Consider the following 144,179-nt stretch of genomic DNA (forward strand, 5'->3'; position numbering starts at 1 on the left):
CAGGTGAAAGTGAGAGCTGAAGATGTATCAAAGAAGGCCTTTAGGATCAGTTATGGGCATTATGAACTTCTTTTTATGCCTTTTGGTCTAACGAATGCTCCTGTAGTATTTATGGAATTAATGAATAGAGTCTTCCACCAATACTTAGACCTGTTTGTTGTTGTTTTTATTGACGATGTACTGGTCTATTCAAGGAGTTATGAGGAGCATGAGATGCATTTGAGGCAAGTTTTACAGACACTCAGGGAAAAGAAGTTATATGCCAAGTTCAGCGAATGTGAATTTTGGCTCAAGAAGGTTGTGTTTTTGGGGCCCGTCATCTCAAGGGATGGAATTTTTGTGGATTCTAGTAAGAATGATGAGGTAGTGAATTGGGCTAGCCCGAGGAACGTCTAGGAGATTAGGAGTTTCTTGTGGTTAGCTAGTTATACCCGTCATTTTGTTGAGGGATTCTCACCGTTATCCGGGCCTCGGACATGACCAACCAGGAAGAACACCAGATTTGAATGGGACATTAGCTATGAGTAGAGTTTTCAGGAATCGAAGCAGAGTCTTGTCACGACACTAGTATTGATCATCCCATCAGGGGGTGAGGGTTATGTTATCTATAGTGATGCATCCTTGAAAGGACTTGGTTGGGTACTAATGCAACATGGTAGAGTGGTAGCGTATGCTTCTAGGCAGTTCAATGAATATGAAAAGAACTACCTTGCCTATGATCTTGAATTGGTTGCAGTGGTACATGCATTGAAAATTTGGAGGCATTACCTGTACGACGAGCAATGTGAAATTTTCTCCGACCATAAGAGTCTAAAGTACTTTTTCACCTAGAAGGAACTGAACATAAGGCAGAGAAGGTGGTTAAAGCTTATTAAAGATTTCGATTATACCATCAGTTACCACCCAGGGAAAGCAAACGTGGTAAATAATGCGTTGAGCAGGAAGTATGTGGGACCAAGGTTGGAAGTTATGGAGATTCAGTATCCGATCATGATGGATATGGAGAGATTCATAATAGAATTGATTAAGAGCAATCCTCAAGTATGTATTGCTAGTCTAGTGGTGCAGCCTACTTTGTAGGAAAGGATTAAAGCTACTCAGAAGGAAGATCTAGAGCAGAGGTAATGATCAAAGTATAGAATGTTCAGGGAGAGGAATTCTGTATTATAGATGACAGAGCTTTGCGATTTCGATCCAGATTATGTGCTCCTACCATTGCTGACATCGGGAAGACCATAATAGAGGAGGCTCACAGATCATAGTACACCATTCATCCTAACAGCACGAAAATTCATAGGGATCTATGAGAGTCTTATTGGTGGAGTGGTATGAAGAAAGAGATTGCTGAATATGTAGCATAGTGTTTGACGTGCCAGCAGGCAAAAGCTGAGCACCAGAGGTCGACAGGCCAATTGCAGCCACTTTTTATCCCAGATTGAAAGTGGGATCACATATTTATGGATTTTATTTTAGGATTGCCGACGACATTGCATGGTCAGAATGTCATTTGGGTGATTGTGGACCGTTTGACTAAGACCGCCCATTTCCTACCTATCAAGATCAATTACTCCCTTAACCGTTTGGTGGAGATTTATATTCAAGAAATAGTTCGTTCTCATGGGGTTCTAGTGTCTATTGTGTCAGACCGAGACCCACGTTTCACATCACGCTTTTTTAGGAGCTAGCAGGAAGCCCTAGGGTCTTAGTTATCTTTTAGCGCGACATTCCATCCTTAGTCAGACAGGCAGACTAAGAGAACAATACAGATATTAGAAGATATGTTTTGAGCATGCGAGCTAGATTTTGGGGGTAGTTGGACTCAGTTTATGCTATTGGTGGAATTTGCATATTATAATAGTTATCAGACCAGCATTGGCATGGCACCATTTGTGGCACTCTATGGTAGGAGATGTCGTTTTCTTTTATTTTGGGATGAAATGGGTGAGCGGCGAGTTGTGGCGCAATAATTAATGGGGCAAGAATTAATGCAGGAAGCCCACATTTCAGACCGAGGCCCACGTTTCACATCACGCTTTTTTAGGAGCTAGTAGGAAGCCCTAGGGTCTTAGTTATCTTTTAGCGCGACATTCCATCCTTAGTCAACGGGCAGATTGAGAGGACGATACAGATATTAGAAGATATGTTTCGAGCATGCGAGCTAGATTTTGGGGGTAGTTGGACTCAGTTTATGCTACTGGTGGAATTTTCATATAATAATAGTTATCAGACCAGCATTGGCATGGCACTGTTTGAGGCACTCTATGGTAGGAGATGTCGTTCTCTTTTATTTTGGGATGAAATAGGTGAGCGGCGAGTTGTGGGGCAATAATTAGTGGGGCAAGAATTAGTGCAGCAAGCGTGTGATAATGTTCGACTCATCAGAGATAGAATCAATGCAGCTCAAAGCCGACAGAAGAGTTACGCCGATAGCCACTGCAGGAAGTTAGAGTTCGATATCAGTGACCATGTGTTTTTGAAGATAGCTCCGTTAAAAGGGGTTATGAGTTTGGAAGGAAAGGTAAACTTAGCCCTAGGTTCATTGGCCCACTTGAGATTCTAGAAAAAGTGGGGTCAGTTGCCTACAAGTTAGCTTTATCACCTATATTGTCTAGGATACACGACGTATTCCACATTTCCATGTAGAGTAAATACGTCTCAGATCCTTCTCATGTGGTTAGTTATGGCGAATTAGAGCATAGCGATTCACTAGTTTATGAGTAGGTACTAGTATGGATTCTAGATAAAAAAGTGCAGGAATTATGTAATAAGAAGATTTCTCTAGTAAAGGTTCTGTGGAGAAATCACGCAATAGAAGAGGCTTCTTGGGAGCTCGAGGAATAGATAAGGTAGAAATACCCGCAATTGTTCCTTGGGGTTCAGTCATATCTAGGAAAGTGTTAGTGATTACGCAGTGTATCTTTTGCAGGTACATGCAATAGTTTAGTTAGTGTAGATTTTTATTTTGGGGAAATTTTTAATTTATATATGTAATCTCCCAAAACTTGGAATTTTACCGCGGTATTCCTCTGCCATAAATGAGGGTAAGTAATAAAATAAGTAGACCGTTTGCCTTTAAGGGATGATAAACATATAGATAGTAAATTTCGAGGACGAAATTTTATAAGGAGAGGAGAATATAGTGACCTAAAGAAATTATGGTATTTAAATAATGGAAGAAAGGGAGAAAGGAAATTTTAATTTTAATATTTAAACATGGTTTCGTCGACGAACACAGGGGATTCGTCGATGAGCACACATGAGGGGCTCGTCGACGGGGATGTGTCTCATCAATGAGAAGATACCGAGAGGATATATCTCAGTTCTGAATTTCGTCGACGAGGGTAAGTATTCATCAACGAATTTCCTTCTTGACCTCGTCGACGAAGTGAAGTGGCTCGTCAATGAAGGTCAGTGTATAAATAGACTAAACTTCATTTTTTGGCTGAAAATTCACGCACAAAACTTCCTCTCTCTCTCTCTCTCCTCTTCGGTTCCCCACACTTCTCTCTAAGTTTCTTGGTCCGTTCTTTGTCGAATTGAAGATCCGAAGCCGCCACGACACTCTTAAGGAAGTTCTCTTCAAGTCTTCTGGAGTGGATCGTTGGTGAGGCTAGCTTAGACTCCATTCCAAGTTTACGGTAAGGCTTTTTATTCAATATTTGACTTTCCCGTAGTTATAGAAATTGTAGTAGTCAAGAAAATACTAAAGTTTTGTTCTGGGAGAGGTTGATTTCAAGGTGTTGAACGAGGAACCCTGCGGGTGCAGGACTGGTATATTTTAGGGGCTATTCAGGAATCAGGTAAAAGGATAAACTAAACTAGGTTTTTTCACGAAAATATATGTATAATCTTACAGTATTTAATTTCAAGAAAATAAATAAATATATATATTAGCATTATGTTTGGGAAAATATTCCAGTAAATGATGACATGTTTTGATTATGCGTAATACCCATTTTGTGTGGCATGAGTAGAATTTATTATAATTTACTGTTTTTTGGGAAAATGTTAAATGAAACAAAGTTTTACTATAATATACAGGCGTATGGGCTGAGAGTTTTTATATGTTATATCGGCATATGGGCCGAGAGTTTTTACATGTTATATCGGTGTATGGATTGAGAGTTTTTATACGATATTCCGGTGTACGGGCCGAAAACTTTATCTTATATGTAATATGGCACACGAGCCGTGATTGATAAAATATGAAATGCCGGCGTAAGGGCCGAGGATTTTCATACTATGTCATGAAATTATACGATGATATTAACTTGACAATTATTATTATAAAATAGTCATGTATCACCATTTGAAAATATGTTATACGTTATTAGAACCTGGTTGGATTGGTTTAGGCTTACACGAGCACAGTACCGTAGTTATATGATCACGATCATGATATGTTAGTGCTACCGCTACCCGTACGGGCCAGCGAGAGAATGGCAGTCGATGTGGTTTATTGTAGTGTTGGCGCCCCTTGTGTATGGACCAGTGGAGGCAAACCCATCGTACTTACAGACTTTTGCTTTTAATTCGGCAGTGGTCGGCCAGCCATTATCGGATCTCGCCTTCGAGCCGCACGACCTAGTCATATGAAGGTAAGACATGATAGCAGCCAGCTAACCTTATAGGATGTTTTCTATTATTATTATATGAGATGAAATATGTTTATGAAAATCCAGTATGTTCCACCGTGATATGATTATATACATGTTTTTTCCTAGATATGATGTAGATAATTGTATTATGTATGTTTACATACGATTATATGTATAGCATGGAAATATTCATGTTGTCATATACTGGTATTAGTTTATTTTCCCTTACTGAGAGGTGTCTCACCCCAAATTATATGAACATTTCAGGAGCCCCAGATAGAAAAGCGGATAAAGCTCCGCAACACTAATGTTCAACAATCCTATCTTACTTGAAGGGTAAGTACTTGCTAGGGTCAGACGAATTTTTAGGTAGCAACCGTAGGACTATTTTAGGATATTTTGAGATGTATATATTTATATGATGGTTGTAGTAAACTCTAGTATTGGGTTATATGGTATTTTGATTGTATATGATTTCACGTTTCTTGCTGCTTAGGTAATGGTGATGCATTTCAAGTTACCCCCAGTACCCTTGGGTCAAGGTGGGTTATGGTTTACCTGGATATTATCATTATGTGGAAAAAAAATTATAATATATATGATAAATTAAGCAGATTGGTACAATTTGGTATCAGAGCCTAGGTTACTAGGTTTTGTAGACTTAAGTGTGCAGCAGAAACGATACTAGAGTATAGGAAAATGATTTAAGGTTTTGTTCTATAGTCTAGAGGTAGGACTTCCATGGTGGTTTCTGTGTTTTTCCTGGGATGAAGATTTCAGGAAAACCATAGTAAACTATTGCCAGGTTGTGTTCCTAGAATATAAGACTGGAGTTTGGAATGAGTTTAGGAAGTTAAGTTAAGGAACTATGTTAAGGCATGTAAATTATAAGGATAGGGTTTCTAGGTTACGTTTATTATTTTTCAGGATGAATCCAGGAGGAGGTAGTGCCCATGCGAGCGGCAGTGGAGCAGGGCCCTCAAGTGCAGGCGGGACTGACGTTGATACAATACTACGGAGCGTGGCTCAGCAGGTTATGGCTGAGATCGCTAGGAGTTCTAAAGAGCAGGGAGGTCTGTCTGCAGGTCATGGGTGTACGATAGAGAAGTTTACTAAGATGAATCCTCGGGTATTTTCATGAGGAGTTGATCCTGTAGTCACTGAGAACTGGATGCAGGAGATCGAAAAAGTCTTGGCTGTATTATAATGTACAGAGGAACAGAGGGTCCTCTTCGCCACCTATAAGCTGACAGGGGAGGCCGAGAGGTGGTGGATCGCCGCGAGACTTCTGAAGCAGTAGAGGACAATGCCAATAGCGATGACATGTGACTGATTTAAAGAATTATTCTTTGACAGATATTTTCTAGCTACTGTTAGGGAAGTTAAAGTGGAAGAGTTCCTAAGTCTGAAGCAATGACAGTTGTCAGTCCAGAAGTATGCGGTGTGGTTTATAGAGCTCTCTCGCTTCACTCTGTATATTATTCTTAATGAGATAAAGAAGGCGAGACTATTTGAAATAGGATTGAGGAGAGGTATATACAAGTAGGTGGTAGTGCTAAAGATTCAAGACTTTGTTGAGTGAGTCGACAGAGCAGCCTTGGAAGAGGTTAGTGAGTGTATGGATGCAGAGGAACAGGGACAGAAGAAGAGATCTGCATCTTCATGCTACCAGCAATGTCCTAGGCAGGGTCAATGGAGGAGAGGAACCCATGGTTAAGGATGGAGGCAGGAGACTAAGGATCGTGAGGTTCATGGAAACTAAGGTGTAGTCCTAGGAGGGGGGTGAATTGGATTTAAAAATTTCTTTTACTTCTTTTTAATGTATTCTTGAATTTTTGTTGATTTACCAAATACACAACCAATACTTAAAATAATATCCAATCCATAACCATATACCAATAAAGTATTTAAACAATCAAGTAATCAATCAATCAACCAAACCACTCAATTTTTCCAATCAACCACAATATCCAATCAAGATGGTTATTTTGTTTGTAGCCCTGCGTATACGAATTTGTAAGCCTTGCAGAGAATGTAATTTGTTTCTCAATTTAATATTCAACAAAACATTCACTCTCTTCCCAAAATTCAAAACTCAAATAAACTCTTAGTAAATTTATCTTTAGGTGTTAAACAAGTAACGTAATCCCTTATGGTTTCCGCAAAGTATGGTTTAATCAATGTACTCCCTTTTGGTTTCCCCAATCCCAAATCAAAATTAAACTTTAAGTTTACTTTATTTCCAAATATACGTAGTATATATGATTTAGGAATTTAAATCATCTACCCAATTTATATGTGCTAAAAAATAAAGAGTAAGGGAAATAGAGAATGAGACCGGGATTTTTACGAGGTTCGGCTTATACCCAACCTACGTCCTCACCTTAGGCAAACCCCCTAAGGATTCCACTATACCAGTTCCTTTTCGGGCGAAACAACACCGTTTACACACTCCTTCAGTAGGCTAGAGCCCGCTTCTCCAAACGATGTACCCTCGTTTGGTCACTCCTTCAATTAGGCTAGTGCCCGCCTCTCCAAGCGATACCTCCCACTTAGCCAATGATCCAAACAATCCTTAGAGTCTTCAATCTACAAGAAAATCAAAAATAATTTTTGTATACAAGAAACACTCTCTAAAAAGAGCAGGTTAGTACAAGTTCAACACTATATACTTCAATAAAAAAATATCAATATGAAATAGAATTGAAGCTCAAGTATAGAATTCACCAATATCCTTCTTATATGAGGATTAGAAGTAGGAATTCAAAGGAGAAAGGATCAGCACTTCAGAATATCTCAGCCAAAGAGTTTTGCAATGAGTGAGCAAGAGAATTTTGTAAGAACAAAAGTGCTTTCAACTTATCAATCAAAATTTTCAATTCTTGGTATATTTTAATTTGCAAAACCATGTATTTATAAGCTTTCAAAAGTGTTTTTGTGTTGCCCAAGTTTACTTGGAGTATTTCCCAAGTTTTTAGAAATTTTGGGGCAGAAGCAACTAATATTTAAAATTTAAAACTTTTAAAAAAATTTGCTCATTAACAGTGTTCAGACGACTGAACCTTCGGGGTCAGTCTTCTGAAGTTCCTTGACCTTTGAAAATTTTGAATTGGATACAAGGTCAGACGACCGAGGTTAGGGTTTAGACAGCTGAAGTGTCAGGTTCAGACGACTGAAGTCAGAGTTCAGTCTTCTGAGGGGCTTCTGCTAGTTTATGTGTTTCTCCAATAATTTTTCAGACGACTAAACATATTCTTCAGATGTCTGAAGTAATTCTTAAGATGACCGAACTTAAAGTTCAGTCTTCTGAAGTTGTCACTTCAAGCGTCTAAGTAGAAACTTCAATCTTCTGAGCAGTTTGTTTTCTAATTTTTCAATTCCAATTCAAAATATGCTTTGCTCTTTTTCTTTATTCTTTTATAAAACATTTTACGAGGTTTTTAAATAGGTCTCTAAGTCCATATAATTCCCCAAAAGAGCTTCAAAATATTTTAAACGATATTTAAACATTAAAGTAGTTACATAAAGACTTTTAAGACTTTTCACATTCTAGGTACTCGAGTCTTCATGCTTTGTCTTTCTTTGAGCTCTCTCACTTTGCTTTTCTTTGGCTCTTTTGACTTCTAGCTTTTCTTTGCCTTTCAACAAATCATCCATGTCCTTATTTTCTCCGAGCTTTAAAATATTATCTTTAAATCCATGCTTTGACTCTTTTAAGCTTCATTTAATTTTTGTGAGCACTTTGACCTTGCTTTCCTATATGTGATCCTTGTGAGTTCTGAAATATCACCACTCAACCAAAAATGTTAAGTTCCACTTGTTTGTTAGCATCAAAATAACATTTTAAGCCTTGTAAGGCCAACAGTTCAGACAGTGTAGGATCTTCCTATCTGTTAGACTTGTGGGAGGAGAGACTAGGGAGAATGTCGAGTAAGGAGAGTTGTTTACTATCGCTGTGGTAGACAAGGACATCTGGTGCCCTACACCACCAAAAGCTGCTTCTGCTCCCAGTTAGTACTGGGGAGGCTATCAGGCTCCACGTGGAGGCTAGTAGAGGAATATGGCTCCAGCCAGAGTTTTCGCTCTGACACCGGGTGATGCTAAGACAGCCGGCGATGTAGTGACAGGTATGGTTAGCATGCTTTCTTTTAAAATTATTATATTGTTTGATTCAGGAGCCACACATTCATTTGTGTCCATAGGGTGTATTAAATTGTATGGGGCGGAAACACAGCTGTTAGATACTAAATTATTAGCGACTACACCAACCAGGTCAGTAGTGAGGAGTAGTAGGGTATTTCGGAATTGTCTAGTGAATATTCGAGGGGAAATTTTGTCTATCGATTTGATAGTGCTAGACATGCATGGGTTCTATGTAATATTCGATATGAACTGGTTGGCAACCAATTATGCCAGCATAGATTGTCGTTTAAAGGAAGTAATATTCAGACCTCTTGGAAAACCAGAATTCAAGTTTATAGGATCGCGAGTGCAATCCCCGCCCCAATTTGTTTCAACTATTTAGGCGAGGAGACTGCTCCTAAGTGGGTGTCAAGGATTCGTGGCATTTGTGAAGGAAATGACAGGGAATGAATGAAGCTCACTAGTACGCCAGTAGTAAAGGAGTTTACGGATGTTTTTCCAGATGATTTACCAGGCTTGCCACCTGATTGGGAGATAGATTTTCCTATTGATCTACTTCCAGGTACAGCGCCGATCTCTAAACGCCTTATCGAATGGCACCAACAGAGTTGGCAGAATTAAAGAATCAATTGCAAGATTTGTTCGATAAGGGTTTTATACGACCTAGTGTATCTCCATGGGGAGCTCCAGTTCTATTTGTGAAGAAGTAAGAGGGGACTATGTGGATGTGTATAGATTATAGGGAAATTAATAAAGTGACAATCAAGAACAAGTATCCTCTACCCCGTATAGATGATTTATTTGACCAACACCAGGATACACGGGTGTATTCTAAGATTGACCTCAGATCAGGTTATCATCGAGTGAAAATGAAAGCTGAAGATGTATCAAAGACGGCCTTCACGACCAGATATGGATATTATGAATTTCTTGTTATGCCCCTTAGTCTAACGAATGCTCCTGCAATATTTATGGACTTGATGAATAGAGTCTTCCACCAATACTTGGAGTAGTTTGTTGTTGTTTTCAGCATTATCAAGACCTCTAGCATGACTGACCAAGAAGAACACCAGATTTGAATGGGACGATAACTGTGAGCAGAGTTTTCAAGAATTGAAGCAGAGGCTTGTCACGACACCAGTATTGATCATCCCGTCAAGGGGTGAGGGTTATGTTATCTATAATGATGCATCCTTGAAGGGACTTGGTTGTGTACTATTGCAACCAGGTAAAGTTGTAGCATATGCATCTAGGCAGTTGAAAGAATATGAAAAGAATTACCATACCCATGATCTTGAATTGGCTGTAGTAATACATGCATTGAAAATTTAGAGCCATTACCTGTAAAGACCCGGAAATTTAAAAGGATTAAAATAATTTAGAAAAATAAATAAATAAAATAACAAATAAATAAAAAAAGGAATGACGTGGGAAAAAAATTTTAAAAAAAAGAAATTAAATTAAATTAAGTAACTAAATTATTAGTTGTTAAATTAAATATTATTACATCGGATTTAAAAAATAATAATAATTAAAATAAGATATATATATATATATATATATATATAAGTAAGTTAATATATATATAAATATATAAGTTAAAGTAATATAATATATAATATATATATATATATAAATAAGTTAAAGTACTATATATATATATATATATATATAAGTAAGTTAATATATATATAAAGTAATCTGAAGATAAGAAGAGAAGAAAGAAAGAAGAAGAAGAAAGAAGAAGAAAAGCAGAAGCCGCACGCCTCCCACCCCTGAAATTTCATTCCTACCAGCCGCAGCCACCTCCGTCTCCGTCTCTGTCTCTCTCAATTTCTCAGCGAATTGGCAGCGGATTGGGAAACGGAAGGTGTCGTTGGAATCCTGGTTCCGCTGTCGACATTTCTACTGGAGCAGATTGGTCATGGGAATGACTTAGGCACTGCTCCTAGGGAAAGGTAATTTTTCTTCATTTTCTCAATTTTGCTTTAAATCTATTGTTAAATAGGCGAACGGGTACCACCAGGTGGTCCTAATCGTCGTCGTCGTCATTTTGACGTAGGTAATTTTTAAATTGGGATTTTCTAGGCCCTACTCCAAAGCAAGAGTGGGATTTGAGAAATTTGGCAAATTAGTTAAATATGCGGGTATAACTGTAAATTAAAAATTATGAGCCTAGAAAATATTTAAATAGTACGTTATTTGGAAATAATTTAAATAGAATTAGGATTTTTGAATCAGGGCTCGGGTAAGCAACGCGGGTGTAATTTTGGGCCCCGCAGGCATAATTTAGAAAATTAAATGGGAGTGTTAAATATTAGTTTAAATGTTAATTTGAGGTGTGTGGAGCCTAGGGAAGGATAGATGGGTAGTATTTTGGGGAAATGAATTAATTAATTTGGAAAATTTAGTAATTTGACTATATTTAAGGGTATATTTATTTATTTAGAATTTATGGGCTTAGAAAATATTAAAATAATATTTTATTCAGGATTAATTACATGGAACTAGAATTTTTGATTCAGGATCCGAGTGAGCACCGCAAGAATTTTTCTAGAGTCCCTGTCGGTGTAGTTTAAGAAACAAGGTAAGGGAGAAATTTATATATTAAATCAGGTTTTTCATGAATTAAAAATGAACATGTGTTATTTATGTATATATGTTTTTTTATATGGGTTTAAAATGCCAGCCATGAAATTTATGTTTTCTGAGCTTAGGATTGTCGATATAGTTATGTATGTGTGAAAGTAAACAAACGAAAATGAAAGGAATTTTGTAAGGAATTATGTAAGAAATGAAGTGTATTTTGAGCATGTAAATGTTAAATGTGGGTTGGCTTATTTTATGAGAAATATGTATGAATTTTACTGCTAAATTGTGTGGCATGAGAATCTGTGCAAATTATATGTTAAATGTATGAGATGCAGGCTAAGTAAGTAAAACAATGAGAATAAAATATGATATGGACAATGTTGCCGATGTATGTTAAATGCAACTATGTAAATGTAAGACAGCTGAAAAAGAGCCATGTTAACAGATCTAGCACACTTCTGTGTAGACTAACTGATGACAGCTAAAAGGAGTTGTGTTAGCAGATCTAGCACGTTTCTACGTAGACTAACTGATGATGGCTAAAGACCAGCTATAGTACGAAGTAATGAAATGAAATATTATGCAATGAAATGACAATGAAAAGGCAATGAAATGAAATGACAAAGGTAAATGATGTAAATGGGAAAGAGTCACTTAAAATGAAACGAAATGCAAAGTTAAGTTATAAACATGAATGAATGTGCATGAATGTATAATGACATAACAGAATGATGTATTATGATAATAGAAGTATGTATGTACGTAGAATATGTTGCGATTGGGCGAGGCAAACTCTTCGCCTGAGGGCTTGCTGAGTAAGGCGAGTGCACTAGTAGCTTCAGATGTGGTAGTAGCTGCATAACACACTAGGGCAGAGGGAACCTACTTGTATGGGCGGGTAGGATTCCCTATCCTTAGGGCCTTTGTCGGTAAACTATTGTTGAATTGTGTGACTACGGGATTAATCTATCACTTGAGGGCTTACTGAGTAAGGTGAGTGCTCTGATATGTTTTAATTGTGACTTTAGGGTTACCTAAGTATCAAAGCAGAGGGGTGTTACTTGTATGGGCGGGTAATCACCCCTATCCTTGGGTAATCTCGTGGGTTAAATATTTGCATGTGATTGTTTAGGTTCAGAAAATGATTTCAATGTTATATGATGATTTGCAAATGAAATGAAAATGATATCTATCTATCTCATGTTGGCCACACGTTGTTTTAATATGTATATTTCTTCCCTTACTGAGATGTGTCTCACCCGAATATGATTTTTTTTTTTTCACAACATCCTCGAGGTCGAGCTTAGGGACCTCGAGGGTATTTAGCATTTTGAGGGACTTAAAGAGAAAGGGTATATTTTCAAAACACTTTGGGGGAATGTAAATATTTATGTTTTAAGCCTTTTAAGAACAGAATGGTTGTGAAAATACTGAAATGCTTTTAGAGATGTATGTATATATGGGAATGCAGGTGTTGGATGGATACTTTGGATTATAGATAGAAATTAGTAAACTCTGGTATTATGTTATATGGAGATTATGATTATGTTTTCCGCTGCGTATATTATGTTAATTATGGATTATTAGGTATAACGCGCCGGACCGGGGTTTAAGGGTTCGAGGCATTACATTACCTGTATGGCAAGCGATGTGAAATTTTCTCTTACCATAAGAGTCTAAAGTACTTTTTCACCCAAAAGGAATTGAAAATGAGGCAGAGAAGGTGGTTGGAGTTTATTAAAGATTTTAATTGTACCATCAGTTACCACCAAGGGAAAGTAAACTTGGTAGCTTATGCGTTGAGTAGGAAGTCTGTGGGACCAGCGTTGGAAGTTATGGAGATTCAATATCCAATCATGATGGATCTGGAGAGAATCAACATAGAATTGATTGAGAGTGATCCTCATGTATATATTGCTAGTCTAGTGATGCAGCTTACTTTGCAGGAAAGGATTAAAGTTGCTCAGAAGGAAGATCTAGAATTAGCAGAGGTAATGATCAGAGTATAGAATGGTCAGGGCGATGAATTTTGTATTAAAGATGATGGAGCTTTGCAGTTCCGTTCTAGATTATGTGTTTCTACCGTTGCTAACATCAGGAAGACCATATTAAAGGAGGCTCAGAAATATTTGTACACCATTCATCCCAACAGCACGAAAAATGTATAGGGATCTGCGAGAGTCATATTGGTGGAGTGGTATGAAGAAAGAGATTGTTGAATATGTAGCACAGTGTTTGACGTGCTAGCAAGCAAAAGCTGAGCACTAAAGGTCGGCAAGCCAGTTGCAAACACTTTTTATCCAATAATGGAAATGGGATCACATATCTATGAATTTTGTTTCAGGGCTGCCGATGGCATTGCATGGCCAAAATGCCATTTTGGTGATTGTGGACCGTTTGACTAAGACCACCCATTTCCTACCTATCAAAATCAACTACTCCCTTAACTATTTGGCGGAGATTTATATTTAGGAGATAGTTCATTCTCACGAGGTGCTAGCATCTATTGTGTTATATCGAGGCCCGCGTTTCATGTCACGTTTTTGGAGGAGCTTGCAAGAAGCCTAGGATCTTAGTTATCTTTAGACGACATTCAATCCTCAATTAGACAGGCAGACTGAGAGGACGATGCAAATATTAGAAGATATGCTTCGAGCATGCGTGCTTGATTTTGGGGGTAGTTGGACTCAGTTTATGTCATTGGTGGAATTTGCATATAATAATAGTTATCAGACCAGCATTGGCATCACATCGTTTGAGGCACTCTATGGTAGGAGATGTTGTTCTCCTTTATTTTGGGATGAAATGGGTGAGCGGCGAGTTGTGGGGCCAGAATTAGTGCAGCAAGCGTGTGATAATGTTTGACTTTTCAGAGATAGAATCAATGCAGCTCAAAGATGACAGAAGAGTTACGCCAATAGCCACCGCAGGAAGTTAGAGTTCGATATCGGTGACCATGTGTTTTTGAAGATAGCCCCATGAAAAGGGGTTCTAAGATTTGGAAGGAAAGGTAAACTTAGCCCTAGGTTCATTGGCCCATTTGAGATTCTAGAAAAAGTGGGGCCAGTTGCGTACAGGTTAGCTTTATCACCTATATTGTCCAAAGTACACAACGTATTCCATGTTTCCATGTTGAGAATATACGTCCCAGATCCTTTTCATATGGTTAGTTATGGCGAATTAGAGCTTAGTGATTCACTAGTTTATGAGTAGGTACTAGTACAGATTCTAGATAGAAAAGTGCAGGAATTACGTAATGAGAAGATTTCTCTAGTAAAGGTTCTGTGGAGAAATCACGCAATAGAAGAGGCTTCTTGGGAGCTCGAGGAACAGATAAGGTAGAAATACCAGCAATTGTTCCTTGGGGTTTAGTCATATCCAGGGAAGTGTAAGTGATTACGCAGTGTATCTTTTGTAGGTACATGCAATAGTTTAGTTAGTGAGTAGTTTTTTGTTTTGGGGGAATTTTTAATTTATATATGTAATCTCCCAAAACTTGGAATTTTACCACAATATTCCTCCACCATAAATGAGGGTAAGTAATAAAATAAGTAGATCGTTTGCCTTTAAGGGATGATAAACATATAGATAGTAAATTTTGAGGATTAAATTTTATAAGGAGAGGAGAATGTAGTGACCTGAAGAAATTATGGTATTTAAATAATGGAAGAAGGGAAGAAAGGAAATTGTAATTTTAATATTTAAACATGGTTTCGTCGACGAACACAGGGGATTCGTTGATGAGCACACATGAGGGGCTCGTTGACGGGGACGTGTCTCGTCGATGAGAAGATACCGAGAGGATATATCTCAGTTCTGAATTTCGTCGACGAGGGTAAGTATTCGTCAACGAATTTCCTTCTTGACCTCGTCGACGAAGTGAAGTGGCTCGTCGATGAAGGCCAGTGTATAAATAGCCTAAACTTTATTTTTTTGCTGAAAATCCATGCACAAAACTTCCTCTCTCTCTCCTCTTCGGTTCCCCACCCTTCTCTCTAAGTTTCTTGGTCCGTTCTTTGCCGGATTGAAGATCCGAAGCCGCCACGACACTCTTAAGGAAGTTCTCTTCAAGTCTGCTGGAGTGGATTGTTGGTGAGGCTTGCTTGGACTCCATTCTAAGTTTAGGGTAAGACTTTTTATTCAATATTTGACTTTCCTGTAGTTGTAGAAATTGTAGTAGTCAAGAAAATATTGAAATTTTGTTCTAGGAGATGTTGATTTCAGAGTGTTGGATGGGGAACCCTGTGAGTGCAGGACTGGTGTATTTTAGGGGCTCTTCATGAATCAGATAAGGGGATAAACTAAGCTAGTTGTTTTCATTAAAATATATGTATAATCTTACTACATTTAATTTCAGGAAAATAAATATACATATTAGCATTATGTTTGGGAAAATTTTGCTGTAAATGATGATATGTTTTGAATATGTGTAATACCCATTTTGTGTCGCATGAGTAGAATTTATTATGATTTACTATTTTTTGGGAAAATGTTAAATGATAGAAAGTTTTACTATAATATACCAGTGTACAGGCCGAGAGTTTTTATATGTTATATCAGCGTACGAGCCGAGAGTTTTTATATGTTATATCGGCGTATGGGCCGAGAGTTTTTACACGATATACCGGCGTACGGGCCGAGAATTTTATTTGATATGTAATACGGCGTACGGGCAGTGATTGATAAAATATGAAATGTCGGCGTTAGGATCGATGATTTTCATACTATGTTATGAAATGATATGATGATATTAACTTGACAATTATTATTATGAAATAGCCATGTATCACGATTTGAAAATATGTTATATGTTATCAGAATCTGGTTGGCTTAATTTAAACTTACACAAACACGGTATCGTAGTTATATGATCACGATCATGATATGTTAGTGCTACTGCTAGCCATACGGGGCAGCGGGAGAATGGCAGCCGATGTGGTTTATTGTACCCCTGGTGTACGGACTAGTAGAGGTAGGCCTATCGTACTTACAGACTTTTGCTTTTGATTTGGCAGTGGTCGGCCAACCATTGTCGGATCCCGCCTTCAGGCCGCACAACCTAGTCATGTGGGGGTAAGATATGACACCAACAAGCTAACCTTCCAGGATGTTTTCTAGTATTATTATATGTTTATGAAAATTCAGTATGTTCCACCATGATATGATTATATACATGTTTTTCCCAGGTATGACATAGATAATTGTATTAAGTATGTTTACGTACGATTATATGTATGGCACGGAAATACTCATGTTGCCACACACTAGTATTAGTTTATTTTCTCTTACTGAGAGGTGTCTCACCTCAAATTATATGAACATTTCAGGAGCCCCAGATAGAAGAGTGGATAAAGTTCCACAACGCTAGTGTTAGATAGTCCCATCTTACCTGAAGGGTAAGTACTTCCTAGGGTCAGATGAATTTTTGGGTGGCGACCCTAAGACTATTTTGGGATATTTTGAGATGTATATATTTATATGACGGTTGTAGTAAACTCTGGTATTGGGTTATATGGTATTTTGATTGTATATGATTTCACGTTTCTTGTTGCTTAGGTAATGGTGATGCATTTCAAGTAACCCCCGGTACCCTTGGGTCCGGGTGGGTTATGGTTTGCTTGGATATTATCATTATGTGGAAAAAAAATTATAACATATATGATAAATTAAGCAGGTTGTTACAAGGATAGCAAGTGAAAAGACCTACTTTGAAGGAAACATCAAAGAGGTGGTCGAATGAATATACCTTATAGCCTTCTCTCTTTTTAGTCATGCTTCCACTCTTACTCTTTTCGCAAGTCTTGTGCGTGCTTTCCTCTTTGGATCCTTATATGTAGCCATAGGATTTCCTTTTTATCTTCTCTCTCTATTCCTCCCTTTATTTTCTCTCCAATTCTCTAGAATTTAGACTTGTGGCCATGAACCCTTTCTCTCTCTCACTCTTCTTTTTCTTTTCACTATCCCTTTCTACATCAACTCACTATTTTTTCTTATCTATCTTTTTCTCTCCCCATTTCTATGTGCATTCTCCCCTAGCTCTCTCCTTCCTATTTATAGGAAAAAGGGGGAGCTAGGGCTTCTCTTATAAGAGATAACGCCAATAGTGTCACTAGGGGCAAGGTTAATTTCATCCTTGCCTTTTAGGGCTAAAAAGAGTACTCCTGGGCCATTGGGGGCCCAATTAGGCTCATTCAACCTACAAAGAGCCCTCTTATGACCCTTATTGAGGCCTAGAGAGGCCGAGAGAAGCCCAAAGAGGTCTTGTAGGCCCAACATGGCCTAATTAAGCTATAATGAGCCCTTAAAAGGCCTCAAGAAGCTCTAAGAAACCCTAAAAGGTCCCTAAGGAACCCAAAGACACAATAATAATCGTAAAAGGCCCCTGGACTGCATCTGAAGCCCCCAAAAGGGGCTTCCCTCTCTTAAGCCCATTGACTATTGTAAGAGATCATTGGGTCAAAAATGGGTATTGACATGTATATAGGTATTAAAGTGCTTTTCCTCCATTCATCTAGCATTTTCTTAGTTTTTATAATTGTGTTAAATAACTTTGTTAGCCATATAATCCCGTTGTCACCTAAGAATTTCCAAACTTCAATTGGGATGTTATTTAGTCCTATAGCTTTTTTATTTTCCATCTTTTTTAGTACAAAATTAACTTCGTTAACTTTGATGAGCAGAGCTCATTTTTAGGCTTTGCAGCAAGTAGACCTATTTGTCTTGTTGAATAAGTCTTGCAGATTTTGTAGGCTATTTTTTGGAGTATATTTCCTTCCATTCAAATATTACTAGAAAGAGAATATCTTATAATATTATAATATAGTTACATTGAGTTTATTTGACATAGAATGATCACGAACCTCCTTCATATTTTTTTCAAGCTAATCGATCTTTTTGAATTTCTTCTTGAATTTTGGTGAGCGTTGTTCATCAATGCCAACAGTATTGACATCCTCAAGACCATGGTTCATCTTTATCAAATTTGATAGCAAAAGGGGACAAGCAGCCCACTCCACTCAACGAACCCTAATAATGTCCACTTAAAAAACCCAGCAAGGAGTTTTTATAGTACAGTAGATGTGCTGATGTATGTATGAATTACCTCAATTTTCACTACTTTTTATTTAATCTCATTTCACTTAATTGGAACCAATTCCACTTAGAGTCATAGGGCAATGCCCAAATAGCTGGGAAAGACACTTTTATACAAAGGCAAGCACAAGGTCAAGGCATGAGATGCATAAACAACAGTTGGGTAGAAGTACAAGCATATGCATTGTGAGGCAACAACAATAGTAAGGTAAAAGGGCAAGCACAAGGCTTAGCCATATGGGACAACAACAACAAGAGCAGGGTAGAAGGGCAAGCACATGGTCTGGGAGGTTGCAATAGGGTGACATGGCAATAAAAAAGTGAAACTATGATTTAAAAGAAAAATCTTTGTAATGGAATTGGCAATGATGTGGACAACATATGCTTTAATTTTGTTTTTGAATGTGCTGTGCATAAAAAATTTTCTAACATTGGCAACTTAGACAAACATGACTATATCATTGCCAACTTGCATAAAATATGGCTGACTTACACAAAGATAACTAGCTTACATCATGGATACATTATTGCCAACTTGCACAAAATTTATTCCCATTGTATTTGCCAACTTACATGGCAACATCATTGCCACCTTGGATAAAATATCATCTTCATTGCTAAGTTGTATTTGTTTTTTTGTTTTTTAATAGACAAAATTGGTTATATAATTGTTTCTAAAATATGCCATTAGAACAATAAAAAATAAACACAACTAGAATACATTATCCTTCCACTACGAAATTCCCATGACCTATAACTAGATGTCTTTATAATAAAACCCACCACCATTATAGAAAAAACTATCACCGTTACATTACATTATAGTTCTACAAGTACCAAATCACAATGCCTTTTCACAACCTCTATATCCATTTTGCACTACCTATGCTAGCGACATCATCATCAAATTCCCAAAGTTGGATACCATCCTCATCCACCAAATCATTACACATGATACAAACACAAAAACTACCATTAGCACAAACAACATGTTCACTTTCACTTTGAACTTCTCCATTGCCAATTTCTTCTCGAGCTTCCTTTGCTCTCACTTCCAAAGCCCTATCACACCACCTTAAGCATCTACATGATCTACCCACTTGCACAACAAATATCAAAACAAAGTTAATCAAATGGGGAAACAAGGGCTAAGAATATAAAGCACTAGAATTGCTTAATAGATTCATGTTCATCCACTGTTTTTAGTTCCAAAGAATCTCTTGCCAAGATCAGCATCAGTCCATGTTGTTTTTACAGAAGTTGTATCACCATAGTAACATATTGGAATGACAATATGCAATGAGTGACTCCTAGTGTTCAAACTGGCCATAGGTTGTGTTTGTCATGTTCTTCCTATATTGACAAAGGGTGCTTCGAGGTGAAGAAAATTGTAGGAAAATGAGAGGTAGAGGTCAAAGAGGCACCTAGGGTCGCAAGAGGGTTTCATGCATCTAGGGTTTGTTTGAGTTGATGAACTCCCCTACTAAACCCTTGTTTTGGTTACTCTCATTTCTATAGGAGATGCTAAGTCAAGTGTTACTAGATGCTGACTGGATGACGTGGGATGTTGATTGGGGACACCAAGCATCCATTGCTTTTTATTTTTATTTTTAATGACATTGAACCAATTCATTAACTTTGATGACTAAATTTGCAAGAATTAAAGTGCAATGACCTAATTGTGTTTAAGTGACAAATTTGATGACCACGATTTTCTTTAACTCATTATATTTGCTAGATCAGCCCAAAATGGATTTTGCATCCCCAACTTCCACTATCAAAAGACCATCATGCCATTTGGGCTTGAGGTGAACCCATACATATTGGTTAATATTTTTTAAAAATAAAATAAATTAAAAATCCAATTAAACTCATGCTTAGCTCTATTTTTAAATAAAATAATAAAAATAATAAATATGTTAAAGAATATAAATTATAAAATCTTATAATAAAAAATTAAGTTAATTATAATTAACTAATATTTGATTTTCAATTTTCATGAAAACAAAAATGTAAAAAACAATTAAGTTGTCATAACTTATTCATTAGACAGTAAAAGAAGGATTTAGAATAACTTATAACTCTTTCACAATATGTTTCTTTTTTTTTTTTTTATGTTGGAAAATATAAAATTCAGACCTTTAATTTAAATTTATGTGATTTGAAACAAAATATAATATAAAATTATATTATTATTTTTATTAAAAATTCAAACAAATTAAGAAGCACCCCTTCACACCCCAAACTCCGCTCAACCTTTTAGCTCGGTTCGTTTGCCGGAGGGCTGGAGGCTGAAGGCTGAATACAGAACAGGAGCTTGGCGTGTACGCGGGAGTCGACCTGCAGTTTGAGAGGAGAATCTACACACACCCTCTGTCTCTGTGTGTGCGTGGAGGTCTGTAATGGAAGACATAGAGGATTTGTTGGTTGGGAATGGAGGAGCTCCGCCTGGGTTTAGGATCTCCTTCGGTTCGGTGGGAATAAACCCCAAGCAGAAGAAGAACAAACCAAAACTGAAGAGCCATGCCTCTCTTGCTCCTCAAGCGCCTAAGATTCCTGGCACTCAGGTCTCTCTCTCTCTCTCTCTCTCTCTCTCTCTCTCTCTCTCTCTCTCTCTCAACTTTGAATCTTTATTTTTAATTTTTTAAATTTGTGCTTGCAGACAATTTATATGAGGACATTTGGATGCTCACATAACCAGGTAAATGCTCTCTCTCTCTCTCGCTTTACTTTGTGTACACTGGACATCCTTCTTTAGAATTTGTTTTGGAGTCAAACTCAACAATGAGAGTATTCTCTAAAAGAGTAGGTATACAAGACAAGGCTCATACTTCGTGAGAGATTGCAAGCTGAATCTTGAAGAGACTAGACAGTTAGAAGCATATGATTCTCTTTTCATTGATTGTACCACTTGATGAATGAAAAAAAAAGAAGCAGTAGGGTATTTATAGGTACAGAAGTACAATTTCACTGGGATTGGCTCAGCAGTAACTAGTTGTTGTAAGCTAAAACTTATATCATTTGCTAACTAGACTGAGGGTATCAGCTGAGATCTTGAGGGGCTCTTACTAATGCTTGTTTGGTTAATCAGTCATTTGATAAGCTAATCAATCATATAAGGTGTTTGAGATAAGTTCAATATGGTTAAACAATCCACATGGACTGGCTGACCAATACCCTCTTTGTGTTTAAATGTTCCTAAAGCCACTTTACTACATCAAAGTCTTGCAATCGCATCTCAAGTTTTACAATCAATAGAATTGATGTGAAATGACAATCCTATAACTAGTCTCCATAAACTTTTCCTTCAAGATATTTTGCATTCTCAGATCTGGAAACTTTTTCCATAACCCGGGCTTTTTTTATCATGTTAAAACAGTGTGGCACATTGGTAGAATTAACATTGTTTAAGTTAACATGACAGTTGAGGCCAATAAACATTTGGCCCCAAATTATTGAGATTGAAGGTCCAAAGCCCCCCCGACCATAGACCTACTAATAGCCTCCCAATTCACAAGGTAGTCCCTCCTCTAACTCCCACCACTAACCAATATAAATCTCTCATAAACCTCTCCATCAATGCATAAGAAACTTTAGCAACGACTATATCCAAAACCTCCTAATGTGAGGATTCCTGTGGAATGGAATTCTTAAATAAGTGAAAAGCCACTGGAAGATCCCACAAGCCGCGAGAGTAGCAAACCTAGAGTTCACCTATAGACTCAGATTAATGATCCCTAAATCACACCTGACCAAATTAAACCTTTTTTGTTTTTTGAATAAAAAAGAAAAGAAATTATGAAGAATAAGAAGTACATCAAGAAGCATAAGAAATCCTCCTTAAAAGATACAATAACAAAAAACAAACAAATCAAAATAAATCAAAACAGTACAACCAGCCAATCATGGCATCATGAAAAGAAAAGTTTTGAAACGTCCTGCTGCTAGACCCCAAATTAATCTTAAGCTTTGAAGCTACTCAAAGATTTGGAAATACTACGAGAATGCCACAAAAAAAAAAGAGAATCTTGTCATTAGTTAAAAATTGTGTCATCAGCAAATTGCAGATGTTAGACAATCAACCCATCTTTCTCTATAGCAAGACTCTAAACAAAACCCCTTATCAGTTTCCCTCTCGATCATCCTACTCAAAACCTCTGCATCTAGGATAAAAGGCGATGAATGATCCCCTTGCCTCACACTCTTAGAAGCTAAAAAAGGGGCTCTTGGTAACTTGGTTCACCGTTAATAGTCATTGTAAAAAAAGGAAGAAGAAAAACAACTTTTAGTCTTGCCTTTTCATTCTGAACCAAAATTTCTCTTAAGACCACACCGAAGGGGGGAAAAAAAAAGTAAGTCATCCTACCATAATCCTTCTCGAAATCCAATTTTAGTATTATATCTTTCTTCTTGCTCCTCCAAACATGCTTGACAGCTTCATTAGCTACAAGTACAGTAGCCAAGATATATCCCCTACCCGAAAAAGCTCAATGAGAACCAGCAAGGTACTCCCCATCACCTAACAAATCCTATTAGCAAGGATCTTAGCCAGAATCATTTAAACACTCATTACCAAGCTAATAGGTCAGAATTCAATAACCTTAAACAAAAGGATCCATTTTGGGAGTCAAAGTAAGAAAAATACAATTTATATTTTTCAGAATCACCACATAAACCAAAAAAAATTGAAATATTTTTTTAAGTCAACCTTAATCACATCCTAACATCTCTGAGAGAAGGCTAAATTAAGCTCATATGACCTAGAAGCTTACTCCTTGCCCATGCTAAATGTCGCTCCTTAACCCCTCCTCAAAAGGCCTTACCAACCAAATTAAGTCATCACCAAAATGGGACATCAATCCAACCTTTTAATCATAGGATGACAAGTATTTTTCTTAGAAATATTTCTTAAAACTCCTATCAATGCCATCCGGATTCTTGATGACACCTTCTGCCTTTGAGATTAAGGCCTCATCAAATTTTCTCTTTGACACCTCGAGTACTTTTGCAAGTCACCCTTATAGCCTTGATAATCTATGAAAAAGCAAGATATAGGAGAAGTGTCTCCCAGGCAATTCTGATATTTGAATGACTAAGGGATCGAGGCAATTTGCACGTAGAGTTTTACACTGTATCCTAATAGCTGAATGGCCTCCCCATGTGACTGTCAATTCTATATCAATTTTTGATTCATCATTCACCTGTTCCTCCATTTTCAATAGTCTCCTTTGTCATTTGAGAGCCTTCGTTTGACAGATGAGGGCAAAGAAGCAGCCTTGCTGGGCCTTAGTTTGACCTTAGCTAGGATCATATGATACCTATGCTCTAGCTTGAGGGGGAGTGTTACTCAAAAGGTCTCAAATTTCGATTTTGACTAAAATTTTGAAGCTCCAAAAGTACAAAAATTTCGATGGGAATTACGATTTTGATGTCTATTTCAATTTTGATTTGCAAAAATGATGGAAATTAGTTATAAAGCATGAAATTATTTTTTGAAACTTTGGAAATGGTTAATAGACATAATAATGTGAGTTTAGGACTCATATTATAAATTAAATACATCTATATTGTGTATAAGGTACAATGTTTGTAATCCAGTATGTGTATTAAACATACTTGTTATACAATGTGTATTAAACATATTTGGTTAATATAAATGAAATTCATAAATCAATTAAATGTAATTTATAATACAAATAAAAATAATTTAGACATTATTGGTTAAATAGCATATTGTTGTAAGTTCAAATTTTCATATAATTTCAAACGTGCTTGTAAAAATTTTTTGTTTCAATAAAAAATAAGATAAATTAAGGGAGAAATTTTATTTTGCGTCTAAATCTCACATTTGAATTCCAAGGCAATTTTATTCTATAGTTGAAATTTTGACAAGTTCCGCTAAAATTTTGAGATTTCAATACATTTTGAATGATTCGTTGAAAGTTTAATGGAAATTATGTAACACAGAAATTGACTGCTATTTCGATTTTGAGGGTGATGGAAAGCAGAAATTTTGACGGAAATTTTGAAAATTTTGTGGAAATTTAAGACTCTGGTTACTCATTACTTTATCGCATTTGTGTATCTTACTGAGGGTACTATGGTCATCATGATGTTTGTGAGATTGAGAGGGAAACCTATTGTTGAGTTAGGTCCTCCATTTACACATTGGTTAAGATAGGTTTGCAAGACTAAGGGTGAGGGTGGTTTGGGGTCGGATAACCTACTATCCAAAAACATTATCTTGGTGGGGAAATGATTTGATGTTTCCCTTTAGATTATGGATCCTTTGTAGCAAATTTGGTCTTAAATAGAATGGTGGGATGCCGAAGTCAGTACTAATGCTACTCATTAGCTGTTGATGGTTATTTAGTCATTTAGCATTATTATTGTTTGTTAGAGTTACATTAGAAAGTGTGAGTTAGTAATAAGGGTATTATGGTCCTTGATATTGTAATTGACATATATTATAAATAAAGGGAGAGACCTATCATTGAAGTTAGGTCTTCCATTATACCCAATTATTCAACATGGTATCAGAGCATGATTCTGAAACCTAAACCCTAATTGCTGCAACCACTTTTAAAAATGAAGCCAAAAACCCTAAATCCGCTGCATGCCTACCATCATAGAAGAATTTCCAGCAACACCATAGCTGTAGAAAACAGCCAGCAGCTGCTGGAAGTCAAACCAGTCGCTGGAAATTTCCTGGCTGACACTGCCAGTTCAGGAACACAAAAGCTACTGTAGATTTTGCAAAAACAACCCATTAGTCACCCAGACACTGCCGATCTGCCTCCCCACTGAAATCCCATCTCCAGGTAGTGCCCCATGCGTAATCATGCGCTGGTGAAGGCTGCTGGGGCCAATGTTTTAAAAGGGAAAGGCGTAAGGCAGGGCCTTCTAACCCTTAAGAGGCGAGGTGTAAGCCTTAAGGTGTTGGGGCATAAGTCTTTTTTGAATTTTTTTTTAAGATATAAATAAATTACATATATTTTATAAATAAAGAAAAATTATGAAAGTCACAAAATTTAATGTAAAAAAAATTAAATATATTTTGCAAACTACTTGTTGAGCATTCAAAAATTGCTAATTCATTGCATAAATCATGACAAGAGATAGCTATAATATTAAAAAGTTCAAATAATGTACAACTCTCAACTATTTTTGAAAAATAGAGGTTCAAAATTTTTAGAAATCAACTCATGTTATGACATTCCTTTTATATATACATGAAGTTAATTTTTTTACTCAAATCTAACTTGAGATTCACACACCCAAAATGTGTAAGCCTCAACTAAAAAAACGCAAAAGGTGTGCCTTTTGTACTAATGCGTAACCTTAGCGTGTAATGCATTAGCCTTTTTGGGATTTGGCATTTTGGATTGGGCCTCAAGGCATTTTAGATCTGCCTTGCCTTGAGGCGAGCCTTGATTGAGCCTTTTAAAGCATTGGCCCTGGCTGAACCCACATGCCGGCGCATGAAGCTACTTTCAGGCATGTTTTTGACCTGAAATCATCCAGCAATGATCAAATCCCTCTATAAACATATTAATGGAGTTCTTCGTGATGTTTTTTGTCCAAAGATCTCACCTTTTTTAATAGTTGATGTGCAGCACCCGAAGAATTGTTGTTTGATTCTTCGTGAAGCTGTTTGTCAATGGTTATTGAACTTATTGGGTCTGAAACAGTGGGATTTGCTGTGTTTTTGATTCAATGTTCTAATTCCTTTCATAGACCAAGATATCAAGCTGTTGGGCATGTGTTTTGCTCAAAGATCCAATCTTTGTTTTGACCATGCACTCGTGGTTATTTGTTAGTTGTTGTTTGGTGTTAGTAAAGGTCATTTGTGACCCTCTTGGAGCAGTGGTAGTCTTCATAGCTTTTTTTATGAGGCTGTGGCAGTGTTATATAAGTTTTTGTTCCAGTGCTGTGTGTTGGTTTCTTGGGGCTGCGTTTCAGTATCCTGCTGCTGTGGCAGCCTTGTACTGATTTATTTGTGACTTGTTCATGGTGGGTCACCATGTTTGTGGTTGTTCCGATTGTTCTAGCAATTAATCTTGTTATCATTGGTCTAAGTTTGTGACTGTTGGGATGGAATTTGCTAATCCCAAAAGTATAGTTCCCTCGTTAGTCACTTGTTTGGGTGAACCGCGTACTATGACTATTATTAGAGGCAGAGTAGAAATAAAACAGTTAGACTTGATGATGAAGAATATAACAGAATATATGAAATGTAATTTTAGTAATGATAGGAGGAATATTGGAGACAAAGTTAAACTTGATGCTGAAGAAATAAATAGCACTTGTAGATTTCGATACCTTGGATCTATTATGCAAGCTGAAGGAGAAATTGAAGATGACGTAATGCATAGAGTTAAAGCAGGTTGGGTAAAATGGAGAAGTGCTTTAAGTGTGCTATGTGATCGTAGAATACCCTTAAAATTGAAAGGGAAGTTTTATAGGACAGTTATAAGACCAGCTATGCTATATGGATCGGAATGTTGGGTGATGAAGAAACATAATATCCAAAAAGTAAAGGTTGTCGAGATGAGAATGCTTAGATGGATGAGTGGTATAACATTGAAAGATAAATTAAGGAATGAACATATTCGTGGTAAGTTAGGTGTAGCTCCTATAGAAGATAAAATAAGGGAGGGACGACTCAGATGGTGTGGACACTTGCAACGTAGGCCTTATAGTGCACATGTGAGGAAGAGTGACTTAGTTACTGTGGGGGGCAATAGAAGGGGTAGGGGTAGACCTAAAATAATTTGGGAGGAGATAGTGAGTAAGGATTTAATATCCTTGAATCTATCAAAAGAAATGGTCCATTGGCGGAAAAGGATTCATATAGCCGATCCCACTTAGTGGGACTAAGGCTTGGTTTTGTTGTAGTATTCAAGGTTTCTGCAGTATCAATCGTCTTAACAAGCATCTTATCAGTTATCGCATTGCATCTTTTGCCCAGAAAGGTAATTCTACAGTTTGTATGTCATATGGTATCTTTCCCACTAGCGCTTGGGTTGTCAATTTTGCTGCCATTGACCATCTAACAGGTGCAACCAATTTCTTTTGTGCCCTCTGGTATCCTAAAAATCTACCTCAAGTTACCCTTGCTGATGGGTCCACTATTGCTGTTAAGGGGATAGGAATAGTAAATCCTACTCCTTCCATCTCTCTTTCTTCTGTTTTATACATTCCTAAATCCCCTTTTAATCTCATGCAAGTTAGTAAACTCACAAAGTCACTAAATTGTTTTGTCACTTTCTCTCCTGATTTTGTGGTTATTCAGGATTTGAAGACAAGGAAGATGATTGGTACAAGATGTGAGGCTCATGGGCTGTAATACTTTGAGTCCCTTTTTCCTCCCATTGCTTGCACAACCATAGCTACACCACTTCAAATCGATGGTCACCTTGGCCATCCCTCCCTGGACAAGTTGGAACAACTGGTTCCTAGATTGAGTTCGGTGTCTAATCTTGAATGCGAGTCTTGTCAATTGGGAAAACATCTTCATGTTCCCTTTGCTTCTTGGGTCGACAAACGAGTGGTTACTCCTTTCATGCTAGTCCAGTCCGATATTTGGGGTCTTAGTTGTGTCACATCGAAGTTGGGGTTTCGGTACTTTGTTACATTTGTTGATGACTACTCTAGGATGACTTGGTTATATTTAGTGAACGACCGTTATGAGTTGTTTAATATCTTTTGTGCATTATGTTCTCAAATAAAGACTCAATTTGATATGCCAGTTAGGATACTTTGTAGTGATAATGTTAAGGAGTACTTCAATACACAATTCACTACCTATATGACTAATTCTGATATGATCCATGAGTCCTCTTGTGCCCGCACTCGACAACAAAATGGAGTTGCAAAGCGGAAAAACAAATATATTCTTGAAGTCACTCGTACCCTATTGTATGAAATGAATGTCCCAAAGTTTTTTGGAGTGATGATGTGCTCACAACTTGCTCCCTCATCAATAAAATGCCATCTTTTGTCCTTGGTGGTAAAATCCTATATTTAGTTTTCTTCCCTAAGGTTCCGTTGTTCTCTCTTCCTCCTTGTATATTCGGTTGTGTGCCCTTTGTCCATCAATTAACTCTAGAAATGGATAAGTTGGATCCCCCTGCTATCAAATGTATTTTTCTAGGCTATTTGTATGCTCAAAAGGGATATCGATGTTATACCCTACTTTTTATCGATTCTTTGTCTTTTCTAATGTCACTTTTTTTGAGTCTACACCATATTATGATTCCTTGAGTTCTGTTGACCTTGATGTGCTCCTTCCTCAGCTTTTCCTTCCAGATCCCAACCTATTATTTGTGCCCAATCCTTCTACATCTTCATCTAATTTGAGTCCTTCTCGTCACTTTGATCATCCCAATTTGCAAGTATACACACAGCGACTCAAGGGAGGAGAGCTTTCTTGAACTTCTACTACCGCGCCTCTAGTTTCCTCGTTAAATGATTTTATTTCTTATGATGTTGATCTTTTTATAGCTATTTGGAAAGATAAATGCACTTGTACCCAAAATCCAATCCCTAATTTTGTTTGTTATGATTTCTTGTCACCCTCATATTACTGTTTCGTTAGTACTTTGTTTTCTGTTGCTTTTCTAAAATCTATTTCTGAAGCTCTATCCCATTTTGGGTGGAGGATTGCAATGGTTGAAGAGATGCGTGCGCTACATGATAATGATACTTGGGATGTGGTACCTCTTCCTGGATGTGGTACCTCTTCCTCTGGAAGTTTGTGGTTGGGTGTACAATGTGAAGGTCAATCTTGATGGTTCTGTGGCTTGTTTGAAGGCCTGCCTTGTTGCTAAGGGTTATACTCAAGTGTACAGTTCAAATTATTCTGACACATTCTCTTTGGTTGCTAAACTTGCCTCAATACGTTTGTTCATCTCTTTAGCCACTACTTGTCATTGGCCCCTACATCAATTAGATGTGAAGAATGCTTTCCTACATGATGATCTTTATGAGGAGGTATATATGGAGCGACCGCCTAGATTTGTTGCTTAGGGGGAGTTAGGCTTAGTATGTCGGCTTAATAAATCATTATATGTAGTAAAACAAACTCCGAGAGCATGGTTTGGCCGATTTTGTGCTGTAGTACTTGAGTTTGGCCTTCGACAGTGTGTAGTTAGATCACTCTGTATTTTATTGTCATTCTCCATTTGGCAGGATTTTGCTTATTGTGTATGTGGAAGACATTGTGATCACTGGAGATAATGATCAAGACATCTATGATCTAAAGCTTTTGTTACTGAGTAAGTTCCAGACCAAGGACTTGGGACCATTGCAGTACTTCTTAGGTATAGAAGTATCGAGATCATGGTTTTAAATCGTGGTAGCAGGTAGCGTTACGTAACGGTAATGGGTGTAACGGGAAGCGGGAGTAGCAGATGTTACATAATGGGAAGTGGGTGTAACGGCTGTGAATTTTTTTGAAGCACACACAACCTTGTGCATATTATTGTACTTGCATGTGTTTAAGCTTTTAGCCCTTCTTAGAAAGAGTTTTAGTGCATTTTGAATCTCCTTTAGTTTGACTAACTAAGTTATTTGGTAAAGGCAACAAGTTTACATTTGTTTTAAACCACAATTAATAGAAAAATTACGTGTGTGCGCGTATTTATACTTCTCATTGTTCTTATCTATGATAAATTCTTATGTGTGCTAAATTAATTAATTAAAAAAAAAAATATTATACGCACTATTAATCTATTAGATACATAAGATATATGAATAATACAAATATAAAATAACCAGAAAAGAAAGAAGGTTGAAGTTGAAAAATAAAGAACATAAATATCACATTACTGATATTATCAAAATAAAATATTTTCCTAATAAGTTAGTATTTTCAAATTGTTAATTAATGTATCTCTAGTGAGTATTTAAAGAAATAGTAAATTTTGTATCATTGTCATCCGCATTATAATCTTTTCGCCCTCTCGTCGCATGGTATATATTGAGAATGCTTTATTAAAGAGGCAAAAAGTGAGAAGAAAAAGTAAAAAATCAAATAAATTTTTTGCGTAACAGTCTTGTAGCGGTTACGTAACAGCTGTAGCGGCCTTTATGTAACGGCTGCTACAGCCGTGATTTTTCTTCCCACCGATTTCACGGTGTGTAACGGATTCGGTAACCCAAAAAACCGTTACGTAACGGTCACGGCCATTATTTAAAACCATGATCGAGATCTCGTACAGGAACTGTATTGTCATAGAGGAAGTATGTTCTTGATCTTTTAGATGAGACGGGGCTGTTGGGATCCAAACCCGTTGATACACCCATGGATCCCAATAATTAATGCCAAATATGGGTGATTTGTTGCCTAACCCAGATCGGTCTCGAAGACTTGTTGGAAAGTTGAATTACCTCACAATCACTCAACTAGATATATCCTTTGCAACAAATTTTGTGAGTCGGTTCTTGATTCCTCAAGAACAAGTCATTGTGATGCAATAATTCGCATTTTGGGGTATCTTAAAAGTGCACTAGGGAAAGGTCTCTTATATCATGATTAGGGTCACACTTATTTAGAGATATAAAGATGTTGATTGGGCTGAGTTGCCTTCCGAATTGAGATCCACAATCAGTTATTGTATCTTTATTGGCGGTAATTTGGTGTTTTGGAAAAGTAAGAAACAAACTATGGTGACCAAGTCAAGTGCTAAGTCAGAGTATAGGGCTATGGCGCACACTGCATGTGAACTTGTTTGGTTGAAGAATATGTTGAAAGAATTAGGTTTTCCACATTCTCATCCTATGGAATTGATGCGTGATAATTGAGCTGCTATTCATTTTGGCTCCAACCCAGTCTTCCATGTGTAGACAAAGCACATTGAAGTTGATTGACACTTTATTCGGGAGAAACTTGTACAAAAGTTCATTATAACTACTCATTTGAAGTCTGAGTTTCAGCTTGCTGATTTGTTCACTAAAGTGTTGGGAGGTGCTCGTGTGAAATTCATTTGTAACAAGCTAAGAGCATATGATATATATGCTTCAGCTTGAGGGGAAGTGTTAGTTGTTATTTAGTGATTTAGCATTATGATTATGTGTTAAAGCTATGTTAGTAAGTGTGAGTTAGTAAGGGTATTATGGTCATTGGTATTGTACTTGACATATATTATAAATAGAGGGAGAGACCTATCATTGAAGTTAGGTCTTCCATTTTACCCAATTATTCAACATTAGCGACCTTGAAAGTTCATTTCTAAGATTCCACAGTTCCTTCTCAAGTTGAATTCCGTTGGATAATAGGGAGATAATCTGTTTTTGGGAGGATTTGTGGGAGGAGACAGATTCATTCTTTATTGTGCTCCCTTGTCTTTACAATCAAATCATCTAATGCTTCAATATCAGATTTTTTTGGTTCTTGAGGGCTCTACTGTCTCGGGATTTATTATTATTTTTTTTAGAAGGAATTTGTATAGCCCAACTATTGGGGGTAATAAATTCTTTTATTCCATCTTTGTGGGCTGATTGTAGAGTTTTGGTTCTAGATGGGCCGGGCAAATTTTCTTGCAAGTCATTTTTCATTCCATGTACTTGTGATGCTAGTGGTTCTTGTTTATCTATGCGATCTTGCTTTGAAAAGCTAAAGCTCTGTTTAAAATTAGGCCTTTTATTTGGTCTGGATTCTTGTTTGGATCAATACTAATGATTGGCTCTAGTTTAAATGGTCTTTGAAAGCTTTGTCTCTAGATATTTGCTTTCTTTGTTTTCAAAGCAGTGAAACTAATTATCATTTATTTTTGCATTGTCCCTGATAAGTATTTGGTGCAGATTTCCTCGTCTGTTTGGGGAGTATCATGTGCCCAGCATCTTTTGAAGGACTTTTCCTTCAAAGATGTAAGGGATTTGGTTCTTTTATGGAAACAGAAGTTCTTTGGAGACTTGCTTCTGCTGTTGTGTGGAATATTTTGTTGGAGTGTAGTTTTAAAGTTTTACAGGGCAGGGTGATGGATTAAGATCTGGTGTGGAATTAATGATGTTTTGCTTTATGTCTATTTCCTGGAGATGAAAACAGGAGAGCCTTGTTTTTTTGATAACAAAAGAAATTCATTGATATAGAATAGGAATGTGCAAGAAGGAGAGAGTAAAGCATCTCCTTTCAAAATTCTGGGTAACCACGGGAAAATAAAGAAATACAAAACAAAAGGAACGTTAGAAACAATCCAAAAAAGTAGCAGGCCTCCCTATCATTTCAACAAGGAAGGCCAAATATGCTGAACATCCGTAAAAAACATCCCCCTGATGTTTTATTATCCACACACCAAAGAGAAGCCAAATGTTGAATCTTCTCCCAAACCAGTAAAGGAGACTACTTCCCAACAAAAATGCGCTTGTTTCGTTCCATCCACGAACCCCAATGGACAGTAAATAAGGCACAAATCCATAACTCCTTATCCTCCTTTTTCCTGCCAAAACCAACAAACTGAATTGCCAAAACTCCTCCACTGTCTTTGGGCAAACCCAACATTCCCCAAAATAATTAAATAACTTGTTCCAAATCCCCCTAGCAAAATCACAATGTGAAAAAAACATGCGAAGCAGTTTTGGAGCAATTAAAACAAAGCGCTTATATGTTCGGAGATAGAGCCCTTGAAGGTCTTCTAATCTGTAGCAAGTTATTGTTATTGAGCCTATTAAGCACAACCAGCCAGGAAAAAAAACTTTGATTTTAGAGGGAACTTTGGCATTCTAGATAGTTTAATGGAGAGGAAAAGAGAAACTAGAGCTAGTAAAAAAGTCTCAAAAATATTTGCAGGAATAAATCCCCAAGGGATCCAAGGACCAAGCTTCCAAGGAGACTCCACAATTATCCAGAAAGACTAACAAGGAGGATAACTCCTCCATCTCCCTATCGTTCAAAGGTCTCCTAAAGTGAAAATCCCAAGAAGTTAAAGGACCACTTGGTTTTACATTGAAAGAAGAAATAGATCCATCTTTTTCTGAGCTTAATCGAAATAGGCGAGGAAAAGAGGTGGACAAGACAACGTTCCCCAACCATAGGTCTTTCCAAAGGTGAATATTATAGCCCCTACCCAATATAAATTTAGTATAGGGAATAAATATGGAATAAATCTGAGGAATGGCTTTCCATGGACTCTACGAAGAACATCTAAGACCCGAATTGGTATCTTACCCGTTCCCATCAAGTCCTACTTTTTATAACTTTATGCCACAAGGAAGAGACCTCTAAAGGGAACCGCCAAAGCCACTTGGCTAAGAGAGTTGTGTAACATCTAAGACCCGAATTGGTATCTTACCCGTTCCCATCAAGTCCTACTTTTTATAACTTTATGCCACAAGGAAGAGACCTCTAAAGGAAACCACCAAAGCCACTTGGCTAAGAGAGTTGTGTTTCTAGACACCAAATTACCAAGACCCAACTTGTTCTCTTGCTTTGGTCTACAGACACCCCCACCCCCCCCCCTCCCCCCCCAAATTCACCAAATGGCCCCTAACATCCCTCACCCCTGACCAAAGGAAATCTGTCATGATTTTCTCGATCCTACTAGTCACACCCACAGGTATTTTGAAAATAGGAAAAAAAAAAAATAAAAAAAATAGCGGGATACTAGAAAGACAAGCTTGAATGAGAGTAATCCTACCTCCTAAAGAAAAAAACGCACCCTTCCAACCATCTAATCGCTTAGCCACTCTCTTGATAATAGGGTCCCAAAAACTAGCGGATCTAGGATTACCCCCCAAAGGCACTCCTAAATAAGATAATGACCAATCCAAAGCGACACAACCCTTCTCCCTTTCTTTTTACTGCTGCGGTGGATGTTTTGAGCAAGATATTTGGGAGAGGTGTAGATAGAGCGTTGGGTGGGGGGATAAAGGTTAGGTTATGAGGATTGCATTATTTTGCACCTTCAATTTGCAGATGATATTATTCTCTTCCTATTTGATAATGAGAATTGCTTCTCTAAATTTGTTTGCTATCTTACAAATTTTTGAGAAAGTGTCCAGCTCAAAATTAATTTTTCTAAGAGTGGCTTGGTGGATCTTGGTATTAATGTGGATCCATTTGTTAGGCTAGCAGGGTGTGCTATTTTGACTTGGCCTATGCGTATCTTGGTGTCCCCTTAGGTGGTGACCTCAAGGCTGACTCTTTTTGGGACTTTATTTTTGAGAGAGTGGCTAGGAGACTAGAGGGGTGGAAAGGAACATTTTTCACTCTAGGGGGTCATAGTACTCTCATTCACGCTAGTTTGTCTTTTATATCTTTGTACTACCTTTATCTTTTTAGAATCATTATAGATTGGCGTAGAAGCTTGAGAAATTAATGAGATATTTCTTATGGTTGAGTGGGGGAGAGGGTAGTAGAGATAATCTTGTAGGATGGGAGACTGTGTGTAGGCCTAAAAGGGAGGGAGGCTTGGGTTTCGGTAACTTAGCATCCAAAAACATGGTAACTTAGTGCCAAAAACATCTCTTCTGTGAGAGCGCTTTCCATTAGAAACAAATTCTCTTTGGCATAAGGTAATTCGCAATTTTTTTGGATAAGGCAATGTTAACTCGCGCTTTGCTTTCCTTTTTAAATTGGATCTTAAGAAGGCTTATGGTAGAGTTAGCTGAAGTTTTTTTTGGATAAAATTTTTGTGAGGAAGGGTTTTGGTGAGCGTAGGTGCAGGCGGTTGAGGGGTTGTTTGTACAATGTTTGTATAATCTTGCTTTAGGGCTTCGAGAGGTTTTAGACAAGGTGATCCACTTCCCTCCTTTCTGTTTGTCCTAGTAACTGTTGTGTTGAGTAGAATGCTGGATAGGGGTTGGCGAAAGGGTTGTAAGTGGGGAGAGAGGGAGTAGTGGTTTCTCATCTTCAGTTTGCAAATGATTCTATTTTCTTTCTAGAGGATCATTACCTTTCTTTCTGCTGTATTTTGGGTGTTCCCAAAGTCTTTAAGAGGGTATCGAGGCTTAAAATAAATATGGGGAGAAGTGGTTTAGCAAATATTAATGTGTTTGTTGAATGAGTTGGGGAGCAGTCTTCTGAAGTGGGGTATGGTCTTTTGGACTGGCCTTTGAGTTATTTAGGTGTCCCTCCGGGGGTTATTGTAGATGTGCAGAGTTTTGGTATCTGGTAGTGGAGAGAGTAGCCAAGAGGCTTGACGGTTGGAAGGGGGCACTTATTTTCCTTGGGGGTAGATCACCCTTATCAAGACCTGTTTGTCTAATATTCAGTTATATTAATTGTTTGATTTTAGGATTCTGGTGGGGAACTGGGGATTGCTAATAAAATCAAGAAAACTATGAGAGACTTCTCATGGTCTGAAGTCGGGGTTTTAGGGATCATTTAGTAAGGTGGGAAGAGGTTTGCGGGTCTAGATCAGGGGGAGGGCTGGGTCTTGGAAAATTGGTGTCTAAAAACATCTCCCTCTTAGCTAAGTGGTTATGGCGTTTTCCCCTGGAAGATCATTCCTTTTGTCATAGTGTGATTAGAAGTAAGTATGGGTTGGGTGAGAATGAGTGCGATACCAATGTTAGTTTGCCATGTTCATTGGAGAGCCTATGGAGATCTATTTCTCATATTTATCCCTTATTTACACTCACGTTAAATTTATGGTGTGGAGGGGTTTTCAAATTTGCTTTTGGAAAGATACATGGTTAGGGAATGATGTTCTAGCCACAGATGACCTAAAAATGTTTCTTACTGTTAGTTTTTAATGTTTGTCATTTTCTGATCATATCAATCCATCCCCCTCCTCTTTCTCCCCATCCCCCTTCGTCTCTCTCTCTCTTTCTCTCGCTCCCCCTCCATCAAGATAAATATATCAGATTCATGAGAAGGCTATTCAGCCTCCATTTGTATCCGCTTTTCCTGATCTAAATCTATCAGGCGTCGATCTGAGCTCAATGCACTACGCTGCCCTCCTTTTGATTCCCCTGAGCAGGTTCGACTATTCCCTTGAGCGAAGCTTCATCTCGCAAGCCTAGCAGGTTTGACTGTTCCCTGCTTATTCTAGAAGCTCCGTATCGCAAGCCCTAGCAGGTTCGGCTGTTCCTTGCTTGTCCTTGAAGCTCCATCTCGCAATCCCTAGTAAGTTTGACCGTTCAAAGTTTCATCTTCGAAGCTTCTACTTGTTCTTCTTCGAATTGTAAGTCATCTTCTTTGAAGACTCGAAAGCTGTTATTTGATTCCCTTGAGCAGGTTTGACTGTTCCCTAGAGTGAATCTTCATCTTGAAGCCTAGTAGGTTTGACTGTTCCCTGCTTGTTCTAGAAGCTCCATCTCACAAGCCCTAGCAGGTTCGGCTGTTCCCTGCTTGTCCTCGAAGCTCCATTGCGCAAGCCCTAGCAAGTTCGACCGTTTAAAGCTTCATCTTCAAAGCTTCTACTTGTTCTTCTTCGAATTGTAAGTCATCTTCTTCAAAGACTCGAAAGTTGTTCCTTGAAGGTTTGTTTGGAGTTGAACTCTGAAGCTTCTTCTTCTTGTCTCTGACAGATCCAAACTTCAAATACTGTTAAAAACCTAAGGATGGGTCTCTCTTTCTCTTGCGTAATAAATCTCTCACCCTTGTGTGAACACGACTATGGCTGTGTTAGCAGGAGGTGATGTTAAGTGTTTGGCTCGGTATGAGATTGGATAACCCCTTTACTGTCTGTGCTTGAGGATAACATTTCTTCAAATAGGTGGGTTAAACTCACAAAGGAAGTAGTTTCCTGGCTCACCAATGGTCTATTAACTTTTGTTTGGTTGGAAAGGGGCTCCAGAAGTGTTTGCAAAGGAAACCTCCATTGCTGATTGGTGATTGGTTGGATGAGGGTGGAAGTTTTTGGAATTAGGGTGAGGGGGAAAGGTAAGAATTTTCCGATTTTCATACTTGGAGGTGTAAAAAGCAATTTGATGGGGCGAAGCTCTGCGAATGAGTTCTTTGAATTTGCAAAGGAAATTTGTCATGATTTTGAAGGAGTAGGCATCAGTTCCCAGATCATGGGGTAAGGTGGTGATGGAAGGAAAGATAGGCAAAGTCTGCTGAAGTTGTCCACAATGAAAAATTGTGTCGTAGGTGTGGGGCTGATCTGCAATTGAAGGAATCGGGGGTGCTGTTATCAGATTACAGCATCACTTTATTGGAGGCGAATGTCCATAAGGTGCAAGGAGGTAGGGTTCTAGTGGTTGCTGCTAATCTTGCGGAGACGGCTGGGGGTGCGATAGGGAACGACAAGGCTATGAAGTCTAGGCCTGGTCTTCTGGTACTAATCCTGGATTTGTGCCAAGTTTGTGAGAAAGATGGTGCTTCTTTTTTAACAACGTTGGGCCATTTAATAGAACAGGCCCAGTGTTTTGACAAGAATGCTATGGGCCTTTCTCTGGATTCAAAAGAAGTCTCTTATAAATATGGGCTTTCACAGATGGGCCTCGTATCTAAAAAGGTCCAAGGCAAGGACATGGGTGATCAGGCCCTTCCCTTGCATGACCCTGTTTCTGAACAAGCCCACTTCCCTAGCCAAAATATACATACAGTAGAGGTGGGTACTCGGCAAGATGTTAGCAAAATACAAAATCTCTCCCTAGCTCTCCAAAACAAGCATAGAATGCATCAACATTTCAGAGTGTAACCAGGATGATTTTAATTTGGTTTTGCAATCAGTTTGGAAGAAAATGATAATAATATAAGTGTCATATTGGCTGTTGATTCTGGTTTTGCAGAGGGATTAGAGGCTGGTGTAGCCTGGATTAATAAAAAGAAAGCTGGATTGGCTAGGAAATCTAGTGTTCCAGGATTTAATTCTGAAAAATTTAATGTCCAAGGTGTATGTTTATTGGAAGGCTGCAATGATGGGTGCAGAAATGAAGAAATTATATGAAGCAAACAGACAGCATTATGATGGGATAAGACCAAAGATTATGAGAGAAGTAGAGCTGAGCATTATGGAAGATACACTTGCTAAGATGAAGCCATGAAGGATATAGCAAGGGATGGAGTTAGCAAAGGAAAGGAGGCTAAGAAATGGGGAGATTTTTCAGATAACGATAATGATGACAATCAATGAGTTTGACTGTGATGGTGGTTTGCTGTTGGATGAGATTTGGGATCTATGTTTCTCATTCCTGTGATGTTCTCAGGGACCTAATATATGTACATCCTGCCCCATTGGAAGCATTGGAGGGGGTTCCTAGTTTTGAGAACAATGGGTTGGATAATAAATTGCAGTGCAGTGATGGAATTTTACCTACACTAGTGGAGATGATTTCTAGGAAGGACTTAGAAGCCCAAGATATAATGGATAAATTGGATTTAAAAATGTGTGATGCTCATGGAATTAAAGTGCACTTTGATTGGAGTAAATATAAAGTGAAGAAGGGTTAGAGGGAGCTTCCTAATTTAAAGTGCTCGGTGAATTATGACGGAAAGGGATTGAAAAAGGGTTTTCTTGGTTAGGAGTATTATTTGGTCATTTTTTATTTATTTGGGCAAAACATTCACCTCTCTTGAGGTTTTTTGAAAATACAATAATCTTCCTTGAGGTTCTTAAAATCCCATATACCTCCATTATGAGTGATAAATAAATAACACTGTCAAAAAAAATTATTTGGACAAATTTTCCTTTCGAAACTCGCCTTTCACCACTTCTAGCTATCAAAGCCCATCCTCCCCTTACCATTACCTGATTGTTCGACCTCCTCTCAAATCAATCCTCCACTCTTTGGTATGGATCCATTGGGCTTCAACCTTTGTAGAGGTCTCATATGAGGAGGCCTAGCCTTTCAACTGGTCGGGGTTATGGGAGCTAAGGAGCCATTCGCCGGTCGGAGGTGCTTGCTGCTAGAGCTGCACTAGTGGCCCTTGGTGGTGTTGCGGCTCATGACCCCTTGCGTGTGGATGTGCTAGGCGGTCCTCCACCGCAAGTTAGAGGCATGCATTCGACGAGTGTTGCGCAGCCCTAAATGACATTGTAGTGGGAAAGTGTAGGCGGTCCTCCATTGCAAGTCGAAGGTCTACATTCACAAAATCTTTTCCGCCTCTATAGCGACAAATTGTCATCAGTGCCGGCGCCCACTGTGTGAAAGAAAAATGTTATTAATTCTTCTAATTTTTTTTTAAATAGTTGAAATTTAAGGGCATTCAAGAGATGGATGAGCAAAGAGGGTATAGAATGCAATGACATATTGGAGTTGGTGGACAACTCCGATGACAACGACGGAGGATTGTGGGTGAAGTTGTGTGCGATCTATGGAAAGGGTATTGGGGGTGAGAGGGTGGAGATTTTATAGGTTGGTGGGGAGGGGGATTACGTGTGGGTAGGAATTGAGGGCATCCAAGGAAAAAAATATTTTTTTAACTTTTTGACTGTTAATAGAAAGATGACATGAGGGGGTATAGGTGTCTCTACACTCAAACTTAAATGGTGATTTATAGGATTTTAAGAATCTTAGGGGAGGTCCTTGTCTTTTTGGCAAACCTTAGGGGTGGTGAGTGCTTTTGCCCCTTTTATTTCTTAATTTTCATTATTTTTATTATTTTTTGTTTTGTTTCTGTGTTTTATTTTTTTAGGTGGACCTCTTGTCCCTTTAGGATGTAACTTCTCTTTCTCAATCTAATATACCCTCTTTTTTAATCTAAAAACAAATGATGTTCTAGCCATGTCTTTTCCTCGTCTTTTTTGTTTGAGCTTAGGGCAAAATAGTATGATTTCCTTCTTCGTGGTTGACTTGAATAGTCCTATGGTTTCTTGGAACTTTCATCTCTAAATGATAGAGAGATGACGAAACTTTCCTTCTTGTTGTCGTTATTGAACAATTGCCATTTTTCTTCAGCTAGGGATGCTTGGTTTTGGGCTTTGGATCATTCAAGGGTATACTCTTGTAAATCATTTTTTGAGTTGTTGACCCATTCCAATTCTTGTTACCCCCTTTATCCATTTACTTGGAAGGCTAAAGCTCCCCCAAAAATCAAGGCTTTTATTTAGCTGATCGTGCTTAATAAAACCAATACTAACTACTTGTTGTAGAGTAGGAGACCTTTGAAGGCCTTATCTCCAAATGTTTGCATTTTCTATTATTTGAATTTTGAAATGGCACCTCATCTATTTTTACACTCTGATTATTCTTGGAGAATTAGGAGAAAAATGCCCTAGCGAACTCATGACCGCCATCAAACCTCTCTCTTGGCCTCCCACTACTCCTAGTGTTGCCTTGTTCACCGGACATTTTAGGCTTTCTTGGTGTTGATCTTGGCTAGGCTTGAAGCCTTTTCTCTGTCATAGCACCTCATCTATTTTTACACTCTGATTATTCTTGGAGAATCTTGAGAGAAATGCACTAGTGGACTTGTGACAGCCATCAAGCCTCTCTCTTAGCCTCCTATTGCTCCTAGCGTCGTCCTGTTCGTCGGACATCTTAGGTTTTCTCAGTGTTGATCTTGGCTAGGTTCGGCGCCTTTTCTTTGTGGTAGCATCTTTCTCTTTAAAAGGGTCGAATCAAAGTTCTTCTATGAGTTCTCTCTCTAAGGGTCGAAAGTGTTTGGTTCTTTGTTCAATTGGTGTACAGAGGCGATGCTGCTCGACAATGTGGCTGTGTCACTGGCCCAACACCGACACTGTTCTAAGGCTGCCTAAAAAGTGCTCCGATGTCATTGTGAGTTTGTTTCCAGCGGTCATAAAGACCCGATGGTTCTCTTTCTTGTGGAAAGAACTTTCAATCACTCTCCTCACTCTCTGACTATGGTGCTGATAGCTATTGACAATGGGGATTTGTTCAGTCTAGATTGAAGGGAAATCCTTCAATTTGAGATTGGATAAAGTAGGGAAAATTGGAGCTTTGTTTGTTCTTGAGAAGAATTGGTAGCGTAATCAATGGGTTCGATTTTCTTCAGCTGCAGTAAAATGGTTTTGACAAGGGTTCTCATCTTTTGTAGATAGTTCTGCAAAGTGTTATTGAAATTCATTTTCAATAAAGGGCAGTCTGGTGCACCAAACTCCCGCGTTTGCGGAATCCAGGGAAAGGGTGGGCCACGATGGGTCTATAGTACGCAGCCTTACCTTGCATTTTTGCAAGAGACTGTTTCCACGTCTCGAACGCGTGACCTCCAAGTCACACGACAACAACTTTACTATTGAGAAATTCCATTGAATTCTAGTGGAGTACTGCATTAAATGAATTATATTATATGAAATTATATGAATAATATCCTTTCAATTAAATAGACATTTCAATGATTTCCATGTTCGAAGTTTAAGCAAGGGTTATCATAGCTTTTGAGTAGGTTTTATTGATTATTGGATGGTGATTCATGTGATGAGGCATAGAAGTTCCTAGAATTAGGGCACGGTTGGAGAGGCGAAAGATGCTCCTATCTTTGTCCCTAAAGGATCCAAAGGCGATGGGTGGTTTTGGTTTGGGGAAGAGTTCGATGCTTTGGTGAACTCTTGTATGGCAGGGATTGATGGAGTTGATAATGAAAAGAGTAATGAGAACCAATCTTGGAGTCGAATAGTACGAGGAACATCTTATGCTAATGAAGTTCATTCAATTCTGAATGTTGGGGCTTGCTTGATTCCTAATAGTGGAGTTAAGTTGATTCTTAGGGATGGAGTTTTCTCAATCCCTAAGGATGTGCCAGAGGTGGTGTGCGTTCGATGTGGGGGGAAGGTGCAAGGGGAGATCCTATCAACAACTCTGCACAATCAATTGATGTCACTTAGGGAGAAGGTTCTGGTGGAGGAGGCTAGACCAGAGGCAGCTAGGATTTTCTACATGGACGATGGGATGATGAAGGTCGGGTAGGCTGGGTTTGGATCGTTGACGATTAAATAGATATGGGGTTTGAGAGCAATAAAGGCCTATTAAAATTTTTGATGAGCCTGTTGGTTATGGAGGACTAAGACCATAATTTTGATTCTATATTAGTCCAGTTTTGAGAGGAGAAAATTCAGCAAGATAAATTGTAGTTGGAATTGAATGGGCAGGCCCAAATGCTTAGTTATGTTTCTAGTAGAAAAAAGGCCTTATGAAAATCGGTGAGGCTACGGGAATTAACCTTTCCTCAGAACAGAAGAAAGATGCATGTGGTTCAGCACTTCAATTATCTTCAAACAAGATTATGGCGGCCAAGAGAAGAGAAGAGAAGAGAAGCAGTTGCTCTGAAAAGCAAAAAGAAAAGAGAGGCAGAATCAGATTCATTAGTTGCTAAAAATTTTGCTAATTTTCTATAGGATGGTGTGTCTCCAATTTTGAAGAACAATGATAGTAGGGGGGATTCCAATATTGAGTTTGGGGGGATCTTCTATGAATTTAAATTTTGTGGAGGTAAAAATTAGGACTTTATTGTTGGTTTGGAAGGGAATTCAGATGATATGGAAGTTGATTCAGATAATTTGATGAGTTGAAAGGTTTACGCTCACCACAAGGAAATGCAATTGGGTTTTGAAAGAAAGAAGCATTTTGAAGATGATCGGGGCTCGTCTGGTGATAAAAAAAAAAAAAAATTCTTAAGAGAGATTCGAAAGGCCTTTTATGTATAGTGGAAGTGCCAATCATTGAAAGGGTTAATACAAGTAAGGAGGGTAAGAGATTAGGGGATGTTTCGGAGGATGATAGCATAGGCAGTAGTGATTTTTTCTTTCCAGTTTTTTGTTTTATTAATTTATATTTTCTGGATCACTATAGAATTTTGGTAGGAGAAGTCTTTTTCTCCATTTTTCTGTAAATTCTTCTCTTGTCAATGAAATCTCTTCTTTAGATATATATAAAAAAAGACAATTCACAGTAAATTTGGAATATTACAAAATGGGTGGAATGCTAACGTGGGAATTAATATTAGTTATTCAGGTCCTTGGAAGTTTGTTTCTCAGATTTATGATTATTTCCTTCCTAAAGTCCAATATTTCAGTGGGAAATGGGGAGCAAATTCGCTTGTGGGAAGACCATTGGGTGGGGGAAATGCCTTTGTCTATTACATTAGCTCATCTTTATTGCTTATCTATTCATCATGCAGCCCGCAATTCTGTTTTTCTTCTTTTGCAAGAAGATAAGCTTTCTCTGAATTTCCATTTTGGGAGTAATCTTAATAAGAGAGAGGTAAATGAGTTGGCCCTTGTTACTGGGCTGCTTGATTCTTTTTATGCTCATTTGGGGAGTGATAAGAGGGTTTGGAGCTCAGACATTTCTGGGATCTCCTGTAAATCCTTTTTCTCTTACTTGACTCATGGCCCTACTGCAGATGATTTTGCTTTAAATCCATTGATATGGAAATAGAAAGCTCCCTTGAAAATAAAAGCTTTCATTTGGACAGCAGTGCTTGAAGGAACCAACACATATGATTTTCTCCAGAAGAGAAAGACCTAATAAAGCCCTGTCACCGAACATTTGTGTCCTTTGCTTGAGGAGTGTAGAGACTTGTGCACATTTGTTTCTTTTTTTCCTGTTCACGATGGCTATTTGGAATCAATTATTTAGTATATTATAAGAGAGTTTAGTTTTCCCCTCCACATTGAATGCTTTTTGTACCATCATGTTTAGAGGTTTTGGTAAAGCGAGTGATAGGAAAGATTTATGGCGACGCACTGTCATGGCTATTATTTGGTATGGTTGGAGAGGAACTTTAGAATGCTCAAAGGTGTGGTATTGTCTAATAATTTGGTTTGGAGTAGACTGGCGTATCTTGCACCATAGTGGGTGTCGGCTAATGGATTCTTCCACCATATCTCTTTGGAAGACATGCAGTGGGACTAGGTGGCTCTATTATATTGAGTTTGTTTGGGTTCAGTCTGGAAGCTTTTGATGTAAAGGGAGTATTTTTTACTCTCCCTTATTGATTTTATTTTATTTTTTATTTCTTGTACATTCTGCTCTTTCTAATAAAATTTCTTTGTTTATGAAAAAATTCTCTGAGATTACAGGTCTTCTGTATATAATACTCACCTAGTCGTTTGGATATAGCATTATGTTCATTAAACCGTTAATACGTTTTATAGAAATGTTGCATTAACATATGCTTGTAATCATTAAGATTTTTAAATGAAGTTTAAGTTCACTTTTGTAATTATATTTCTCAAGTTATCTAATAATATCAGAGTGATAGCGAATACATGGCGGGTCAGCTATTGGCATTTGGCTATGCATTGAGTGACAATCCGGAAGATTCAGACTTGTGGCTGATAAATACGTGAGTCGATATTGCCTTCTTATTTGTTAGAGGCACTGGTTCAGTATTTTTAACTGTGAAAACAATTAGCTAGTTGCATTACATGGTTGCTTATTGTTTGCTGTGTTGCATAATCAAGAAGTTACAGTTAGTCAAACTGATGAGTAAATTCCAAGATACTAGGAAAAGTGAATGCCAGTTAATATCCACTTATTGACGAAGGTCCTGACAATCAAAATTTATTTTGTTAGAGCGAAGAAAGGGCTTGAACCAAAAACAGTACTTGGTTTTGATTTGAACAATAGGATATATAGGAATCTATCTTCTAAATGTGTCTGTTCATAATTATTTAGTTGGTTTGTTCTGAGAATGATAATTGGTTATCAGCTATCACTCTGATTAAACAAATTCATGATTGTAGGAATTTAAAATCAAATTAAATGTATAAATATGAAAATGAATTTCCAGTAATACTACTAAAAAAATAATCAGCATGACGTGTCTAATTATTTGGTTTCTTTGGTTGGTTTTTTTGGAAGGAGAAAGTATGGCAGCACTATGAATTGCAATTTTTCTGCAGTGTTGTGGGGGCTATGGTTGGAACATAATGCACGTATATTTAAGGGGCAGGGGTTGAAATTTTTTGCTGGTTGGGAGAAGATTGGCTTCGATTTGGTATCTTGGCTATGGGTTCTTTGAAGGAGTGAGCTTCTTGGATAGACTACGTGATTGGTGTTATTTGTTGGCTTGATTATGAGCTGGGAGCTTTTTGTTTGTTTCTTTTTCATTCTTGTTCTGGGGTTTTTTTTTTTTTAAATATTTTCTCTCTGGTTTGTCCCAGATTTTTCTAGGGAGATGCCTTATTTTCCTTTCTGTGTTTTCCTAATCTATTAATGAAACTTCTTCTTTTTCTATATAAAAAAAGTTCAATCTGGTTGTAAGCTACTTGTTCTATGTACAATGTCTATGATTTTGATATTGCATCAATTTCAGGGATATCATCTCAAGAATGTTTCATGGGTGGTGATTTATGTTGCATCATTGCATGAATGTCAAAAAGTTCAGTATAACTAACTTTAATGCCCTGTCTGTTGTTTAGTCAATGTAATTAACATTCCTCTGGCCCACAATTTTCTTGCCCTTGAATTTAGAAGCTATTTTTTGTCTTAAAAATATACCTGGCTACAAGAATAGTTTCCATGGAAACAAGAATATTCCCCTCCCCCCCCCCCAAAAAGTACATAATATTAATACAAAAAATTAAACATAGGAAAGAAAGAACTATAGAGGAGTATCTGAGGAATTATGAGTACCCCCCTTCCCCCATTCTATGTATCTTGGTTTGATCATGTGCAGCTGATAATTTTTCCATTACTTGGTGATAGTGGCAGCCAGTTATCATTGCCTGCATGTCAACGTGTCTGGAATCTTTTGATGTCTTGTGCATACCTAAAAGGCTGAAACAATTTTGAGAGAAATAATATGATTGACTTTGCTAATTAATTGGACTATTTTTCAGTGGTCACTATTTATAATATTAAAAAAAAATCAAATTATTTTTTTTAATCATCTTTCATGAACCATGACTCAATGGTAAGGGTGTTACATACGAAACCTAGGGTCAAAGGTTCTAATCATCAAATAGTCTCTCTAATGATGGAGGTAAGACTGTACATCTTGTCCTTTGCAGACACCTAATGGTATGGGGAGCCTTGTGCACTGGGTGTGAGATTTTATCTTTCACAAATAAGCTGTATGCAAGGTGGTAATGGCAGCAATTTGTGGATTTCGCTCATTTGCAAAACTTTTCTTTTCTCTTCATAGGAGTCTCAGCATGTGCGTACCTGAAAACAAATTTGTGATATAATACCTTTGAGGTTGAGAAATACCTCTATGCAATTGCATAGGCTTTTAGGTTGAGTAGTTCTTCAAATAGCATACTGTCAGATATGAGGTCTTAAATTTTGATTTTGACTAAAAATTTGAAGCTCCAAAAATTTGGAAATTTCAATGAAAATTTTGATTTTGATTTGAAAAACAAGGAAATTAGTAGTAAAGCATGGAATTCATTTATGAAACTTTCAAAGTAGTTAATAGACATAATAATGTAAGTTTTAGGAATACATCTATGTTGCATTTGAGGTGCAATACTTGTAATATAATATGTGTATTAAACATATTTATAACAACTGCTGTGGTGCCACTGCCATCGCAGAGGTGGATCTCTCATTGTGTCTCCATGACAAGCTTTATGCTGTTTGTAGCACCGCTGCCCCCACAGGTGAAATCTGTGAGGGCTTGCTCGTACACAAGCTATCAATCGACCATCCCTCTCACTCTATCCCCACCACAAGCCCTAGAAGTTAGGACATTTGATCTAGAAGATAGTCTCTCTCTCTCTCTCTCTCTCTCTCTCTTGCTTTCGCTCTCTTTCTCCCTTGAGAAAGTATTCCTTTGTCCATGAATTGGTTTGAAGAAAGATATGGAGGAGAATCTCCTCAAGTTGGCGCAGATCAAAAGCAAGCGTTTGGAAAAGTTTGGGGATGGGAGCTTTGTTCATCTGGAGGAGAGATCCCGGGTCAGAAATTGGTGGATTAGGATCACCCTTTCGGGCATAAGGTGGGTGTGTGATTTATCTCCCTTACTTAAGAGCTTGGAGCTTTTCTCTTGCCTCAAAATATTTGAAAAATTGCTTTTATGGGTGGCGAGGAGATCAAATTACAAGTAGAAATTCTTTGAAGTGGGAGTATAGACGAAAAACAGGAGAAACTCTATATTCATTCCAGTGGGGTTGAAAGGGGAAAATCTGCACAACTTCATTGAAGCCTTGGAATTGGTGGGAGGTAGGCAGAAGTTCCCTATCCCAAGGGAGCGTTTGGGAAGGATCCTGCACAACCAAGCAGTCATAGGAGTTTGGAAGGATGCCTTGATAGGAGAATTGTTGCCAAAGGCCCAGCAGTGTGGGTGGTGCTGCAGCAATTGTGGAAGTATGACACAATTTCTGATGAGCATGGTGGTGGCAGATGGTGCAATGGACACTGGTTCAGCTAGTGTTTGCAATGTGGGGAGAGCTGGTGGTCGGGAGCCCAAGAATAAGGGAGTGGGCTTAGAGTTGGGTGGGCTGGGGATTATACATACCTTGAACTTGGGTCAGCTGTTGGGTGATATTGGGGTTGGCCCAAATGTTTTGAAAGGGCAGCCCGTTTCAACTAATTCTCTAAAGCAGGTGCAAGACAAACCTCTGGCTTTGCAAAATCCTTTTGTTAGATATCAGGTCCAAAGCTCATCGGAGAATACGTTTGGGCAGCCCTTGGCTTCAGGTAGATCACCTTATAACAAGGCCCAAAGTTCTGAAGAGATAGCTGCGGGGATGGGTAACGAGTAACGACATAGATGGGCAATGCCGAACTGATTTTGGGAAGGGCGAGAAAATGGAGGAGAAATCTGTGGAGATGAGCAACATGAGATGTTAAGCTGTGGGCTTTCGGATGGGGGAAGGGAGTTATTGAAAATAGACGAGTTTACTAGTGGTGTTGTTACGAAGGATGGGTTTAAGGATGCTCTTATGGAAGGTTGTGCTTTGATTGTTTGAAATGGGAATCAAGATGATGCAAGCTTTAATAACAACAAGGCAAGGATGGTTGGGGTAAAGGATTATCATTTTGCCGATAAGGCAACAACATTAAAGGTTTATACTCGTGGGAGGTAGAAGAGCAAGGATATTAGGGATGATATAATTGGGAAGAGTCTTGGCTTGGGGCAGATGGGAGGCCAGTTAAGCTCCTCAAAAAAGACATAGTTATGGTAATTTTTACATTGAAGGCTCAAACGGACTGAAAACATTCTTAAATAGAAAAGTTAGTGGGGAAACTTCATTGGAGAAGAAGTGGGGAGATGTATCAAATGAAGAGGGTGATATGGATAGTGGTGAAAAGCTTTTCTTAGATAAGGTTCGTGAACAATTTGGTTATGTTTTAGATGATCCTGAAATTATAGGGGCTCATTTTTCATCTCCAATGGATGATCTAGAGGGAGTTTTTGGATGGAGGAATGATGAGTTAGAGTAGGCAGAAGATAAGATTGAGAAGAATGAGATAAATGCTGATTTTGTATCTTGCATTCAACATATGCTGGATAAAAAAAGGTATGCAGCTAGCAGACTCAGAAGGGAGGGAAATTTGCTTGGATGAAGGCATAATAAAGGCTAGGAAGTGGCAATGGGAATTGTCTAATTTGTAATGTTCCAATTGTGATGGGAGAGGTCTGAAAACGGAATGTCTTGCTCTCTCTCTCTCATCCCCTCTCTTTCTCTTTCCCCATCTTGCAATATGAGCCCCTCTCCCTCGAGTGTAGAGAGATGTGGAGCCTTATGCTGTAGGCTATGATGAATCGGTTAATCCAGATCAATGGAAATCCTTCGATATGCATTTGGTCAAGGTTGGGGAGTTCTCTTCTCTACCTGTGGTGGAGAATAACGTTGTGTTAAACTGATAGGTTAGGTTTTCTAAAGAGGTTAAAAGGAAATTTCCTGGTTTGCTGATGGGTTGTTGGTGTTTGGCCAGATGGAACGGGGATATCGGAGTAGTCATAAGGGTATCACATAGTATTGGATGTGGATTAGGTGGATGAAGGTGGGAAAGGTTTTTTAGTTATTGTTGTGGTTGAAAAGAAGGAAATTTTTAGTGTTCATTCCCGACAGCGCAAAGGGTGAGGCGTGGCGAAGCTTTGCAAGTGATTTATATGAGATTTCGAAGGTATTTTGGAAGGAATCTGAAGCTGTAGTTGTGGATGGCTTGTCACATCCCTGATTGTGGAGAAGGTAGTGCTGGAAGGTAAAAGGGTGAACGCGTGGGCTGTGGTAGTCAATCTTGTTTGGGAAATCACTTTATGGTGGTTGAGAGAGAAGATCGGTGTTGTCGGCGTGGAGGTGTGTTGCAGCTGAAGGATCCTGGGTTTTGATGTCAGGATCCATTGTAGACTAACTGACATTATTTGGTCAGAATGGCAAGGAAGCTAGGGTTTCAAATGCAACTATGGCTGCATTTAGGGAGGAGACTGTGTTAAGGAGTAGGCTGGATGGTATATTTCTTGTTTTGGACTTGGCCCAAATAATAGAAAAAGAAGGTAAGTCTCTTTTGAATAAATTGGGCCCATTATTTGATCGGGCTCAATTTTTAGGAAAGTCTGATTTGGGTTTTAATGTGGAGTCAAAGGGAGCATCTTGTCCTTTAGGGTTCATGTAGATGGGCCATGGTGGTAGTTAGTTTATGTTTTGGGCAATAGTGAACTTCCTTGGTGGAAACAAAAAATGAGCAGGCCCAAAACACTGCTCCTAGTACCCAAAAGCTGAGTATTGGGAGGGAGGACCCTATACCCTTTGATAGTGCAATGGATTCCTAATCTATAGATTTCCAATTCGAGTTGATCTGATCAAGTTTCGGTACAAACTCAAAATAGCAGCAAAGAAGATTCAAAACAAGATTGTGGTGTTAAAAATGCAACAAGTTTTGAAGAGGGATTAGAAAGTGGTGTGGAAAAGAGTAAAAAATAAAATAAAATAGAAGTTGCCTTTTGAGGGTGGGGGAATCTAATGTTTTTTGTCTTAATATAACATATTTGAGGGAAACAAGGTTTTTGCTTGTTGGAGGGCGACTTGTATAGGTGCTGAGATGAGGAAGGTGTTCGAAGATGAGAGAGAAAAATCTGGTGAGTCAGTGGCAGAGCTATTAAAGAGAGATTCTAAAGGAGAGCTTTGTATGGTGGAAGATTCCTATGCTAAGGAGGTTGGGTGTAGTAATGGGGTAAGTAAAGAAAAAGAGGGAAAGATTCTAAAGGAGAGCTTAATATAGTGGAAGATTCTCATGCAAGGCTATTAAAGAGAGATTTTTAAGGAGAGCTTAGTTTAGTGGAAGATTCTCATGCTAAGGAGGTTGGGTGTGGTAATGGGGTAAGTAAAGAAAAAAGGGAAAGAAATGGTGGGACTTTTCATATTCAGAACGTGATGATATTAGTGATTTTGACTGGGGTGGGGGGCTGTTGTTGGATGATATTCGAGAGCAATATGGGTACGTTTCAGATTCTTGTGAAGATGTAGGGAATTTATCTTATGTCCATCCACCCCCATTGGAAAGTTTGGAAGGAGTTTCCCTTTTTGATAATGATGTTTTGGTTAACAATTTAAACCAAAGGGATGAACTTTTGCCTACACCGTGGAGAAGGTTCCTAAGTTGGAGGCGCATGGATGGTTGCAAAAGTCGAAAGTTGAGGGATCAAAGGGAATTAGTGAATTTGATGAGCTCAGTAAATTATGATTGGAAGGTGTTGAAATGGCTTCCTTGGTTAACATTGTCTATTTTTTATTTTGTGATCTTGTGTATATGTTTATGTTTTTCCTTTTTTCTTGGGGTTTTCTTGTTTTCATTTGGTGGACTCCTTGTCTCGGCACGTTGTATCTTCCCTTCTTTCTTTCTAATATAGTTTTTTTTTTTTTTTAAATAAAAAAAATCAAAGGCCCTTTTAAGAGAGAAATTTCACTTTGCGTCAAAATCTCACCTTTGAATGCCGAGGAAATTTCATTCTAGATTTAAATTTCAACAAGTTTCGCTAAAATTTTTAAATTTTGATAAATTTAGGATGATTTGTTGAAATTTTGATGGAAATCGACTTCCATTTTGATTTCAAGGGTGATGGAAAGCAGAAATTTTTACAATTTTGTGGAAATTTAAGACAATGGTTAGATATGAATTATAGATTTTGATGTACGTGGATGATGTTTTGCTTATTGGTGGTGATGATCAAGGTATCTAATATTTTGAAGCATTTTCTACGAACTAAATTTCAAACCAAGGATTTAAGTCCATTGTAATACTTCTTGCGTATAGGAGTATACGAATATTGTATGCAGGCGTTTTTTTTTATAGAAGAAGTATGTTCTAGGCCGTTTAGATGACATTGGGCTGTTGGGATACAAACGTGTCAAAACATCCATGGATCCCAGCTGCAAGTTTGTGCTAGATGTGGGTGATTCGTTGGCTGCCCTTGGAAGATGCTGTGGACTAGTTGGAAAGCTGAAATATCTCAGTCACTCGACCTGATATTTGTTTTGCAACAAGTGTGTGTGAGCCAGCTTCTTGATTCTCTGAGAGTAAGTCATTGGGATGCAACCATTCTTATCTTAAGATACTTCAAAGGTGCACTTGGAAGAAGTCTCTTATATAGTAGGATTGGGGTCACCCTTATATCCAGGGATATACAAATGCAGATTAGGCTAGATCACCTTACAATAGAAGATCCACAAATGGGTTTGTGTTTTTGTTGGTGGTAACTTGGTATCCTGGGGAAGTAAGAAATATGATGGCCTTGTCAAGTGCAGAGTCGAGTATTTGGTCATGGCCCACTCTACATGTGAGCGTATTTAGCTAAAAAAAATGCATGTTAGGAGAACTTCATTTTCCACATTCTCATCCTATAGAGTTGATTTATCATGATCAAGCTGCTAGTCATATGCCTCAGACCCAGTTTTCCATGAGTGGATGACACATTGAAGTTGATTGTCACTTTGTTTGAGAGAACTTGTGCAGTAGACTGATGTGAAATCTGAATTCAACTTGCTGATTTATTCACTAAAGCCTTGGGAGGTGCTCAGGTTAAATCCATTTGTAGCAAGCTAGGAGCACATGATATCTAGCTCCAGCTTGAGGGGGAGTGTTTCTGGTTCCTGTAATTATTTAGTGTTACTCTCTGTGTTATTGCTGTGTTAGTAAGTGTGAATTAGTGCATGAGTTAGGCTAATATAGTTATTGTCATGTACTTGGTATATATTATGAATAGAGGGAGAGACCTATCATTGTGATTCGACCTTCCAATTTACCCACTTCTTCAACGAGAAGCATTATTCTGACAAACTTGCAGAGAGTAGAGAACTTTGTGTCATTAATCTTGAGCTTTTGTTTGGTTCTAGGTCTTCTATTTTTTGTTTTTGTTTATTGTCTATTATTTATTTATTTATTTTTGTTTTCAATTTGTATTTTGCTTGCTTGGAGGATGCCTTGTCCTTAATCTTTTCTCTTCTCTTCTCTTCTCCGTGATTTTAGAACTTGGATTTGGATTGTGGATTTGAATAGAGTGAAATACAAAATTGTTTTAAGTTTTGTCCAAATGCATACAAAAAACCAACGTGTGAAATCCATGCTCCCAAACACAGTCTTAATAAAATAGTTTATTTATTAAAATACAGTGGTGAAGCCATTGCTTTACTATAGCATGCATGAGTATACTCTCTTAATAGGCTTTTATTTCATTATAGAAGTCATCTTCAAATAGTTATGATTAAATTAAAAAAATATCATATGGAGTACTATAAACATGTGGCACGTATGTTCCTAGTAGTGTTTCACAAAATCTGTGATCTCATTGAAATGTCAAGGCCAAATTTTTTGATAATTCATCATTCCAATTGTAGGTATGTGGGTTACCGGATTAGCAGATGCATCCACATGTAGTGGTGAATGCCTGCTCTAAGCCCCAAAGTATGCACCATTTAATTGTTTCTTGACGATGATTTACGTTTCAGAAAAAAAGATCTTTATACTATTTTAAAATTTCTATTTACACATGTTATTTCAATTTTGATTTCTTAAAATTGTGATTTCTTAGCATTTGAACTTTATTATAGAAATGCAAATTTATAGCAGGGTGCAATAGTCTATTTTTATTTTTCTTGTTTTGGTTGGATTTAGAATTTTATAAATGTTTAGGACTTTTTTGTAGCATCTGCTTGTAAACTTTCCAACAGCATTTTACTAATGCTTATTGTCATGTACAAAATGAAGAGTTGAATTCTGAAATTTACTATATTTTGCTTGTTATGCAGATGCACTGTAAAATCCCCAAGTCAGTCTGCCATGGAAACTCTAATATCTAAATGTAAAAGTTTAAAAATGCCCCTGGTAGTGGCTGGGTGCGTGCCTCAAGGAAGTCAGAATTTGAAAGAGCTAGAAGGGGTCAGTATAGTTGGAGTCCAGCAAATAGACCGTGTGGTTGAAGTTGTAGAGGAGACTCTTAAAGGTCATGAGGTTAGGCTTTTGAAGCGAAGGACATTGCCAGCTCTTGACCTCCCAAAGGTATAGTCTTTTGATTTTTTCTGTTATTATTGTTGTGTTCATCAGGGTTTTCATTTATTTTCAGCACTTAATGGTATTTCTTATCTTTACTTGATTGGGAACTACTTCATGGGTGCAGTTTTATTTGTATTATTAATCCCTATGTTATTGTTTGTTGTTTAGGTGAGGAAGAACAAGTTTATTGAGATTCTTCCTATTAATGTTGGTTGTTTAGGTGCTTGCACTTATTGCAAGACAAAGCATGCTCGTGGCCACTTGGGGAGCTACACTATTGACAGCCTTGTAAGTACTTCAACATGTGCTTGTGTTGATTAATTCATATTTGGCAGATATTTTCTTAATTGTTCAAAACTGCAGCTAGGTCGTGTAAGAAGTGTTATAGCTGGTGGAGTTAGGGAGATATGGTTGAGCAGTGAGGACACTGGAGCATATGGTAATTCGTTATCTTCATTTTGTCCCTATATCTGCATTATTTGCAGAAGAATGTGATAATATGGCCTTTCGTTAGCAAAAATGTTATGTGCTTTCCTGAATGGCTTTCAATTTTGATGGTAATCATGGTATATTGAAGGTACTATTTGGAAGGTTTTCTCTTTTTTATTTTTAGTTTTTCTTTTGTTAATGGTCTTGTTAAGCAAACCTTGCTATTTATCAAGAACAACTATAGTACTCTATACTTTGTTAGGGTAGAATTAGATTTAGCATATTGTATTCATTTTATTTGTTCTTGAGTATTTTTGTCCTCGACAACATAGTGAGGAATATGGATGGTTTGGAAGGCATTTTCCTCTGTACAATACTCTTTTCTCTTCTCTCTCCTTTATTACTTTTTCTAACTCTAGTTTCCTGTTCTTTGTTTAATCAAATCAGATTTTCCAGGTTCACAACATCGTATCAGAGCAGAAGGTTCTTTCACCTGATTGTTCTGTTTTGATTGAATTTCTTTCCCTCCTTCCCTCCTTCGCTGACTCTTAACTAGAAGTATTTTTCTTTGACCTGAGAGATATTTATGGTTTCTTATTCATCTCTATCCATTTGTGTGTGTGCTCATGTTTTCCATAGGAGGTGAAGGCAGTGGCATCTTATTTGCTGGCAGACTGCTGTTGCTGGCTGATGTACCCTAGCTGGTGGTGGTGTGATTGATTGCCTGAAGTTCTAAAATGTTTCATTTAATGCACTCAAACTTGTGTTTGTTGCAGTGGGTTTTTGATTTCTATTCGATCTCTATAGTTCCTGCTAGTGCCTACATCTGCAACCTGGTTTCTGTCTAATTCGGTCTGTGCCTGCATATGCAACTTGTTGCTGTTTGATCTCTATTTTCCTATCGTAGACCTTTTTCTTGCAGTCTGTTATATGCCTATGTTGTTTTGTGGTTGTGGTTGAATTCCCATGTACTTGTTTGCCTTTATAATTTGTCGGTGTAGTGTAACTGCTGTTACATTGTTGTTACTACTAAATATTCCAGAGTACTTTCTTGTTTGTGATTCATCCTAATGTTCTTGTTTGTGCTGTTCTGGTCTTGTGTGAGCATTACTCTGTTTTATTAATGTTCTCTGTTGCTACATTTTCTTGTTGTTGGGATTGTGCTGGTTAGTGCGTGTTCTATTTTTTGCATTCTTTGACTGAGGGAGTATATTCTGCCTGTTGGGTGTTACTTTATTGCGTTTTACCAATAAAAAATCAGCCGATAGTGTCAATCTGCTGATTACAGCCATAAAATTTGTTGGTTTTGCCAATTATATTTTATGATCACTTGTTACCACGGTGTATATTAATTGAAATGTTGAACTAAATGATTTGTGCATAACCACCCATCTCATGGCTCGAAAGATTATGAAGGGATGAAGGAAAATGATACTATTTGTGTGGTTGTGGAATAGCATTTAATCAAAGGGTGCAGCTACAGTGGTGCTTTTTTCACTGGGCTGCCAAGGTTGTGTGGGATGATCTCTGTGAAAGTTCATTGTCCCAAGATAGAATTGAACTCGCATAGTTGACATTTATGAAAGGTTCTTCAGGTTTGACTGAGAGGGTAGATCTATTAGTCAGTTCCACTGCACTCTAAAGGCTACCTTGGAGGAATTAATCTCTACCAACTAAGGAGTACAGATGTTGATATACTCAAGAACAGAAGACAAATTTTTGACTGCTAAGATTTTGTGTGTGTTAAGCTGTGAGCTTCAAAGACTACATATGCTGGGGAATCCATACCCTCATTGAATGAAGTGTATGCTAAAATCCTGAGGATCATCAAAGGTCGCTCTAACTCCTCTTCTGAAGCTTCTTCCAGGGCAGTTCAGTTGGTGTGGATGCTACCATGTACAATCTGAAAGACAACATTGGTGGTAGAGGCCAAGGTTTAGGAAGAGGTCATGGGAGAGGTATTGGCATAGTTCAGATAGAGATGATGGTGATGGTTGCACTTCTTGTTGCACTCATTGTAGGAAGGAAAATTACATTAATGATTTTTGTTGGGATCTCCGTAGTGCCAACAGGTCCTTTTTGAGTGGTGATCTTGAAGTGAATTCATCCAAAGATTCTATACCATTATGTGAAGAGGAGTATAAAGGGCATCCCGGGGCCACAAGGCTCCCTGCTTTGTGAGGTAGGGGGAGAGTTGTCACAGTGTACACAGTCTTACCCCTACTTTTATGCTGATAGGCTGTTTCCTTGGGCTCAAACCTGTGACCAACTGGCCACAAGGAGCAACCTTACGGTATGCAACCTTACTGTCTCAAGAGGACTATAACAACATCAATTCCACAGCAAGCACCTACAGTCCAAGTGCTACTGTGGCTGCATAGCTGGGATTCTAACATCTTTGCTATCTCATTCTTTGATTATAAATTTTGGTGCCTCTTCTCACATGCTGAATAGACCTGATCCTATTTCAGTCCTTAAAACTTACTCAATGTTCAAAAGTTTCTTTTGTTTACGGGTCGGTTACTCAATTCTGGTTGTGGAGGTACTCTCTTTTTGTTTACATCTCCTTTATTGTATTGTGTATGCCCAAATTTTTCTTGAATTTGTTGTTTGATCCATTTAACAAAGTCTCCTAATTGCCCAGTAACATTACTCTTCTCGTTGTGTTATCCAGGATCTCCAACAAAGGAAAAAGAATTTGTGGATGGTTTGAGAAGTATGGCCTGTATAAATTAATATCTTGTTTAGATCTGGGGTGTGGGGGTTGAGTGCATCATCCACTGTCTTGGGAAGTGCATAACATCCAGTCCAAAAGCAGCGTTCTACTGCACAAGTGCTACTGCAATTACCTGGTGGGGCTTCTAGCCTCTTTGTCATCTCATCCTTGGATTATTAATTTTGGTGCTCCATCCCACATGCCACGTAGACCTGATCTATTTCAGTCCTTAAAACCTATTCAATGCTCAAAAGTTATTTTGTTTATGGATCAGTTTCTCATGTTTTTGGTTGTCAATATATTTTTTCTATCTCATTCTTTTGGTTCTTTTTTTCTCTTTTTTAAAATCTATTCTTTTCTTATTTGTAGTGTACATGACCAACTTTTTCTTGAATTTGTTATCCGAGACAATTGTAAAGTCTCTTAAGTGCCCTGTGGTTTTCTGCCTCTCATTGTGTAATCGTGGATCTCCAGGATAGTAAAAGATTGATGGAGGGCTTGTGACGCATGGTCTGTATTACTTTAATGGAGGTGGGGGTAGTTCCAGACTTCCAGTTTCTCTTGTATGCTGTTTTCATTCCCCTCTCATGTTGTTTCTTTGGACCAGTGGCATGCTTAACTTGGGCATCCATCTCTTCCAATATTACAGCAACTCTTTCCAGTTTTTCAAAGTTGTCTCATCTAGAGCATCAAGAGTGCCATGGAAACATGGTAGTTCTTTCGATAGGAGCGAGTCTTGTTTTGTTTTGAGTCCTCATTTTCTCTTATTCATTTGGATATTTGATTCCTTGTAGGGTCAAAAGTCCACCTTGGGCCATTTTTTTTGGGGGGATGATCCTATCGTATGAGTTAGATTTATTAAAGAATATGTATCTTTGTTTCTTGACACATTTGTTCCTTCTAAAGTGAAATAAAGAATCAATTTGGGTTGATAATGCTCTTGAATTTGTTCAAAATCAGATTAAAAGATAAAGGAATCATTACTGAGATTTCTTGTGTTTTATACTCAACAGAACGAAGTTGGAAGGGACAACAGGCATTTACATAACATAGCATGGTCCTTTCAAACAGCCTCTCTGCATAAAAGCAGGGGTAAGGCTGCGTACACTGTGATGACCCTCCCATTACACTCACAAAGTGGGGAGCCTTGTGGGCTGGGGACAACCTTTTTCTTTAGTATGGTCCTTACCTTTTCACATGCATGTTCGTAAAACCGCATGTTTGTAAAACCTTCTGACTGCTGCTGTACAGGCTGGTTTTTATTAATAGGAAACCTTTCAGTGTAATGAAAAGGAGGGTTCCCTTCTCTATTGTGTTTCTTGATTGTTCAATGTTTCCTATTGCGTTATGTTGGGGACTTATGCATGTTTAACACATTGGTCGAGACAAGTTGTCCCTTATATTAGATTACTGCTTTACCTATAAGCTTAAGCTGTTAGGTTGTGGGCCAACAATGTTTATCAAGCTTTAACACTCCCCCGCACGTGCAGCCCAATAGCACATGGAATGATAAACACGATAGATAGCACCTATTTAGGGAATATAATAATGTTTTAAACACCACACAATAAAAGCTGGCAACTAGACTAGAACCTAGGACCTTCTGGTAACCAGCTTTGATACCATGTTAGATTACTACTTTACCTAATAGCTTAAGCTGTTAGGTTGGGCCAGCAATGTATATCATGCTTCAACACCCTCATCTTAAACGTGTTTTGTTGGACATTCTTGGACTCATAAAGGCTATAGTTGTCATGATCATCAAACTTGCATATACTATGTTGGAGTAGATGTGGCCCTTCTTAGAAGAAAACTTATTTTTCTAGTGCTGAATATTCTTTAGATCAATCTGTTGTTGGTATCAACTGTTGCAAGTGTTTTAAGAAAGGAACTAACATTACAGCTGTTCAACCTCGTCTTCAATCCTTTACTCGACTAGATTCTTGTTTTGAAGATCCAACTCATTTAGACCTGAATTTTTCTATTGCTCACTAGAAAGGTACCACTTGGTACTTAAAAGTCCTCAGTTACTTTTCCTATTACTAATTATGTTACTGTACACCATCGTTCGTTTATGTTGCCTTGGAGGCCTTGACTTCTTAACAGACATGGGAGTTACTATATCTCCTCCTCTTGGTAAGGAATTAGTTAAGTGTCATTGGTTGTACAGAGTAATTTTGATGGTTCCCTTGAACAAGTAAAAGCCTAGTTGGAGGCCAAAGGGTATCCCATATGTATGGTGTTGATTATTTTGGGACTCACTCTTCTGGCTCGGATGAATGTTTGGGTTTAATTTTCTTAGCTTTTATATCAGTTAGATGATTAAGAATGCTTTCTTGTATGGACCTGGAAGAAGTGTGTATGGAGCAGACTTAGGGTATGTTTCTTGGGCGAAAGTGGTAAAGTATGTGAGTTGCATAAGGCCATTTGTGGGCTTAAGTATATCCTTGTGCTTGATTTGATGATTTTAGTACAGTAGTTCCTTTTTTGTGTTTATACAACACTATTTTGATAAGTTTGTGTTTGTTAGAGAAGGAAACATGTAGTGCTTTTGGTGGTTTATGTTGATGATATCCTTATAATGGGAAGTCGCTTCCGAGGCATACACTGTGAAGTGGACTTTGGAAGCAGTTCCAAAGCAAGGAATTGGGCATCTTTCAGTGTTTCTTGGTATTGAAGTTGTTAGGAGTAACAATGGATTATTCTTGTCTCAACAAAAGCATACGCTAGACTTGCTAGATGGAATTGATATGTTGGGAGCTACACAAATTGGTACCTCTGTGGACTCAATTATACTGTTATCCGATGATGATGTACCAGATTTTAAAGCAAGCATCGGGCAGGAAATTGATTGGAAAACATGTTCTTTTGAGTCTAACTAGACTGGACATATGCTTCGCTCTGAGGGTGGCTAAAGTTAGTTTATGGAAAATTCCAAGCGGATGCTGTGTGTAGGGTCTGTTGGTATCTCGAAAGCCATCTTGGTAAAGAACTAGTGAACAATTGTAATAGGAGGTTTGATATTGTTAGGCACTGAGGAGTTTAGTGGAGATTAGGACATTCTAGTGAACATTGGATGGGCATTGTACATCTAGCAGTAGTAATGTTGTTACTAACCTTGTAGGTAATAAATTACAATTGTATGGTCTAGTGATAAAGCAAAATACAGAGTTGTGGCCCACCTTGTTAGTGAATTAATTTGTTGAAGTCACTTTTGTTAGAGATGGGATATCTGGTGACAAAGCTTGTGAGTATGTTTTTTGATAATTAGATTTCTATCTACATAATAGGCAATCCTGAGAGAACTAAGCACATTGAAGTTGACTATAATTTTGTGAGTAATGCTGTTTTGAAGAAGAATGTGTCTACTTTGCTTGTACCAAGTTGGGGTTGGTGATATTCATGCGATATTTATGTGCAAGCCAATTTTGAGAAAGGGTGTTTGGAATGTGTTTGGATTCTTTGGAATAGCAAGAATTTTTGTATGTGTTGGCCATTGTTTTATAGGCAAAGGATGCTGAACTCCTATAACTCCCTTTAGGTTTAGAAAATTCCATGGACCTCTTTTGACATTTGATTTCTAGGATATTTATATTGCTCCGCTGTTTTTAGTCAAGTGGCCGGTTAAATTTTTTTCAATATGTTGAATATTTTGTAATTTTGTCCTTGACTCACATGAAAATGGCATAAATACTATTCAAATATCCAGAAAACAGTGTGAACACTCCCCCCCCTCACGGTCCCACCCACACACACACACACACACACACACAAAAGAAACAAAAAAGTGCAAGCTCAATCACTGGGGATGAATTCCTTTCAAATATCCGAAAAGAAATAAATGTGTAATGACTTACAAAAAAGTGTAAGCTCCATGATTGGGTTGAATTTTTAGCCATTGTTATGCCAAATAGTTTTTGAATTTTACGTGGATGCTTGAAGGTAAATTGACAGATGGGGTATACGAGTCCAAGAAATCAAATGTCAAATGGTTTTTTTAAAACCTCAAGGGAGGTCTTTATCTTTTTGCCAAAACTCAGGGTGGTTAGTGTCTTTTGCTGTTGTTTTATTTGTTTAGGATTATCTGTCCTTATGAATATTTATTGAGGAGTACTGCCGGTTTGGGCGGTATGTTTTGTATGGTTGGGGAGCCATTCTCTTTTGTATGATATTCCTTTCTCTTTATTTTATTTTATTTTTCTCTCTCCTGTGCTACTTTCTATAACCCTTGTTTCTAATTCTTTGGTTAATTAGGTTGGGTTTTATAGGTTTATGGTAGATTAAAATTTAGGTCCTCAAGGTATAGGAATCATAACTTTTTTTCTGAGAAAAGGATTGGCTTTTATGTCTTTAGAAAATTGAAGTGTGTTGGTTTGGTTAGTGGCACCCAAGGTGGGGGGGGGTTGAATTGAGTGATTAAAACTTCTCCTTAATAATTAAAATAATCAATTATCAAGAAAATTTAGTGCACAGAAGTAAATAAACATTCATCTGAGCTAGCAAACAATCACAAAAACATGCCAAGATTTGTAGTGGTTTGGTCAACTTAACCTATGTCCATTCCCTGAGTGAAAACTTGAGATTTGTCATTACAAACATTTGTGTGAAGTGCAGTCTGACAACTTTGCCCAAAAATCAGTGTGTACACTAAAGCTACAAGACAAATACAAACTCTTATGGTATACAACCCAATCGGGCTAACTAGCCACAAGCGGCTTAAACGAGCCAAGCAACAACTTGGACACACTGTCCATGGACAAATTGATATAATATATAAAGACATATATGAAAGAATGATAATACTATAACTAAAGCATATATCTCAGCCCTTTTACTTAATCAACCCAAAAATGAGTTCTTTAAGAGCTTGGTTGATTTGGCATATTGAGAAAGATATAATAATATCTGATAAATGAGAAACTTCTTGTCAATCAAATAGCAGCTTGCAGCAGTCACAGGTGGGCTCTTCAAGGAGCACAAGCACATGAAAGCACTCAGTTTGGTACCATCCATATAGACTGTTGAAGTTTCTTTTGTTCTTTCAAATAAAATTCAGCAAGCTAACTCAGATGGTGCTCTGGTCGTGGCCCACAATTGAAGGTAAAGGAGATTCTAGTGATTGATTTGGGAATTTTTTTTCCTGGCGAGGAAGATCTGCTTGTTGGGTGCTTTGGTTGGTTGCTGCAGGTGTGAATACAATGGGCCAGCGTTTTAGCTGTGATTGGTAAGACTTGACTTATGGTTGTCTGATGGTTGGGCTGCTGGTGGTGGTTGATTGTTTGATGATGGTAGCAAGAAAGGATCGAGATGAGGGCCTGATACCAAATTGATGCAGGACCAATTGGCACAAGATAAGGACACAGGAAAATGGGAGAAAATAAGAGGAAAATAAATAGGAAATTAGGAGAGTGTGTGAATAATGAAGATAAAACTCCATTATGGCTGCATGCTCAATATTTCAATTTGCCTCGTCATGGTTACACAACAAGCCTTTATATAGGCCTTCTTCCAATACTAAATAAGTAAACAATTTCTAGGAATTAATATCAAATTCCAGCTAATGAAAAATAATAGTGAATCCCTAAAAATTAAACTACACATAAATGTAAAATCTTCAAATCAAGAATGACCCTGTATAACCATAAATGCCTTAGGTAATCTACTAGGTTATTAGCTTATAAAGTCCTATTATAAAAATGCTGCAACAATAAGAAATTTCCTAAAAATAATAACCAAAATAGATTGCCCAAAAGTCCTGAAAATGCCAAGCATTTTCATCTGGCCTTGAGGCTTGTATTGCATGTCTGTCAGATTCCTCAGGTTTTTGGATGATAACTCTTATGTGCATCCACCTCTGGTGGATGGTTTAGAGGGTGTTCTTATCTTTGAGGATGTTGGACAGGATAAGGAGAGAAGCAAGTGGAGGACCTGATCGAGCCTGGTATTTTGCTCATCCTACTTCTTTTGTGGGGCAATCTGATGAGGAGAATATAGGACTACTGCTGTTGACCATAATGGGTTTGTGGTTGTCCGAGCCAATAGGCAAAGAGACCCACATGGATGCTGGTAAAAGTAACACTAAGAAGCGAAATGGCAATAAGCCAACTTTAAGTGTTCTATTAATTATGATGGGAAGGGTTTGAAAAGGGGTTTCTGTAGATTTTTAGATAGCCTTTGTCGTATTTTTGCTTTGATTTTGTTTTAGTTTTCTTTCTTTATTGTTCTGTATTGAGGATTCATTGTCCTCTTCCAGTTGTGTTCTTATCTTTCTTAATATATCTTCTTTTATTGTGCAGAAAAACACAATGAAACTAATTTAATAGTTTCTGAAAAAAATTGCTTAAAATGTACAAAAAGAAGAAGACAACAAGTTGCCTGAATTATGTTTAGTTTTACAAATTTGGCTTTGGAAACGCTGCAGGCCGTGACATTGGGGTAAATCTTCCAATTTTATTGAATGCTATTGTTGCTGAACTTCCCCCTGATGGAAGCACAATGCTTCGTATTGGTATGACTAATCCACCCTTCATTCTCGAGCACTTAAAAGAGATAGCAGAAGTTCTGCGTCACCCTTGTGTATACTCCTTTCTACATGTACCAGTCCAATCTGGAAGTGACTCTGTATTGAGTGTAAGTGCCAATATTGCATAATTGTCTGTTCTTTTTTCTCAGAAGCTGGAACATTTTTTGTTTCCTTGGTGATAATATTGCTCTTTTTTTTCTTGATAATCAAATTATAAGCAGAGGTTGTAATAGCAACCCTGAATTTAATAGTGTTGACTTAATTGTTGTTGCTATTATCTCAGACCATGAACCGGGAATACACTGTGAGTGAGTTCAGGGCTGTGGTGGATACATTGACTGAACTTGTACCAGGGATGCAGATTGCAACTGATATAATATGTGGCTTCCCTGGTTAGTATGCAAACTCCTCAATCTCCTCATGACTATATCTCATGTTTCTGCTCCTTGATGTTTTATCATTCCAATTTGTTCTATTGTTGCAAGTGATGAAAAGGGTTTCCTAACTGCTGTTGAAATGGCAGATTTTTTTTTCATCCAATGTACAGAGCCCTCTGGATAGCAGCAAATACAAAAAATGATGAACTGTGTTCCACTGAGAATTTTGGAATTTAGAGTCACTTGAAATTATTTTGTTGGTTGGGAATAAAATAAATTTGGTTAAGTGTATGTTTATGCCTTTTGGATGAACTAAAGAGAAAAATTTTAGATTTGTTATAATTCAAGAAGTTTTGGAGCTATTAATAATGTATAAGTAGCGCAAATCATTTTGGTGGACAGAATATCCCTACAGTAACAACAAGGAGAAGAAGTTTTAAGTCACACCAGTTGGGTTTGACTATGTGAATCCCTTTCCTCCATTCCACACGTTATAAGGCAACATCCTCCAAAGGATAGAGTGCTGTCAAATATTTAGAGTTTGGTCCATGTGCGCATGGCGCATGTGTGCACGCATGGCCATCCATGCGTGTGTGCGTGCCATTATTCTAGGTATACCTTCCCCCTCATTCTGCCAATAACAAATGACCCTTCCTCACAGGTCTGTTATTTGGCCAAGGTTGCAAGTGCCCAAATGATCTTAATTGCCTCAAGTGCTCCACTTAAGCTTACTATGGATGAGTTCATGCCTTAATTATCTTTTAGAGATATACTGCTCCATCTTAGCATCCTCATTTATGCAACTTTTACCTTTTTTGTATGTTAATTCTTTGATGCTCAACATTTCCAGTCCTATAACTAACCTATAAATATCTCCTTTTTTAAAATTTTAGTGGCATTCTATGATCACAAAGCAACTAACCCTAATTGGTCGAATAGCCCCCCCCCCCCTCCTACTACTAGCATCAACTAGCTCCTCCTTGCCGGTCCTACATTGCAAGTGACCGAACCATATTAATTGCCCTTTTCTTATGTTGTGCAGGGGCTACAGTAAGCTTACTAAAAATGTGTTCAATTTCTACTTTTTTGATATATTGCTTCATAGCTGTTCAACACATTTTGATCAATATAGCATAGCTGGTCTTATAGTAGATCTGCAAAATTTTAATTTTAATTTTAGCAGTGTTCTACAAAAATTACATGGACAATTCTGGAATAAAAATGTTTTGCTTTTTCTCTCTCTCCCTCTTGCGAAATGTCCTTTATCCCCTTTGTGCATTGGTTGCTATGGAATTTCTTGCAGTAGTCGATGTTGAAACAATTGACCCAGATCAAAGGTAAATCTCTCGATCTGCAATTAGATAAGGTTGGGGAGATCACGTCCTTGCTTGTGATCGAGAACAATGTCTCTTGTAACAGGTGGGTTAGGTTTTTCCAGAGATGCTTTGTCTTGGTTCACTGATGGCATATCCATCTTCAGTCGCATGCGCTTCAATCTGTTCAATTTGGTATCACAAGGCTCTTGATGTCAATTAGATGGATAAAGGTGGGTAAGTATTTGGATTTAGGGTTGGGGAGGAAAGGGAAGAATTTTATTTTTTATTCCTAGGGGTGAGAAGACGGTGGTTGGTGAAGCTTTATGAGTGTTTTCTGTGAGACAGCTGAGGATTTTTGTAAGCATTATTGGGAATGCAGGTGCAGATGACTCTTCACAACACAGATCATGGAGTCGAGTGATGTTGGAAGGAAAAAATCGTGAAGGTGATGGCTGTGGTAGTCAAGTCCATTTTGTAAAGCAGGGTCTGAAGGTTGGGAAACAAGAGTTGTGTTGCTGTGGTGGAGATGAGTTGTAGCTAAGCTGAATGAACCTAGGGCCATCACGAATTGGTCGGATTCGATTGATAGGAGCGAGAAGGAAGCTAGAGTTCCTGATGGAGCAGAGATGATCTGAAAGGCAGCTAGGGTTGCGTTAGGCAGTGAAGAGAATTGTGCTAGGTTGCATGCTTCTCATTTTGGATCTGGGCCAGGTAATTGAAAAAGGAGGTATTTTATTTTTTACTAAATTGGGCCAATTATTTGAATGGGCCCAATGTTTAGGAAAGGTTGATTCGAGCTTCAGTTTGAATTCAAAGGGAAGCTCTCCTCATCTGGGTTTCCCACAAAAGTTTGTTAGTGATGATTCCGAAATTGGGGACCCAAGTACTGCCATGTTGTTTGCAGATAATGGACAGGCCCAAAATATCGCTCCTACATCTTGGGTACGAGGAAGATATACCCTTTGGTAACGGAATTTTTATTCAGCCCCCGGTTAATAGAAATATTATTTAGCCTCAGGTATTAGAAATATGAATAGAGCTGACCAAGAGTTGGAGGAAGCTCTGGATGCTAGATGATTAGATTCAAATCAAAATATTGGTGATAAAATTACACTTAGTTTTGAAGATGGAATGAAAAAGAATAAAAAAGAAGCCGGAGCTGGGGGAGAAATATAATGATTGCTGTCTTCATACTGATAAATAATTTGAAGGTAATAAGGTTTTTTCAAAAGCCAGCTTGTTTGGGTGCTGAAATGAAGGTGATATTTGAAGATAAGAGAAAAAATTCTGGTGAGTCAATGACAAAGTTATGAAGGAGAGATTCTATAGGAGAGTTCAGTATTGTGTAAGTAGCCCACATTAATAAGAATGTTGGAGGTTCTAATGTGACTAAAAAGATGAAGAGGTAAAGAAATGGGGGCTTTTTCAGATTCAGAAAGTGATGTCAATAGCGATTTTGATTGTTGTGAGAGGTTGTTGTAGGATGAGATTTGAGAACAATATGGGTATGTTTCTGATTCTTGCAAAGGAATAGAGGATTTAGCTTATGTTCATCCACCCTTGTTGGAAGCTATGAAGGGAGTTTCCATTTTTGATAATGATGGGTTGGTGGGTAAGTTTCAGCATAAGGATGAAATTTTGCCTACACCAATGGAGGAAATTTTGACGGAGGAGTTAGATGCTCAAAATCTTCTGGATTAAATGGATTTAAAGCTGAGTGATATTAGAGGAAATGAAGTGCGTTTGGATGGTGGCAAGAGCCAAAAGGTGAAAGGTGGGGAATGGGCAAATTTGAAGAGTTCGGTAAATTACGATGGAAAAGCTTTGAAAGGGGGGTTTTTTTGTTTAATTTTGTTTAGTTTTGTCTTCAGATCTTGTGTATTTTTTGCTTTCTTTTATTTTTATTTTTTTATTTTTTTGTTTTCTTCTTTTTGTATGGTGCACTCCTTGACCCCGCACATTGTACCTTCTTTTATTTCTATCTAATGTACTTTCTTTTGTTATTAAAAAAAAATAAAATTTAGTGCTGTTATACAGTTGTACATGTTTGGAAAATTTCTTCATCAACTCTACACATTACATCATTATGTAGCACTTGGTTTGGAGAATTAGGGCTGAAATGGAATCTAAATTTGTTAGAATGGCTAGGCTATCTTAGTAATTATGTGGTGTAAGTAGGGGTATTTTTGTCTTTCAAGTTTTTATTGTTAATATATAAGAGAGGAACAGAACTTGCTCTCTCCTTCTCTTTCTATCCCTCTCGCAAAACATAACTTCTCCCCCTCTCGTGCGTATGGTGCTATCAAGCCTGGTGCAGGCTATGATGACTAAGCGATATAGATAAAAGGAAAATCCTTTGATCTGGGTTTGTACAAGGACAAGGGGATCTCATCTTTGCTTGTGGTCGAGAACAAAGCCATTCGCAATAATGATTAAGGTTATCGTAAGAGTCTATATCGTGTTTAGTTGATGGGCTGTCGGATTTTGGTTAGATGGAGAGGGGTTTTCGGAGCATTTTCAATGGTATTACAAATTACTGGTTGTCGATCAGGTGAACGGAGGTAGGAAGGTTTCTAGAGTTAGGGTTGGGATGGAAACGTAAGAGATTTTGTGTTCATTCTTGGCAGCACAAAGGGAGATAGATGGTGAAGCTTTGTGTATGTTTTTTGCGAGCTAGCTAAGGAGTTACGGAAAGATTTTGGTGGTGTAGTTGCAGATGGTCATTGATGCATCAGATTGTGGAGTTGGTGCTGGAAGGCAATATAGTTGAAGGTGAGGGTCACAAGTGTCAAGTTCTACTTCGACATTGAGGTATGGTGTCCGAAAGGGAAGAGAGGTGTTGTAAGTGTGGTGGTGCGGTTTAGACAAAGAACTTTGGGCTTTTGAAGACAGCAGTCATCACTAACCAATTGGAATGTTTTGAGAAGGAAGCTAGAGTTCTCCCGCGGGGAGGGGGGGGGGGGGTATGCTCTTCTTAGAGGTTGCTAGGGCTGCATATGGGGGGTGGGGGAGAAGATGCAAAGAGGAATGGGCTAGGAGGTATGTTTCTAGTATTGGACCTGGCTCAACTGATTGAAAGGAAAGGTATCTCTTTTTTATATGAACTGGGCCATTTACTTGAGCAAGCCCAAGGCTTAGGTAAAAATGCGTTGGGCTCTACTGAGGAGTCTAAGGGAGGACCTCATTCTTTGGGATCCATACAGAAGGCTAATGGCAAGAGTCAGGATGCTGGTTGGGGAAATGGAGAACCAGGTCAGTGCGAGATGTCAAGAATGGGAAGACCTGGATTTCAGTCCTTAGAGCTCAGGAAACAAGCAGTGGGATGGAGGATGCTAGCCTCGCTCCCAGTCTCCAGCACTCCAAATTCGAATCAGGGCTGGACGAACTCTGGAACATACCCAGAATATTAATAGTTTGGAGTTAGAATTAGACAGTGGAGTTAAAAACATAATTAGCCTGGAACAGAATTCAAAAGGTGTGGCGGCAAGATGTAAAAGACCAGGAGCTGTTATGGGGAAGATTGATGATACCTTGTTTCTGAACTCTTGACATATTTGAAGGTAGTAAGGTGTATGCTCATCAGAAGGCAGCTTGCATGGGTGCTGAGATGAGGAAGGTTTTTGAAGATGAGAGAAAATTCTGGTGTGACAGGGACGAAGTTTTTAAGGAGAGATTCTAAAGAAGAACTTAGTAAAGTGGAAGACTCTCTTGTAAAGGAGGTTGAGTGTAGCAATGGGGAAAGAAAAGGAAGAAAGGTAAAGAAATGGGAGAATTTTTTCAGATTCAGGAAGTGATGATTTTAGTGAATATAACTGTGGTCAGGGGTTGTTGTTGGATGAGATTCGAAAACGATATAGGTACATTTCTGAATCTCGCAGTGAAGTAGGACCTGTTGGAAGGTTTGAAGGGAGTGTCTATTTTTGAAAATGATGGCTTTGCGAACAATTTACAGTGTAGGGATGAAATATTGCCTACTCTGGTGGTGGAAATTCCAAGGAGGATTTAGAAGTTCATGATCTTTTGGATAAGTTGGATTTAAAGTTGAGTGATATTGGAGGAAATGAAGTTCACTTGGATGGTGGCAAAATTCTTAAATTGAAGGGTTAAAGGGAATTAGCAAATTTGAAGAGCTCGCTAAATTAGGATGGAAACGGTCTGAAAAGGGGTTTCCTTGGTTAATTTTGTCTAGTTTCATGTTGTGATATTCTGTTTTTAGGTTTTTTGTCTTATATTTTTATGTTTTTTTTTTTTTGTTTGTTTGTTTTTGTTTTTTTTTTTTTTTTTTGGGACTCCTTGTCCCCGCATGATGTACCTTCTTTTTCCCTATCTAATATACTTTCTTTTATTGTCAAAAAATATAAGAGGGCAGACTTGGAGCTGAATGTAAGGCTCCCGGAAACTGTTGCCTCCTTTCACTAGCTTGCTTCTCCATTTTTTCTTTTCTTCTATTCATGTATTCTTCTCTCCATCTCTAACTTTCCATCATGATATCAGAGCGTTTTCTCTAGATCTGATTTAACTGAGTTGTTTTTCGGCACCGGTTTTTTGTTTTCTTTCTTATCTTTCACTAATCAGCTCTCCAATGTGATATTTTGGTTGGTTTGAGTCATATAGGGACACTTTTCATCTTGGCTTTGCTATGCCGCTTCCTTGGTAGGATGCTGTGTGTTCATGGTGATTTGGTAACGTGAAGTGATTCTGTGTCTGGTATACTACTGTTGCTGTATTGCTGCTCACTGGTTGGTTGTGGCATGATGATGCTGTCTTTTTGTGTAATTGATTGCCTGCAATCTTGTATCAGTTGCTGGTGGTTTTAATTGGTGTTCAATGACTTTGTTTCCTGTTCTTGCCAGAGCTCAGTTCTAGTTGCTGCCAGCCATCATACCTGTAGCTGCTGTGTTGTCTGGTTGTTTATCAAGTGCCTGTGGTGCTTGGTGTGGTCTGCGCACTTCTGCAGGATCAAGTGATTCCTTGTAGGATATTGCGACTTATGTTCCATGTCAGAGCAGCCTTCTTATAAGTTTTGAAGTTCTGCTCTGTGCTTGTGTGTACTGCCTGATATCGCATTGTTGCTGTGTTGTTCATTCCTGATACTGGCGTGAGCTTATTGTAGAGAGAGCTTTGATTGATACTGTTTACATACAGAGCACAACTGTCAAATTGGTTGGATCCTCCAACTACCTATTGTGATCTTAGGCAGTTTGTGTGTATGTTAAGGTGAAAGAGAAGTCCAAGTATTTTTTGCATTCTCCTCCATCTCCAGGCACAGAAGATTGTGAAGATTGGATTTTCAATGACATGTTGCTTGACAATCTTGATAGTCAATCTTGAGAGAATCTCTTGCCCGTAAAGATTCAAGATCTCCATTCCAATCAAATTCCTATAAACAGCAACAAAGTCACACCTTGACAGCCTTCCAACATCATTTTCCTTCCCTAAACCAACAAAATAAATTCAGACACCCAAACTTCGCCAAGAACTCCAAATAGTCTACTCCACTGATCCCAAGCAAAGCACTGCTGAAACAAATGGATAACATTCTCTGAACTACCCCTACACTGAAAACATACCTTTGGAGACAAAGTTTTAGAAGGCCTCCTACTTTACTGCTGATTGTCTTTACTCTTTGATCGGCCACCCACGAAGCAAATGGTTTTATCTTAGAAGGGACTTTAGCCTCCCATATGCACCGATGAGCGGAAAAAGGACATGCATGAGTAGTCCCCTTGAAGGGTCCAAAACCCATTTCCCACCATCTCTCCTACCAGCAGAGAAGAAACCTATTTCTTTATAAAATTTTAAATCCTCAGAAAAGGAGTTTCTGTATGGAATTAAAAGGAAATCACATCATTATGAAGATTAGATGGTACAGATGAGCGAAGAATGCAACAATGCAAAATCTCCTACCCAAACATCCTCCCAAAATTGAATACAATTACTTCTTCTTAATTTAAACTTTGCAAAAAGAATCCAAGGACTCTTAGAGGAACATCTGAGACAGAGACCCAAGCTAGCATCCATCCATTCACTAGAAAAGTAAACTTTGGACTTTGTGCAAAAGGGTGTTTACTGCCAAAAAAATAACCACAACCATCTGCCCAAAAGAAAAATGTTTTTAGACATCAAATTATTGAGAACCAACCCCCCCGTCTCCTCCAACTTACATACAACTACTTGTCTGACCAAATGATCCCTCCTCCCTTGATGAAAATCTCTTATAATCCTCTAAACTTTTGTGTCACTCCTTGTGGAATCCTAAATAAAGACAAAAAATACAAAGGAATCTGGACAACCTAACAGGTACAAGGGTGACAGGGCCACCTAAAGAAAATAAAACACGTTCCACCATCCAACACTTATCTACCTCAGTAACCACAAATTTCTAGAATGCTAAAGAGTAAGACTTCCCTTCCCAAAGGACTTCTAAAGTCAAAGGTGATGTGAGACTAGGAGGCTTATCCTCTTTGTTGATGAAAATGGGAACATCATGGTTGACCCAAGGCTCTCATACCGAGTTGAAATTGGGTGCTCAACTTGCACATGGACTAGGATTTGTCCTTGGATTATTCTTTGACGTTGTTTAATATTGGGTTATTTTCTAATTTTTTATTAGATTATTTTTCAAAAAATCTAGGAATTTGGAATGAGATCACGTTTTGGTCCTTGGAGGGTTTATGTTGGAATATAGTGATACAACAACATTAAAACCAAGCCTCAAGTCCCACTAGGTGGGGTCGGCTATATGAATCCTTTTCTACTAATTTATGTGATCATGGCCATTTCTTTTGACAGATTCAAGGCTATTAAATCCTTACTATCTCCTTCCATGTTATTTTTGGTCTACCACTACCCTTTCTACTGCCCTCCAAAGTAACTAACTCACTTTTTCTCACGGGCACACTATGTGGCTTACGTTGAAAGTGTCCATATTATCTGAGTCGTCCCTCCCTTATCTTCTATAGGAGCTACACCTAACTTACTGCGAATCTATTCATTCCTTAATTTATCTTTTGGTGTTATACCACTCATCCATCCAAGCATTCTCATCTCGATAACTTTTACTTTTTGGATATTTTGTTTCTTCGTAGTTTAACATTTTGATCCAGATAGCATAGCTGGCCTTATAGCCGTCCTATAAAACTTCCCTTTTAATTTTAAGGGTATTCCACGATCACAAAGCACACTTGAAGCACTTCTCCATTTTACCGAACCTGCTTTAACTCTATGCATTGCATCATCTTTAATTTATCCTTCAACTTGCATAATAGATCCAAGGTATCGAAATTTACAAGTGCTATTTATTTCTTCATCATCAAGTTAAACTGTCTCCAATATTCCTCCTACCATTACTGAAATTACATTTCATATATTCTGTCTTATTTCTACTTATCCTAAAGCCTCTAGATTCCAAAAGTTTTCTTCATATTTCTGGTTCAACCTCTACTCCAACCCTAGTTTCATCAATTAATACAATATCATCTGCAAACAACATAAACCATGGAACCTCATTTTGAATACTCTTAGTTAGTTGTTCCATCACTAAAGCTTGATAAGGGCTCAAAGCAGATCCTTGATGTACACCTATGGTGATTGGAAATTCTCTAGTTTCTCCATCTATAGCGTCCTTACACTAGTCATTGCTCCATTGTACAAGGAATATAGTGATAATTTTTTATGTGTTTTTTGGTCTTTTTAAATAAATATATTTTTGTTCTAAATTTATAGATGGAGATGAGAAGAAGAGAAGAAGAGAAAAACGAAGAAAAGAAACGAAAAACAAAAAAAAAAGTGGCAGTTTTCCTGGAGAATACTGTAGGTCAAGGTTTTCTCTTTTCATCTATTAATAATAAAAGACTTAAAAGGAAAAAAATACCCCCACTCACACAACCTAATTACTAAAATAACATAGTCTCTTTTAACACTCCCCTTCAAGTTGAAGGTGCGTAAACTCAACTAGTTACAACCCTTAGACAAGGAGGGCTCAAATGAAGATTTTGTGAAAAACATCGCCCAAATCCACATATTTCACATAAGGAGTTCTCATGACCTTCTACTCAACATCCTTCATAGAATGACTAAACTGTAATGGGTTTTGTCCCCTCATGATACACGACTATGTTTGGTACGCAGGAATGCAATGGGATAAGAATGGAATGAATTGGAGAATGGAATGGAATGGGGAGTGGAATGGAATTACCATTCACATTCCACTGTTTGGAAACATACATAGAATCACACTAGAATGACGTTATGATAGTGATTTTTAGGTTGCTTTTGGATAATGGGACAAATTTGAACGTGTCACAAACAATTTTCCGAGAAAGAGAAAATAAAAACAAAAAAGAGAAAATGATGGTTCTTCCACCTCTAGCTTCTCGATCCTCTCCTCCATCTCACCTAATATGAGCCAAGCTGCCTCTGAGTCCAACTCCAAGTTGCGGATTTGGAAGCTCAAGGGAAGCCCTGTGCTGAACCGTTGGTCCCGGGCTTGGTCCATTCGCTCTGGTTGGAAACTGGACCTTCCAATTCTTCAGACCCCGATGAAGGTGATGGACCCCCCCGATTGTTGCAGAGGAGAGAGTGTTGTTTTTCTCTTCAGTGGAGGTGGGAAATAATGGTGAAAACGACATGGAAGTGTTGGTGAAGTCGATTTACATGGTGTTTGATGGCGCTAGGTGGACCGCAGAGCACTTTATCAATGTGATTTTGGGATAGTTTGAGCACTGTCTGGTTGACTGTGGCTGCCCTGTGAACACCAACACTTCCTGAGTTCCAAAACCCTACACAAGTCAGTTGCTGAATCACTCAAATTGATTGAATTCTGCAGCATTAATAGAGCTCGAAACAGCAAAGAAAAGCCCTAATTTCTCACTGCACCCGAAATGCACTGCTTCCAACCAAAGTTCCTAGAAACTCATCTATGCGAAGAGAAGCTGAAAAGAGAGGAGAAAGGGAAGGGACAAAGTGTAGAGAGAGTAGAGAGAGAGAGAGAGAGAGTGAGGGGAGTATCAAGGAGAGTTAGGGATGAGAGAAGATGAGGGGAGTATCGGGGAGAGTTGGGGAGGAAGATGGGGGTGATCCCTACTTTAGGTTAGAATCACCTTTCCTCCCATTTTATAATGGAATCCCTATTCTCACTTTTAGCATTCCCACTTTGAAAAATATAACCAAACATGGGAATGGAAATAAAATGTTGGAATGGGCATTCCATTCCATTCCATCATAAAAAACACTAAATTGTTAGCAATATGAATGGTGGTTGGATTATCACAAAAAATATCTATTGGCTTTGTTGCTAAGAATTCCATCTCTGACATAAGAGACTTCAGCAACATAAGCTCACTCAATGTATGAGCCTAAGCTCAGTATTATGCATTTGCACTATATAGTAGTTTGTTTCTCAATATGCCACGTAACAAGATTACCTCCCACAGATATATAGTATCCTGTAGTAGACCTTCAATTGTCAACAGAGCCAACCCAATGTGCATCAAGGTATCCCATGATGTCACGATTTCTATTACATTTATCAAACCCCTACCAAGAGAGCCTCTAAGATATCACAAAATCCTACAAACAGTGTACCAGTGTGGTTGTTTGGGATTCCATAAACTAACTCACCACCACTGCAACAAACGATATGTTAGGACTAGTGATAGTTAGACATATCAACTTGCCAACCAACTGCCTATATAAACAATTGTTTTTAAAGCCTGCCTAGACAACTTCACGTTGGGATCCACAATAGTATTAATTGGTTTAGCTCCCAACAAACCAATCTCACTTAGCAACTCACAAGTATTGTTTTGCCGAGATTGATTCAACCCTTTTGTATACTACACAATCTCAATACTAAGAAAGTAATGCAGACTACCCAAATCCTTAATTTCAAATTTTACTTGAAGCATTGCTTGACATTTGCAATTCTAATTTGGTTAGTGCCCACAATGATGATGTCACAACATACACTACTAGAAGTACTAAACCTATCTCCTTTTTGCAAACAAAGTTTGATGATTTGAATAGCACTGGGTAAAGCCAAATGTAGAGACCACCACGCCAAAAATTTTAAACCAAGCTTGAGACCATAATAGCCTTGGGCAATCTTTGTGCTTTGTCATCCTCCCCTGAGCAAATTACCAAGGAGTTTGCTCCATGTGTACCTCTTTGTGCAAATATCCATAAAAGAAGGCAGGATTTAGGTCCAGTTGGTATAAAGGCCAATCAAAATTAACTGCTGAGATCAATAGACGAATAGAATCAGCTACTGACTAGGAGGAACATCCACCAAGTCCCATGTCCCTTTGATGGTCAAGGCATCTATTTCTGCATCCATTGCATGCCTCCACCTAGGGTTATCAAGCGTTTTAGTATGCGAGGAAGGGGTAGAAATAGAGGAATAGACAATGCAAAAGAACTCATAGAACTAGTAAGGTTAAGAGCTGAAACATAATGAGCAATAGGATAAGCAAGGACTGGTAAGAACATGTTCAAAATAGGCAAACCTATGTCTCATTGGGATGGATATCTAGAACCAACAATTAAAATATTGATGGCAGAAGAGGCGGATGCATGGTGGTAGTGATGTTTGTGTTTGCTTTACGTCATTCATTAACCATCAATTGTTTCTGTAGTTCAATTACTTGGTGAATTTGGTAGAGTAGTAAGAAATTTCTTTGGTGGTAAGGCGTGGAACATGAGAATCAACACAAGAGGGGCGACCATAAATCATTAAAAGGCTTAAAATAGATTCATCCAAGGAGGACCCAGCACTGCAGAAATAAAGTGTCCCCTCAGAAAAGGCGATATTGACACCAACATATTTCTTTTGAGTGTGGGGATCATAACATTTATATGCCTTTTGAGTTCTTGAGTACCTGAAAAGGACACATTTATTAGCATGAGGGGGGAACTTGCCATGACTGGTATGTGGAACACAAGGTCTTAAATTTTGATTTTGACTCAAATTTTCGAAGCTCTGAAAGTACGGAAATTTCGATTTCGATTTGAAAAAATAACAGGAATTAGTAATAAAGCATGGAATTCTTTGTGAAACTTTTGAAATGGTTAACAAACATAATAATATAAGTTTTAGGACTAATATATTACAAATTAAGTTCATCTATGTTTTGTATGAGGTGGAAAAGTTGTAAAATAGTATGTGTATCAAACATATTTGTAAGATAATGTACATTAAATATATTCAGTTAATACAAATGAAATTCATAAATCATTTAAATATTATTTATTATACAAATAGTGATAATTTAGACATGAGTGGTTAAATAAAATGTTACTGTACATTTGTTTTTTCATATAATTTTAAAAGCACTCATAATAATCTTTTGTTTCGATAAAATAAAGATAGAAATTTCACTTCACTCCTAAATTTCTCATTTGAATTCTGACGAAATTTCATCGTATAGTTTAAATTTCGACAAGTTTCACTAAAATTTCGAGATTTTGATAAATTTCGGATGATTCGTTGAGATTTCGATGGAAATTATGCAATACAGAAATCGACTGCCATTTCGATTTTGAGGGTGACGGAAATCGGGAATTTTGACGGAAATTTCATGGAAATTTAAGACCATGGTTGAACATGAGCAAACATGTGCACCCAAAGAGACGAGGCACAACGGAGAACATGGATATTTCTAGGTACACGATAGAGAAGGGAATTTGTTCCTCTAGAACATTGGAGGGCATCCTAGTAAGAAAAAATAGGCTGCAAGAAGAGCATCAGTCCAAAAGGTCCTAGGAACATGCATATGATGGAATAGAGACTCTGCTATGTAAAGTAAATGTCTAGTTTTTAGATCATCTGCCCCATTTGTTGAGGGGTATGTAAACAAGATGTTTGATGAATAATCCCTTTGGCTAAGTAGAAAGACTAAAGCTCGTTTTGAAGAAAATCAAATTGCATTATCAAATTGAAAAACTTGAATTCCAATGCGATAATATTGATGACTAGTCGAATTCTTGACTTTGCCTGGACCCAAATATCTGAATAAATAAGAGAAAACGGTGATTTACTACGAGACTTGACTCTAGGTGGAAAACATGTCTTAATATGCTTTCCCAACTGACATGCAGAACACTCGGAATGAGAAATAGACTTAGGGGTTTGTTTGCGCTTAATAGCCTCTAAATAGAGACTAAACTTTTAGTGCTCCCTACATTCTTTGAACCAGCACTGTTTGTTTGAGCTCTAAATAGGATCTGAATGTGCTCCGGCCAAACTAGCATATGTTCCCTTGCTGATTCAGTCAGAACCATATCTCATTATCTTTTCTTACACATTTGCCCCAGACAAAATAAAAAAATGACTCACAAATGCCCCCTTTCCTCTCTTCTCTCTTCTCCTCTGTGCACACCAGCCACAGCCTGTTTCCCTTTGTCACAGTAACTCAGTTGCAGCACCTTTCCTTCACTGGATGTGCTTTCATCTCCCGCCCCTGCTGCCTCCGACCAGATCCATCGGAGATCATCAACGCATCCCGATCTGTGGCCTCCCATCATGCTCCCACCATACCAACACCAGATCAATAGCCTCCCACTGAAGCCTCCGCCACTGCCTCCCCACCACAACCTCTACCATAGCCTCTGCCTCTATTTCCCACCACAACCTCCGCCATTGCGTCCCGCCATGGCCTTTGCCACCACCTGCCATTATACTCCCGCCACTCCTCCGCCACAGTCTCCCATGGAAGATGGTTGATGCACAAGATGTGGTGCAAACCCAGGAGGTTGAATTTAGATCTGAAATTTAGAGAGATGTTAGTTCAAACTTGACAAGTCAGATTTGCATTCTTGTGTATATATATATATAATTTTTATTTTTTATAAAATGAAATACATATTTTTGAAGTTTAAAATTTACCAAACAAGCTATACATTTTAGCTTTTGGGGATTCAATCAAATTCTAAATCGGTTTGCAAAAATTTTAATTCAGCATTCAGCGCTTAATGCTTATTTTTTTCAAATGACCCCTTCAACATGGGGAAGGCTTGTTTTAATTTTGGAAAGGAATGGATGACTCAAACAAGCATGCCATTGATCCAGTGAAACTCCACGAGTAAAAATTGAGGAAGCTGCATGGCAAGAATTGGATCCACCACCGAAATAGTACTGGCCATCCCTTCTCAAGCCCTCCACCAATTCTCATATTTGTAAGATACTGAATAACACAATGAGAAGGAAAGAATGTTTTAGAATAGTTAACGGGATTTAGTTATTTGACTAACTAATTGGAAGTTCAAGGCAAATTTAGGCATATATAACATAGAGGGGAGAGGAATAGAAGGAATGGGAAAATATTGCCACAACCAGAAATTGGCGTAACCAAACTGTCAGCAAGAGTAACCTTGTAGTGTAAAATAGTTGGCGTAAACAACTAGATTAGAATACTGAGTTTGGTGTTGAACCATGCAAAACATGATTGTTATACTCTTCTTGTGATACATACGGTAGATGATGTACTCAACTCCCTAGTGGAGTGGCTAGGTGCATTTGGAGTGGCAATGGTAGAATCAACCTTGGCAAGAGACTTATTTGCGCAAGTTGGTTTCTCAAGGAGATCCCAACAACGATCAATAGTATAGGCAAATGCCAGAATTGCCATAGCAAACTTCTTGTCCTGAATTCCTAGTACACCACCATTGCCACCACTGCAATCCAAACCGCCTCTTCATCCTCTAAAATTTCCCATACTGTTAGAGGCAGTAAGGATGGCTAATTATCATGGGAAGAAGGTTAAGAAGAAGACAGGCAGCACATATTAGCACAAAACAACACTTCGGAACCTCAAAAAGTCCAGAATTTACAGCATTTCAGAACTTCAAGAGGCGGCCATGACCACAGAACTGAGATTGCAACAATGAAGAATCACATAACCACAAAAAACAGGGTAGACCACAAAAAAGCGATGCAGGCTCCGAAAAAACATCCTGGCAGCAGCTACATGCATTATCGCTAGCAGCAACGGAAGCCAGTGCTGGCAAGAAGAGTTATTGAACTCCAATCAATACCAACCAGATATTGATACAAGATTGCAAGCAATCAATCATGAACACAGGCAGCATCAAAATAACATCTTCAACCATCCCGTGAACAGAAGAACAGCAGCAGTATGCGAAAAACAGAGTAACTGCACATCAGCAGACCAGCATAAGCACATGCAGCATCCTCCCAAGGATGCTGCACAGCCTAATGGTGATGAAAATGTCCTCAAACAACTCTCAAACCAACCAGAAAATCAGCTTTGAGAACTGGTTAGGGGATTATAAGAGAGAAAAAATAAAGTGTCTAAAACAACTCAAATAAATCCGATTTAGAGGAGTCAAAACCATGCTGTAAAGTTAGAGTTGGATGTGAGAAGAAGATAAGAATGGAAGAAAAAAGAAGACAAAAAGAAAATAAAAAAAGAGGTGGCAGTTTTCCTGATGCATACGTTCAACTCCAGGTCTGGCCTCCTATATATTAATAATAAAGAAGACTCGAGGACAAGAAAGTAACCCACTCACACAACCTAACTACTAAAATAACATATTTTCTTCTAACATATTTAATTATAATTTTTTTATGGAAAAATAAATTCGTTAATATAAGGGGAGAAATTACATAGAAAGGAGGATAAGATATTCTCCTAAAAACAAGCAAAAGCAAAAAAAAAAAATGCAATTACATTTGAGCCTCTTTCCAATCCATTGAAGATCTGATAACAAAATTCCTTAGAAGAAACACAGAGTGTGAGCCCAAAAAGAAGTCAAGAAAGTTTTCTATCCCCCCCAAAAAAATGAAAGGAATTTGCTTTGCAATTGAAAATCCCTTCGCGTTCCTTTCGATTCACAAGGTCCATAAAATGCCAAAAACTGCACATTTCCATAAAACTATTCCCCTGTTACTCCTCCCAAAGCCTTTGTACGGTACCAATAAGAGAAAAAAAAAAATCAGGAAAACATCAATTGTCTGGCTTTAGGGAAACACCAAAATCTCAAAAAAAAAAAAAAAAAAAAAAAAAAAAAAAGAGAAAAGAAAAAAAAGAGAGAACAAAATTCTAAAGTTGTTTAGCCACCTGACAATGGGCAAATAAATGATTGCTAGTCTCACTTGCTTCTAAGCACATAAAAAAAATATCCGAAAATATGGCCCTGTGAGGCCTCCTCATTTGCACTAGTTAAAGGTTATTTTAGTCTTTTAGTATTATTATTGAGTGTGTTAGTATGTTAATTAGAAAGAGTTAGTAAGAATATTATGGTCAATAGAATGTATTTGATTTGTATTATGAATAGAGGGAGAGACCTATCTTCAAGTTTGGTCATTCATTTAATCCAACCTAAACCCTAACACACATAATTGTCGCTGAAAAACACTTACTTGTTGCTACCTTTCTCACATTCACCTCCACCCTTCATTATTTCACAAAACCAACCAAATAGCCTAAAACAAAACCGTCCAAAGACTAACCCTACAAAGCTCCATCGCTTGAATGTGCCACGTGGGCCCCCACACGCTGGCAGATTCCTGGTAGTCTTGACCCCACGCGCCGGCGCGTGAGAGAGATTCCGGTCACCTTTTTCTAATTTTTCCTCCACCATAATTTGATTCCTTCCCTAGACCATATTATCAAGCTGTTGGGCATATTTTTTGCTCAAAGATTCAACCTTTTTCAACCATGCTCTCGTGGTAATCCCTTAATTGTTGTTCGGTGTTTGTAAAGGCTCTTTTGTAAGTTCTTGGAGTAGTGGCAGTGTTTGTAAATTGAGTTGTGAGGCTGGGGCAGTGTATATCAGTTGGTAAGTGACTCACATCATCCATGGTTGTTTTGGTGCTTCACATTGTTTGTGGTTGTCTCAATCAGTTTTGATTATTCTCTTTGTATGATACTGGTGTGGCTGCTGGTTTGTGGGTGTGGGGATGGAGTCTATGAATCCCAAAAACATGTTTCCTTCATCGTTGCCACAGAAAACAATTCAAAAGTTGGATAGAAAGAATTATGTTCAATGGTCTAAGGTTGTTCGGGTTTATTTAGTAGGATTAAGAAAATTTGACCTGTTGCTCCAATATGATCCTTCTAACGAGAAGAGGAAACAAGTATGGATTCAGGAAGATGCATTGATTGTTTCCATCTTTTAGAATTCAATGAAGCCCTAGATTGCACAGATGTGTGTGCATCTAGATACGGGCCAGGAGATTTGTGGGTTATGCCAAGCTTTTATACTTAAGTAACATTGCATGTATGTATGATTTATCTTTGGAGTACTTCCAATTACAACAAGGAGACAAGAGTATTGCAGATTATTTTGGAAAATGAAACGTATTCATGAGGAGTTAAATGCCGTGCAACCTATAACTGCTGGCGTTCGTGAGATACAGAAGCAGAGGGAGCAGATGACAATTCTTCGGGTTCTCGATGACCTAAAACCTGAGTTTGAGGCAGTTTGTTCTCAGATACTTAGTAGTAAAGAGTTGTCATCATTTGACGATGTTTATTCTCGCATCATTCGTGCTTCCTTTGGCACACATTCTCCTACTCTTGCATCTGGTTCTGAGAGGACGGCTTGTGCCAAACAGGGTGATTCTTGTTCTCTAGCAAACAACCGTAGAAGTTATCGAGGTGGTCCCAGTGGTCGTGGTGGTAGAGATGGACAAGTTAAAGGCACTTCTCACAAGTGTAGTCATTGTGGATGAGGTAATCATGCTATTGAGTAATGTTAGGATCTCTATGGTAGACCTTCACATGTTGCCAATGCAGCTACCACCGATTCCACACCTCTAGGGTCAGCTAATATAGGCACCACCAACTCTACATCTTTGGGGCCAAGTAGGGGAAAATGAACTGTTTCTATGTCATAGGAAGAGTATTCCAAGATCCAACAGTATCAAGGGTCACAAAAGCTTTTCTTTCCATTGCATCTCTTGCATAAACAGGTACTCCCACAGCATGATTGTCATCCAGTACTTCGTCCTAGTCCTTGGGTTATAGACTCAGCTGCCACTGATCATATCACGGGTACGCCTAGTTTTTTCTCTACTCTTTAGTTTCCTATAAATTTACCTTGTATTACTCTTGTTGATGGATCCACCACTACCATAAGGGGAATTTGGACTATAAATCTCACTTCTTCTATTTCTCTTCCTTCAATTTTATATATTCCCAAGTTTCTTTTCAATCATATATTCGTTAGCAAGATTACTAAATCCATGAATTGTTCAACAATATTCTTCCTTGATTCTATGGTTAATTAGGATTTGAAGATGAGGAAGACGATTGGCGGAGGGCGTGAAGCTAGTGGGCTTTATCACTTTGAGCCGCTATCTCCTTCTACCGCTTGTGTTGCTACTGCCACACCTCTCCAAATTCATTGTCACCTTTGGTTATCCTTCATTGGAAAAGTTGAGACGTTCAGTTGTTGATTTAAGTTTTGTGTCTAGTCTTGATTGCGAATCTTGTTAGTTGGGAAAGAATCATCGTGTCCCTTTTACTTTTCGAGTCAGTAAACAAGCTGCAAGCCCTTTCATGTTAGTCCATTTTGATGTTTGCGGTCCTAGTAGAGTTGTGTCCAAGTTGGGTTCCTGATACTTTATAATCTTTGTGGATGATTATTTAAGGATGACTTTGCTATATTTAATAAAAATAGTTTTGTATTTCATATATTTTGTGCCTTTTGTTCTAAAATAAAGACTCAATTTGGTTTGGCAGGTCAAATACTTTAGAGTGATAATGCTAAAGAGTTTTTCAATGCACAATTCACTACTTATATATTTTAGTTTGGTATTGTTCACCAATTATCCCGTGCCCACATCCCTCAACAAAATGGGATGGCAGAGAGGAAAAATAGACATCCTTGAAATCATTCGCACCTATCTTTATCAAATGCATGCAACTAAAGTGTTTTGGAGTGATGTTGTACTTATTGCTTTGCTATCTGATCAACAAGTTGCCATCCTCTGTTCTTAGTGGTAAAATTCCCTACTCCATTCTCTTTCCTAGTTCATCGTTATTTTCCTTACCTCGTATATTTAGGTGTGTCCTTTGTTCATCAACTAACTCCTACAATGGATAAGTTGGATCCTCGTGCTATAAAATGTGTTCTTTTAGGCTACTCAAAAGGGATGTTGTTATAGTTCTACGCTGCATCACTTCTTTGTTTTTGCACCTTCTTTGGGTCTACACCTTACTACACCCAGTCCCTGAGTGCTTCTAATCTTAATGAGTCTCTTTCTCTGCCTAATCTTCCAGATTTTGGTTTGTTGCCCTTGCCCAATCAACCATCTATGTCTCCATGTAGTTTGAGCCCTCATAATCTCGATCATCCTAATTTGCAGGTGTATTCACAACGGCAACTCCAAGGAAGAGAGTCCCTTTAGCTTCTGCTGCCAAGCTTTTGGTTTCCTTGTTTGATGATCATATTTCCCATGATGTTGATCTTCTTATTGCTATTCGGAAAGGTAAATGCACATGTACCCAATATCCCATTTCTAATTATGTTTTCTATGACTTCTTATCACCCTATTATTATTGTTTTGTTATTGCTCTATCATTTGGTGCCCTTCCTAAATCTGCTTCGGAAGCCTTAGCTCACTATGTGTGGATGCCATGGTTGAAGAGATGAATGCTTTACAAAACAATGGTACTTGGGACTTGGTATCTCTTCCACCTGACAAGTCTGTGGTTGGTTGTCGTTCGGTATACACTGTTAAAGTCAACCTTGATGGTCGTGGCTCGTCTGAAGGCACGTCTTGTTGCTAAGGGGTATACTTAGGTATATGGTGTTTGGAGTATCCTGACACTTTTTCTCTGGTTGCCAAACTTACATCAGTACGTCTATTCATCTCCTTGGCTACCACTTGTCACTGGCCTCTGCATCATTTAGATGTGAAGAATGCTTTCTTGCGTGGTGATCTTGAGGAGGAGGTCTATATGGAGCTACCACCCGTGTTTGTTGCTTAGGGGGAGTTAGGGTTAGTGCATCGGCTCAAGAAGACACTATATGGTTTACAATAGTCTCCTGAAGCATGGTTTGGTCAATTCACTGTTGTAGTACTTGAGTTTGGTCTTTGACAGTGTGCAGTGTATCACGTTGTGTTTTATCGTCATACTTCATCGGGTAGGATCTTCCTTGTTGTGTATGTGGATGATATTGTTATTACAGGTGATGATGATAAAGGTATTCAATCTCAAACTTTTTATACATACTAAGATTCAAACCAAAGATTTGAGACGGTTGAAATATTTCTTCCGTATAGAAGTATCTAGATCTTGTATGAGAACTGTTTTGTTACAAAGGAAATATGTGCTTGATCTGTTGGATGAAATGGGATTATTGGGATCTAAACCAGTCATTAAACCCCTTGATACTAACAACAAGTTAGTGTCAGATATGGGTGATTTGTTGCCTAATCTTGGACAATACGAGAGAGTTGTTGGAAAGTTGAATTATCTCATAATTACTTGGTCATACATATCTTTTGCAACAAGTGTTGTAAGTCAATTTTTAGATTCCTCGAGGTCAAGTCACTGGGACGCAATAATTCGCATCTTGAGACATCTCAAAGGTGCACTGGCCAGAGCTATTTTACATTGAGATCAGTGTCCCACTTATATTCAGGGATGTACAAATGCAGATTGGGCTGGTTGCCTTCTGACTGAAGATCCACAATTGGGTACTATATCTTGGTTGGTGGAAAGATCCACAACTGGGTACTATATCTTGGTTGGTGGTAATTTGGTTTCTTGGAAGAATCATAAACAATCTGTGGTGGCCAAGTCAAGTGCGAAATAAGAGTATAGAGCTATGACTCCCACTACTTTTGAACTTGTTTGGTTGAAGAACATGTTGGAAAAATTGGGTTTTCCACATTCTTAGCCTATGAAATTGATGTGTGATAATCAAGCTGTTCTTTATATTGCACATTGAAGTTGATTGCCATTTTGTTCGGGAGAAACTTGTGCAGAAGCCCATTACTACCACAAGTGTTTGAGCTTCTGCACAAGTGTTTACCAAATCATGAGCGATTGAAACACATTGCTGATTTGTTTACCAAAGCTTTGTGGGGTGCTTGTGTTAAATTTATTTTTAACAAGCTAGGAGCATATGATATTTATGCTCCAACTTAAGGGGTAGCATATGATATTTATGTCACTTCAAAGCCCCCTTCCATTCAAACTCAAGATTCTCAGTAGAATCATTAGTACAACCTTTCCTCCGACCCTTTATTCCCTATAATTAATAGATGCAACCAAATTTTGCAACTCTTTTTCAACTCTCTTTTGTTCCTAGCATAAGACTTATGCAAGATAATGATAGACACCGTAACTTTTTGACCAACACTATTAACTAACTTGAAATCCATACCCTTTGAGAGAGCTACAGGTCTTGGTTGTCCCTTCTGTCCACTAACAGATCGATGGATATAACGTCTTCCATATCTCCTTTTTGGCATAAAGCAAGGTCAATAGCTGCCTGAAGCTGCAAAGGAGCAGGCAAAATGCCTTTACTGAAAGTAGGGTTGTCAAAAGAAAACATCTTCAAGTAAAACAACCTCACCAGATGAAGGCAAAGATAAACAATTGATGGGAAAATAGAAATGAATTGGCACTAAAGGTAAATTATCCCACTTTGTTAACGGATCGTTTGAACTTGCAACATACTTCAAATGGTGAACACTAACCTGTACAAAATCAGATAAGTTAAAAGGACTCTTCAGTTCCTCATCCTTTTCCTGTTCCTTATTCAGTACACTCAAACCCTCTTGAAGTACATCAGGAGTAGCAGCAGTCATCACACTACAATTCCCAGAAAGAAAAGACTTCTCTAGTGTATCCTATGTTCAGACCGGCTGCCTGCTTTAGACTGCCCTAGTCTTCCGATGCCTCTCCATCTTTCAACTGTCCTGTTGTTCAGTACTCTGGTTGAAAAAGAACTGTGAGACACGCCTCTACGCCCTCAGTTGATGGTGATTCCGAGCCACCTACACCTTTGACTAACCTCTCAGCCAGACACTCTCAAAGGCCTTCAGCTGACGTCAATGCCGAGCCCTGCCACCTTTGACTGCCTTCAGCCTTCAGATTGGAGGAAACCTGAACATTCAATTGCTCTTCACCATTCCCAGATAGCTTTGAACAATCCCATCTCCTGGCCTCCACTGGATCAATATTTTCAAAGCCTCGTCTCTGAATCCCCTCACATTATTGGGTTTAACCGTAAACCTCAAGGGCCCAAATATGGCAGAAAGGAGCCCATTAATGAATTGCCCATCCGGTTTATACCTGGCTTTAAATTTGAACACACTTGGCCTTGATAATTGGGCTGAAAATCTCTTTTGAGCAAGTGGTCTCTGCTGGATTGCCTCTTTTATGGAAACAATATATGGCCTCTGGAGAACTGCCATGGACGTCAACCATGGTAAAGAATATTGGGAGATCTGAAGAAATTTTAGTCACAATTTCAGATTACGGGAGTTGTTGAAATGAAAATCAGCTACAATTTCTTTTTTTCCAAACTTCAGGAATTTTCAAGATTTGTTTTTTGGTCGAAATTTTAAAATGTTCAGAAATTTCAGATATATCTGTTGGATTTTTGGTTTATAAAATTAAACTGAAAAAAAAAACAAAAATCTGGGGTATTTTCGTTCTAAATAATTCATAATCATATATTTTAATATTTCCTGAAGTTTCTTAATTTCCATAATTTTCTTTTTTCTGTCTTTTCTCCCAAATCATTTTAGAGCAAACATCACTTAAGTAAAAATTATTGCATGATATCTTAAAAGTAATTTTATACTCTAATGCCACTTTCATTTCAAAACTGCCACAAATGGTCCCATAGCGAACTTGAATTGCTTGCTCAAAATACATGTGAGTGAGAGTGTCTACACTGAAGAGTATATATTCTGAAATATAATGGCATTCCCATGAATAAGTTTCAATTCAGCTTTTTCTTGAATTTCATCATGTGTCATTATTTTAAAAGTCTTAGCAGATTACTCAGTTGCTACCACTCACATGATATGCACGAAAACAAAGCAAGCCATATTTAAGTAACTTGTTTGTGTGATGCATGGGTTTGTAGGAAACTTCAACACTTTTAGATATTGACACCTTCCCAACATGTGTCAGAAATTATTTGTCTTTGGATACACCGAGACACTTCTTGACACTTTCTGATGTGGTGACGACACATCCAGGACACTTCTTGCAGTGAAACATTGCATTTTGTTGCCCCCTTTAATTATTTTAAAGATCCAAGAAAAAATTGAGAAGTCAAGGGACTGAGAAAGAGGTTCCTTGACATTGGAGTGGTTTGACTTTGGAGTCCTAGCTCCACTATGCAAGCCATCAACAGTTCAACAGTCTTTTTAATCTCTCTTTTTTTTTTTTCTTTTAATTTCGTAATGAGCTATGCTCATTGCTCACCATCAGCCATGCCCTTGAATCATTTATTTGTCATTGGACCAGTATTCTATATATAATATGAATGTAGTTGGTGATTGTATAGTTGTAGTTTGTAAAACATTCAATTGATAATTGTGCATGAATGATGCTTATATGTCATTTGAAATTAAAATGACCTCAATATTTGTTGTCCAAAGAGAAAGACATGCCTAAATATATGCATTTTTATATTAATTAATTAACATATCCTTGCTGCGTCATATCCTCATTTACTCAGAATTTCTATATTGTTGTGTTGGTATTTGTGTCATATCTGTGTCTCGTGTTGGTATGGGTACTTCCTAGATGGGTTTGTTTCACATAATTACTCTTTATGAAGTACATTACTAGTCATAAAATTTGTATGTAGTGTAAAAAACTCTTTAATGCTGTAAGCATTTCAATAATGCAAAAGCTTTTTACACAGGCACTAATCATTAACTTATTTGATGCAAGGGATATGTGAAAATAAATTGCAAAGCGATTTATCACTGCTTCTCATTTTATTCATTGAACACATTGCATCATAAGATTTTGGTAAGAGATTTTGAAGGGGCAAATGTCTGGAATTTGGAAATATGAATTTCTATTAATAATGTACTTCATTTATCACGAGAAAATATTCAGAAATTCTATAGATGGTGAGAGCAATTTATGACAATAGTGATGATTATGGAACTCTGCATAGAGCTCAGAATTTACTTCGCATTATGAAATAGCTAATAATAATAATAATAACAATAATAATCAGCAATCAATTTATGAGAGGTCGGTACAGAAACTATCAAATTGTTCAGAGCTTGCAATAACTCTGAGGCTTTTTTCCCTTTTTTTTTTCTTTTGTGTTTTTTTCCCTCTAGAGAATTGAGTAGATTTCTGTTATACTATATTTAAAGGTTGATCAAAATGTTTATTGAAAAAATTATTCATTTTCTTGTGTTCATTAGGTGAAACAGATGAAGATTTTGCTAGCTCACTCAGTCTTGTAAAGGAGTACAAGTTTCCGCAAGTTCACATTTCACAGTTCTACCCAAGACCTGGTATGCTGTTCAGAACTTGCTGTCTCTGTTTTATGTCAGTTAGTGCTTTCTGAGCTATTGGTCAAATTTTCAATTAATATAATTTTCCTAATTATATTCTTTCTTGTTTTATAATTTTGATAAATTTAATTTGACTAAGAGCTGCTTGTTTCTCTTTAGAAAACCAGCAGGATTTGAGTATCAGTTACATTTTTTTTCCAAAAACATAATTCTTGACCCTTAGACACACTCTTGGGTTTATTTATTATTATTTTTGGATAGCAAAAGAGGATCTATTGGCCAAATTTTCAATAAATATGCGTTTCCTAATTATATTCTTTCTTGTTTATAATTTTGATAAATTTAATTTGGCTAATAGCTGCTAGTCTCTCTTAAGAAAACCAATAAGATTTGAGTTACAGTTCTTATTTTTTTTCTTAAAAAAACAAATTCTTAACCCTTAGACATACTCAGGTTTATTTATTTATTTATTATTATTTTTGGATAGCAAAAGAAGATGACTTTATTAGAAAAAGAAGAATGTACAACAAGGAGAACAAGAAATCCTCCAAAACAGAAGAAATAAAAAAGAGAAGATAAAAGGTAAAGAAAAAACAATAAAACAAAAGTCAAACAGACTTGCAAAGCCAACCAATCTCGTTGGATATCCGAAAACCTCACTGCTCTAAGACAACCAGCAGAAGCACACCAAAGCCAGGCCAAATAATAAATCTTCTCCCATAAAAATGATCCATTTAAGTTTTTTCCCCCTATAAATATGGAATCATTTATTTCAGTCCATAAACCCCACAGAGCTGTGAAAACCGCACACATCCACAAAGCATGAGCATCCTTCCTCTTACCAAAACCAGCAAAAGAAGTGGCCAACAAATCTTCCACCAACTTTGGACAAACCCAATTTTCTCCCAAAAGACTAAAAAGCTTATTCCATATATTCCAAGCAAACGAGCAGTGCATGAACAAATCCGATGCTGTTTTAGAACTATCATGATTCATGACAAAGAAAACATATATCAGGAGAAAGTAATTTTTGAAGGTCTGCTACTATGCTACAGATCATTGGTGTTAACTCTTGTTAGAGGTTATATATGTGTTTTAGTATTATTATTATTGAGTGCGTTGGCATGTTAATTAGTGAGAGTTAGTAAGGGTAATATTGTCATTAGAATGTATATAAATTTGTATTATAAATAGAGGGAGAGACCTATCGTTAAGTTAGGTTATTCATTTTTAATCAAATCTTAACACGGTATTAGAGCATGATCCTATCTAAATCCTATTTCCTTCAGCTGTCGCCGGAAAACACCATTCCCACGGCTGTTCTTCCCTAATCCACCTCTATCCCATACTAAATCACAAAACCAACCATATAACTATAATCAGACCCCCGCCCGCGACCCACGTCACAAAACCCATCGCTGGAGGCCACTCCATGTGCCCCCACACGCCGACCAAATGCCGGCTGGGCCGACCCCACGTGCTGGCACGTGAGAGCAGTTCTGGCCTTTTTTTTCTTTTTTCTTCTGCCATGCTCCGGTTACTTCTTTAGACTATATTATCAAGCTGTTAGGCCAGTTTTTTGCTAAAAAATTCAGCCTTTTTCAACCATGTGCTCGCAGTATTGCGTTAATTTCTGTTCAGGGTTTGTGAAGGCTTCTTTGTGAGTTTTTTGGAGCTGTGGCAGCGTTCGTATATTCAGTTGTGAGGCTGTGGCAGTGCTATATCTGTCGGTGAGTTGTTCACCTTGTCCATGGTTGCGTCGGTGCTTCACATGGTTTGTGATTGTTCCCATTATTGATTGTTCTTCTTGTTTTTGGTGTGGTTGATGATTTGTGAGTGTTGTGGCAGTGCTATATTCATCAGTGAGTTGTTCACCTCATCCTTCTTTGTGTTAGTGCTTCACATAGTTTGTGATTGTCTCAATTAGTTTTGATTTTTCTTATTGCTTTTCGTGTGATTGCTGATTTATGAGTGTTAGGATGGAATCTATGAATCCCAAAAATATGTTTCCTACATTGCTGCCGCAAATGACTCAAAAATTGGATGGAAAGAACTATGTTCAATGGTCTAAAGTTGATTAGATTTGTTTAGTAGGATTAGGTTAATGTGACCACTTGTTCCAATCTAATTCCTTTGATGAGAAGAGAAAAGGCACGTGGGTTCAGGAAGATGCCTTGATTGTTTCCCTTTTGTAGAATTCGATGGAGCCAAATTGCATGGATATGTTTGCATCTAGATACGTGCAAGGAGATTTGGGATTATGTCAAATTTCTATACTCCAATAACATTATACGTATGTATGATTTATTCCAGGAGTACTTTCAGTTACAACAAGGGGATAGGAGCATTGCAACTTATTTTGGAGAGATGAAGTGTATTCATGAGGAGCTTAAATGAGAATCTAGGTATACTCCCAAGAGGAGGGTGGGGGGGGGGGGGGGTGTGAATTGGGATTTTAAAATTTCTTTGCTACTTTGTTTTACAAGTTCTCTTTGTTGAGTATTAACACCAGCAAATCTATTTTCAGCAATCAATCAACCTTCAACAATCACTCAAATAAAATAATCAAGTATAGCCAACAATCAATCCAAGTTTAGTTCTTTTATGATGTTCAAGATCAGCTTGTAAATTCTGAGTACCAATATAAGATAGATTAAAAAATCTCAGAACCTTTTATATTCAAAATCAGATTTTATTCCTTGAAATATAATTTCAGAGATTTGATTAAATAAAGCCTGAAACTTTCCTTTACATAGCTGAGCAAGATTAACTACAGTAGTAAAATAAAAATCATAATATTAACTCTGAACTTGTGTTAACCCAATCAATGATTCACCAAGATGTTCTTTGATTTCCGATATGAAACAAAATTAGTAATTTCAGCAACTTCCAAAATTCTGCAAGTATTTAATGATCATACACGCAGCTTATATACTTGCAGTAAGTTAAAGAGAGTAGGGAGAAGAGTTGAGAACCAAAATTTTTACAAGGTTCGGCCAGCAGCCTACGTCCTTGCCCCAAGCAACTGCTGTGAGGATTTTCCTTTCCAACTTTCTTTACTAGGCAAAGCTACAACCTCTCTCCTTATGAGGTGGAGATCCCTCTCTATCAAGAATACCCCTTCTTGCTAGGTAACGATCCAAACAACCCTGAATCGTCAAGAAAACAAGAAACAAGAACAACTTTGGTTTTTACAAGAGAAACTCTCAGTCAGAGCAGATTTGTACAATTTAAGAACAATATACTTTAGCAAAAATCAATATAAAGAATGAAGCTTATTTAAATATCACTGTGGTTCAAACTTGATTTGAAAATCTCAGTAGAAAGATCAGAGAACCGTGAGTTTTTATCAGCAAGAACACAGCAAGCCTTTGAGCAAAACTTTCAGCAAGATAACTTTGAACGTGTAGTATGAATTTGCCTGATTCTTGATTATTTTTATTTTTATTTTTAATTCTTGAAATCAACATGTATTTATAGAGTTAAAAAAATATATATTCGTGTTCGCCAAGTTACTTGTAGTGTTTCCCAAGTTTTTTCAATGTTTGGAGTCCAAGAAATCAATTTTGAAAACTTTTCCTTGCTGTTTAAAAATTAAAAATTACAAAGGTCAATCGACTATGACCTGAGGGTCAAATCGCCCGAGCCTTTATAGTTCAGCGAATATTTTAAAACACAGTGCTGAGTTAGTCACCTGATCCTAAGTGGTCAGTCACCTGTCTTGATTCTGTTTGCTTAATTTTTTTAGCATAAAAAGGTCTGTCGCCTCACCAAAACACATCAGTCGCCTGAGCTTACAACTTTTTTGAATTTGCAAAAGCTTTGATTTCAACACTTTAATCTTTGATCTTGGAAAACTTAAATGAGACTTAAAAAGTATTTTTCATGGTTTTCAAAAGGAGGTCTCTAAGTCAGATATAGATCCTAAGAGCTTCAAAGAATTATATTGAAATTGTGAAGTACTTGCATGAGACTTCTTATAAATTATAGCTTTCTAAGCACTAAGTTTTCATGCATTTTGCTTCCATTCTTTGTGTCTATCTTGACTTCTTTCTTCAATAGACTTTAGCTTCAACAGATCTTCTATCTTTAAGTCCAAGCTTTTAATAAACTTGATCTTGATCTCTATGAAAGCATTTGAGCCCTGAAACTTCACTTAACCAAATATGTTAAGTATTCTTGATTTGTTATCATCAAAATAAGATTCTAAGCCTTGTTAGGCCAACAATCTCCCCCTTTTTTATGATGAAAAATAAGAAGCAAAAATGAGTAAGCCTTAATAAGGCCCCCCCCCCCCCCTCTCTTTACAATAAGCATAATCTTAACAAAATTTGTTGAGTAAAACATTATTCATATCATATCATCAGATTTCATTAAACTCAGTTTCAGTTCAAGATCATCAATGTCATACTAGTTTTTCAATTCATAATTCAGCAATTTCAATTTTCATACTCATCAATCGCATCATTATAATATTAGTAATGTCAATTATCATGATCATGCTCAGTGTTGTCTCAATATTCATGATTATGCTTAGTGTTGCATGATTATGCTTAGTCTCAGTTTTATCCAAAACATCTCCCCCTTTTGACATCAATCAAAAATAGCAGGTTATCAATTAAACACACACAAAGTCAAATGTATGGGGCCAGTATAAGAATAAAACATATAATTTATATTTATCATGCATAAGAAGATAAGCAAGAAATCCTAAAATAGCATGAGAATACGTAAAAGAGAAAAAAAAAAATTGTATCTGATGCACATATTACAACCCAGAGATTGTTCAAACAAAGTAAAGTATCTAAGCATCAACTTGCATTATCATCTTCATCTTCCTCTTCTTCTTCTTCGTCATCTTCTTCTTCACCAGCATCACTAGAACTTATCTCCATTGAAGCCTTACCGCGTGAAGAACCGGCCATATGCTGTTCAATGCGACCAATTCTTTGATCCAAAGAAGAGTAATTAGCTTGAAGAGAAGCCTAATTGTCTTGAAGTGAGCTTAATCTAGATCTCATTTTACCACGAAAATCTGTGAATTGCTGATGGTATGCAAGAAACCATGAAGGTGTATTAGCTGCCTTATGTTGCTGAGCTTGGTGTTGAACAGGTGGTTGGGGTTCCTGAGCTTGTCGTCGTCTCCGGCCAAATTTAGGAAACCATCATTGATCATGTTTCTCATAACCCATTTGTTTAAGTGTAGTAGATGAAAAGAGATCATAATGGGTTCGCTTAATGAATAATTCAGATGGAGAAGCTACGATTAGATGAGTAAATATAAGATTCAGAATGCCCCCATATGTTAGAATAACTCTGCGAGCTTATTCTCTAGAGATCATCCATTGGAGAATCAAGCTTGGTAAATCAAGATTTTTCCCTTTGAGTAAACACCACATGACGAAGCAATCTAAATAAGAAACGTAGTCATGTGAACTTGCTCTTGGCAAGACATTATATGTGATAAGCTTTTGGAGAACTTGTGCTTGCAGAATTTAGCTGGTTATAAAGTGGAGGATGACCAAAGTAGACAGGGGCTTCAGTTATAACTAGAGGTAGAAATTCCTTAGGTGAGAAATCCTGTGTCATAAACCAAGATTGTCCAAAAGATGGACGCTCAAACTCGCCTTGTTTGATATGAAAAATTTGTGCCAATATTTGTGGTGTAAGTGCGAGTGATTTCCCTATGACTTCAGTAGAAGTTACTGTGTCTCCTTTAACCATTTTTGCATAAAAGAATTTAACTAAATTTGGATACATGCCTTTTGCTTGAAATGTAATGAACTTTTTCCAACCTAAAGTTCTGAACATGGGTAAAATGGTGGGAAAGTCTTCTTCAAAGAAATTCGCATCTAAGACCTTACAGAAAATCGGTTCTGTAGATCAAAGATGATCTCGCTATAGTTTCTTTGTGTGAGGTGTCGTAAGCCATTTCTCTATGTCATTGTTGTCATTGTTGCCATAAGAAGATCCTTTGATTCCAGTGGTTTTCGTTCGTGGCATGATGTTTTCGAAAAAAAAAAAAACAATCGATGAAGCCCTTAAAAATCTGGTGGGAATGAAGTAGGAGGCTGTATTTTAGAGATTAATCGGAAGATTTTGAGTGAAGGAAGGCTGGTAGATGAAGGAGGAAAGGGTTTAGAGGAGAGGAGAGGAGAGGAGAGGCAGGGTTAGTAGACTGATGTTTTGAAAAATTAGGGTTTTGTACTATTGGGTATATAAAGCGCCGTTAGTTAGTCGATTGAAATCGAGGGGTCAATCACCCGACATTTTGTTTATTTGAATTTTTACCAAACAGTAGTGAGTCAGTCGACTGAAATCAAAGATTCAGTCGCATGACATTACTAATCTTGAGAATTTCAGCAAGTCAAGAGTGCTCAGTCGACTGTGGATTCATGTGCAGTCGTCTGACGTCGCTTGCTATCTTAATACATATTTAATTTCTCTTCTCTAGACTACTTCTATACTATGCAATAAACCCAATTCACGTCTTATAGATATGAATCTATCCTCGGGGTGCAGTTTTGTAAATATATCAGCCCATTGCTCACTTGTATTCACAAACTTAAGTGTAATGTCTTCTTTTTGCACATGATCTCTCAAAAAAAAAAAAAAGATGCCGTATATCTATATGCTTGGTTCTTGAATGAGATATGGGATTTTTGGAGATATTAGTGGCGCTGGTATTATCACACTTTATAGGTATAGCCAAATACTCCAAATTAAAATCCTTTAATTGTTGCTTCATATAAAGAGTTTGGGCACAACCGCTACCTGCTGCCACATATTCAGCTTCCACAGTAGATAGAACTACAAAATTTTGTTCCTTGGAGAACCAAGACACAAGAGATCTACCTAGGAAGTGGCAAGTACCACTTGTGCTTTTTCGATCAATTTTACATCCAGCATAATCCGCATCGAAATAGTTGATCATCTAAAAGCCTGTGTCTTTAGGATACCATATACCTAAGTTGATAGTGCCTATCAGATTTCTTAAGATTCTTTTGATGGCTATTTGGTGTGATTCCTTGGGGGCTGCTTGAAACTGGGCGCACATACATATACTGAACATAATGTCTAGTCTATTGGCAGTTAGGTAAAGAAAACTTCCTATCATACCTCGGTAGTATTTCATATCTACTGGTTTTCCTTTTTCATCTTTATCAAGATTTATAGACATACTCATAGGAGTCCCTAAAGGTTTTCCACCTTTCATATCAAATTTCTTAATCATGTCTTTTATGTATTTTGATTGATTTATAAAAGTTCCATTTTTGGCTTGCTTACTTTGAAGTCCTAGGAAGTAAGTCAACTCTCCCATCATACTCATCTCAAATTCGTCCTGTATACACTTGGCAAAGTCTTTGCATAGTTCTTCATTTGTAGCACAAAAAATGATATCATCCCCATATATTTGAATAATAAGCATATCTTCATTTTTAGATTGAATAAACAATATGTTGTCCACTTTTCTTCTAGAAAAGCCATTTTCCAATAGAAATCCACTTAAACGCTCATACGAAGCTCTAGGAGCTTGTTTTAGTCCGTATAATGCTTTTGTTAATCTAAACACATGATTAGGGTTATGAATATCCTCAAAACCTAGAGGTTGTGCTACATAAACTTCTTCATTTATAAATCCATTTAAGAATGCACTTTTCACATCCATTTGATAAAGTTTAAATTCTTTGTGAGATGCATAAGTTAATAACATTCTTATAGCTTCCATTCTAGCTATGGGAGCAAAGGTCTCTTCAATATTCCTTCTTCTTGATTATATCCTTGAGCTATGAGTCTAGCCTTGTTATGCACTACAACGCCGTTTTCATCTTTTTTATTCCTAAATACCCATTTGGTTCTAATTATTGAATTATCAGTGGGTCTAGGAATTAATTTCCAAACTTTATTTCTTTCAAACTGATTTAGTTCTTCTTGCATGGCTACTATCCAAGAGTCATCACTTAATGCTTCATCTATGTTCTTGGGTTCCTCCTGAGATAGTAATTCGTAATAACTACACATATTCTTTAGAGAGGATCTAGTAGATACTCCTCGTGTAGTTTTGCCTATGATTTGATCCTTTGGGTGATTTCTTACAAACTTCCATTCTTTAGGTAATTTGGATTGATTTATAAGTCTATCATCTAAAGTTGAGCCTGATTCCTTATTCTCATATTTTACTTCTTGAATTTTTAAGTCTTCTAGACTTTGCTTTGTTTCAGCTTCCTCAATGTTAGATGGTTTAGAAAATCGATTTGCTTCATCAAAGGTTACATGTATTGATTCTATGATTGTGAGAGTCCTTTTGTTATAGATCCTAAAGGCTTTACTATTCAATGCATATCCTAAGAATATTCCTTTGTCTGATTTCGTATCAAATTTTTCTAAGTTCTCTTTATCATTTAATACAAAACACTTACATCCAAATACATGAAAGTAAGATATGTTTGGTCTTCTTCCTTTCCAAAGTTCATGGGGGGTCTTCTCTAGGCTTGATCTAAGAGAGACTTTATTCATCACATAACAAGCGATATTTACTGCTTCAGCCCAAAACTACTTAGATAAATAATGTTCGTTTAACATAGTCCTAACCATACCTTAAAGTGACCTATTTTTCCTTTCAACAACTCCATTTTGTTGAGCAGTTCAAGGAGTTGAAAAATTGTGGGCTATTCCATATTCATCACAGAATTTTTCAACTTCTTTATTTTTGAATTCTCTTCCTTGATTGCTTTTTATATTTAGGGCTCCATACCCTTTTTCGTTTTGGAGCTTCTTGCACAAGTTTATTAACATCTTGCAAGCTTCATCTTTGGATGCTAAGAAGAGTACCCAGGTAAACCTAGAGTAGTCATCAACGATGACGAAAGCCTATTGCTTTCCTCCTATACTTTGTTTTCTAGTAGGGCCAAATAAATCTAGATGGGTAAGTTCCAAGGGTCTACCAGTGGAAATATATTTCTTCCTTTTAAAATTTGTTTTAGTTTGCTTCCCAAGTTGGCAAGCATCACAAATTTTGTCTTTTACAAATTTTGTGCTAGGTAGACCTTTGACTAAGTTCTTTTTAACTAATTTAGATATTAAATCCATACTAGCATGTCCTAGTCTTCTATGCCACAGCCAGCTGACTTCATTCATGGCTGTTAGGCATGTGACTTCTTGAGATATCAGATTTTCAAAATTTATGCAATACACATTATCAACCCTATTTTCAGTGAATAGATGATGAGGGTTCTTTACCTACTTTTCCAATCCCAATAATTTTACCTTTAGCATTGTCTCCGAAGGTGACATGTCAACCATCTTTTAGCATTAATGTGGTAAATTTTGATTTGTCTCCGGTCATGTGTCTTGAACACCCGCTGTCTAAGTACCATTTGTCTTTGATGGAGTGGTCCTAAAGCATACCTACAAGAAGGGTTCAAGGTGTTACTTTTTGGTACCCAAGCCTTCTTAGGTCTTTTTAATTTAGTTTTAGCTTCAATTTTAACTTTCCATACTTTCTTAATTTTAACATTTTTCCTTTTAAATGGTCATTCAAACTTTTTATGTCCTTTTTTCTTACCTAAGAAACAAGTGGTATGTTCATATGCATTTTTTGAAGATGTGCTAGCAAAGTGTTTTGATGTCTTTACAAAATATCCCATGTAGAGGTTCTTTTTCTTTTTATTTTCAATTCCATTGAATCCATTTCCTTCTTTATCCAAGGACATCCTTTGTGATCCAACCAATTTATCAAAATTTTCTTTTCCTCTAGTAAAGATATAGATTATTTGGTCTTTATCTTCAATTTTACTCTTAAGATCACTTATTTCTAAGTTTTTTTTTATTTTCACCATTTACTTGAAGTTTTGTTAATTCTTGAGACATCTTGTTTATTTTACTCATAAGTTTATCAATGTGTGAATCCTTTTCTTTTTCAGCTGATATTGAAGTTTCTAGCTAGTTTTTTAGCATTTCATTTTGCTCTTTTAATGCCATGTTTCTTTTGGTTACTTTAATAAACTTATTATGCAGGGAGAATAATTCAGCTTGCATTTCTCTATATGAGGGCATGCTGTCACATGTGTCACTACATGATTCATCACTAGATTCTTCTTCTTTTGAGCTAGAGTAGGAATTTACCTCATCATCTTTCGCCATGAAGCAGAGGTTTGCCACATCTTGATCGCTTGATTCATTGATGCACTTGAGCTTGTGTCATCCCACGTGGTAGCTTTCATCGCGTTCTTTTTCTTCTTCTTGGAGTCTTTCTTAAGCTGTGGACAATCAGGTTTAATGTGTCCAACTTTCTTGCAATTATAGCATGTAGGAGGTTCATTCTTAGTTTCCTTTTTGCTAGTTTCTCCTTTATCAAATTTTGAGCCTCTGGATTTTTTAGTAAATTTCTTGTTCTTTTTAAAGAACTTTCCAAGTCTTCTAGTGATTAAGGCTACATCATCGTCATCTAAATCGTTGTCTTCTTCTTCACTAGAACTTTCTTTTGCAACTTTAAGGGCTATTGATTTCTTGTTTTTGTTACCTTCACAATTTCTTTCATTGATTGCCATCTTGTATGTGAGGAGTGATCCTATTAATTCATCTAGGGAGATATTTTTCAAATTTTTTCCTTCTGTTATTGTAGTGGCTTTAGGTTCCCATATTGGTGAAAGTCCTCTTAAGGATTTTTCTATTCATCTCATAGGTAGTATAGTTTTTTCCTAATGCATTTAGAGAGTTTATAATATGGGTAAACCTAATGTACATACTAGTGATGGTTTCATCAAGGTTCATCCTAAATGCCTCATACTCGCTAGTGAGCATGTCAATTCTACTATCCCTTACGTCAACCATTCCTTCATAAGTTACTTCAAGCTTATCCCAAATTTATTTAGCTGATTTACATCCCATTATCCTATTGAACTCATTTACATCTAAAGCACAATATAGTGCATTCATTACACTAGAGTTTATTTGCAGCATCTTTAGATCATTATCAGTCATCTCTTCTTTTTCCTTAGGTATTTCTTTGTTGTCTATGGTTTTAGTAGGGATGAGGTCACCATGTGTGACTACTTTCCAATCCATGGTTTGCAAATAGATTCTCATTCACTGTTTCCAAAAGGTGTAGCTAACACCGCAGAAGATGGGTGGTCTAGAAGAGGATTGGCTCTCGGCAAAAGGAGATACACCTAGGTGTGTCATAGGAATCTTTATGTAGCTTCTATATTATGACTTACGACAACCTTGCTCTCTGATACCAATTGAAAATCGAGGTATACTCCCAAGAGAGAGAGAGAGAGAGAGAGAGGGGGGGGGGGAGAGGTGAATTAGGATTTTAAAATTTCTTTGCTACTTTGTTTTACAAGTTCCTTTTTTTGAGTATTAACACCAGCAAATTTATTTTCAGCAATCAATCAACCTTCAACAGTCAATCCAAGTTCAGTTCTTTTATGATGTTCAAGATCAGCTTGTAAATTCTGAGTACCAATATAAGATAGATTAAAAAATCTCAGAACCTTTTATATTCAAAATCAGATTTTATTCCTTGAGATATAATTTCAGAGATTTGATTAAATAAAGCCTGAAACTTTCCTTTAATTAGCTGAACAAGATTAAGTACAGTAGTAAAATAAAAATCATAATATTAACTTCAAACTTGTTAACCCAATCAATGATCACCAATATATTCTTTGATTTCCGATATGAAACAAAATTAGTAATTTCAGCAACTTCCAAAATTCAGCAAGTATTTAATGATCATACACGCAGCTTATATACTTGCAGTAAACTAAAGAGAGTAGGGAGAAGAGCTGAGAACCAAATTTTTTACAAGGTTCGGCCAGCAGCCTACGTCCTTGCCCCAAGCAACTGCTGTGAGGATTTTCCTTTCCAACTTTCTTTACTAGGCAGAGTTACAACCTCTCTCCTTATGAGGTGGAGATCCTTCTCTAACAAGAATACCCCTTCTTGCTAGGCAATGATCCAAACAACCCTGAATCGTCAAGAAAACAAGAAACAAGAACAACTTTGGTTCATACAAGAGAAACTCTCAGTTAAAGCAGATTTGTACAATTTAAGAACAATATATTTCAGTAAAAATCAACATAAAGAATGAAGCACAGTTAAATATCACTGTGGTTCAAACTTGATTTGAAAATCTCAGTAGAAAGATCAGAGAACCGTGAGTTTTTATCAGTGAGCTTTGAACGTGTAGTATGAATTTGCTTGATTGTTGATTATTTTTATTTTTAATTCTTGAATCAACATGTATTTAGAGAGTTAAAAATATATATATTCGTGTTCCCCAAGTTACTTGCAGTGTTTTCCATATTTTCTCAAAGTTTGGAGTCCAAGAAATCAATTTTGGAAACTTTCCCTCGTTGTTTAAAAATTTAAAATTACGAAGGACTGTGACCTGAGGTTAGTCGCCCGTGCCTTTATAGTTTAGCGAATATTTTAAAACATAGTTTTGGGTCAGTCACCTGATCCTAAGTGGTCAGTCGCCTGTCTTGGTTTTGTTTGCTTAATTTTGTCAGCATAAAAAGGTCAGTCGCATGAGCTTACAACTTTTCTGAATTTGAAAAAGCTTTGATTTCAACACTTTAATCTTTGATCTTGGAAAACTTAAATTATGGATCCTAAGAGCTTTAAACAATTATATTGAAATCGTGAAGTACTTACATGAGACTTCTTATAAACTATAGCTTTCTAATCACTAAGTCTTCATGCATTTTGCTTCCATTTTTGGTGTCTATGTTGACTTCTTTCTTCAATGGACTTAAGCTTCAACAGATCTTTTGTCTTTAAGTCCAAGCTTTTAATAAACTTGATCTTGATCTCTATGAAAGCATTTGAGCACTTCGTTTAACCAAATACGTTAAGTATCTTTGATTTGTTATCATCAAAATAAGATTCTAAGCATTGTTAGGCCAACATTAACGTCGTGCAACCTATAACTGCCAACGTTTGTGAGATGTAGAAGTAGAGGGAGCAGATCACAGTTCTTCGTGAGGCAGTTCGATCCCAGATACTCAATAGTGCCGAGCTGCCATCATTTGCTCATGTTTATTCTTGTGTCCCTCGTGCTTCCCTTAGCACACATTCTCCTGCTCTTGTGTTTGGCTTTGAGAGGACAACCTTTGCTAAACAGAGTGATTCTAGTTCTCTACCAAACAACTGCAAAAGTTATCATGGTGGTTCGAGTAGTCAAAGTGTTAGAGACGGACGAGGCAAAGGTACTCCTCGCAATTGCACTCATTGCAGATGGAGTAATTATATTATTGGGCAGTGTTGGGATCTTCACGGAAGACCTTCAAATGTTGGCAATGCAGCCGCCACTGACTTCACACCTTTGGGGGCAGCCAATGTAGCCACCATCGACGACTCACCTTTGGGGTCGAGTGGGGGGCAACGTGCTGCCTCTATGTCAGAGGAAGTGTATTCCAAGTTTCAGCATTATTAAACGTCACAACAAGCTTCTCTTCCCATTGCATCTCTTGCCCAAATAGGTAAGCACACAGTATGCATGTCATCCTGTACTTCTCGTCCTAGTCCTTGGGTCATAGACTCTGCTACCACTGATCATATCACAAGTATACCTAGCCTTTTCTCCACTTTTCAGTATACTGCAAATTTATCTTGTGTTACTCTTGATGATGGATCCACTAATGTAGTCAAGGGAATTGGGATTGTAAACCCCACTTCTTATTTCTCTTCCTTCGGTTTTATATATTCCCCAATTTCCTTTCAATCTTATGTCCGTTAGCAAAATTATTAAATCCATGTATTGTTTAGTGACATTTTTCCTTAATTATGTGGTTATTCAGGATTTGAAGACGAGGAAGACGATTGGCAAAGGGCGTGAAGATGGTAGACTCTATCACTTTGCGCCGCTATCTCCTTCTACTGCCTGCACTACTGCTGCCACACCTTTCCAAATTCATTGTCGCTTGGGTTATCCTTCATTGGAAAAGTTAAAATGTCTTGTTCATAGTTTGAGTTTTGTGTCTAGTCTCAATTGTGAGTCTTGTTAGTTGGGAAAGAACCATCGTGTTTCTTTCACTTTCCGTGTCAATAAATGGGTTGCAAGCCCTTTATGTTAGTTCATTCAGATGTATGGGGTCCGAGTAGGGTTGTGTCTGAAATTAGGATGTATTCCCAAAAGGGGGGTGAATTGGGTTATTTAAAAATTCATTTGTGGAATTCTTATTTACTTTAACCCTCAACTATTCTATCTCTCAACACAAACAATATTTCTATTTAGTTATCAAGCTATACAAGTAAGAAGTCCCAAGTATGAATGTAAAGATCAATGCACAATCTGAATTTACAAATTAAAATAAAATTTAATACATTCAGTTAGGCCCTTTGTTTAGAATATGATTTTCAGCTAGAATCAACAATGTATTCAAGAATAAACTCAATGATTTGTTTATGCCTCAATGATATAATAGAGATTAAGAACTGATTTTCAGCAACAAATAAATTTTCCTTCAAAACAGATTTTGTAAATCACTTGTTTAATTTCAGCTCTTATGCTTTAATCTGAAAATCAATTTACAACTTGTTCCTCAGATAAATTACTCGCAGATTCAGAGTTATATGTTTATCTGAAATTTTAATCCAACAACTCAACCATATAGCTTATACAAGTTCAATCACAACCAACCAGTATTCAGCAAGACCCAATATTTAACAAGTTTAGAATTTCAGCACAATACGATATTCAACAAGAATGGATATTTACCAAGATTCGATATTCAGCACTATTTAATATTTAGCAAGATGATAATGAAAATATATTCAAGCACGCAGGTTATATCTTGTAGAAATAAAAAGAGTAGGGAAGAGAAAGCTGAACACCGTTGTTTTTACAAGGTTCGGCCACAGCCTACATCCTTCCCCCAAACAACCCACTGTGAGGATTTTCTTTCCCAATTTTGTTACTAGGTGAAGTTACAACCTCTCTCCCTTAAAGGTGGAGTTCGCCTCTCTAACGAGAACACCCTCTCGCTAGGCAACGATTCAATACTTGAACCGTCAAACAGTACAACAAAAAGCAACAATTGCTTGTACAAGAGAAAAGCTCCTCCAATGAGCAGATTAGTACACGTTAGTATCAAAATAATTATTTAAATAATCAATATGAAAGTTGAAGCTCAAAAGTACATCACTAGAATTGATTCAAACGTGTTAGATTCAACAGATCAGATCAGTTTCTGAGAGTATTCACCGAGAACACAGCAGTAGTATAACCAAAGAGTTTTTCAAAGTATGAACGGTTCTCTTTCTTTTTGAAATTTTCGTTACCCTAATGTGCGAGAATATGATGTTTAAATAGTGCACTAGGGTTTTAAAAAGTTTCCTTAAAGTTTTCTTTTAATTCGAAAACCAATTTTGCGAGATATGGAAACAAGATCAGCGCTGTAGGTCGTTTAAATATACGCATCAGTCGCCTGTCCTTGAAGGGTCAATCGTCTGTGCTCTTTTAAAAATAGCGCATTCTGGAAGTCAGAATGGGATTAGTCGACTGTGCCCGATAGGTCAATCGCCGATGCCTATTCTGTTTGTATATTTTCAAAAACCATAGCACCACAGTCGCCTGATAAAGAGTCATTAGTTGCTTGTCCTTTCAGCAACACTTGTTTTTCAATATTTTTGGTTCCAAACTTAATTCATGTAATGGAAAACTTAATTTGGACTTTGAGAAAATATTTTCCACGTTTAAAATAAGATATCTAAGTCCAATGACATATCCTAGAAGCTTCAAACATTCAACATTGGGATTTGAAGTACTTACACGAGACTTTAATATGATTTTCCTATCTTAGTGCGTAAGTCTTCATGTTGTGAAGCTTCCAAGATTCTTCTGAGCTTTATGCACTGCTTCAACGAGCTTCACGTCTCATATAACTTGAATTCTTCATGTTTATCATGTCTCATAGCCTTAAGTGTGATTTTTCATTCAAACTCTTCAAGCACATCCACTTGAAACCATAAGATTACTTAAGTCATGAAACTCAAACTCAAATGAACATGTTAAGAAACCTTGATTTGTTATCATCAAAACAAGATTAAGCCTTGTTAGGCCAACAGTGTCCAAGTTGGGTTTGCGGTACTTTGTAATCTTAGTGGATGATTATTTAAGAATGACTTGGTTATTTAAGAAAAGATCTTTCTAAGTTATTTCATGTATTTTGTGCCTTCTGTTTTAAAATAAAGACTCAATTTGATTTGCTAGTTCAAATACTTCAAAGCGATAATGCTAAAAAGTTTTTCATTGCGCAATTCACTACTTTTTATAACTCAATTTGTTATTGTTCATCAATCATCCTGTGCCCACACTCATCAACAAAATGGGTTTCAAGAGTGGAAAAATAGACATCTTCTTGAAATCACTCGCACTTTGTTTTGTCAAATGCATGTACCTAAAGTGTTTTGGAGTGATGCTATACTTACTACTTGTTATTTGATCAACCAGAATGCCATCCTCTATTCTTAGTGCTAAAATTCCCTATTCCATTCTCTTTCCTAATTCACCTTTATTTTCTCTTCCTCATATTTGGGTGTGTCCTTTGTTCTTCAACTAACTCTTGGGGTGGATAAGTTGGATGCTCATGCTCTAAAATGTGTCTTTCTAGGCTACATACTCAGAAGGGATATCGTTGTTATTGTCCTATGCTGCATCACTTTTTTGTTTCTACCGATGTTACCTTTTTTGAGTCTACACCTTACTACACCTAGTCATTAGGTGCTTTTGAGTTTAATAAGTCTCTTCCTTTGCCTAATCCTCCAAATTTTACGTTGCTGTCCTTGCCCAATCAACCATCTGAATCTCCATGTAGTTTGAGTCCTTCTCATCGCCTTGATCATCCTAATTTGTAGGTGTATTTGTGACCACGACTCCAAGGAAGAGAGTACCCTCTAGCTTCTACTATCACGCCCTTGGTTTCCTCGTTCGATGATCATTCTTCCCATGATGTTGATCCTCCTATAGCTGTTCGGAAAGGTAAACACACATGTACTCAACACCCCATCTCCAATTATGTTTCTTATGACTCCTTGTCACCCTCATATTATTTTTTTGTCACTGCTCTGTCATCTACTACCTTTCCTAAATATATTTTAGAAGCCTTAGCCCATTCAGGGTAGAGGGATGCAATGGTTGAAGAGATGAATGTTTTACATGACAATGGTACTTGGGACTTGGTACTTCTTCCTCTTGACAAGTTTGTGGTTGGTTGTCGCTAGGTTTACACTGTGAAAGTCAACATTGATGATTCTATGGCTCATCTAAAGGCCCGTCTTGTTGCTAAGGGATACACTCAAGTGTATGGTCTAGATTATTCTGATACTTTTTCTCTAGGTGCCAAACTTGCATCAGTATGTCTGTTCATCTCCTTGGCTACTACTTGTCACTGGTCTTTGCATCAGTTAGATATAAAAAATGTCTTCTTGCATGGTGACCTTGAGGAGGAGGTTTATATGGAGCAACCACCTGAGTTTGTTGCTCAAGGGGGTTCAGGCTTAGTGTTTCGGCTCAAGAAGACTTTATATGGGTTAAAACAGTCTCCCAGAGCATGGTTTGTTTGTAACAGTGCTATAGTACTTGAGTTTGGTCTTCGATGGTGTGTTGTGAATCATTTCGCATTTTATTGCCATACTTCATTAGGTAGGATCCTTCTTGTTGTTTATGTAGATATTGTTATTACAGGTGATGCTAATAAAGGTATTCGGAGTCAAACTTTTTCTACAAACTTAACTTCAAACCAAAGATTTGGGACCGTTGAAATTCTTCTTGGGGTATAGAAGTATCGAGATCTTGTATCAAAACTATTGTATCACAAAGGAAGTATGTTCTTGATCTATTAGATGAAATTGGCTTGTTGGGATTTAAACTAGTTGATACACCCATGGATCCTAACAGCAAGTTAATGCCGGATAAGGATGATTTGCTACCTAATCCTGGTCAATACCGGAGACTTATTGGAAAGTTGAATTATTTCACAATTACTCGGTTGGATATATCTTTTGCAACAAGTGTTGTGAGTCAATTTTTAGATTCTTCTAGGACAATTCATTGGGATACAATAATTCACATCTTGAAATATCTCAAAGGTGCACTTGGGAGAGGTCTTTTATATCATGATCAATGTCACACTTATATCCATGGATATGCATATGCAGATTGGCTAGATCACCTTCCGATTGGAGATCCACCATCAGGTACTGTATCTTGGTTGGTGGTAATTTGGTTTTTTGGAGAAGAAAGAAACAAATTGTGGTGGCATGGTCAAGTGCTGAATCAGAATATAGAGCTAAGGTTCACACTACCCGCGAACTTGTCTGGTTGAAGAATATGTTGCAAGAATTGGGTTTTCCGCATTCTCAACCTATGAAGTTGATGTGTGATAATCAAGCTGCTCTTCATATTGCCTCCAGCCTAGCCTTTCATGAGTGGATGTGGCACATTGAAGTTGATTGTCATTTTGTTTGGGAGAAACTTGTGTAGAAGCTCATTACGACTACTTATGTGAAGTCGGACTTGCAACTTGGTGATTTGTTTACCAAAGCATTGGGGGAGGCTCATGTAGATTCATTTGTAACAAACTACGAGCTTATGACATTTTTGCTCCAGCTTGAGGGGGAGTGTTAGAGGTTATATATGTATTTTAGTATTATTATTATTGAGTGTGTTAGCATGTTAATTAGTAAGATTTAGTAAGGGTATATTATTGTCATTAGAATGTATTTAAATTTGTATTATAAATAGAGGGAGAGACCTATCTTTAAGTTAGGTCATTCATTTTTAATCAAATCTTAACAACTCTATTAAGAACAATTGACCAAATAGAAACCTTGATCTTTGAGATAACTTTGACCTTCCAAATAGTTCTATGGGGCTGAAGGGAAGTATCAGCATTAATCAAGGAGTCACAAAGAGCTTCGCAAGAATAAGCCTCCAAAGAGTCTAAAGACCAAGAATGCCTATCCATCTCAAAGAAAGAACAATGTCCCCAATAGCATCAATAAGGAAAACTCCTCTACCTCTCTATCATGAATGAAAGTGAATTAATGAAAATGAGACATAAGTTTATTTTTCATGTTTTATCACATAGTAGAATGTTACCATCTTTGTTCTAGTTTGATCCTACATAAGATCCCATTTTGAACAACCTTGCCATTGAATACCTCAATACCTTGAGCTGCTTTCTTAGGAGTATTATTTTTAGTTTAATCATTGATATATGTGCTTGGTCGCCTAGCAATACTTTAATATCCTGACATGAAATAGTCTATGCTTACTGTATTTTCATAGTTTTTCTTACTCTTGGATTTGGTTGAGATTTTTTTTTTTATTATATGATTTTTAATGTGCTTTGGATTATTCAATACACCTACTATGACAGATATTTTCAAAATATTTGCTTTCCTTGTGGAAGAAGCATTTTTTTTTGTATTCTATTTTCCAAGGTCAATGCTGACGAAGTTTTTAAACTTTTTTTTTTGGTGATCATTGAGGGTTTCTTCTGGATTTAATATAATCACAAACAACAATTTGAGAGTGGAAATGTAGACTGGAGTTGATTATCAATTATGTAATGCTCTGTAATCATTTTCTGTTTTGATCTTATTTGTAAATTTAGGGACACCTGCTGCAAGGATGAAGAAAGTTCCCAGTACCACAGTGAAGAAGCGAAGTCGTGAGTTGACAACTGTTTTTGAATCATTTACACCATATAATGGAATGGATGGCAGGATGGAGAGAATATGGATTACTGAAATAGCAACTGATGGAATTCACTTGGTAAGTTTGTGTATTTGTGTGTGGAGCTTTGATGTTTATTTTTATTTTTGGGGGTTAAAGGGCTGGATTACCAGCTTAATTGCAACAGGAAAACACCACAGCAGACGTTTGGGCATGCTCTAATATGGATTTTCTGTCTCCTCCTCTCCAGAAAAGAACAACCAACCAATTATTTTTCTGTTTTGTTGCTCATTATCTTGCTAGACCAAAATGCTTTGAAATGGCATTTGAAAGCAAGGAAAATTCAGGAAGATGAACAGTTAAATGAAATGCAAATTTTGAACCATTGTTTTGAAGCAATAGACCCATCATGCACCTCCTTTCTGCTCATTGTCAGGAATCACTTGAGGGAGGCCATGTAATAGTTCATGGGTGTTAATTTGACCTAGTTGCTGTTTTTGTCCAAGGAATTTTTAGATTTTCCCCATTTCTAACAAGGCGTAATTTCACTGCCCAAGGTGGGGCATACCAAGGGCTATGTGCAGGTGCTTGTAGTTGCTCCGGAGAGCATGCTGGGGAGTTCAGCTATTGTGAAAGTAACTTCTGTGGGAAGATGGTCAGTTTTTGGGGAAATTGTGGAGATGGTTAAGGAAACTACTAAAGACATGGCTTCAAGCAGGGTAGAGACTGGTCAGGACAGATGTCTTCCTTGCTCCAGTCTACAGGGAACTTGGGATTGTTCAGAAGGGTCGGAGCCTTGTGCTTGTGGACTGGAAAGCTGTACTTCGGATGGGAATGCTCCTGTTAAGGACAACACGAGCCTGGAACACAAGAGCAGCCAGAATCTTATGGGTTGGTTACTTAGGAAGCGAAAGAACCACAGGCAACAGCTGATGGATAACAGTATCGCCTTGGAATCCAAGCAAAAGAAAAGAGTTGAAAGAGATACTGGGAAGCCGAGTTTCATTGATTGGGCTCTGCTTGCCGGAATTCTTGCGAGCAGCTTGACCATTGTAGCCGTGCTTCTACATCTTGGGATAAATAAATGAATTGTCCTGTGGGGATGGCCATTCATAAATGTTTTTATTTGGGGGTTTATAATTTCTCTTTTCTGCATTAGCTGGGTTGCAGATGGATTTGCTCTCATTTAAATGTAATCTGACATTGTTTTTCTTCCTCGCGACTTTTATTATTAGGCTGGGCAAATAGCCTAAAATGGTTTTTGAATTTTTGAATAGAACTCTGCTTTACATATTTGGGTATAAAAATAAATACGGAGCGAATAATTAATTGGCTCCATGGGCAGCATTGAATAATGGATACAATCAATGTTCAAACTCAGATGAGATTTATTCTACAGGCGTCGATCTCCATAGGCGTAATCAATGTTCGAAGTCTCAGAGATGTGAGATTTATTCTACAGGCCTCGGTAGCAGGGATAAAAAAAAAAAGCACAAATTTGTTATTCTGGCTTCCTCTGTTTCTCTAGGGTATGATATTTATATTTTATATTGGCGGGTTTATTAACCGAATCGTCTTTACACTTGGACAAGAATAAGCAACCGCTGAAACCACAATCTTCTATTTCATAGCAGCATGTCCGACTTGGATGGCAATCTTTTGAAGAAATTTATAGGGACTGAAGGCAGCTTTGTCCTGAACCGGGGGTGCCGCAGCAGGAAGAGCCCGAGCAGGACTGCCACAACCTGGAATGGAGTCACGTATATGAACACGGCCAAGATCAACGAGAAAATGATAAAGATGGCTGTGGCTCTCGGATCTCGCCAGCTTAGCAGCGCCAGAGCCCTCTCCCCCTGTGTGGCCAAATCTCCAACCACCGTCTGCACCTTCCCAGCCACGCTGCGAAGCCGGTCATACCTCATCCTCACTATGTCTGGTTGCCGAGACGTCGGGAATGTGTCAAATTCCTCGTCGAGCTCATCCGGGTGTGCAAATTCAGCATGCGAAAGACGAGCGTCCATGTGGGGAGGGTGTCTAGGCCTGAACCGGTAGTTCCACATCCCAATCACGAAGAGGTAGAGGAAGAAAGTAGGCAACATCAGTTCTGGATAACAGACCAAAATCAAAAACAGCACGTGAACCAAACATGTTGTGACGGGATTTCTCCAGGTGCAGATGCTGTCAAACCACCGGCACACGGCGGTGACACCCGAGAGGACAGACATTATCCTGGAGAAGTTGGCCTTGCTCCTCCTCAGACTCCACATGTGGTCGTCCACGCCCAACATATACTCAACGACCTCCCTGCGCAGGGGCGGCTCTGACCGGGCAAGCCGGACTGCCACAATCTGCATTGCCTGGTGGCGGAGCCAGTCCGTGTGGCGGACGGAAATGGGCTGAACATAATGCATTTTAGGCAGCAAAGGCCTGCCATACTGGGTCACCATGTTGACCCAAGCGGTGCAGGTGAACCTCACAGCCAGCTCGAGCTCCCCATGTTTCCTTAGCCCGGGGGGCTGCAGGGCAAGCAGGGGATAGTAGTGGGTGTAAATCCGATCGGCTTCGAGAGTCGATAACCGGATTCTCAGCTTCCCAATTCGCTGGTCTTTGGCGTCCTCCTTACTGCCATTGATGTGAGAATTGTCGAAGACACCGACAGTGATCACAGTACACGGATCGTAGACTTCCCAAGTGTACTGCTCGTTCCAGCGGGGGTTTAAGGTGTCCAGAATGGTTCTGGTTCGGATCCACTTGTTCCCGTACTTTGCGACGCAGTAGGCGTCGGTGGCCCGGCCGTCTTTCCGTGGCAGGTTTCGGGCACTCAAGATCCCCAGTTCCAGAATCCCGATGCTCCCCTTTCTGAGGTGCTTGGACGACGGCTGGAGATCGCTGCTGAAATGCGTGGACTCGTCGAGTACGTGGTACCCTGCGTCCAAACAGAGCCGGAGATGGATCTTGCTCGAGAACTTTATTTCCTTCTTCCCTCCGTCGTCCTCGCCCTGTGAAGGTTTCAGGAGATTGAACCAGCGGGGCTCAGGGAACTTTGGGTGATCGAGCCTTGTCGGTAACTCTCTCACAGGCAAGACCAGCGTTCCCAAGAGGTCATCTTTGCCGGGTCCGACCCTGTCCACGATGGAGACGATTATGAAATCTTCAAAGGGCTCCGCCGCGACGAACATGAATTCCTCATTCCATACGTGAGTGTTCGTCAGCGATCGGGCCGGAATACTAGTGACCCTGTTCTGATTTCCCAGATGTACTCTTACGATTATGCTTGGAGCGCGGCTTCGATCGAACAAGACGAGATCCTGAGCCTCGATTACGTTGACGCGCAGGTAGTAGAGCTTGGGGGAGAAATAGACCTTGGATCGTGTGTTGGCGAGGCTTTCGTGCCGGAGGGAGTGCGCGTCTGAGTGCCATGCATCCGGGAAGGACTCGTCGGCTTGTGTCCCCATCCACACCGCCAGCATAACCTCTCCTCCAGTCTTCATCCCACGCTTGTCCTCCAATCTGTACCACTGCGGTGCCAATGGGCTGTCTGGCGGTACACGAAGAGGGACCTCCAAGAGGTCGAAACCCACTCTCCCCACAAAATCATCCTTGCTGATCAAATCCTTGTCCTTCACCGTCACATCGATCAAGTTGGATTGTATCCTCTCTTTAGAGAAGGCGAAGATTTGGTTCCACACGGGGTTCTGGTTTTTCTCCAAGTGTTTGGTGACGCCCTTGTAGTTCCCGAGCTTCACTTCCACGTAGGGGTCGAGGCTGCCGGTGATGTCCATTACCGGAAGGTCCCTGGCCTTCACCACATTCACATACAAGTAGTGCATCTGCTCCACCAGATCGTAGGTACTGGACATCTTGTCCCCTCCCCTGTAGCCCATACGCGCCGCCACTGGCGGCCTCGTCTCCACCAATTGGAACTCCGGGTTCAGCCTTGGGGCCTGCATATGCATTACGGTCGTCGCCGCTGGCCCAGCTCGCGCAAAATCGCTCCTTGTTTCGACTGCGGCTGCAGGTTTCAGAGGATTGGCGGCAGCAGGCGGCGGCTGGTGCTGCGGCGGGGGACCGCCGGCGCCTGAGCTGGTGCCGATAGAATGAAAAGTCCTTACCTCTTTTTCCTTACTCTTCTTCTTCTTCGTTTCCTGATGCTTAATGTCCTGAAAGTTTTCATGGTTAACATCAACTTCCTGCGGCGGAGGCTCAGGAATTTCAACCTTTTTTCTGCTTTCCTTTGGGGAGGAGGCCTGATAGTCGAGAAACAGATAAAATCTGAGAGTTATGTCTCCTTTAATGCGAGAGAAAAGACCCCTTTTCTCAAGGGGGTAGCATTCGGGTTCGGCGACCGACTCGGATGTCGGAACGGAGCTGCCGGAGATCCGAACACGGCCGAGGAATTTGTAGTGGTCGCCTTCGCGGTGGTTGCAGACGTTGACGTCAATTGTCTTGACGAGGAGGTCTCTGGGGTCTTTGACGTCGAAGATCAGCTTTTCGTTCCAATGGGGATTGAGATCTTTGGGCTTGGTTTGAGTTCGGCGCATCTGCTCGTCGAAGTGGACCTGCACGAAAGGGCTGGCGGAGCCTTGGCCGTCTTTGGGCATGAGGTCGGTTGCTTGTATGACTTCCACCGCAAGTTTGGCCATGGCGGTGGTCGGAAAAGCCTTGCCGGAGCTCCTGACAAGGGAAATAAGGGAATTGGAAGTAGAGGGTATGCGGGAAAAGGAGAGGAGAAGAAGATGAAGGAAAGAAGGCGTAGAAATGGTATTTTGGAGAGGAAGAAAAAGGAAGATGGGGGCGGCGGAGAAGGGTAGACAGTGCTAACTTATTTCACCATTTGTGCTATGAAGACAAACAGCGAGCGTGTGTGTGTGTGTGTGTGTGTGTGTGTGTGTGTGAGAGAGAGAGAGAGAAGAGGTGTGGTTTGTGGTTTGGTAGAGAAGAGTGGACCCCGCTGGCATTTAATATTTAATCTGATGGGTATAGAGAGAGAGGGAGAGATGTATATCTCCTAGTGGATTTTGAGAAGGAAGGGAGGAAGGGTTGACGGTGATAATCTCTGGGTTAAAGGGAACGGGAAAGATTATTTAATTTTGAGCGTCATGAAACATACATTCCAAAAGGCAATACTCTCTCTGTTTTTTTTTTTTTTAATGAGAAAGGAGAAAGGAGAAAGGAGAAAGGAGAAAGGAGAGGATACCCCTCCTTTTCAAGGAATTTAAAGGAGAAAGGAGAGAGGATACCTCCTTTTCAAGGAATTTTGAGAGATTCATTATTAATGCCTACCGCTTTCGATGTTTCCATCTATTTCTCGCTAAAGATCTGAAAGGCCGCCATCTATCGCCGGGGGTGTGGTTGGTGCTTCTCCGCCACAAAACTAAACATTTCCTCACTGAGTTAACCCTTCAGTCGGCTGAGTTAACTCTTGCCTAGCGTGTAATTTTTCCAACCACAGGTGCCTGCCTTGTGTTATCTGAAATTGGGGTGGACAAAATCAACAGCACCGTCCAGGATGAGTCCGGACAATAATAATAATAATAATAATAATAATAATATATTTATTTATGGTCGTCAGTAGCATAAGAAGACTAGCTGTCAGAAATTTCAAGTGGGCTAATGACATTTACATTTCATGCATTTGTTAATAATAATAATAATAATATTTATTTATTTATTTATTTATTTATGGTCTTCAGTAGCATAAGAAGACTAGCTGTCAGAAATTTCAAGTGGGCTAACATTCGCATTTGTTAATAATTTTTATATATATATATATATATATATATCTACAATATTTTATGCATAAATCCAAGTATAGCTTTCACCACATTAATAATCATTGGTGTCTCGCATTACAAAATATTAAAATCTTTACTTAGCAACAATAATTAGAGCTAATCTTTCTTTTCTTTTTTTTAAGAAAAAGGAAAATTGCTTTTAACTTTTAACTTTTTTGTCTATTCTTATATTCCTCTATTTATTTTGAAATAATAAATAAATTTTGTCAAAGTCAAAAATAGGTGAATTAGAGAGGGAAGACCAAATATGTGTTAAAATTCAATTCCAAGGAATGCAATGTAAATTACCTTAAAACTTGAGATGTACATTTGTGTCATTATTAATGTGAGTGTAATCTCATACATACATACATACATATAATGGATGGATGAATCTACATATTTTTATTTATAAATTAAGAAAAGATTGCAGAGTAGCTTTTAATTAATATATTTTTGTTCATTATTTGACGAATACTCTCAGCCTCACATTGTTTAATTTACAAATCTTAGATATGTAAATAATTTAACAAAATAATTTCAATTTCAAAGCTTTTAAAAAATGTGTCTAACTTGCATAGTCTCCATAACTTCTATTCTTTGTTGAGGACAATGCACCTGTATTTAATAATATCAAAATTATCCGTAAACAGATGTGATAAACATTTATGAGATGTGTATCTAGGTAGAATTGTTTGTCCACTTTTTGTGTAAAATAACTTTTTAATTTAATGTTGTGGTAATTGATTATGAGAAAATGGTATAGATATTAGGGTCTTATACCTACCTCATTAGAAGTATAATTGTAGAGGTTCAGAAGATATAATAATTAAAAGAAATAAGGAAAATAGGAAGATGGTTTAGGTACGACCCAATCCGTCGACGATTTCGTGGAGAAGTAGGAAAATCATCGATGGTTTTCTTTTTACCGTAGACCGGTAACAGGTAAAACAGTTAAAAGGGGCGGGTAAAACCCAAATCGTCAACGGTTTTGTAAGAGGAGCATAAAATTGTCGACGGTTTTCTCGGCAAAATTGCTTTTAAATAAGGAACCTAAGAGCATTTTGTAAGTTTAAAAAAAAAACTCTCTCACTTCCTCTCTCAAACCCTATGGACCTACCCCTTTCTTCCTTCGATTCTCGCTCCGTTAAGCCCCATTTTGACGATCAGGAACCACCACGAAGTTCGTGGGTGAATTCTCTGCAACTTTACCGGAATAGATTTTCAAGTTAGGGTTCCGGGGCACCACTCCAAAACTGAGGTAAGAGTGTTAAATTTAGTTTTAATTGTAAAATTGGAGTATTTGGGGCTTAGGGAATATTAAATGATAATATTTTGGAGATTGAGTTGATTAATTTGGGGAAGATGTAATTTTAAGGTTTTGAACTTTGAATGCTGTGGGGTGTAGATTTGGAATTTCAGCAAGCTTAACAAAAAACAAGTAAGAAAATAAATTAAATCAGGTATTTTTCATAAATTTATTTATGAATTAATGTAATTTTTTTAGGAATACTGGTATTGAAAAGAGAGAACAGATTTTAAAGCATGTTATAGTATAATATGGAGTAAAACTCACTTGTGTGACATGAGTATAAGTTTAATGTAAATACAGTATGTTAGAATATGTTATTATTTCATGAAATAAGTATGATTTTACAATAGTTTTGGAATGATGATAATCACTACAGAAGCTAAGATATTTATAGTATATTGTGATATGACAGCCGGCGCAGATGTCGTGCAATGATAGCCGGTGCAGATGCCGTGATAAGTTTTAATATGACAATTTATTCAGAAATTATGAAATGATAGCTTTTATTCAGAAATATGTAAAAAGTAGATTTTATTTCAGAAATATGAAAATGTTATTTACGAATAGAAATATATTATGTGAAATGCGTTATATTATAATAGAACCCAGATGGATTTAGTATGTTAAGAGCACGATACCGTTGCTAGCTAGTCAGATCGAAGAGTAGGATACCCACTGTGTACTGACCCATTAGAGGTTGATGGAGAGTACGATGGGCTGACCAGATTGGTGTATAGCCGACAGTGCAACTACACTATTCATGAAGTGTGGGTCAGAGGCCGATTAGCCCCGAAGTGTAGGCGGTGAGTAGGATACCCTCTGTGTTCTGACCCACCAGAGGTTGATGGAGAGTAGGATGGGCATACCAGGTTGGGTGGGCAATCGTGTGTAGTTATGTCAAGTTTTACTTAACCTGGTAGGCCAGCCAGCGTTAAATCCAGCCTATGGGCCGCACAACCCAAGTCATGCGGGGTTAATTCATGATATACAGTTAGATATCCAGGGTATAATTTCAGTAATATACATATTTAACAGATGATTTAAATGATACGAAAATTTATTATGATATAGTAAGATTATATTTAAAAGTACAAATTTTCATGTGTTATCAATTACAGCTCAAGAAATATTACAGTTATATTATTTGCAGTATATGTTTATAATATGATAAAACTCATATTGCCACACATTGATATTAGTCTATTTCCCTTTCTAAGAGGTGTCTCACCCTAGAATTACAAATATTTTAGGAAATCCCGACAGAGGAGTGGAGCGAGCTCCGTGATAGAGGAGTCCGTTGGTATTACCTCAGTTGTAGGGTAAGTAGTCGGGTCGGAAGCAGGATAGATTTTTGGGGTATATATGTGTATATGTAGGAACAATGAAACTCTGGTATTGTATATAAGGTAAGTATATTATAATTTCCGCTGTTTAGATGACATGTATATATAAACAGGTAAATTCCCGGTACTTATGGGTCCGGGTTGACTTTGATTACGTTATATGGTATCATAGTATTAATGGTATGTGGAAAAAAAAATAATATAGCAGAAATTTGAGATCGTTACAAGTTTGGTATCAGAGCCTAGGTTGTTAGGTTCTGTAAACTTTAGTGTACAGTGAAAATAATACAAAATATAGGAATAGACTAGGAATTTAGTGAGTCAATGTTGGGGAATTAAGATGAGTATTTAGGATTTTGTTCTGTGATCGGGAAGCAGGATTTTTGTAGTGATTTCTGTGTCTTTCCTAAAGTGACAATTTCAAGAAAGTCATAGTAAACCATTGTCGGGTTGTGTTTGTAGAGACCTGAACCCGGGGAAAAAAAATTAATAAGGAAAATTAAATAAGAAAGGAAAATTTCAAAAGTAGAACAGCAGGCTTCATCGACGAAGGCCCTTATGTGGTTTGTCATCGAAATTCAAAGTCTCATCGATGAAGAGATTCATAACGGCCAAAAATATTAGGTTCAGGGTTCATCGACAAAACCCTTCTTTCATTAACGAACGACCTTCTGTAGCTCGTCAACTAAGGCACCACTTTGTTGACGAATTTGACTAGGTCAAGGGGGCTACAAATAGGATTTTGTTTGCTTTTTTGTTAAGAAAACTAAATATCTCTCTCTCTCCCTCTCTCTCTCTCTCTCTCTCTCTCTCTCTCTCTCTAGCCCACATCCATATTCTCTCTCTCTTCTGTGTCTTTTCCGTTCGTCACCCGAATCGACGATCGGAAGTTACCACGAGGATCAGGGAGCGAATATCTATAATCCTAGCGGAGTAAATTCTTGATCTTGGGAAAAAGCTAGGGTTTGGTTTTCGAGTGTCTCGGGTTGGTTTTAGAAAATAGGTAAGGGGATTAAATTAAGTCAACTTTTTAATGAAATTGAACTGTTTGAAATGTTTATAGAGTAAGTATATTTATGTTTTCAGTTGAAGTTTCTAAAACCAACCGTTCAAAAGATCCGTTTTGAAACCTAGGATATAAGTTATGGTATTTTCAGTATAAACGAACAGTGGGAAGCTCGGTTTTATGTTTTAAACTGTATATGCTATGTTTTCATGGTTGCCTACGGGCTATGTTGAAAGTACAGGAACTTGTGTGGTAGGTGAATGATATGTATATGTGTTATTTTATAACCGAAATGATGAATGTTTTAATACTTGAATTGTTTATGAAAGTACAGGATTATGTTTACGACTGCGAGGGCCAGGTTTATGTTTAACGACTATGAGCTGGGTATTATATGAAGGTCGAAGGCCGGAAGTTAAATGACAGGTTTTATATGAAATGAGTTGAAATATGGTTTTTTAGTACTTAAATTGCATGATATGCTTTAGGAGCCCTGAGGACCATTATTTTATGAGCACGATACCGTTGCTAGGAATTATGTATGTCGCCATGTGCGCCCATACTATACTGCGAGAGTGGTGTGGGTGGTTTCAACCGATTAGCCTCGGTAGAGGGTGTACCTTAGTTGGAAGCCTGAACTTTTAGGACATGGTAGGACAATTGGAGCATGCAAGCAAGTTGCGGATGCCTACGTAGTTGGAGTTAGACGCGGATGTATGTTGACTTTGTCTGAGTTGATCACCCCAGGCTTAGTCCAGCCTTCGGGCAGCACAACCTTGACCACGGGGGTTTATACATGACAGTTAGTCCTAGGGAGTGTTTTTTATGCATATCTGTATATTTGTGTAAATGATGTTATGTAATTAATGAACTATTTATATGAGGAATATGAAACGAATATTTCCAACTGTATAAGTATATATGATGTAAAGACAACTATTTTCGGTTATATGAAGAATGGATATTTTTCTGTAAACACTAATGCATGCTGCCAACACACTAATATTAACTTGATCACCCTTACTGAGAAGTGTCTCACCCTAATATACAAAACATCTTTTCAGGAAATAATAAGTATCGTGCTTAGCAGGATCAGGGGGTGAAAGTTGGAATAGTTTCTTTTTGGGAAGATTTGTATGATCCCAAGTGTATGTAAATTATGTTGTAAGACTTTGAACTTGTATAATGGTCGTTTGGATGTAACTAGTTGTCTTTTTTGGGTCGGATTGTAATATGGATGTTTGATAACTTATATGTATGAAAGGAATTAGAACTCTAGTAATGTATGTTTGGTGAATGTTTCATTACTTCCGCTACAATTATGTTCAATTACTATGGTATCAGGTACACAAATGTCACTAAAGTAGCACCCCAAGCCCACGAGGGGTTCGGGGCGTTGCAGGTGGTATCAGAGCCTAAGTTTGCTAGGTTCTGCAAACTTTGTCAATGATAATTACCAAAGTATAGGTTGAGATGAGTTAAAAATAAGAATGGGTAAGTTAAGTTGGGTTTTAGTCTGAAAGCTTAGGGACAATGATCTTTCGACGGTCTTCTATGTTTTTCCTAGAGTAATGATTTCAGGAAAAGCACGGTAAATCCATCGATGGTTTCATTTCTAGGTTGAGGGACTGGAGCTCGGAAATCTAGGTTGGGAATGATAGGTTCGAAAAGTAAGTTTGCAATGTCAGCGTTATGATTAAGGACCGATACCTTCGTAGTTCGGTAGTAGGAATGTGTAAGTGATTCTTTTAATTGCAAACTTGTATGTTTTAACTATTAGTCATTCCATATTTTTATTGACCATGATAAATGTGGAATTTCTAAGTCAGTTTCTATCCTATCTGTTGACCTGATTGGTCACACCCAATTTTGATTATGACAAATGCTCTTGGTACTAATGGTTGTACTGAGAATTGCATGCAGGTTCACCTTGTGCGCGCTTCAGGACTAAAAGACTTATTATGATGGCGTGCGGTGTTCGTGCCGATGAATGAAGAACCTTGTGTTGCATTTGTATTTATTTTTCAGTTTCTTCATTTTGGGATGTAATTTTATTATGGACTGTACACTCATATGGCTTGTAATAATTTGCATCATGCATGATAGGTAGGTATGCTCAAATTGACCTTAGATTGACCATAGGACCTTCAAATAACATGAAAAACTTTTGTCATAAAATGCCTAACTTATACAAAGGTTTTTAAATGGTTTTAAAGTTAAAAGAAGGCAAAAACTAAAATTTTCAAAGGGGTCGGTCAAACGGCTAGTCGACCGAATGTTAGAAATGAACAATTTTCTTACTCAATTGGATGTCATATTAAATCATGTTCAGAATGAAAATTGTGGAATTTTACCATAGCTTGAGTTTGATACCAAGAACGTCCAAATTGGAGTTACATAGAAAAAGTTATGGCCAAAACACTGAAACGTGTCCGTAAGAGAAAAACTCCCTTCATGTTTCTTCCGTCTCATTGATGGACATTTTTCTCAATCTAAAAGTCATTTTCTTAAAATGTGTTCAACATGAAAGTTGTGGGATTTTCTCTTACCTTTCTATTGGTATCAAGAACATCTAATTTGGAGTTGTATAGGAAAAGTTATGGCCAAAACACTGAACAGTGTCTGTGCAAAAAAGTAGAGGTCGGTTGACCGAGCCTTCACTACGGTCGACCGAAACTCGTTGATTTCAGCCCCGATCGACCGATCCTTCACTACGGTCGACCGAGCCTTCACTACCGTCGATCGAAACTCCTTTTTGTCAACATTTTAACTACCCGGTCGATCGAAACTTGTAGTTCAAAAGGCCCTGGTCGACCGAAACCCTCCTGGGTCAACAGTTGACCATCCGGTCGATCGAGAGCTTTTGAACTACAATGACCTGGTCGACCGGAAGGTACTCGGGAGAATTTCCAGTGGCCTGGTCGACCGAACCAGGTAGTTCAAAATGCCCTGGTCGACCGAAACTCTGAAAATTGGGAAATCGCCCTCTCCGGTCTACCGAGCCTTTCAGTTCAAAAGTCTCCTGGTCGACCGAGCCATTTGAGTCCTGGTCCACCGAACCATTTCTGGTCGACCGGACCTCTCGGGTTGCCCTGATTTTTACCGTGGATAAACATATTTTAAATAGGGTTAATTATTTTAAAATGATTTAAAACTTTCTTAATAATGCCCAATAGGTCCCCAACGGTCAAAAATACCTCCTTGCCTATATATACCCATTCATTTATCATTATTAGCGGGGATTAGCAAACTTGATTAGGGCAAAACTCTCTCAACTCTTAAAACCCTATATTAGCCAAAAACTTCTTGCAAACACTCACATACTCTTCAATCTTTATTTCTCTAAGCATTGTGAGTATTTCTATAAGGCTATTGTGCGTAATCTTTCTAACTAATACTCTCTTTTGGTATAAAGGTTGATTGATTTTATTTGAGAGTATAGCTTAAAGTTCTTCCACGGATTTCATTTGATAAATCTTGTGTGGGAAGACTTTGAGGGTTGTGGTTCTTGCATTGTTGTTGCAAGATACCTAAACCTAGATTTTGTGTGCAAAATCCTTTTGTGAAAAGCTAATCTTTCAAACAACTCCATTGTGCTTTAGAAATTGAAATATCATATTGAGTTTGTTTGATCTATCTTACTTAGCATATTTGAAACCCTAATATGATTTTGTGATATTCGAATATTGAGTTTCAAATCTTGCTTAGATACACACTCTAGATCTTGATTGATTATCATACTTGATTGAGTGTTTAGCACACATTAGAGCACTGAGCATATCTACATATCATTCGTGCTTGCTTTATTGATTGAGCTGTATTGGTGCACACATACATCTGCTTTTCTAGAAGCATATTTCCGTGTACAAATTTTATACACATTTGTTGTATTTCCAGGCACAGGCCTGAAGAAGGAGACAAGCCTTGGAATAGTCCCGGATTGGCTTAAACCCAGTTAGGAAAGTTAGGTGCGTCATCCTATTAAGGCGTGTAGGTTGAGGTCAGCCCCGCTAATTGACTTGGTTAAGGTTGAGGTCAGCCCTGTGTTAATTTGACCTGGTTGTAAACGGTGCCGCTCCACCCTTAAGTGAGCTGTTAGTGGAATCCTCCTGCTTGCGAGCTAGAGGCGGGGACGTAGGCACAGTTGGCTGAACCCCGATAACATATCGTGCGTGTTCTTTACATTTTCGCAATTTACTTACTGCACGTGTATGTTATATTGTAAATGATTAGATTTACATTTGCATAGAGAGACCCTAGGTTAAGTAATACTACTTATCTGGTTTAACCTAGGTGATAACTTTTAAATACCCAATTCACCCCCCCTCTTGGGATTGCACCAAAGCTAACAATTGGTATCAGAGCCTCGTAACTTAGACTTTGACGTTATTTAGTAAAAGATCATGATGGCTCATGTTAGTGCATCCCCTTCATGTGAGGGAAGATTGGTCACACACCTACCTGTATTCTATGGTAATGATTATGCTATATGGAAATTTATAATGACTGTGTATGTGAAAGCTTTAAATTGAAAATTTTGGAGAGTCATTGATCAGGGTGATTGTGTGCCTACGAAATCTATTGGGTGTACCACTGTTCCTAAATCTGAGTGTGAAATGAATGACCATGATAGGAACTTAGTACAGGTAAATTTTGATGCCATGAATACCTTACTGCATGCTCTAGATTCTAATGTTTTATGTGAGGTTATGGCTTGTAGTAGTGCTAAGTAGATATAGGAAGAACTTGAGAGGAGATATAGAGCACCCGTGCAAAACAATGTGATCTCTCCATGTGACTCAAGCCCTACTAATCCTGAAGGAGATAACCAGTGCTTTGTTGCTTTAATAGATAATGAGGTTATCTCTGTTCCTTCTGCTTTAGTAGATAAACTTGGTAATGATTCATGTGATGAATTAAATAATGCATCTGATACTGAATCATGTAGTAGTACTGATAGTGAAAGCATGCCTACTTATGAGGAATTGCAAGTTGAATATATTAGAACTCATAAGTCATTTGTTAAAGCTAATAAAAGATATACTGCTTTGAAAAACAAGTATGAGGCATGTGAGAAAGAATGTGAATCAAAAGTTCTTGTTGAAAGAGAAAATGACTTTAAAATCAAACAATTAGTAAACAAGAATGAAAAATTGGAAAAAGAATTGAGTGTAGTAAGATCCCAACTTACAATTGAAAATGAAAAGGATCTTCATATCCATGATCTTGAGAATAAAGCAAACAATATGTCAAAATAACTTATGAAACTTCAAAGTGTTTGCAAGGATCTGAAAAACTCAAAAATTCAAGATCTAGAGAAGAAAATAGAAGACCAATCTAAGATCATCTATACGTTCACTAGAGGCAAAGAAAATTTTGATAAATTGCTTGGCTCACAAAAGATGACCTTAGATAAGGAAGGTATAGGTTTTAATGGAATTGAAAATAAGAAAAAGAAGAACCTATACATGGGGTACTTTGTAAAAGAATCAAAACATTATGCTAGTACCTCCTCCGGTCCATACACTCACACCATATGCATTCTATGTAAAAAGAAGGGGCACACAAAATTTGATTGCCCATTTAAAAGAAAAGGTGTGAAACCCAAACAAGTCTGGAAAGTCAAAGTACCACCTAGTCCTAACCCATCAAGAATAAAAGGTAGAAAAATGATATGGGTTGTTAAGAAAGAAAACCCCTTGATACTCAAGGAAGAATTTGCTCAAACAGGAATTACATGAACACATAATTCATCCTTAGCATTTAGGATTAGCCATAGGGGGTAGTACCTTCTAAAAGCTTAGGAAATGGTTCAGGACTGAAAATGTAAAATCTTAGTATATACCAACTATTTAAAATTTTACATACTAAGTATAAGCCAATCTGCAAATCCAAGCATGTAACCAATCTGAACTTAATGCATACATTCCTCGGTTGAAATATGAAATTATTGGCCACTTGAATGAAAATCCACTTCCAAATGGACATGACATTTTTGCCTTGTATTAAAATTTCAAATTGCTTAACTCATGTGTAAATATGAATATCTAAAGTTAAGCATCTATTTTGTCCATTACCTAGCTTGTGGTTTAGGGAATCCATCTCACACTATATATCATTTAATCCCAAACCCGTCATTGAACTTAAATGCCTAATAAAATGTTTAGTCATCACTCTAGGCTTGAAGCACTATTAATCATCAACTCCAAATATTTATAGTGCTTATTAAAAGATATCCTTCCATAATTAAAATTAGAGGCAATCACTAAGGGATTCAAGTTGTACTGTTAAATCAAAATTCCCTTTGAGCTTATATTAAAAATCCTCTAATTTTGGTTTATGTCCTCCATAGGAAATCTTTACCTTACCACAATCATATCAGGTAAAGATCCATCCTTCTCATTGGTTCGTATCCTTGCTCTAAAATTATGATCATATCTAAAGGATACATTCCAATCACCAAAGAGCATCAGTTCCTAGTTATTCATATCCTCCACAATGCTCTTTGCCAAAATAAGTTAGGACATATTCTTTAAAATGCCTATCTTGTACAATGTCCTACTTTTGAATACTCTATTAAACTTAAATAAAACGTTTAACCTTTAAGAGTATTCAATTATCTTCCAAGCTCTCAAAGTTTATATAAACTCATTTAAGAGCTTCATCCTCATGAATTAAGTTAAAATGGCTAATTTAATTGATATAGGCTTCAATCTAGATGATAGAACAAACATTCAAAGAAACCTATGCATGAACCTTAAAATGACAAGTCATTTGAACTTAGGCCTCTCATGTATTGTAAATCATAAGAAAAGAGGCAAATATTGGCTTAGCTTATTTAAAGATATATATCTTTTGACCTTTTGGTCCTCTATGCCTATTCATCCAAAGCCAAGCACATAACCCTGAAAATCTTAATATTCTTGGCCTAAAGAACCTGAAAAATAAGGAAAGGCATAAAATGAATTAGCGCATAATTAAGAGGGAGCATATATTCTTTCATGATTATATAAATTAAAATGCTCTCATATATTTATTTCATGCCTAAATGTCCATATGGGTATTGCATTGAATTTCTAACTATCCATGGTTATTTATTGTTCATAGTATCTAGTTGGATGGTTTACATTTTATATGGACAGTTGATTATACTACCTGATTGCATGCTTAGTTTAGAATGTCTCCTGCATGGCGGATGCAGTTGATGTGAATTGCATGCTGGTAGTGGATTATAGGTTCTCGTATGCCTTGAACTGAAATAGAAATTGCTTGTTTGAACCTATTAGGTACAATTTGTATGGGAAAATGTCCTATATACAAACGGCATGCTGCCGGAATTTTACTAGGATTTTCCCATATAAAACCTTGTGTTAAAGATGATTATAATAAAATTAAAGTTAAAATATTTTTGAAAGGATGAGTGAAAACTAATTGAAAATTAAATGTCATCCTTGTATAATCATCAAACACTTAAAGAGCTGAGCACCTACCCTATAGAAAGAACTTATAGGTATCACATGCATCACCATTGTTTATTGAAATATTGAGGCTCTTCCTATATCCCTGAACATTGTATCTTGCACGTAAAGTCCCATATTTTGATATGAAATGTTTTTGGATCATGAGTTGCACTGAATGCCTTAATATCTATTTTTGATGCACTTGTTGTCTATAGGTATGACTATACTAATTTAAGATGAATGTTGTTAATAGACATCAAGTATAGTTGTTGAAGAATGGTTTGTGTGCTCACTTATACGTTGGTATATTCAATGAAATCAGTCACTTGCAAAGTATAAGTAATTTATAATATGTAAGCAATAATTCAAATTGATAGGGGGAGCATCTAAAATTAAAATGCCTATCATATTATGCTCACAAACCTTTTTAGCTTTAGATATAGTGTCAAATCAAATGTGGCATGTGCTTAAATGTTGTTGGTAAAAATTTTACATTGATTTATAGTCCTTTGCCACATGTTGTTTTGTGTTTGCCGTATGATCCCGCATGTGAATTATTAAATCTTTAGGATCATCATGGTTGTGATTTTCTGGTTATACTTTTGTATGTACTTAATTGACAAACCATAAAATTTATGCTTGCTTGTTTTAAATTAAAGCTTCCTTTCTGCAAGCCACCCCCAGCACCATCTTGCAAACATCATAAGGGAGATATATATTTATATATATATATATATGTATATATATATATACATATAAATATATATATATATATATACATATATATTTATTACTTTATGGCAAGAACTAATTTCAAAACTCAAACTTTTTCTCTTGCTTCACTATTATTATTATTATTATTATTATTATTATTATTATTATTATTATTATTATTATTATTATTATTATTATATACATATATTGTTTTAAAGTCGCATAACTGGTTATATACCTACACATAAAAATGCATGCAAACTAGTTAGATTGTGTTTATGCTCAAACTTCCTGTTTGGTATCATATACCGTGTGTTTTTTTAATTCAAATCTTTCACGGGTCTTATGATATGTGTCAATTGAAATGGTCGGTGCATATCTACAATCTAATTTTGTTTTTCATGACATTTAAAATATTTAAATGACCAGTTGTATTACTTATGTGCTTAATTGTTGAGGTTAATTTTGTCATTCTATTTGCATTGTATGGCTATTATATTTCTTGAATGTCTAAAAGTTATACCTCTACTTTGTGTGTTGAAAATACTGTACTGTTTGAGTTACGTGATGAATGTGTGCTATATGCTATTGATTAAAACTCAACATAGGTCACTTAGGTACAAAGTGATGTTTGGGAATGGTCTATTTTCAAATGGCATGTTGCCAAATTCTTCAAAAATTCCTCCGAACATCCCTTTTGTATCTAAACGACATCCTTTGCCTTCAAGTTTTATTGCTTAAACCCTTTTTGCTGTTGCCAAAAGGAGGAGAAAAGGCAAAAGTAGGTAAAACAATGCTTAATCATGTTTAATCTTTAATTACCCATTACTTTAATTACCTTTATGCATAAAGTTAGGGGGAGCCTTTCTTGGCTATACCCACTTTTGCATAAAGTATTTGTCATCATCAAAAAGGGGGAGAATGTTGACCTGATTGGTCACACCCAGTTTTGATTATGACAAATGCTCTTGGTACTAATGGTTGTACTGAGAATTGCATGCAGGTTCACCTTGTGCGCGCTTCAGGACTAAAAGACTTATTATGATGGCGTGCGGTGTTCGTGCCGATGAATGAAGAACCTTGTGTTGCATTTGTATTTATTTTTCAGTTTCTTCATTTTGGGATGTAATTTTATTATGGACTGTACACTCATATGGCTTGTAATAATTTGCATCATGCATGATAGGTAGGTATGCTCAAATTGACCTTAGATTGACCATAGGACCTTCAAATAACATGAAAAACTTTTGTCATAAAATGCCTAACTTATACAAAGGTTTTTAAATGGTTTTAAAGTTAAAAGAAGGCAAAAACTAAAATTTTCAAAGGGGTCGGTCAACCGGCTAGTCGACCGAATGTTAGAAATGAACAATTTTCTTACTCAATTGGATGTCATATCAAATCATGTTCAGAATGAAAATTGTGGCATTTTACCATAACTTGAGTTTGATACCAAGAACGTCCAAATTGGAGTTATATAGAAAAAGTTATGGCCAAAACACTGAAACGTGTCCGTAAGAGAAAAACTCTTTTCATGTTTCTTCCGTCTCATTGATGGACATTTTTCTCAATCTAAAAGTCATTTTCTTAAAATGTGTTCAACATAAAAGTTGTGGGCTTTTCTCTTACCTTTCTATTGGTATCAAGAACATCAAATTTGGAGTTGTATAGGAAAAGTTATGGCCAAAACACTGAACAGTGTCTGTGCAGAAAAGTAGAGGTCGGTCGACCGAGCCTTCACTACGGTCGACCAAAACTCCTTTTTGTCAACATTGTAACTACCCGGTCGACCGAAACTTGTAGTTCAAAAGGCCCTGGTCGACCGAAACCCTCATGGGTCAACAGTTGACCATCCGGTCGACCGAGAGCTTTTGAACTACAATGACCTGGTCGACCGGAAGGTACTCGGGAGAATTTCTAGCAGTCTGGTCGACCGAACCAGGCAGTTCAAAATGCCCTGATCCACCGAAACTCGAAAAATTGGGAAATCGCCCTCTCCGGTCGACCGAGCCTTTCAGTTCAAAAGTCTCCTAGTCGATCGAGCCATTTGAGTCCTGGTCGACCGAACCATTTCTGGTCGATCGGACCTCTCGGGTTGTCCTGATTTTTACCGTGGATAAACATATTTTAAATAGGGTTAATTATTTTAAAATGATTTAAAACTTTCTTAATAATGCCCAATAGGTCCCCAACGGTCAAAAATACCTCCTTGCCTATATATACCCATTCATTTATCATTATTAGCGGGGATTAGCAAACTTGATTAGGGCAAAACTCTCTCAACTCTTAAAACCCTATATTAGCCAAAAACTTCTTGCAAACACTCACATACTCTTCAATCTTTATTTCTCTAAGCATTGTGAGTATTTCTATAAGGCTATTGTGCGTAATCTTTCTAGCTAATACTCTCTTTTGGTATAAAGGTTGATTGATTTTATTTGAGAGTATAGCCTAAAGTTCTTCCACGGATTTCATTTGATAAATCTTGTGTGGGAAGACTTTGAAGGTTGTGGTTCTTGCATTGTTGTTGCAAGATACCTAAACCTAGATTTTGTGTGCAAAATCGTTTTGTGAAAAGCTAATCTTTCAAACAACTCCATTGTGCTTTAGAAATTGAAATATCATATTGAGTTTGTTTGATCTATCTTGCTTAGCATATTTGAAACTCTAATATGATTTTGTGATATTCGAATATTGAGTTTCAAATCTTGCTTAGATACACACTCTAGATCTTGATTGATTATCATACTTGATTGAGTGTTTAGCACACATTAGAGCACTAAGCATATCTACATATCATTCGTGCTTGCTTTATTGATTGAGCTGTATTGGTGCACACATCTGCTTTTCTAGAAGCATATTTCCGTGTACAAATTTTATACACATTTGTTGTATTTCCAGGCACGGGCCTGAAGAGGAAGACTAGCCCTGGAATAGTCCCGGATTGGCTTAGACCCGGTTAGGAAAGCTAGGTGCGTCGTCCTGTTAAGGCGTGTAGGTTGAGGTCAGCCCTACTAATTGACTTGATTAAGGTTGAGGTCAGCCCTGTGTTAATTTGACCTGGTTGTAAACGGTGCCGCTCCACCCTTAAGTGAGTTGTTAGTGGAATCCTCCTGCTTGCGAGTTAGAGGCGGGGACGTAGGCACAGTTGGCCGAACCCCGATAACATATCGTGCGTGTTCTTTATATTTCCGCAATTTACTTACTGCACGTGTATGTTATATTGTAAATGATTAGATTTACATTTGCATAGAGAGACCCTAGGTTAAGTAATACTACTTATCTGGTTTAACCTAGGTGATAACTTTTAAATACCCAATTCACCCCCCCTCTTGGGATTGCACCAAAGCTAACACTATCTTTAGGATGGATCCCATGGGAAAGGAGGTTAAGACGAGAGGGGATAATCATGTGAATACCTCCAACGAAAGGTTCTAAGCCTTGTTAGGCCAACATTATAGTTGCTGAGTTTATTTTGCCATTCATATATTTGTTGGTTTTTTGATTGGATTAAAAAGACTATAGGTTGGGTAATACTGTTGGCCTAGAATTTTTAAAATCTCCAATTCACCCCCCTCTTGGGATTACACCAAAAATCACATTTATAATATTTTCTTTAAGCTCTCTAAATGAAGAGTTGTAAAATGAAACATTTGTTGTAGTGTTGTGTCATGAGTATGCTTTTTTTTTTTTTGTCCTCTTTATCAACTGTTGCATGCACTTATACTAGTGCCAAAAACTATTGTAATGCTCTAGGTGCCTCATTTTCATGCTCCCTAGCCCACATAGGTATGGATTACCTCACCATCATCGCCTCTGCATTTAAATAGTATATCCCCATTAACTTGAGTTGAAAAAATGTCAATATTAGGCAAGTGATAGAATGGTACATATCAAAAGTAGGCCCTGTGAGTCACCTACACTTATTGTTTAAGGATGAGGTCAAGGAGATTGTGCTCCTTTAGAATCACATTGATTGGTTCCATGAGAACCTCCTTTGAAACAACTAAAACTATAGGCAATTGATTGAGGTGGAGATTGGGAGTTACCTTGAGACGTACTTTCTTCTTGCCCCCTAGAATTCCATAAGTCTGATTGCTTCAAGTCCCACTAGAAGAGAGTTTGTAAGAAGTGATGCCTCTATTAGTCTCTCACTAGCTAGGCCTATTGAAATTTTCCTAAAATTCGAAGTCCTCATACTTTGATCATTGTGACTTTTAAACCTATCATGTCTCTTTTATTCCTCATTGCTACAGGACTTGAGGCATAACAGTTAGTCAAACTTTATGGGATATCCTGGATATGATATCTTGTTAGATCCCACACCTAGATCGATCTCTCTCTCTCTCTCTCTCTCTCTCCTTCTCCCTTTCTATATATGTATCCAAAGTCTCAAGTCGATAAGCCTAAGAAACTCTTACCAAAAATAGCTTATTGTTGAATCTAAGTTGCTAATAGCTATCGCCACTTCAATGTCTCACCTTTTAATAGGAATGTTAGCCTGGATGACTACATTATCATATTTAATGTGTTTTGAAGATATTAACATATTTGTTGTTCCTAGTGTTTCCTATCTTTGCAAATCATTTTAATAGGTTCCAGTGAGAAATACATGAAGTATTGGATTGAAGACATGGTAGGAATGGTGTATTCCTAAGAATGGGGGTGAATTGGGTATTTTAAAAATTCCTCCTACGTTAAATGTGAATCACAATCAGTATAACACAACTTAGGGTCTTTCTAAGTATTATACGTCCCAATAATATGTAATTGAGCAAATATGTAAAATAATATAGTAGTCTCAGTATTTCTCAACCATTCACAATATTTAAAGCATGCATAACATTCACTATACATCAATTATAAACATGCATGTGCAGGAAAATGTAATGCGGAAATTAAAAAGTGTAGGGAAAAGAAAATAGACACAATATTTTTATCGAGGTTCGGCCAAACTAGCCTACGTCCTTGGCTCAAGCTAACCAACAAGAGGATTCCACTATTTGCTCACTTAATCAGGCGAAGTGACGCCACTTACACTTTCCTTACAGGCCCTATCTCAACTTACGGGACTAAGTCACAACCAATTCTCCTTATGAGGCGGAGACACCTAAGCTCAATTCACCATGTTGAGCCAAACTGTGCACACTTTATAGGATGGTGCATATCTCAGCAACCGGGTCTGAGCTAATCTGGGACTCTTCATAGGGCGAGTCTCCCTCTTCAGGCCACACCTAGAATACAACAGATATAGAAAATATTTGTACAAGTAAATGCTTCTCAAAAGTAGATGTGTACTCAATATAGTTCAATGCACTCACATATGATATGATTTTAAGCTCAGGTGAGTATGTGTGTTTTTTCCAAAATAATTTTGCAATCTTTGAAAACGATGTATATGTTAAAATACTTCAAAGATTAAACCCCAATAAAAATTTTCTCCTAAAAATATTTTTTAATGAAAAGTAGGAGAACCTAGGGTTTTGCTTTCAAATGGTTTATGCCCAAAGAGGTGTATATGATCTTTGATATAAAATATGGAGTATGCAATAAATACTTCAAAGATCTTAAACCCTTATGAAATATTCCCAACAAAGATTTCTAAAAATATAGTTTTAAAGGAATCAAGAGTTTTAGCTTAAAATGATTTTTACAATGAATAACAAGTAAGCTTTCGAATCTTGCAATAAATGTGCAAAAATTCAAAAGTTAGAATAAGTTTCCCAAAAATATTTATCAGGAAAAATATATGGGAGAACCTTTTAGCTTACTCTAAAGAATGTTTTTCAAAATAAGAAAATGAGAGTATAAAGTTTTGGATGAAGTATGAATTCTACCAAATAAAAATGCTCTCTTTCAAAGATTTTTCAAAAGAATAAATGAAAAGAGAGTAAGGAAAAGGACTAAAACACAAAAATATTGTTGGGGAGGATTTTCTCTCTGAAAATGTTAATTAAAGATTGGAAAATATGACCATTTGGGACTTATTAGGGATTTTAAAAATTGATTAATCAAAAAATTAATAAAGTTTAAGCATTGAAATTTTAAAATCCTGAGAGGTTCGGTTGACCCAAGGCTTCGCTGGTTGACGTTGAGCGAATCTGAACCCTTTGTAGGTGCGGTCGACCTAGGCTCAAGGTGGGTTAGCTGCCTCTGAAAGTTGGTCGACTGTGGTCTTTTTGAACTACATGGCTGGTCGGCCGTCCTTTGAAATTGGGCCAAAAAGAATTGGTTTGTCAGCTTAGCCTACGAGCCAATCGGAGGTACCTATGGTCGGTTGGCTGGCCACTTTATGCATGAAGCCAGATGGTTGGCTAGGGCTTAAAGAGATGCCTAAAAGTGCTTCGTAGGTTGAATGAGGTTTTTAACACATAAGAAGGGTGGTCGATCGAGGTCAATAAAACTTTAAATTTTTGCCCTATGTTTGGCTGTAAAGATATTTCAAAAACCCTTGTATGATTTTGAGTTTTATGAAAAAGGTTTTTGGTGAAAATTTAGGAGCTTTAAGGGCAGTCTATGGTCTTTGTTTGATTTCCTACGATCTGTCTATGATTATCCTAAGCTTTCAATCACATCAATCATGGGATGCATTATTACAACCCAAAAACTAAATGCAATTTACAAGTAAAATAAATATGTCTTCTTCTTCTTCTTTTGTTCTTCAGATTCTTCATGGAATGTGCCAGATGATGTAAGTTTTAAGTTCTCTTTGGCTTCCATTTCCCTTACCTTGTGTGTATGCTGAATTTTAACCTGTTCACATTTTAAACGCACACATAAGAAACTGGTGTTTTGTTAGCATCAAAATAGGGATCGGACCTAAAAAGTCAACAAGACAAAGATTGGACTAAGTTGACATCAAGAAGGAAAGATCAAAAGGACACTCACTCAGAAAGGACTCAAGCACACCAAAGGAAACTTATTGTAGAATTATATGTAATGGGGTGTGTGTTTGAGGTAGTATATTTTGTAACTCTTGCGGTTTTGTTATATACATGATTTTTGAGTAAGAGTTAAGTAAATGCACATGGATACTAGGACACATGAATTTATAGGATTTCACAAAGTCACAAACTCAACATACATAGTTTTCAAAGTTAAATTAATAGTTTTCAAAGTTAAATTAAAGAGTTTTTCAAAAGAATCCTAAACTCAAAATATGTTTTCCGAAGGGACATGTCTTCAATATCTTGATTTTATAAACTTTTCCATACTTGGTCCCAATTTTGACAAAACATGTTTTATGTCCTAAAGCCTCAAGAAAGTCAAGTATATTTTTATAAAGGACATACTAGCATATAAGATATCAAAATGAAATTTCAAATGTGTTTTCATGTATAAGATATCTTATATTCAAAATAAATTTCATAAGGATAATTTTTAAATTATATTAGTGTTATAATCTTTTACAAACTTGGTCCTGGTTGGGTTTAAAATCTCAGTTATGCACCTATCAAATTTCTTGAATACCCTTTGGTATTTGGGGCATTACTTTTTCTAGAAAAGTCCAAAAAATACGATCGTGGAGTCTATGGAAAGTTAAGAAAAAATATCACAACTTTCATGTTGATGACTTTTTTTGATTCAGTGCACTCGTCGACGATTAGGTGCAACTTGTCGACAATTCCATGTAGAATATTAACGATTGCTATCAAAGTGCTACTAATAGATGAATGGGAGACACCAGTCGACGAGTGGGGGCCACTAGTCAACGAGTGAGGGCCACTAGTCAACAATTCACATCATGAACAATGGACTAATGGCTAAAAAATGGCTAGTTTCTTTTGGAACTTGCTCCCAATGGTCCAATAACGGCTAGCAAGGGTTTTTGGTTATAAATACAAGTCCTTAGACTTATTTAATATGGTTTTGGTGATTTATACAAGTTCATAGTGAAAAATATATTTGAATACAAAACCTAGGCACTTTGCATCTTTGTTTATAATTCACAAGTGCTCCATTTCTCTTGCTCATTTATCTTATTTGAATCATTCTTTGAAAGAGTAGTATGAGGTTTGCATTGTATTTGACATCAGCTCTATAAAGAGCATTTTATTGTTATCATCTTATTGTTGTAAGGTTCTTTGTGAACCGTTTGGTGAAGGTTCTTTGTCGACCGAAGTGAAGTCTCTTGGTGAGCGCAGTAGGGATTTATTCCTGAGTTATAAGGCTTCTCCGCCGATGAAAGAGTATCCTTAGTGGATTTTGGAATCCTTGACTTGGTGCTAAGGCGTAGACGTAGGCTTGGTGCCAAACCAACTTAAATATTGGTGTTAAGCTTCTCTCTCCCTGCTCTTTATTATTTTTCTTGTGCTTGATTTACTTTACCTATATTGTGATATAATTGCTTGAATCTTGTCAAATATTTTATTTTGTAGAGAAAATAAAAAATACGCAAAAGAATTTATTCAGCCCGTTCTAGATTATATACTTCCGACTGGAACGATTAACGAGGAAGGTGGGAAACTCTTGCAGACTAGTTTTACTTTCTCTAATTAATGATCTACATATTTCCTAAAAAAACTATAGCATTGTAACCAATAGGCTTGCTCAATAATGCAATTAGAGAATTCCTCGCCCTAGGAAGAGTGGGCAACCTGGCAATGACACATACAAAGGCTTGAGCTAACATAAATGTATATTAGGGGATCTAAGGGGTACAACAAGTGGAGATGCACATCTAAGTGCATGTGGAGTGGCCTTAGTGGTTAGCTTTCATGGGGTTCATATATAGGAACATGTCCAATATATCCTAGGCAAGTAGGGAGTAGGAGGTAGATGTCAAAACAATCTCTTTGAAATTGACAATGAATGTGCGTAAGATCTATAAAGGAATAGTGACTTTAAGTTTAAGAACTTATAATCTAAGCTTTGATACTATAAACATGCCACAACTCGATCTAATCGATTCCACCTAATTAATTATAATGGGATGGATTTCAAGAGTTATCTATCATAGAGATTTAAGAATACATATTATATATATTAGTAAAAAGCACACTGAAGGAGAAACTAAAATATCATGACTCAAAAATAGTTTCTTAAAAATAAATATTTCTAAGGTATTTCAAGATGGTTTGAAAAAATAAATACATTATATCCAAAAAATCCAAAAGGTGACTCAGACTCCCTAATTCAGAGCTAAGTTAGTGACGTGCATAAGAGTGAATCTGATTTAAAGTATGATTTTATATGTGTATGTCAATTTAAGATTTTAATTTTGAAATTCAATACAAACGCATCTTAATTTGTGTTTGAAACTTCAATTTGGATAGAATTTTTTAAATACTGACGAGTGATTTTGTGTTGGGCAGGTGTTATAGGTCCCTAAAGTTGAATGCATTGGAATTATGTACCGATAAACAAGCGACAGTGGTGTTTGTTTTCTGCACTTTCCCTCTTCATATGCTTATAATTAATTATATACACGTATATGAAATGTGATTCTCTAGGAGATGGTGTTCCATTCCTAGCTGTGCTGGATTCATTTGAGTTTTGCAATTTAATTGGATTATTATTATCCTATAGATGACAGGTGGAGTGTTATAGGCATGCACACTGCACAGATTGCTGTCATCATCTGTATGCACAAGCATAGGCCGCCCTATCATAAAATGATCAACTTTAAGAAAGGTGGCATGGCACGGTGGTAAAGGGATTGGGCAATCTAGTAGAAGCATCAGGTTCGAATCCTGATTGATGCTTCCAGTTGATGCAGCGAAACTGTGTCCTGGGTGAAGGGTCCTGAGATGGGTCCTCGGAGGCGCGTTAGCCGAAAGTCTGACTCAACAGTGTATAAGCCGTGACCGCATCCGGATGTCCGAAGGAGACGCATCAGGGGGAAAGGCCGCTTACCCTTGGGTTTGGTGCAGACAGAGGGGGTCCCGTGGGGGTTGTCCATGAGCAAGAGTTCCCACGATAATTAAAAAAAAACAAAGCAGTGCTGGGCGTATTCTTCTCAAGATATTTCACGCATGTATCCATGCAATCAAACAAACACAGAAATGAAGAGCAAAAGCTGGAAAAAGAACACGAACCCACCAAGAGGACAGTCGATCCCCCGGTTTTTAAGAAACACACTGTGATCATGGTTCCTTCATGCATGGGTTCTGTTTGGGTTTGGACGTGCCTGCAACCTTAAAGCGTAAGGCAACAATGCATTAGCACTTCAGGAAATTTATTTTCATTTGGCGATCGAGTGTGGGGGAGGCAAATTAAAGGTGTATGGGTGGCTTTCCATCCCATCATCCACCATGCACCATAGGGATCGGGTCTAACTAAATTAACACTGCCCTTTTATTTCTTCTATGGAGGCAATCAGCATTAGCAGACTAATATATTTAGTCATCATTATCTCTCAATTTTTTTCTGTTTCTCACTAAAAATGATTATTTATCTTTCTCAAAAACAGTATAAACCGTATACATCTTACTCAAAAACAGTATAAACCGTATAAAAAATACTTGTTCATTAATAAGTACTTACCAATTGAAAGGAGAAAATTTTGACATAAATATGGTATAAATCCTTTCAAAAAATTTATCTACTAAGCATATCTAGTTAAAGCTTAATCTCAAACTTTCATAATAGAGGTCTCAAATTTAAATTTTCAAATGAGCGAAAAAGAAAATGGGATGTGTGGTGATTTATCTCCCATTGCATAGTAACAAGTTCAATACATATTTTGAATTGACGAGAAAAAATAATAAAATCTAATTAAATTTAATTTGAAAAGTAATGATATAAATTTTAATATATGTATCACTAGCATGGATGGTGCGTACCATTCGAATATACAAATTTAGTTTTTTAGATGAGCATACGCATTCGACCTGAGCTTCTTTGCCAAATTGAATTACATTTAGCGATTCTTCACCATCTATATAACACAAATTGCATGATTTTTTTTTTTTTTTTTGGAAAGAGCTAGAAGCCACCCTCATAGCGGCCCCGTCCTAAATTTATTAATAACTCTCACTTATGGTAAAGAAATACTGTGGAAACAAAAGGACACTTGGGGTTTACATAATAACCAATAAAACACCCCATGCATCAAACCAAACAAAAGAAGAAAATAAACATATACCAAAACCAAAAGGAAACTAACTAAACATATCTCATATAAGTTGTACCCATCTTATCTAAACCTTTGATAATTTTATAAAGTTGACTACTATTTGTAAACAAACTATTCCTCCCCATGGCACCTTGTCGAGTCAGAGCATCTGCCACTTTATTCCATTCTCTATACAAAAAATTTATAGAAAAATATAGTCCCTCCAATAAACCACTAAGCTGCTCCTAAAAATCCCACAAATACCATAAGGACATTTACTGGATCTTATCCAATTTACTACAATATTCGAATCACATTCAATGTCAATACTAGTATGATCCAATTATTTGCAAAACTTTATTCCTTCAATCGCTCCTCTCAATTCAGCTTCATTATTAGAACAATAGCCAAAATATTTTGAAAAACCAAAAATAAAATAATCGATACAGTCTCCAAGGATGCCACCACCACCCGCCGGCCTTGGATTCCCCAAGTTGCTCCCATCCAAATTTAATTTCAACCTCCCTTGCCTCGATTTTAGCCATCTCACACCTTGCATAGTTTTATTCTTTTTATTCACAATTTGCATTTCTAGATTCTTCAATATCCAAACATTAGCATCATTTAAATGAACCATAACTGTCATATTCTTACTCAAAACTCTCACCCAATTCTTAATGGACAACTACACATCTGTACTACTCTCTAATTTTTCCCCCATTCTAGCCACACATCTCCTTCTCTATAACCTCCAAAGTACTAAATAAGGAATCAAACCCATCAATGTTCCCAATTGAGAGTATCGGGAAGTCTTATTAAACCACATTTAGACTCTTTCTTTCTAACTTTGGTGCCTAAGGAAAGGTACACCTACCTCTGCCGAAACCTTCCTCTATACATCAGCAGTAAGACCTCCTGTATTCAAAACATGCTCCACATCTTCTGATTGCTTCATCTTACAACAATCACATGCTGAAGCAAGTGATACCCTCACCCTTCTCACCTTTTCATCAACCCTTAAGCACTCAAAAGCATCCTTCCATATAAAAGTAGTAATTTTCTTCAGTAACCATTTGTTCCAAACCCACTTTGCCTACTCAAACTTTGAAACTCTAACTCTGATAACATCCCATGCCAACTTTGTATTAAAGTAACCATTCTTTTCTGGGAGCCATAGCAGGATGTCCGAAGAGTTTCTAAGTTTTTCAACTCTTTCCATCACTTCTTCCGCTTTATTAAAACCCAGAATCCTTTGCAAATTTTCCACATCCCATACAATATTAATAACCAAATCTTTTAATCTAATATGTGAATGTGCACCATCTGGAAATTCTAAAAACAAAGGTCTCGAATCTAGAAACTTATCATACGACAATTTTACATCTCCTTCTCTAACCTTCCACTTAGATTTACTTAATAACTTAGACATACATTGCAAAATTTTTCTCCAAAAAGACAAATCCAATCCATGTGACCTGCAAAGAGCAATATGTCCTCCTTTAACATATTAGCTTTAAAAAATTTAGCCCAGAAAGAATTTTGTGTTAATAACTACCAACCAAACTTCATAAATAACGACCGTTACACTTCCGAAATGTCCCTTACTCCTATGCCCCCTCCTCCACAGGAACACACAATTTCTTCCAAGCCCTCCATTACATTTTTTCTTTCCCATCCTTAAATCCCCAGAAAAAAGAGGCAAACATACCTTGAATCTTTTTAATCACCAACTTCAGGGTATTTAGAACAGTTAACAGATGCAGTGACATGCTCAAAATCATATGTCTCAACAAAACTAGACGACCTTTATAAAGGACCAGAAAATATAATAATAAAAGAAAGTGGGAAAAAATGGATCTTTTGGTTGGGAAAGGAGAACATCGAAGATGATTTTATGAAGAGGACAGAAAATCGGCGCCGGTTTTACTTTTAACTAGGTGAGGAGAAAATTAGTGACTGTTTTCTATAGAGGATAGAAAATCGATGACGATTTTGGGAAATTACCGCGGGACGGTAGTTGGTAAACAGTAATTTTGGGTTGGTTAATAGAAAACCAGTGACGATTTTCGAAGAGTTAGAGAAAACCATCGACGGTTTTTGTTGGCAGTGCTGAAGGTATAAAGAACTGAGAGTCATTTGTAAATTAAAAACTAAATACTCTTTCTCCTCTCTCAAACCCTACGGTCCTCCACCCTTCCACCTTCGATTCCCGCTCTATTAAGCCTTTTTTCAATGATCAGGAACCACCACGAGGTTTCTGGGAAGATTCTCTACAACATAAGCGGAGTGGATTTTCAGTTTGGGATTCTGGGGCAACACTTCAAAACTGAGGTAAGGGTGATTAATATTAGTTTTTATGGTTTATTTAGAGTATATAAAGCCTAGGAAATTAGGGGTGAGCAAACGGTCGATTTGGTTAAATTCGGGTAATTAACCAAATTAACCGAAAAATTCGATTAAATAATACCATTAACTAAACCGACCGAATTGACGAAGGACACCGAACCGACCCCGACCGAATTGCCCATTCGGGAAATTCGGTTAATTGATTTTAACCGAAATCATTTAAAATTAATTGCTAGAAATATAATACAATTATTTTTTTTTTTTAAAACCAAATCCAGCTTAATTAAATACCTTATTTATTAATTATATTAATGAAAATAATATTTTACCATAGAACAAAGAATCCAAATAGGTTAATTAAACTCCTTAATGCACTTGCATAAGAAAAATTTATATTCATAAATTGTATTTAAAATCTAATTAATTAGTAATTCGGTTAATCGGTTAACCGAAATTTTTTTTACCCTTAACCAAACCGAAACCGATTAACCGAAATTTTGTAGAATTATAACCGAACCGACCGAACCGAGATTTTTACCTGAACCGAACCGGCCAATTTCGGCTGGTTAATTCAGTTAATTCGGTTTTCACCGAATTATGCTCACCCCTATAGGAAATACTGAATGATAAATATTCAGGAGATTGACTTGATTAATTTAGGAAAATATAATTTCAGGAATTTGAGTTTCGAATGCCGCAAGGGCGTAGATTTAGCGCTTTAACAGGTTTCTCAAGAGTCGGGTAAGGGAATAGATTAAGTCAGGTATTTTGAAAAATTATTTATGAATTAATTTATTTTTTGGAATATTGGAATTGAACAAACTGTACAAATTTTATAGCATGGTATAGCATATTATAGAGTATAACTCACTCGTGCAGCATGAGTATAAGTTTAATGTAAATACAGTTTGTCAGAATATGTTATTTTTCATAGAGTGAGTATGATTTTACAATAATTCTAGAAAGATGATAATCAGTACGAAAATTTAGATATTTTTCAGTATATTATGATATTACAGCTAGCGTAGATGCCGTGATAGTTCAGTTGGTGCAAATGTCATGATAATATAGTCGGCGCAGATGTCGAGATATGACAACCAATGCAGATGTCGTGATCAGTATTATTATGATGATATGATTCAGTAATCATGAAACGTCAGTTTTTATTCAGAAATATGAAAAACTAGATTTTATTTCAGAGATATGAAAATATTATTTACAAACAGAGATATATATATTATGTGAAATATATTATATAGTAACAAAATCTAGATGGTTACGTATGTTAAGAGCATGGTACCGTAGCTAGCTAATCAGATCGGTGTAGTAGGATACCCACTAAGTGCCGACCCCTAGAGGTTGTCGGTGAGTAGGCTGGGCGGACCAGAATGGGTATAGTCGACAATGCAACCACACGATTCAGGAAGTGTGGGTCGGTGGCCGATTAGCCCGAAAGTATAGGCGGTGTAGTAGGATACCCACTGTGTTACTGACCCCTAGAGGTTGTCGGTGTAGTAGGCTGGGCAGACCGAGTTGGGTGGGTAATTGTGCATAGTTATGTTATGTTTGACTTAGCTTGGTAGGCTAGCTAGCATTAAGTCCAGCCTTTGGGCTGCACAACCCGGATCATAAGGGGTGGAATCATGATACACAGATTTACATCTAGGGTATAATGTCAGTAAAATACAAATTTAACAAATGATTTTAAAGATAGGAAAATTCATTACAATATAGTATGTTTATAATCAAAAGTACATATTTTCATGAATGATCAGTTATAGTTTAAGATATATATATTACAGTTATACTATTTGCAAGCTATGTTTATACACTACAAAAAAAAATTAGTTTTTAGTGACGAAATTATTAGTGACTGATTCAATTTCGTCATTAAAATTGGGTATTAGTGACTATTTTAGCAACCATCACTAATACGACACTATTAGTGACAGATTTGAAATTGTCACTAATAGTTTCATCACTAAAAATTGAAAATATTGCGAGAAAATATTTTTCGTATAGAAATTATTTCGGGAAAATATTAGCAATGATTTCTACAGTATTATTGATGAATTAAATTTGTCACTAAAAGAATCTTATCAGTGATGATTAAATAACCGTCACTAATATTATTTCAAAAAAATAATAAAAAATTTATTTTACAATATTAGTGACAATCTTCACATTCGTCCCTATTAGTCAATTATTAGTGATGGATTTACGAACTGTTATTAATACTTCTTTTATTTAAAAAAATAAAAATAAAATTATTTCATAGTATTAGTGACGGATTTGGTAATTCATCATTATTATCATCTTATTAGTGACGGATTTGAGAATCATCACTAATAATTCTTTTATTTAAAAAAAATAAAATAAAATTATTTCGCAATATTAGTGACGAATCTTCACATTCGTCACTATTAACCAATTATTAGTGACGGATTTTCGAACCGTCACTAATACTTATTTTATTTTAAAAAATAAAAAAAAATTATTTCATAGTATTAGTGATGAATTTGGTTATTTGTCACTATTAGCCTCTTATGAGTGACGGATTTGGGAACCGTCACTAATACTTCTTTAATTTAAAAAAATAAAAAAAAATTATTTCATAATATTAGTGACAAATTTGGAGATTCATCACTATTATCGCCTTATTAGTGACGCATTTGGGAACTGTCACTAATACTTCTTTTATTTTATTTTTTAAAAAAGTATTAGTGACGAATTTGGTGATTCGTCACTATTATCATTTTATTAGTGACGGATTTGGGAACCGTCACTAATACTTCTTTAATTTAAAAAAAAAATTTTAAAATTTGTTTCATAGTATTAGTGACGAATTTGGAGATTCTTCACTATTATCCACTTATTAGTGACGAATTTGGGAACCGTCATTAATACTATTATTTTTTAAAAAAAAAGAAAATTTATTTCATAGTATTAGTGACGGATTTAGTGATTCGTTACTATTAGCCCCTTATTAGTGACAGATTTGGGAATTGTCAGTAATACTGCTTTTATTTAAAAAAAAAAAAAATTAGTTCGCAATATTAGTGACAAATTTTCACATTCGTCATTATTAGCCAATTATTAGTGACGGATTTGATGATTTGTCACTATTAGCCCATTATTAGTGACAAATTTGGGAACCATTACTAATACTTCTTTTATTTGAAAAAAAAAAAAATTATTTCATAGTATCAGTGACAAATTTGATGATTCGTCACTATTAGCCCGTTATTAGCGACGGTTCCTAAATCCATCACTAATATTTCTTTTATTTTAAAAAATAAAAAAAATTATTAAACACTATTAGTAACGAATTTAAAGATTCGTCACTAATAGTCTGACACTAAAAAATCGCACGCGGATTCCCCAATCTCATTCATTTCCCTCCAAGCTTCCTCATTTCCCTCCATCTCTTAATCTCTCCATCTCTCTATTTGTCTCTCCATCTCTTAATCTCTCCGGTCATTCTCTTACTCACTCCATCTCTCCGGTCTCTCTCTCTCAGTCTCTCCATCTCTCTTCATCGTCGCCGCCGCTGACTCTCCGTTCAGTCCCCGTCGCCTTCGCCAAGGAGATCAACCGTCAGAGGCCTTCAAGGTATTCTCAATCTCTCCAGCCTCTCTCTCTATGTCTTTCCATATCTCTCAATCTCTCCGGTCTCTCTCTCTCTCTCTCTCTCTCTCTCTCTCTCTCCATCTCTCTTTGTCGTTGTCGCCGCTGACCATCCGATCTGTCCCCATCGCCTTCGCTGAGGAGATCAACTGCTGAAGGCCTTCAAGGTATTCTTAATCTCTCCGGTCTCTCTCTCTCTCTCTCTCTCAGTCTCTCCATCTCTCTTCATCGCCACCGCTGACGCTCCAGATTCGTCCCCGTCACCTTCGTAGAGGAGATCAACCGCCGAAAGCCTTCCAACCTTCAAGGTATGTTTCTTTGAACTAGGATTTGAAGAATTTGTTATTGTGCTTTTTTTTTTTCAATTTTTGATGTTTATTAGTAGTAGAAAGGATATTTGTTGTGTATGTGTACATCTATGTTAACCTGCCATTGTTTAGTTGATTTATTTTGCTCCTACTAGCCTACTACATTTTCATCTCATTTGTGCTCTACATGTCCGTACGGGTTCTACTGATTCTATCTTTAATGAACAAAGCTTTTGCATCATATGAAGGCCTAAACTTTCCAATAGTGAAAAAGTTTTTGTTCCTCCTGAGCCTGTGCTTGAGCTTGAGCTTGAATTTGTTGGTAGTTGTGCATAATAAGTGGTTAAGTAGCCAGAATTCCCTTTCAGGAAACAAAATGTGCATGAGGAAAAAGCAGACTTTTTCTTTTTACTTTTCTCGTTTACTCTCCACATTAATCAACTAGGAGCTTAAGTGAGAATTATTTTTCATCTCCCCAACCAAGCAGAATGCCAAGATTTATTTATTTATTTATTTAATTTTATTTCTTAGGGAATGTATGATTCACTGCATGAAAAATACTCTTGTGTAAGGACATTTTCAGAAATTTCACTCAGATGGGATGCTAATCTCATGCAAAAATTTTGATTTGGGAGACAAACCAATTGTGCGGTGAATGTGATTGTGTGGTGACAAACCAATTGTATGATTGCCTTGAGGTCATGCTGGTTTTGATGGACCAAAGTTAACCAAAACGATGCTTGAAACACTTGAAACACTCGCTATTGTTTTTCTTTTTGGTGCCATAGTGAACACAATGCAAAAACATAGTTAGCAGAGTACAAAATTTATTTTGTCATTGAGTTGTGATTTTTCTACTCGCAGGAATGTTGCCTATGCCTGTGACAGATTTCAATGTTGGAAGTCATTCACCTCATTCGTCATTCAACAAGCTATAAGCTCCCTAAAATTTTTAAAAATGTTCATCATTTTTGTGATTCCATTTGACTATAAAAATAATATTTCATTAGTTGATAGTCAATCGTACAAGTTCTTATTAAAAA

At 37.4% G+C, this 144,179-nt stretch overlaps 2 protein-coding genes across 3 annotated transcripts; one reads left to right on the forward strand and one right to left on the reverse strand.

Annotated features, from left to right (window-relative positions):
- Positions 1 to 20,655: 20,655 nt before the first annotated feature.
- Positions 20,656 to 109,481, forward strand: LOC131161488 (uncharacterized). 2 transcript variants are annotated; one of them, XM_058117287.1, is made up of 11 exons: positions 20,656 to 20,992; positions 21,088 to 21,126; positions 44,474 to 44,565; positions 53,417 to 53,666; positions 53,829 to 53,948; positions 54,024 to 54,099; positions 63,227 to 63,435; positions 63,612 to 63,720; positions 88,408 to 88,500; positions 108,129 to 108,289; positions 108,748 to 109,481. In XM_058117287.1, exons 1-11 carry the CDS (start codon positions 20,828 to 20,830, stop codon positions 109,276 to 109,278), a joined length of 1,845 nt encoding a protein of 614 aa, XP_057973270.1. In that variant the 5' UTR covers positions 20,656 to 20,827; the 3' UTR covers positions 109,279 to 109,481. The 2 variants fall into 2 exon arrangements, with proteins under 2 accessions (XP_057973270.1, XP_057973271.1); XM_058117288.1 differs by having other exon boundaries at positions 20,664 to 20,992; positions 88,417 to 88,500.
- A 77-nt stretch (positions 109,482 to 109,558) lies between these two features.
- On the reverse strand, positions 109,559 to 113,894 carry LOC131161487 (multiple C2 domain and transmembrane region protein 6). Its single transcript, XM_058117286.1, has one exon. It carries the CDS (start codon positions 112,831 to 112,833, stop codon positions 109,816 to 109,818), a length of 3,018 nt encoding a protein of 1,005 aa, XP_057973269.1. The 5' UTR covers positions 112,834 to 113,894; the 3' UTR covers positions 109,559 to 109,815.
- Positions 113,895 to 144,179: the final 30,285 nt, after the last annotated feature.

Source organism: Malania oleifera, chromosome 8 (genome assembly GCF_029873635.1).
Source record: "Malania oleifera isolate guangnan ecotype guangnan chromosome 8, ASM2987363v1, whole genome shotgun sequence".
Lineage (NCBI taxonomy): Eukaryota > Viridiplantae > Streptophyta > Magnoliopsida > Santalales > Ximeniaceae > Malania > Malania oleifera.

Coding starts and splice junctions, on each gene's coding strand:
- LOC131161488 (XM_058117287.1), top strand. CDS start 20,828: ATGGAAGACATAGAGGATTTGTTGGTTGGGAATGGAGGAGCTCCGCCT. Junction 63,436..63,611: donor GAAGTGACTCTGTATTGAGT/GTAAGTGCCAAT, acceptor CTATTATCTCAG/ACCATGAACCGGGAATACAC. Junction 63,721..88,407: donor TATAATATGTGGCTTCCCTG/GTTAGTATGCAA, acceptor TGTGTTCATTAG/GTGAAACAGATGAAGATTTT.
- LOC131161487 (XM_058117286.1), bottom strand. CDS start 112,833: ATGGCCAAACTTGCGGTGGAAGTCATACAAGCAACCGACCTCATGCCC.